This window comes from Diplotaxodon limnothrissa, linkage group LG1 (assembly GCF_057381915.1).
Source record: "Diplotaxodon limnothrissa isolate DT_005_m linkage group LG1, D_limnothrissa_male_GT1.1, whole genome shotgun sequence".
In the NCBI taxonomy this organism is placed as follows: Eukaryota; Metazoa; Chordata; class Actinopteri; order Cichliformes; family Cichlidae; genus Diplotaxodon; species Diplotaxodon limnothrissa.
Window position 1 is genome coordinate 16,334,756 of NC_140596.1, and position 139,912 is coordinate 16,474,667.

General features: G+C 39.2%; 8 protein-coding genes across 9 annotated transcripts in view; 1 reads left to right on the forward strand and 7 right to left on the reverse strand.

Moving 5' to 3' along the window:
- LOC146639595 (hexokinase HKDC1-like) overlaps positions 1-10,196 on the reverse strand; it is a 14,432-nt gene extending 4,236 nt beyond the window's left edge. The window contains exons 1-13 of the mRNA XM_085371485.1: positions 10,134-10,196; positions 8,794-8,956; positions 8,507-8,664; positions 8,286-8,408; positions 8,055-8,150; positions 7,778-7,877; positions 6,913-7,096; positions 5,616-5,771; positions 5,302-5,535; positions 4,296-4,437; positions 4,035-4,191; positions 3,701-3,849; positions 3,380-3,499 (exon numbers count right to left, since the gene is read on the reverse strand). Of these exons, the coding sequence (XP_085227611.1) occupies positions 3,380-3,499; positions 3,701-3,849; positions 4,035-4,191; positions 4,296-4,437; positions 5,302-5,535; positions 5,616-5,771; positions 6,913-7,096; positions 7,778-7,877; positions 8,055-8,150; positions 8,286-8,408; positions 8,507-8,664; positions 8,794-8,956; positions 10,134-10,196 (1,845 nt within the window). The remainder of the gene's footprint in view (positions 1-3,379; positions 3,500-3,700; positions 3,850-4,034; positions 4,192-4,295; positions 4,438-5,301; positions 5,536-5,615; positions 5,772-6,912; positions 7,097-7,777; positions 7,878-8,054; positions 8,151-8,285; positions 8,409-8,506; positions 8,665-8,793; positions 8,957-10,133) is intronic.
- Positions 10,197-10,911: 715 nt separating this feature from the next.
- On the reverse strand, positions 10,912-18,314 carry supv3l1 (SUV3-like helicase). Its single transcript, XM_085353758.1, has 16 exons — positions 17,906-18,314; positions 17,619-17,696; positions 16,984-17,091; positions 16,775-16,889; positions 16,513-16,681; positions 16,253-16,364; positions 15,826-15,903; positions 15,650-15,741; positions 15,356-15,536; positions 14,507-14,600; positions 14,234-14,353; positions 14,043-14,142; positions 13,871-13,951; positions 12,593-12,769; positions 11,958-12,106; positions 10,912-11,797 (listed from the first exon to the last, which is right to left on the reverse strand). Exons 1-16 carry the CDS (start codon positions 18,183-18,185, stop codon positions 11,377-11,379), a joined length of 2,355 nt encoding a protein of 784 aa, XP_085209884.1. The 5' UTR covers positions 18,186-18,314; the 3' UTR covers positions 10,912-11,376.
- Positions 18,315-24,281: 5,967 nt separating this feature from the next.
- vps26a (VPS26, retromer complex component A) lies at positions 24,282-33,521 on the reverse strand. The gene is made up of 9 exons (XM_085353768.1): positions 33,461-33,521; positions 32,277-32,426; positions 31,538-31,613; positions 31,094-31,250; positions 30,280-30,444; positions 30,059-30,165; positions 29,730-29,831; positions 29,432-29,541; positions 24,282-27,204 (listed from the first exon to the last, which is right to left on the reverse strand). The coding sequence occupies exons 1-9, from the start codon at positions 33,461-33,463 to the stop codon at positions 27,088-27,090; spliced, it is 987 nt and encodes a 328-aa protein (XP_085209894.1). The 5' UTR covers positions 33,464-33,521; the 3' UTR covers positions 24,282-27,087.
- Positions 33,522-35,449: 1,928 nt separating this feature from the next.
- srgn (serglycin) lies at positions 35,450-41,543 on the reverse strand. 2 transcript variants are annotated; one of them, XM_085353786.1, is made up of 4 exons: positions 41,400-41,543; positions 39,699-39,840; positions 36,318-36,514; positions 35,450-36,167 (listed from the first exon to the last, which is right to left on the reverse strand). In XM_085353786.1, exons 1-4 carry the CDS (start codon positions 41,452-41,454, stop codon positions 36,067-36,069), a joined length of 495 nt encoding a protein of 164 aa, XP_085209912.1. In that variant the 5' UTR covers positions 41,455-41,543; the 3' UTR covers positions 35,450-36,066. The 2 variants fall into 2 exon arrangements, with proteins under 2 accessions (XP_085209912.1, XP_085209904.1); XM_085353778.1 differs by having other exon boundaries at positions 36,279-36,514.
- Positions 41,544-46,817: 5,274 nt separating this feature from the next.
- kifbp (kinesin family binding protein) lies at positions 46,818-55,420 on the reverse strand. Its single transcript, XM_085353797.1, has 13 exons — positions 54,908-55,420; positions 54,510-54,608; positions 54,277-54,356; positions 54,131-54,189; positions 53,868-53,992; positions 51,508-51,601; positions 51,136-51,248; positions 50,726-50,875; positions 50,377-50,451; positions 49,023-49,185; positions 48,741-48,915; positions 48,478-48,663; positions 46,818-48,318 (listed from the first exon to the last, which is right to left on the reverse strand). The coding sequence occupies exons 1-13, from the start codon at positions 55,418-55,420 to the stop codon at positions 48,180-48,182; spliced, it is 1,971 nt and encodes a 656-aa protein (XP_085209923.1). The 3' UTR covers positions 46,818-48,179.
- A 1,431-nt stretch (positions 55,421-56,851) lies between these two features.
- On the reverse strand, positions 56,852-63,795 carry mpc1 (mitochondrial pyruvate carrier 1). The gene is made up of 4 exons (XM_085353808.1): positions 63,618-63,795; positions 58,088-58,184; positions 57,671-57,803; positions 56,852-57,326 (listed from the first exon to the last, which is right to left on the reverse strand). The coding sequence occupies exons 1-4, from the start codon at positions 63,690-63,692 to the stop codon at positions 57,302-57,304; spliced, it is 330 nt and encodes a 109-aa protein (XP_085209934.1). The 5' UTR covers positions 63,693-63,795; the 3' UTR covers positions 56,852-57,301.
- A 15,226-nt stretch (positions 63,796-79,021) lies between these two features.
- On the forward strand, positions 79,022-88,423 carry ddx21 (DEAD (Asp-Glu-Ala-Asp) box helicase 21). The gene is made up of 16 exons (XM_085371773.1): positions 79,022-79,231; positions 80,641-80,877; positions 81,045-81,173; positions 81,273-81,348; positions 81,702-81,880; positions 81,972-82,089; positions 82,591-82,776; positions 83,107-83,252; positions 83,600-83,749; positions 83,853-84,014; positions 84,907-85,026; positions 85,327-85,400; positions 85,661-85,820; positions 86,095-86,229; positions 86,739-86,783; positions 86,925-88,423. The coding sequence occupies exons 1-16, from the start codon at positions 79,022-79,024 to the stop codon at positions 87,183-87,185; spliced, it is 2,388 nt and encodes a 795-aa protein (XP_085227899.1). The 3' UTR covers positions 87,186-88,423.
- A 2,526-nt stretch (positions 88,424-90,949) lies between these two features.
- On the reverse strand, positions 90,950-113,811 carry chs1 (chitin synthase 1). Its single transcript, XM_085353819.1, has 34 exons — positions 113,765-113,811; positions 107,495-107,630; positions 106,619-106,804; positions 105,961-106,162; positions 104,916-105,076; positions 104,710-104,785; positions 103,815-103,927; positions 103,099-103,279; positions 102,673-102,766; positions 102,330-102,426; positions 101,990-102,111; positions 101,394-101,489; positions 100,549-100,713; positions 100,306-100,453; positions 99,447-99,512; positions 99,181-99,356; positions 98,914-98,972; positions 98,404-98,604; positions 98,128-98,296; positions 97,820-97,935; positions 96,449-96,628; positions 96,250-96,354; positions 96,028-96,145; positions 95,445-95,526; positions 95,135-95,370; positions 94,766-94,866; positions 94,528-94,609; positions 94,204-94,357; positions 93,932-94,036; positions 93,510-93,620; positions 93,203-93,340; positions 92,986-93,065; positions 92,592-92,658; positions 90,950-91,027 (listed from the first exon to the last, which is right to left on the reverse strand). Exons 1-34 carry the CDS (start codon positions 113,809-113,811, stop codon positions 90,950-90,952), a joined length of 4,248 nt encoding a protein of 1,415 aa, XP_085209945.1.
- Positions 113,812-139,912: the final 26,101 nt, after the last annotated feature.

Below are 139,912 nucleotides of genomic sequence, written 5' to 3' on the forward strand. Positions count from 1 at the left end.
TCTAGTGTTAACTGATAACAGGCCACCCTCTCATCCAAATATAATAACTTCTGGCTCCAAAAAACTAACAAGTTGGTGGCTAAAATGTTGAGGCTTCAAAATGCAGACTTTAGAAACCAGTGAGTGATGTCAGGTTTGCTACATCAATCTACAATCTGTGGCCTTTAACCTTTATGAGAGCAGCACTTTGAGGAAATCAGATACCAAATAATATACTCCACAGGACTTTGAACAACATCCAGCCTGGAAGGGAAACAACCGTGTGAACCAGTGTAATTTTAAGACAGTGTAAAGCTACAGTTTTCTTCTAATGAGCGGGTGTCACGATCCTGGGTCTTATGACCCAGTGTTTTGAGTTTTAGTTCTTTTGATGTTTATAGTGTATGTTTAAGCTTATTAAGTTTCCTATGTGCATTTGCTTATTAGTTCCCCCTTGTGTTTTCAACCCCTGTGAAGTCTCTCTTGCCCTCCGTGTGTTTCATGTCTGTGTGTCTTATGTTGTCAGGTCTGCGTCTCATTATATTTCCTGTTTTATTTTGAAGGGGTCCTGTGTTCCTATGTTCAATGTTTTTAGTGTTACTCTCTCCTTGTGTCCTTATGTTCATGTGTGTCAGCTGTTTCTCCATGTGTTCCCACTTCCCTCATTATCCGCCTGTGTGTATTTAGTCCGTGTGCTTTCAGTCATTCTTTGTCAGGTCGTCTGCTCATCCATGTCACTACTTCAGGAATCTATGTCAGTTCACCATGTTTAAGGTTTTTTCATGTTTAGTTTTAGTTCACCCAGTTTAGGTTATTGTTTAGTTTCACCAATGCCCTTTTGTTTGTACCCTTTTTGCTAGCCTCAATAAACGGCTTGATTTTTGTTAAATCCACGCCACGTTCAGTTTTTGGAGTCTGCGTTTTGGGTCCTTTTGTCAACACATACAGTCTGCCCTCGCCAGACTGTGACAGCGGGTCTAAATATTGTTACTTTTATCAGCACTATATGATGTTTCTAATTATTTAGAACAGGTTCAAGGTGGTTTGGTTGTCTAATAAGAATTATTTCCATCCATCGGTCAGTTTTCTTAACAGCTTATCCAACTGTATCTGAGGGCTGAAGCCTGTCCCAGCAGGGACACGGTGTGTTAAACCAGGTCAAACTCGGACAGGTTGCCAGTCCCTCACAGGGCATACTATTTCTTTTTTTTCCTTTTTTTTTGCCTGTCCCATTTGGTTCTTTAGCTGTCAGAATTGTTGTCTGAAGACCAACAAGGATACCCAATGGATTTATTTTGCCAAATCGATCATCGTGGCATTGCCGTATTGGTCTATTTGATCGACCTTTGTTTTTATTATTTATTTTATTTTATTTTCAGTTGTTACAGACGGGACAGACATGAGTGAGGGATAGGAAAGGGAGAAAGAAAGAGGAAGGAAAAGAAAAACAGAAGGGGAGAGGGACAGTGAGAAGTGGGGGGGGGGGAAATCTCCTGGATCACCTGTTGAGAGAAAAAGAATAGAAAACAAGCAAAAAAAACCAAAGCAACATACTAAACACAACACCATCACATTAATCTAGCTAAGTGTAAACAGCAGTAAGTACTAAATATTCAATGTTGTTGTGCAGCACGCAGGACAGACGGCGCACAATGTGCTTTGAAGTAGCAGCCGAGAAAGGTTTAATTTAAGTCTACGAACAGTGAACATCCGTGTGCACACCTGTGTGGATCAGCGCGCTTGTATTCAAATGGTTTCCACATGTAATGGTCTGCAAGAGGATGTAGAGAGCCATAGCCCCGTCCCCCAGGGCATGAAGCAGGCATGGAGGCATGCCTGCTTCATGGAGGAGGAGGAGGCCTGACCGAGCAACAGGCGCCAGGTAGCCACCGGGAGTGAGCTGGTACATACCTCAGCGCCCAGTCCCGGACACCAAGAACCACCAATGCACCGACCCCTGAGGGCATCAGTCACCGGCAGGGAGTGTGGTGAGGGGAGATAGGCCCTGGAGGGCCTGGGAGTTCCCAGAGAGGTGGAGTCTAAACTGACATATAGACACAGACAAACAGGCACACACAGACACAAACATGCATTCCCACCCTCATGCACACATATACAAACACTCAGCACTCACCCAACGTAAGGATTGACATAAATGGACATGTACACACAATCACACTCCCCAAACATACTCTATACCCCGGGTCCAGGTACCCTCGCCCCCAGAGGGGGAAACAGAACCCAGACCCAAGAGATGTTACCCTTCCCCCCGGGGTGGAGGCAAGCAGACCGTCCCAGGCTCCGCAGCAGCAGGGAGGCCAATCGGACAGCCAACATCTCCTCCCAGCCCCCCCGCCGGCTAGCAGAGAACGGGGGTGTGTGAAGACCCCATACCTCCCTCCTCCCGCTCATGTGTAGTGTTGCTGCGTGTTGTTCTAAAGTGCATTTAAAACAAGGGAGAGCATGGTGCTGCTGCCAGAGAGCAGCAGGTGTTAGCACGGCCCCTCCCGAGAACCCTCAATGTCTACATGGATTTAAAATTGAGAGGTGGGCACCGGCGCCAGAGGTAGGTTTGAGTACACAGACCGTCCACTGTACGCCGTTAACGTGCCCACCCTCAAGGCCCTATATATATGTGTGTGTTATGAGAGTGTAAGTAATGTGGATGTCTAAGTTGTGAGATAAAATTGAGGCACAGGTGGCCAGAAGGGGACAGAGGGGAGGGGGGGGGGATGTCTCCCTTGCACCCTGGTGACACACCCGCACCCCAAGGCCCTACCTGTGTGGGTGAGTGTGGTGGAGCGGGAAGAGGGAGGTAGCCGGGGATGGGGAGGAAAAGGAGGGAGGGGAGGATGCCCCTCCCTAGGGCCAGCTCCCCCGCTGACCCCAGTAGGCACCCCTGTCCTCTGGTACCCACCAAGGCAAGGGAGCCCAGGTCCAGGTCATCTCCCAGACTACACAAGACAACAGACACCCAGGTTAAGTTTATTCTCCACCTCTCCTATGTCTCTCCCCCACCTGCAGAGTGGACTCCTGCAAGGATGGAACAACCTCCCCGCCAGTTGAAGAGCCCCCCAGTTAGGCCGATGCACAAGAGGCCCCCTGCGCCAGGGCTGAGCCCCCGTGCACCCACCCGCCCACAACCTCGGTGACACACCGACGAGGACCGAAGCCCCCAAGGCCCAGCCAGAGCCCCAGCACGGAGGCGAAGCACCCCCGAACCCCAAACCCCCACGCCTGCCCCCGATCCACTCAGGGGCAGCCAGGCCACCAGGCCAGGGCATACTATTTCTAATTTAACCACTTTGATACAAAGTCTAGCTTATTGTGTTTTACTGCTTCACTGTAAAATAAGGTGCAGCCAGGTTTTCTGTGGCTGCAACAAACGATTTTGACGTACCGTGTCAATGGCCGTCTGCTCACAGGGGAAAGAGAAGGTGAAGCCTGCTGGAAGATGTGCTTTCTTCATCCCCATGTAGTCCAGGAAGTCACTCACGTATTGCGCTAAATGATCAAACAGCTGGAGACAAACAGAGAGAAAAAACAAACAAACAAACTGTGTGTTAGATTTTCAGTACTGTTTTAGAAGAATTCAACCCTACCTCGTTTAGACAACACTGTCAGCAGTGTACAACTTCTTATAATTAATTTAATTACTTAATGACTAAACCCAGTTTGATGCTTTCTGTCAGGGTGCTGACGGTATATGCATGTTTCTCACCTCTTCTCCTGTTCCCTGCATTATCTCCAGCGGTACAGTGTAGATTTTATGGTAAAGCCGTGTGTTGTTTTGAAGGCCTTTCTTGAATTTGACCAGCATAGCTCTGAAGTTGGTTCCTCCCAGATCCAAAGCAAGATATTTTCCACGCTCTGGTTAAAAAAATAATAATTATGATCTTTGTTTATATTTTAAAAATACAAACTTCCTAAAAAAGTTTTTAACAAAGCAGTTACATCTTTGCGAAAGCTAGAGGTGACGCTGAATGTATTGATTGTGTAGCTGCTGTTTGGGTTTGATTAAGAGGCCTGTAAGAACGTCAGCGTTTGTCTCTGACCTGTGCCATCAGGTGTATGGTAAACGTAAGAGGGCAGCATCTTAACTGCTGAGGGGCCTTTGTTCTTTAGCCCTGCCTCCAGCCCTGCTCTCATCGTGGCCTTGACCAACTGGAGCTGCTCTTGACTCAGTTTGAAGGGAGCCAGTGTCTCATCCACCTGGAAAACCAGAGATACTGTTTATCAGATATTTAAGCCCTTCTTTTTTATTTCACCTGTGAAGAATCACACAAACACAGACATACAACTTGCAGCGCTCTAACCTGTCTCTTCCGTGATGCCAAGCGTTGGGCAACTGCTGTTACCAGGGCAGCCCCTTTGCTGCTGCCGCTGTCCGAGAGGACGAATCTAACCTGGCACTCAGGAAGCAACCGGCGCACCACCTTATGGAGACGTTTAGCATACCTGGAATAGAAGTGACAGAAACACAAAACATTCGATATTTCATCAGGCTATTTTAGATGTTTGTTAAGAAGTATTTATATTAGTGATCTGCAGCTCATCAAGTAAGAGAGGACATGATGCTGTTATGTCCAAACTCTTCATCAAGGCCCTGTTTGTTGTGTTGGGTTCGCTGACTTTATCAGAGGTGATCAGGGCATCACTATCATACACATCATCCACTGGATTCCAAAGTTCAGTTTTTCAAGCCTTGTCGGGATTTTCTTCACTCACTGAAAGTGATGATTGGGATGCTGAGATGCTAAAACCATGACTGAGACCTCAGGTCGAAGAGCAAAGAAGCCACGGCAGGTTTTCCATAGGCTTCTATACAGGCTTCTTTTTATCCACTGCTGGCCATCAGAGAGATTAAGGCAATTCCACAGAGCCAGAATAGTCCATCTTTTATTTACAGCCTATAGTTGAGGTCAAATTGTGCACATGAGGATTCTCATTGTGTATGAGTGGTGAGTGCAGTGCTGAGCTGTGGTACTGTGTGGTTGATGTTAGGTTAAACTCACGTGTGACAAATTTACCCCAATCATTTAACAGCTTATGTCTTTGGTCATTTATTTAATCCATTGCTTAACTCTAGTTTCTACTCAAGGCTCTTTGTGAGTGAAGTTTAATTGATTTTGCTTCAAACTTTTATTTATTTTGGATTTTTTTAAAAATATCAGAAACTTTTTACAGCAGCCATTAGTCATAGTTAGAAAGGAAGAGGACTGTTGAGAGTACTGGCTCTTTTTGTGTTATATCAGTTACATATTTATTAATCTCAGTAGTTGTAAACTAATATGGGTTTGAGTGATTTCCACACTGACTTACTGCGGATGTGTCTTGTACACAGTTCCGTCCACTCCCACAGTGATCCTCAATGCCCTCAAATGCCGGTTTTGCTTGATTCGGGTTAAGATGGCAGCCAGCCCCGCGGCCACCAGATTGGAGGACCTGAAGGACACGATGGTGCTGACGTGTTGAACAGCAACGCAGTCATCTTGTGATGGGTTCAAACCGAGCTCCACGAGAATATCTCTGGTGTTCTTCAGACCATTTTTGTACCTGAGACAAATGAATATTTATGGCATTCATGCTGTTTTTGGACAGACGCCAGGTGACCAAGAGAGATAAAGACAGCTTACTCCTCCATGGCTGCCACGTGTGCTGTGGTTATCTTCCCTTTGGTCCTCAGGGCATCAGGCACGAGTCCATCAAACAGCTGTCCCAGTTTAGCCATCTTTAACACAACCAGCCTCACTAGCTCACCCAGATACATCCCACTGACCATCTTCTCAAAGCTACAATAGACCAGAAAAGGGTAAAAGGTTTATACAGAGTTCTACAGTACTGAGCAAACATCTTAAGCCACTCATTTCTGAAAGCTCTTCAGAGTTTTTCTATAGATATTCGTTGCTTTTTCACTTTTTAGTCCCGTCCTTGTATCAGACACTTTTTCAATTAATGTTTTTTTTTTCAGTTTGATAAGCCAACAATGGACATTTGTTCAAGCATTAAAAAGACACCTAACTGAAGGGATGAAACGGCGCTTTTAAATTGAGCCGTTTGTTAGCCTGTCACAAAAAACTATTTCCCATTTCATTAGTTGAATCTATGAAAAATCCCCAAAATGCCACAGGTTGACAAGCATAAAATGGTAATATTGAACCAAGAAGCTGAGACCCAAACAGCTAGAACTGAAAAGCTGGCATTTCTCAGCACGATGTGCAGTGTGTCCTTAAGAAAACTGGAAACTGGACAAGTGGAGGACAAAAAAAAAAAAGCATGAATGCTAAATCGACATCAGAAGAACATTATCCAAAAGTCACGTATGGCAAAATACACAAAAACTGGACTGAAAATTAGTATCAACAGGATTTATGGAGTGAGTAATCCAAATTTGAAAGTTCTGGTTTAATTGTGAAGCTGGATGGAGATGATCAGAAGAAAGGTACAACAGTGTGTGTCTATAGCCATCTGTAAAATATGGTGGTGCCTGTCATTGCTTGGGATTGCATTTCAGCAGGCTGCGTTGAGGATTACAAATACAGAAAAATACCATCAGATCAGATTTTGACACCATGCAATAACATTAGGAAAGATTCTGATTGGCATCTGTCTGATTATCAGCATGATAATGATCCCAAACACACTCCCACTTGGAACAGTATCAGTCATGGACTGGCCTCCCCAGAACCCAGACCTTAATATCACTGAAGCAGTGTGTGATCTTCTTGGCAGAACAAAAGGCAGCCATCATCCAAAGAAAAGTCCTCCAAGAAGCCTGGAGAACTATCCCTTACTCTAAGAAATTACAAGAAAACTTCCCTAAGAAAGTTGCACCTATTTCAAATTTATCTTTGGAAGTCATAAAGAAATGAAGGACGTCTTAATGGACACACTATTTTATATCAAAAGAAAAGACAAAGCTGCTTTCCTTACATTTGTTTTCCAGGATTGATAGAGGTTGCATCAACATCCTGATCAAACTCTGTTATGTAATCACTCAGGGCCCCATCGTCCCCAAAGCCTCCCCACTCGGTGTTCACACACATCCTGCCCTCGTCTCCCTCCACCAGGTCAACATGACGCAGCTCCTCCATGTAACACGCGTTGGTGCCTGTGCCTGTAAGCACCCAAACACACAGGATACATAGACTGATTCCATTAAGATTACTACAATAAACAGGATACGTTAATGGTTCTATCTGTCTATACTTCACATCTAATTCAATATCCACACATGCACAGCAAACCACCAGAGGGAGCAAGATGACTATGGGTAAGTGTGCTTTGTCTTCTCTTGCAAAATATTGTCATTGTTTCCATGTGTTTGCACAAAAAACATAAATAAGAATTAATCTAAAAATATTTAAACGTGTTTTGCAAAAGTTAAAACACAAAGTTTGGAGTAGATTTGCAGAATCAGAGTTATTGATGCCTTTTGCATTTACAGTCAGCACTATTTCCTGTCACTAATATGCAGTTATCTTTGATTAGATAATATCTATTAGCTATGTTTAGATAATTATGCATCAATCGTAAGGGCTCCAAAGGCTCACTAGATAAAAAAGAAACCAGAATAAAACCTAATTTATAATACAGAATTTTGGTTTCAAGCTTTTTCTAGTTTTAATGCAGAACATTTGCTTTGTTTTACTGAACACTGGATAACTTTATGCTTATTTAAATGAACTACAGAAGAAGTTTAGAGTGATGGCTGCTCATGTACATGTCACACTCATACAAAACAATAGTTTCTGTAAAAGGACACAAGAGACTAGTTGAATTATGTGAATCTACTTACCAATGATGAGCCCTACATCGCAGTACTGATCATCAAAACCACAGGTCATCATTGTCGCCACAGTATCATTAACCATCGCTAACACTTCTATGTCCATTCCCTGCAGAGGGCGTTATTAAAGAGATAAACCAGGTTATACTGTTCAGTTTACATAGTGGGTATCAGATGGGTTCAACTCTTTATTTTTCCACTTCATCTTACGTTATATTTCTCATCATGTCTCAGTTTCTGCAGATAGTTTATGGGTAAATTATGGAAGCAAGCACTGGCAACCCACCCCAGTTCTGTCAATAGCCTCTCTGAGAGCCTGGACCACATCTTTCCCCTGAAGGCCTCGAGCCCGGCAGTTCTTACTCCAGCTCAACAGTAATCCCTGCAAGAGGAAAAAAGTGGTTCGAATGATTATGGGATCTAAATCTAAAAAGACAGACAGATGTCAGCACGTGGAGTATAACACACTACAGGTACAGCTCATGAAAACCAGATGTCTCGATGTAGAGAGTCATACCTTATCCAAGCGGGTCTGTTCGCAGGGGAAGGAAAAAGTGAATGCCAGAGGATGTTTCTTATCCAGACTGATGTTCTTTACGTGAAGAAAGTCCTTCAGAGATTCTGACACATGGTCAAATAACTACATACACAAAGACAATGAAGAGGGAGAAGTTCAAATCTCTTCTTCTTGCTTGTTGAATCCTCCTCAAATCTACTTTCAGATCTTTTTATTCTTACCTCTGGTGCTCTCCCATTGAACAGCTCCTTTGACATAGGGTATATCTTCTCCTCCATCTCCACTCCTCCCTTCCTGACCCCCATCCCCTCTCTCACCTTAACCTGGAGCACCTTAAACTTGGAGCCTCCAAGATCCAGTGCCAGAAACTGTCCCTTCTCTGCAAGAGTGGTTGAAAGAGAAGGAAGATCTTTAATCTCTTGCTTTTACTTCAAAACAATGGCAGTCTTCTTCTTTTTTTTAAGATCTGCCCAGCAGCCCTAATAAAAGGGACATTAACACGAGTAACCTGAGCCATCAGGAGTGGAGCGGACATGTGTCGGCAGCATTTTTACAGCTGCGGCGGCCGAACTTTCAGCTGAGAGCCCCTTCTTCATTTCAGCCTGGAAACGAGCTGAGATATCAATTAACTGGTCATCATGGAGGCGCATTGCATGCAGAAACCTGTCGACCTGAAAGAGACACAGAACACAGAGAGCAAAACAAAGTGAGATGTACCGCTGGATTTTCACTCGAACAAGAAGGGATGAAAGAGAGAAAAATGTATATTTCTCTCTCTCTCATTTGTATTTTGTGGACTTTCTTATTAGGTGTCAGACTAGTTTTGCTTCTCTCATTCAGTTACTTTTCTTTTTATATCCTCTGTTACTGTTACATGCCTCATCACAGCTTTATAATATTACATATCAAAATTCACCAGAATCAATTTGAACATCTGATCAACAGAGAAAAAGTTTAAAAAAGCAACTTTTTTCTTGTATTTCAGATATGAAGGATTTTTTTCATGTATCTGATGTCTTTTCACATATGTTTTGAATTTTGGGGTTAATAATCTGAATTTGAAACTCAGTGATGTTGTAACAGTAACTCAACATGCCAAACTGTCTCTGTAAATGAGTTAGGAAGTAGTACAAAACAAAAAAGCTGAAGATCATCAGCCACACCCCGTGTGCTGTATTCACAGCTGAACCGTCGCCGTGGAGCATGTGCTCATAGGACAACACCCTGAGGTTTTACGATATAAGTGCCAGAGTGTGAGTGTAGCGTGAGCGAGGACAGTGTGATTGTAGGAGTGTCCATACTTTGTCCCGGGTGAAAATGTGCGATCCAATGTGGACTAAGAGGAGCAGCGACACTGCCAGGGAAAGTTGTTAATGATTGTTCAGATAAAGATAAATGGTGACACAGTGACTAATGATCCCACATTTCACCTTGATCATTTATATTACTCTACTGACTTCTGCCATGTCTCGTTGACTTAATTTTAGTCACGTGCATTTCTGCAAATCCTCAAAGAAATCATCAGAGATTTGTCCTTCTTTTAATCACTTTCTCTTTCTGGATAAATCCTGATAGAACTGCCCAAGAAGTAAATCAGGAAACAACACATTAGAAGAGTAAGTTTGTCATTGGTGGCAAATATATCTCTGATGATTAATGTAGCGAGTAGAGTTGCATTTAAAATACGATTTCCAATCAAGAGCATAAATTCAGTGCATTAGCAGCTTACACTTTCATAACTGAGAAGACTTTAAATAACTGTAGAGCTTCAAACCCCCTCATTACCAGGGCTGTATTAATTATATGCACTGTTTGAAACAGACTTGTGTTTGTGTGTGTAGCACTCACCTTCTTTGTGGGGTCCTCCTGGAGTTTGGAGAAAAAGAAGGAAATGAGATGAACAGCCAACATCTTCACTGATAAGAATCACCACAAAGTCTTCCAGCTATTCTTTGATACTGTCAGCGTGCGTGACAGGTGAACACACTTCACTAAAATAAGGAAAAATGTGTTTTCCCCCCAATCCTTTCCACTCTGCTAGGTGTTATTTCTTTTTACGTTTGTGCTCTCATTGTCTCTTGCCGAGTCCACTGAGCAGATACCAGCCTCTGCACCAATTCAATGATTAACAGCAAGCACAACCTCCTTTCTACAATCATTTCCTTTAATGTGTCAGATACAGGCTTGCTTAGTGTTTTCGTCATAGTTGCTCGAGTGACTTTTCCTAAACTTTGAACTGAAGATTTTAGGAAACTAAAATATTTGAAATCCCCCCTGCGGTGCACTGTAAGTGATGCACCTTGGCCTCATTAGACAAATTTGTAAGACAAATTAATAATGCAAAAAATAATAAATATATTATAAAATACACAAACTGCATGTATGCACTGTATATTTTGGGAATAAATATATTTTTAAAAAAGGAGACAGTATATATTATGTTGCAGTAAAACCCCATTTTAGAAAACCTTCAGGCTCTTTTTGTTTCCTTCCCCTTGCATGAGCTGCAAATCACATTGACACAGAACACTACAAACATCAACACATTTAAAATACTGTTTAATATCATATCATTTCAAGCATACAAAGAGAAAAATATGACATTTCATCTGAATAACAGGCCTGCACCCAGTTAAGGCTCTCACTTTTTTCCTCAGTTAAAGAAATGTTCATAGAAATTACGTGTTAGAGTCTGACGACTGAGAAAACTTCCAGCATTTAATGAACTTCAGTGTCTTCTGGTGTCAAAAATTCTACTGAAACAGCACATTTGACAATGATGTCTGTCAGTTATTGGTTTCACAAAGAGGACATCTCTCACAGACACTTGATCCTTCATAGACAGAGACTGGAGCTAGAAACATTTTCCAGCTTTAGTGAGTTTGTACATTTGTTGAATGGAAGAAAACATTTGGTTAGATCTGTAGCACAGGAACAAGGTGGTTTTTTTAGTTTTAACGCTGGAGGTCAAAGCTTACTGGGATACTTTCAGTGCTAGAAGGAGTTCTCACATCTGTCTTAAATGCTTAAAACATCAACAAATGCTGATGTCAGTTTTTTGCTCTTCACTGAAGCAAAATGAAAAGGTTCTTCATTTCTTCTTCTTTTTCCTTTTCCCTTTGTTATTACTCTGATGCTCCAGATCAAGTGCCCTCTGACTGCTGTTGTCTTGCTTCTGATCTTTAGACCATTCCCTCTGCAGCTGCTGGAGCAAATCGGGCGTCAACAGCCCGTCTCTCACCAGACGACTAGCCAGAGAGCTGTCCATCATCTGTCCTGAGGCTCTCTGTCCCCTTTGACCTCTGCTTCCAGTCAAAAAATGTGTGCTGCCAGTTCCCCTTCCTGTCTGGCCATGCCTGTTGCTCTGCGCCTGCAGTGGGTCAGTGACTGTTGTGTCAGAGGCTCTGATGAGCCGGGTGATATTTCGCACACCCTGCTGGATGATATCATCAAGTTCCCGCTGGATTTCTCTAATTGAGGCAGTATCTGGAAACATGTCCATGAAACGGTAGCTGCGGAGGCACGTAGACACAGATAAAGAGGATTAATATGGCAAAACTGGAAATTACGACAACAAAGAAGAGTTCATACAAACAAACACATCGTGATCGCATATTAAAAAGGCATAAAAACAGGTGAGGCAACTTGCCAAAGGTGGAAATATAAAGCTACCTTAACCAGAGGTAGAGATCCAACACGTCATGGACAGCTTCCAGGTGAACCAGGTCTTTAATGTTTTTAGGTGTAGCCAGAGGCCAGCTGATGTGGCGACAGACCCAGTCAAACGTCAGGGGTTCGTCTCGACTGAATTGACGGGCAAACTGGAGAAGAAACATGATTGATCTATCAACAGTGCAGATGACATGCTGTACACACTCAGATAATAAAGTAAATGTTAAACGTATACTTTATTTGTTTTGAACACAGTTTTAGTATTTATTATCTGATCACAGTTTTATTTACAGAACCAAATTACCTTCTATAGGTGCATCGCTATTGCTCTAAACTAAATACTCGGAGCCTTAGCACACACAAACAATAGAAATACGCAGAACTTAACCCTTAACCTCAAAGGTTGCTCATTCATGGGAATTTTATCTACTCTTGTTTTATCAGTTTGATAAGACCATAAAAAGAATCAGGTGTGACAGGAGGGTTATTACACCAATGCCTCACTGGGTCAACTTCCTTACCCTCGTTTCATCATTTTTACTCTCCTCATCAGCACCCTCTACTGCTCACTCCTGTCCTTCCACCATTAACCTTAAATCTCTGCAGCCTTCTAATGTTTACATCCACTCACTCACCTTAAGGAAGGAGGTACATACAAAAGGCTGCTTTTTGTTGATGGGAGCAGTGCAGAAGACGTAGCGTGACCTCAGGTTAAGCGGTATGTGCTGAATCATGTCCGCCAGAAACTTAAAGTCGTCAATGTTGCAAACAAAATACAAACCGTCCACCTGAGAGAGGCTGACAAATATGTCCTGAGAAGGGGGCGAGAGAACGAGAGCATTTACAATCTTGAATAAGACGTGGCTTTAAAATGTCGAACAGTAAAACTGAAATACAAAACGTGCATTTTCCTTTATGTACCCATTCACAGCTTAAACACATTTGTATTAGGGTGCATTTTGCTTCATCATTTCAGCACGCATGCTGGACTTTAAAAAGGAAAGTTAGCTATTAGCGTCTTCAAAAAATAATAAAGAAATAAACTAATGACGATCCTTTGCTTTTAGTTTTAGCGGGTCTGCGCTGAAACACAAAACAATATTTAACTTTCATTTTTGCTACAAAGGGGAAACTGAAAATATTAGTGCTGTCAATAGATTAAGAAAAATTAACCAATTAATCGCAATTACTTGATCAATAGCCTGGTTGCAATTACTTTTTTTTAACGTCATATTTAAGCTTGTAACTGACATTTATGCAATATAATGAAGTAAATGCAGAACAAACAAAGAATGTGTGCTTAAAAAGAGAATTTGAATAGTTTTCTTCAATCTTTTAGCAAAGGTTAAAAATGCGCATGCAGTTAAAACTTTTAATCGCGTTGACTGTGATGGCGGATAATCTGCGTTAACGCGTAAAAATACTTTTATGCTACTAAAAAATGACAACAGTTTTGTCATGAAAATGTTCTTTTATCAAATTATTTCATGTAGTGTAATATAGAAAGGATACATGCAGCAGTCAGTTGTATTTGTTTACATTTAGGCATTTCAGATCTTAAGTCTTAACCAGACTTAAACAGACTTTTTCAGGTGGTTTCACAAACTGTTGAGGAAAAAAAACAGCGACTAACAGTCCCAAATAAAAACATGCAGCTCCTGAAAAATTCACACTACAGTAAAATACCAGCTTCTGTTTCAATCTAAAGACTGCTCAGGCTTTATTTTACCACATTACCAACTATTTAACCCGTCTCAGTAAACTCTACTCACTGATGAAGACCATGAAATGTAGCTGGAAAACTACAAATCTTTCCCCCGTTTTTATGTATTTATTTTTTATTCTGCTGTTTGAAGGTCTATAATGAACATTTCAATTCTCGCACTGATCACTAAACGAGTGGCTCTACTCACAACAAGGTTGGACAGCGTTGCATCGGGCAGATGGTAAGCAAACATCTCTATCTGCTCTGCAGTTGGATGGAGTCCTGCAGTCTGAGGCAATAAATTGGAGAATAAAATGAGAAAGATGTGTTATTGCAGGAATGCTGAAAGTAGATTTTGTGTTTGTGTGTAAAATGATCACCTCTATAGGATCGACAGAGTGACTGAGTATTTCTTTGAGCACGGGGAGATCGTCTCTGTGCATGGTTGTAACTTCTCCCTCGTTAAACTTGGAGGAGAACCTGCAACAGGTGGCAGAAGATGGAGTTTAATATAGTGGCCTAACAGAAGCTCAAAGGGATTGTCTGCATTGTTGTATCAAAGGAGGCTGACCTCCCAGCACGGCCAGCAATCTGCAGAGCCTGAGAAGTGCTGATGGTCTCCATCTGTTTCTCCCCTTTCTCATTAACGTTAGGCTTCACCAGACTGTTGAAGATGATGCGTTTTATACTCCTGGAGAGAGAGAAGGGGCGGTAGGGTGAAGTAAAACAGAAAGGTAAGCACACAGATGAACAATATCCTATATGGCAGAAAGCATGCAACCACTTGAAAGAGAGAAAAAAAAATGGCTCTAAAAATATTCCATAAAGTATGTTTTGCACTTACAGGTTAAGCCCCATGCCTATAGCATCTGTAGCAACCAGAATCTTGCAGGGGTCATCAGGGTCATTAAATTTCTTTGCCTGGGACAGCTTGGTGCCTGTAAATCAAAATTTTGACATTTAACCATTTTTCTCCTAAAAATTGACTAAACTGACTTATTGGCTCAGTTCTACACAAAGGCATACACTCACTGGCCATTTCATTAGACAGACCTCTTCAGGTGCTCATTAATGAGTTGCGTTTACCCATGTTACGCATTTTTAAAAATGTCATCTGGTCTTTTGAGTCACCAGTTTTGCTTGGACGTTCATTGGATGGTTGGGTCAGAATTTTGCATAAGCAAGACAAAACCATGGATGCATCCTGCCTTGTAACAATTGTTCAGGCTGGTGGTCGTGTTATAGTGTGGGGGGTATTTTCTTAGGCCCTTAGTACCATCTGAGCATTGTTTGAATGCCTGAGTACTGCTGCTGACCATGTCCATCCTTCTATGATCACAGGATACCCATCTTCTGATAGCTGCTTCCAACAGAATAAAATAAAGCTCAAATAATCTCAAACATGATAGTGAGTTGACTGTTCTCATATAACCTCTACAGTCCACAATCCAACAGAGCACCTTTGGGATGTGGCAGAACAGGAGATTAACATCTCGGATGTTCAGCTAATAAATCCGCAGCAACTTTGTGATAAAAAGCTCTTCCAGCACCTTCTTTGATCTATGTCATGAAGAATTAAGACAGTTCTGAAGACAAACGGGGCTTCAACCCAGAACCAGAAAAGCGTACCTTAAGAAGTGACTAATGAGTGTAAGCATTCAAGTGACAAATATAAAACCACTTAGATACTCACCTGGAGGTAGGCTCCCATAAATTACAGCACATTCTTGCCCTCTGGCCTCGATCTGCCTGCTGATAGAATAGATGTCATTTTTACTAAAGCACACGATGCAGTCTCCTGGCCTCAGGTTGTCTAATGACTCCACAGCATGATCCAGTATTGAGAAAGGAGTTAGACGCTGGTAATTGTGAACCTGCAGAGAGAAGAAGACTGAGATGAGATGAGAAAAAGGGGATCGCCAATGATGAGGTTAGAAACATCAGCCAAAATCTTTTCTTTCAGATGTCGCGTCCATCACAGTCTCACCTCCACCTCCTCTCCAGTGGTGAACATCAGCTCTTTGATAAAGTCTATGGCTGCAGGTTCCCCACACACGTGGATCTCCTCTGCACAGAGACCTGCACAAATGCACAGAATAATAAAGTAATTTAGGTTTAAAAAAAATAAAATAATAATTACGTTTCTGAGTATGTTGTACAAACCCAGCAGAGCTCTGGTCCATGCCCATCCTCTGGAAGGATCTCGGATCATTTGAATTTCGTCGATTACAGCAACCTCATCTATAAACACATAAAACTGAGGTCAAAATCTACCTTTTAATCAGTTAACATACACAAAATTTCAATAACTACCTAATATGAATCGATAACCTCTCCATTTTCTTTTTAAAAAATATATTCATTTTTTCAGATTAAAAGAAATGCATCCTTTCTAGAGCAAGGTTTCAAACTTCATTCAGAGCCATCCTTTATAGTTTAATCATACGTGGTTATAAGGGGAATATTTGTTTCCCGTGACAGATTATTTATTAACATCACAGAAACTCAGGTCAAAGAAAGAATATCAGAACAGTATCTAAAATATTGAACTGTATGTAAAGAACATTTACATAACGATTATCACACTTACACGGTGTAGTGACGCTGCACATCTCAATGGTGCAGGCCACATGACCAGCTGCTCGACCCTCTGGGTCCACGAAGGTCCTCTCCTCTCCAGTAACCAGGTCACATGGTACACCCTGAAGCACACAGAGAAAGTGCAATTAATGTCAGTATTAATAGAAACTAAGACACCTTGAGAACATACACAATGTGACCTTTCTCCACACACAAACACACTAGGACACATGAAAAGACTGATGTTTACACAGGAGCACAGTTACGTACAGCATCGTTGCTCTTCTCAAAGATCTCGTGGGCCAGCAGCTTCAAGGGGCCACAGTACACACCAGACTTAGCAGCCAGGTAGCGTTGGATGGCATGGTAGGTTTTACCACTGTTAGTTGGCCCAGCGTGGAAAATCACCTTCCTCTGGATGGCACGAGCCTCGGGGTACCTGGCGAGCACATAAATATGGTTTGGTAGCGGAAGCCAGAAAGCTTCTTTTAATGCGACGTGTGTGGCGTTTGGTCGGGTTTAAAATACACACCAGTTGGCCGGGACCCTGAGGTCTGAGATCTTTCTCAGGTCATCCATACAGTCCAACATGGGAAAGATGTGCTTGGCATGACGCATGAAGTATGGATAGATGTCATCTATATGACCTGAGAAAAGTCAGACAGAGGAATATTTCTAAATATAACGGTCACTGAACAAACAGTTTCAACCAAGTAACAGTTACTCCATAAAGAGACAAACCTGCTCCACAGCAGATGTCGTTGAGGATGATGTGCAGGTCGGCAGGGAGCGACGTCATCTCTAGGATATACTTCCTGAAGCTGATGAAGGCCTGGTGGAACAGACGAGCTGCATGTGCATGGAGAGAAAACGGATAGCCAAAGATATCTGGTGTTAAATCTGTGCAAATTTCCCCGCTTGTGTAAATTTACAATTATCTTCCTAGCTATTCATTCCATTACTTTCCCATTGTTATGAGTATTGGGTAATCCACTAAGTGTTGTCAATCAATTCTTTTATGCTGACAAAGAGAAGTTCCAGTCAAAAAGTTGTAGTCAATCATGATAACTAATGAGAAGATACTAGGCGTTGGCCATGTTATGTTAAAAGACACTGGAGAACCTTCAGCACCACTTATTAAAAGATTTAAGTGAGTCTATATATATTTCACCCTATGTGGATTAGAGAGAACCCTAAATAAATTCAAACCTTGATGAGTGTATGTAAAGTTCTGACCACATCTGTATATAACCTATTTGTCAACATATAAACAAGGTTATTAGACAGAGGAAATCTCTTTCTGGCATATGATCACTGGCTTGTGGCCTTCCATGGCTAAATACACACGATCAACAGATGAGTTTTTTTCCCCTCACCATCCAAACCCGAGTCCGCTGCCAGCTTCTGCATCTCTTTCCTTTTGTAAAACCGATTCAGAACCTTCAGCAGCTCATCTGAATCACAGACACAAACAGCAGAGACGATGTTGCATCATCTGAGAAAATAACCCCCACCTTTATAATCATTCGCAACCAATAGAACAAGTATACACTTTAATAAAAAAAAAAAATGTTAAAAAAACAAAAAACAACACCCAGTATTATCTTGTACATTATTAAGTTCAGAGTAGTTTAACTGACCAACTTAGGTTTCGTTTACTCACTTTTATCCAGCGGCTGGGTGAGCTCTATTCCCACACCGCCGTCTGCCGAGGCGTCTGCCTTCAGGGAGACGGGGACAAACAACGAGGTGTCCGGAGGTTTCGGAGAGGAGCTGTTAGATGAAACATCCCTGCTCCAAACCACTGTACCGGGTCGATGCTGTCCCTGTAACAAACTAGACCCAGAGGACGCATGACAGCTGCTGGTGGTGATGCGAGGGGTCCGGGAGTTAAAGTGACGCTGAAGCCGAGAAATGAAACAAACACAGCGGTTCACCGACATGTCGGCTGTGGGCGAGATCCTCAAGGACTACACAAAAAGTTTGCCAGGCTCACTCCATACGGCCAGGTAAGTGTGAATAAATGGCTCACACAGCAACAGAGGACGGTCAACACACTCCTCTTCCTGACCTGCTGGTAGCACAACGTGCTGCAGGACCAGTCCGTATATAGGCCCCCACATATGTGCCTGAGTAAAAAGAAAAATAAATAAATTTCTGTCGAGATTAATGATTGTATAATAGATGGACGACATGGTGTCACTTCCTCAAACTGTACTAAAACCAACAAATAAATCGACAGTTTATGGGGAATATTATGTCACATACTTGGAGTTAGAGTCTGCGCAGTAGTGGTTTGGGGTGAAGTCGCTCCCTCCCACCAGTAAAACTGTTAAATGTGGATGGTTAAACTCCCTTCTCTAAGTTCCTGTTAGTAAATGATTTAATTTTTGATCGACATATTGGTTTGCTCTGCCTTACAGAAAGTTGGCTACAGCAGGATGATTATGCTAATTTTAATGAATCAAGGGTTAGAGTTAGATTAACTGGCAGAATCCTAGAACCACGGGCTGAGGAGGGGGAGTGGCAGCAAGTTTTCACTTCTTTTTTCTTTTCTTTTTTTTAAATCAACCATAGACCCAGACGGTTTTAATTCTTGTGAATGTCTTACTCTTAGCCTTGTCCTCTCTAACTGGGAACACTGATAACCAATTTTATTTGTTGTTATCTATTCCCCACCTGGCCTTTACTAAGATTTTCTCCTTCTCACTGTCTCTTTAGTACTTAGTTTAGGTAAAATAATTACTGTTGACGAATTTATCCATGTAGATGAAAATGACAGAATCAATACAGCATTTAATCTAGTATTAGATTTATTTGGATTCTCGCAAAATGTAAAAGAGCCCACCCATTGGAGTCTGGAGCTTGTTCTGACATGTGCCATAGAAACTGAATATTTAATAGAATTCCTTGAAAACCCAATTTTGTCTGATAATTTCTTAATATCGTTTAAATTTGCATTAATGGATTACACAGCAATGGGGAAGACATTTTATTATAGTAGATGTCTTTTTGCTGTAACCAAATGTAACAATATAATTTCTCTACTGTTACTTTCTTCAATACAGTGTGCCAACACAGTCACAGAGCTCTGTTGAAACAAGCTTTCCTTTAACCCTAACTAGTATTGACTTCACAAGTTTCTTCACAAACAAAATTTAACCATTAGAGGAAAAAAATATTCATAATCATCTCACAGATGTATCATTATGTTCAGCCTTTACCACAGGCCTTTAAGGTGGCAGTTATTAAACCATTAGTTGAAAAGTCCTCACTTGACCCAGTTGTCTTAGCATCTAACCAGATCCTTACGCTGAATGGCATTGTCTTGATCTACGGTAACATTGTGAGGTATCGTGGAGTCATTTTTGTGTAGTTAATGTGTTGTGTAGTCGTTGTTTTGTTTTGTGTGTCAGTGAGGGCACTAATGAATGTCACATAGGCAGAATGCAACGTGAACACTGTCTCCAGGTGGAAAACAGAAAGAGTGATACACCTCCTGCTGTCAGGCCTGCAGGGTTTCTCCCTGTGGTGTTCTTCTCTGTCTTGTGGTGGACATTTTTATTTTTTTACTGGCGCAAATAATTTGTGGGGCATCTTATTGTGATACCTGATTGTTCTCTCATTTAGTTTTTTTTTTTTTTTTACTTTTAACTAGTTTTAAAAATGTACAATTTATATTTGCATTTCAGGTTATGAAAATAATTTACTAAACATGTCTGTGGTTTCAGTAAAAAGAAAATATAAGTACTACTAGGATTTTATGTTTTTGTGTGATTTCAAATCAGTTGTGTTAATACAGTATGTTAATGAAAAAATAACTGCAAATTCAGACATGTGAGGTTGTGCTGAAAAGAATGATACCAAGCAAGGCAAGGTAAAAAACAACAACAACAACAACAACCAAAAACAAAACAAACAATCAAAAGTAGCCAGAAATGGCCAATTATATTTTGGACCTCAGAATATTAATCCAACAAATCATGAAAAACTGTGTTAACACCTTTTAAATGTTCTACTTATTGGGTACATATTTATTCATTATACAAGCTATACATTACATAATATTAAAATTCACATGTTTAATGTAACTGAAATGTTTCATTATGTGGGCTACATGAATTAATAAAGAAGTTATAGACTATATTTATATGAAACATGGGTATACTTACTGCATTTTACTCTTTATAACCATATGTAACACCTACATATGTGTTTAAAAAAGGCTTTGATTTTGTTACCCCATTTGATTTCCATGCCACCCTTGAAAAACTTCTCTAGATCTGCCTGTTTTCACAAAGTATATAGTCAGGACTGGATCAGGTGACTCTGAATCCTCCCTTAGTTACACCACATTAGGCTTAGGCTGCTTGGGGCTTGCATTGAGTCTTTCTTCTTCACTCAGCTATTTCAATCATGATGGGCTTATATACCACTCTGCATTAAATCATTGGTTATTATTAATCTCTGATGCTCTTCCACAGTGTTTCTTCTGTCCTCTCACTTTCCCCATGACCCCCAACTGGTTGCAGCAGTTGGCTGCCCCTCCCTGATGTCACAAACACTTCACATGATTCCCAGATAAAGCACAGAAGCTCTGGACTTCTACATAATGATGCTATATTCAGTCCTGTAGAAACTTATATTATTAAAATGTATATTACTGTCTCTTGATTACCTTATGCCAAATAAAACAAAATATTACAAAACACTGTTCTACATTAAAGTTTTTAGTTCAACATACAAGTGAAGACCTTTGACCGTCTATCAGATTTTATTTAATGTTGTCAGAGAAAGATATCATTTCACTTTCATGAAGGGGACTACATGTCAGTGTTAAAAGCAGAAGCCGTCTGTGATCAACAGCTATCTTATACACCAAATTCAGTTACTGTTTATGCTCCTGAATGTAAAGAGCAGCGTGTAAATGGTCAAAGATAAGGATATATACACTATTACTGCCAAAGCTATTTGCCTTCACACACATATGAACTTGAGTCCCATCCCATTCTTAATCCATTGGGTTTAATATGAAGTAGGCCCACCCTTTGCAGCTATAACAGCTTCAATTCTTCTGGGAAGGCTTTCCACAAGGTTTAGGAGTGTGTTTATAGGAATTTCTGACCATTCTTCCAGAAGTGCATTTGTGAGGTCAGACACTGATGTCGGACGAGAAGGTCTGGCTCGCAGTCTCCGCTCTAACTCATCCCAGAGGTATTCTATTGGGTTGAGGTCAGGGCTCTGTGCAGGCCAGTCAAGTTCATCTACACCAAACTCATTCATCCACGTCTTTATGGACCTTGATTTGTGCACTGGGGTGCAGTCATGTTGGAGCAGGAATGGGCTATCCCCAAACTGTTCCCACAAAGTTGGGAGCATAAAATTGTCCAAAATGTCTTGGTACGCTGAAGAATTAAGAGTTTCGTTCACTGGAAGTAAGGGGCCAAGCCCAACTCCTGAAAAACAACCCCACACCATAACTCCTCCTCCACCATACTTCACACTGGGTACAATACAGTCAGACAAGTACTGTTCTCCTGGCAACCGCCAAACCCAGACTTCTCCATCGCATTGCCAGACAGAGAAGCATGATTCACCACTCCAGAGAACACGTTTCCACTGCTCTAGAGTCCAGTGGCGGTGTGCTTTACACCACCGCATCCGGTGCTTTGCATTACGGTTGGTGATGTAAGGCTTGGGTGCAGCTGCACAGCCATAGAAACCCATTTCATGAAGCTCTCTTCGCACTGTTCTTGAGCTGATCTGAAGGCCACATGAGGTTTGGAGGTCTGTAGCAATTGACTCTGCAGAAAGTTGGCTACCTCTGCGCAGTATGTGCTTCAGCATCCACTTCCCCCGTTTTGTAATTTTACGTGGCCTCCCACTTCGTGGCTGAGTTGCTGTTGTTCCCAATCGCTTCCACTTTGTTATAATACTACTAACAGTTGACTGTGGAATATTTAGTAGTGAGGAAATTTCACGACTAGACCTGCTCGACAGATGGCATCCTATCACAGTACCACGCTGGAATTCACTGAGCTCCTGAGAGCGACCCATTTCTTACAAATGTTTGTAGAAGCAGTCTGCAGGCCTAGATGCTTGATTCTTTTTTTTTCAATCACTTCCTGTGGCCACGGAAGTGATTGGAACACACAAATTCAATGATTTGGATGAGTGAATACGTTTGGCAATAGAGTGCATCATGATACCAGTTACATTATTATATCATTCTTTTGTTTTTGTCTTTAACTTTCTCATTGAAACAGCTTTTGACCTTTTTTATCAGTTAATTTTGGATTTACAGTAAATTCACTACAATATTAAATGAGTGTATTCAGCATTAACGGTTAAAATGTGGGAAGATTTGTCTGCTGTCACTGGATCGTGCTGAAGTCTGAATTTGAGGGCAGCTCCTGTAATCACAAACAGAAAAGAATCATCAATCAAATGTGAAGTTTATTCCTCAAAGCTGAAATGAAGTTTGATCCTTCTCAGTCCTCACACACTTCAGGTTCATAAGTTCTGAGCTTACATTTTTTTCAGTCTACAGTTTTGCTGACAGCTAACAGGTGGACTGTTTGTTAAAAAAAAGAAAGACAAAGCTCTATAAATATAAACAGATTATCAAGTATAATATTTCACCTTCGAGTTGTTGATTTACAAAGATGAGCTGATGGGACAGGTTTCCAATCCTGGTTTAGTTGTGTTGCTGCATCAGGGTCATCTGCAGGAAAACTCAAAGAAACATATGGCGGTTTTATGACCACGTTTGAGCTGTTGCTTTAGCATTGAACAATATATATTAACGATTCATATTATTTCTCTCAAAGGATGTAAGCTGCACAGAGTACGGCACATGTAACTGTGTTAGCAACAAACTGAGATATTAGCTAGAGACTCGAGCTGATATTACAGGCAGTTTGTGAATGAATTAATACCGTGAGAATATTTTCAATCCCCTCAATATTTCATCTTTGGTGATTACAGCGTTTAATCTGTTCATGTGAGGTTGTAGAAGTGCATGACACGTTTGTTGTGTTCTAGTGTTACTGTTTGGAGAGAGGAAGCTGTAGAAGAGTCCAGCTCACTCATGTCACAGTAATGCATGATTTAGACTTCTGCAGGGAGTCTGCAGAACTAAGGGAAACACTGGTTTGTGACTGAGTAGTGGTGTGCAGGATTGGAAATTTTGGTATTGATCTGATACCAAGTAATACAGGGTCAGTATTGCTGATACCAATACAGATATGTTTTTAGCCTCTAAACGCCTCATCTTAAACTACCTGCAGCCGGTTTGATCATCCTTCAGCTCCGTACAGTCAAAGCAATAGAGCTAATGTCTGGACTACAGCAGATACTTTAATTAGCATCAAAGCACAAGAGAGTGATTTCTGTATTCAGGGTAAATTCATTCATGTGCACAGATTAACTACCGAACAACAGCTTTCTCCCAACTGCTCTTCTTAGCTAGCTAAAGGCGTTTGTTACTGATTAGCGTAGAAACACATTTAATTCACCCAAAAAGTGCAACGACGCCTCAGGACCTTCTGTCGGTTAGTCCGGTTTACTGCAGACCACCTCACCTCAGTTTGAACTGCCCCTGCTCTAGCTTCTTCTTCGTTGGAGGTCAATGCTGGTTGGCAAACCACACTTACAAGTGCATTACCGCCACCTACATGAGTGGATGGTGGACCTGCTGGGTGTTTCCCTCTTCAGTGCAGTGCAGTTTAAACCTGTATGTCCTATTCTCAAGCGAGTAAATAACATCTCTTCCTCTGGGTTCCTTCCATATCCATAGAGTTAAATTTATTAAGAAAAATGTTTTTCCAACAAGTTTTATGCATCAACTTATCCAAAGACAGAAGCCTAAAAGAACATTCATTTTGTTTTATGGTATTTGGGGAATCAAGTATACTTTTAGCCATTATCAACCTACCTGCAGATAGAATTGAAGAATTAATTATTACACTAAATTGATCACAAAGACAGCCCACAGCATGACTTTGATTTTTCGAAGCTTTATTTCCTTATGTTCTCAACCATCCTATCCTTTTTTCAAACAGATGTGGCCCCACAGGCCTGTCAGATGAACTCAGGTACTTTTTCATCATCTCTCTGCAGAAATGCACTGGGTTAAAGTAATTTAAAATTGAATCCATTACTTGTTTAATAGTATTTAACAGAATTACTTTTAGCGGTTTTAACTGTGCCGGGACTACTGCTGAGCAATTACACTGACAGTAACCTAGTATTCTGATCAGCGTAAAAGCTACTGATTGATCCTGTAAATTACCCCCTGGTATATTTGTACCCTTGGTTGGAATTCATTGGTCTAAATGCACTTTCTGTCATCCTAAAAAAAAAAAAAAAAGTTCAGTATAAATCAACTTTATTTATGATTCATTTTTAGCTAGATATGTGTTTAGTGTATATATTTATATATGTATATATATATATATATATATACACACACACACACACACACACACACACACACGCGCGCGCGCGGGCACACACACACACAATGGCATGATCAGACATTGTGTAAAGATAAACATGCAGTAGATAAGACGGGGGCCGAGAGTTTTGGCTTTTAAGTGTTTCTCCTCGTGACCTTGGACAGTCTTTAAAGAAAACCATTGAAACCCTATTTATACAGTATTCAGAAAGACAAAATATTTCTGCCAAGCAAAAAGAAGTGAAGAGAGCGTTTTTTGCAAATAAATTACAGTTTTCAGACAAGAGAGAACCAGACTCCAAGGCTGGACAACGAAGAGCTGGAGTGCAGATCAGCATTCAGACTTTTCTGAGGTGAAAAGCAGCACAGCTTCATGATCCATATATGAAAAATGGGGAACTAAAGCTACAAGTATTTTACATATAAAGTCAAACAAAGCAAACAAACAAAAAAATGTAGTGAAGTATAAATGTGTGTATAGTTTGTGTTACAGACTCAGGATATCTCTGAGGTGAAGTTGTCCTTGAGTGATGTTTGCTTTCAGCGTCCATGCCTCTTTAGTACAAAGGTAAGCATGACAGGGGAAAAGTGCAAATGGATCAAAGCTGAAGGGCAAAAATCACCCAACACATGGGACTGAACAGTGTCTTTAAAGCAGGACCTAGACTACAGGTCTGAGCATCACAGTGGAACATTGTTGGATTTGACAGTATAACCATACTGCAACTCTTCCAGTGCTTACAACAGCTGACGCGAGCCATTCATCACATTAGTATTTCAAGCACACTAAACCAACAGGTTCAATAAAACAGCATGAAAAAAAGAAGAACAGCGAGTCTACAGGCTGCTGATCATCATTAACCACTTTGTTTCTAATGAATCAAGTTGTAAACACAAAAAGTGTCTTTTGATGTAACAGAACTGAGTTTTTTTTCAGTCATTTTTTTTTCAATCCTTGCTTAAAAGTTCAATTCACCCAAATTTCAAATAGACATATCTTCTTTAAATTTAACAAGTCTGACTTTTGAGCTTTTTTCCTCTAATAAAGGAGGTCAGAGGAATTTCCTTATAGTGCTAAAGTACTAAAGAGAAAAGACAAAGCTTTTCTTATTTGGAACATGGGTGAAGCAAACTTTGAGTTATCTAAGATTACAGGTTAGTGATAGAAAGTGCAGTAAAAATTCAAACTGAACGGGTGTCGTAGCAGCCAAAGACATGAACAGAGAAACTACACCTTCAGATATTTGTGGAGGAATTCCTGATGCAAGTTGTTGAAAACTGACATCTTCATTGATCTGCATATGTTACACCTGAAATGTGTGAAATGATGTATTGATGATGCTTGTGGCATTAGTTCATTAATCAATCAGAGAATCAAAAATCAAACATAATCAATTCTCCTTCTCCAGTGTGAGGATTTGTTGCATTTTTCTCCATTGTATGATTGTATATTGACCATCTGGCACTTTGTAGTCTTAGAAATAAATAACTGCTAGCTGAGGTTCAAAATGATGATTTTATGAACCTGATGTCCACGGTGAATGACGTTTTCCTTATTGAAATGTGTTTTGGACTGGAGCTAGAAATGTGTAAAACATCAAACAAGGGGTAACCTTTCTGTTGGGCTGGAAGCAGTTACAGTAACGAAAATATTTAACTGAGAAGTTCCTTCTTTTCCCAGCTCCATGGATGAATAACACCTGATATGAATAAATGCAGAACTTGGGTGCTGACTCACATTCTTTGTTCGGGCTGATCCCACCCCACATCATGAATACCTTCACTTACTGGGTCCATCGAGACTCTAGAAAGTGACACTTTGTAGAGTATCTGGGCGAGATGCAAGAGGAAGTCCAAGAGCAGTGCTGTTCAGAAAGCAAACAAAAAGAAGCTCCTGCTGCAGAATAACAAGATAAAATGGTGCGTTGGTCTGTAGCGCTCTCTTCTTTTCCGTCTTTGCTCCTGTTTTATTCCGCATGAAACCCGACTGTATGGCTTCAGTTGTGTGTGCTTGAGTGTGTTTGCAGTCCGAGACGTCAGGATGATAAAAAGGCTGTCTCATTGTTCGTTACTTGGGTTGGTTTGTTTTGCGCGCTTGCCTTGACATGTAGCATTCAGCAGACTCTGACTGTGTGCATCTGTATGCGAGTGTGTCTACGTCCTGGTGCGGGGCGCGAAAGAGAGTGATGATGGGCAGCTCACACCTGAAGCTGTGAAGTGGTGCGGGGGGCGGGGAAGGGGGATGCCTGAAGGTGTGTTACGTGTATTTATGAATACAGACATTTCTCAGTCCAGGAAGAGAGTGGGGGCAGGCCTCACATCTCTGGCTGTTCAGCAGTGACGAGCTGTGGTGCGTCTGCATGTATTATCAGTTCTTAGCCCGGCCCTCACATCTCTGGCTGCTCTGCAGTTACCGGCTGGGTTCGGGGCTCGGGAGACTCGTAGCGCTGGTGGAAGTTTCTTTTCCTCAGCTTCTCTGGAGCTTTTCTCCACAAAACAATCTCCTAAACACAGACACAGAGCAGCAAAAATAAAAATACGGTAATGCATGTTTTTAAATGTAGAACTATTCATGTACTTATCATATGGAAAAGTTAAGCAAGCTGGAGGTCAGGGTGGGGCTGCATATTGCACATCGGCACAGAGCCACACACCACAATTAAATTACATTAAACTAAAAACAGCAGTTGCTGAGATTATAACGGCTGCAGCCAATTCAACTTAATGTCATTTTAATTATGTCAAAATGATCCATCAAAGAGATAATTAATAAATGTGCCTAAGACACTATACGTCCTTTATCCCTTGCCCCCCCCCCCCAGTATTAATTTGTGCAGGAATCATATTTTGCCTTGTCTGATAAACCTGCTTCCACTTGCGTGAGTAATGCTGCTGGAAGTCATTACATCAGTTCATGCCAAGTTCAGAGCGTCGTCAGTGTGGCCTTTTGTTTTTTTTAAGGAATTTTTTGTTATTTTCTTCTGCTACCACACACACACACACACACACACACACACACACACACACACACACACACACACACTTGCTTTTAGAAATGAAATCTAGATGTAATCAAGCACAATTGAAATTCAGTTCATCTTTTTATGCAACAGGAAATTTTTTTTACAAATGTGAAGTTAATATACCAACTAAGGTGGGCTAAATTATGGACGTGTACGTGAATGAAATCAACTGTGATTCAGTGCTGGTATATGTTGTATCCACTGGCCAATTCATTGGATATGCCTATTAAACTGTATAGTACAAGTATCTATTCAGCCAATCACATGGAAGCATGTAAACATGGTTAAGATGTCCAGCTGAAGTTCAAACTGAGCATCAGAATGGGGAAATAGGTCGAATTAAAAAGACTTTGAACGTGTTATGGCTGTTGGTGCCAGAGTGTCTGAGCATTTCAAAAACTGCTGATCTACTGTGATTCTCCCACATATGGAACGAAATCAGGGTCAAAAAGTTATTTGAAACTAAAATTCTAAGTTTTGATATTTAAAAACATAAAAAATGTGTTAAAAAAAAAAAACAACAAAAACAGAAATGTTGCAAAAATGTGTTGTGAGCGTGTATCAAAGGGGAAGGGCGGGGCATAGACTAATGAGTGACACCTACTGTGTCACGTTTGTTACAAATTAAAAAGCGGTATTTTGATTGAACATGGCCACTGCTCGTTCACAGGATGCCGCCGGTACCACCCAACAGGTAAGAAACACGGTCTTTGATCATCTTGTGATGGACAGAAATAAATAATATACAGAAATGAACAGGCGAGTCTTAGATTTCTTTATGGCATTCATAGCTCTTTTAGCTCAGCGACCTACCAGCCAATCAGATAACAGTATTCCCGTAACAAAAGGGTTTGAAACAAAAAAAAAAAAATTACTTTGAAGCTGCATGAAAACAAATAATTTATTAAAAATAAAGTAATTTAGGTTTTGCAAACACATTTTGTTTTTGTTTCAAATATGAAAATAATTTCAGTTTCTAATCACTTTTTCAAATGAATGAAACCTTTGACCCTGATTTAGCTCCACAGTCATCTCTACGGCTGGCCCCAAAAAAGAGAAAATATCCAGCGAGCAACAGCTGGTCTGGAAATGGCTCGTTGAAGTCAGAGGTCAGAGGAGAACAGACTGACTGCTTTGAAAGGATCAAAAGGCAGCAGTAACTTAAATAACCACTTGTCACAACCAATGTATGCAGAGGGACATCCGTGAACCCACAACACATCGGATCTTGAAGCAGATGGGTTACAGCAGAAAGATCGCATTGGATGCCACTCCTGTCAGCTAAGAATAGGAAACTGCAGCTACAATTCAGAGAAGCTCACCAAAAATAGTGCTAGCAAGGTGCACCTAATAAAGTGGCCAGTGGCTGTAAATACATTAATCACTTTTTGTGATCAAAGCAGGATTTAAAAGTTCCTGGTGTTGTTCTCTGGCCCACTTCTGTTTTCCTTTGTGCACTGCACATCCACAGCCCTGCTGTGCTGTCTAAGGTTACCACTCATTTAGCAATTAGCGTTACAGCATTAGGAATCAAGTGCATCATTATTTTGGTACCGGATCCCCTCAGTTTCCTGATGGAACTACAGATTCTAATAACAAAAATCAAAAACCCTGCACCTCTCTCCAGAAATAAATAAATATACACAATATAATTTCACAATCACACATATATAACAGAGCCCGTTTATTTGGAGTGGTGGTGACTTACCTGTTGTTTAAAGTATCTCCTGTCCTCTTCGTCCACCAGCACCAGATTAAGGAAGTAGCGTACAGAGAACTTCTTGTTGACATCCCTCATGGTGGGTGTCAAGTCATATCCTGTAAGGAAACATGAGAGACGACTAGATGTCACTAACAAAAAACAAAACAAAATAAAAAGCAAACAAAAACTGGCCTGTTTGACTGTTTCATGACGAGGGAAGTTAACAGGAAAAGCGATATCCTGATGATAGGAGTCTGGATCAGCACTCAACATAATAGCTGCCAAAGAGGAGATGAGCTCTTACCAGCCAAGAACAGTCTGATGGGAATTGATTCTCCTTTAACTGGGGCTCCATCCATGATCTCGTACTTAGCAACCGTCTCTGTCTCTGTGGTAGTACTGGGACCTGAAAAGGAGGACAAGGACTTTACTACCGGAGACAAAATATTAAAGTGGAGCAAAGTTTCCAGGACTCTTAGTGGGACACAGTTGGTTTACAGAGAAGAAAAGAAACCAGGTTTAAAAGCTGAGAGGAGATGAACTACAGAGTTAATCCAAGTCCACAATGACTTGTCATTTATGTGCTCTATCTAGGTTACTTTATTTTTATATGTGGCTGCCCTGGATTCTCACCTATGCCTGTTATCTCCTTCTTAATGAGCTGCAGCTCCATGTGTTGGATCTTGATTCTGACCAGCAGGAAATAAATCTTCCCAACAATCACATCCTTGAGGTGGTACCTATAAGAAAGGCATAAATGCAAGTAAAGACAGCTCTTATTTAGATTTGGGATTTTCTGCAGTGACAGAGCATTAACTTGTTCATTTGATAAGTTAAAGTCACATTGCTCTTACTTGGATTTATTGTATTCAAACTCGATGTGAAGACAGTCTTCTATGCCGACCTCCATTTTGATCGAATTGTTGACGTCAGGGTAGGTGGCTAACTGATGGACAATTAACTCGTATTCCTTCACCAAGTCAGACAGGCGCCGAACTATTGTCACCCTGAGGAAGTATCTGCAAGTCGAACACGACAACACACCAAGCTATAAAAGTCAGACTGAAATCATACAGATTTTTTTTTCTCTATTAGAAATAAAATGCATTAAAAAAAAAAAAGAAGAAGAAAGAAGTAGCTGAACAAAAAAAAGCTTGATGGATACCATTGGTGCACAAGAGTGATGGCCAGCTGAGGCATCACTTAGTATGTTTTATATCCTGTTAACAATTGTCCATGAAAGTTTCACCTCAAACAAACTTGGCCTGAACATTTTAACATAAGTGTTCATGAACACTTATGTGTGTCATGTTCATACTCTATCTCAAAGGTTGTTTCTGTCTGCTTAATTTTTAATTAAATCTTATACAGGGTCATTAGTTTCTCTCTCCTGCACGATGTGTGTGTGTGTCTTTTAATTAAATAGTATCTGAGTCACACTTGCATGTGGAGAGTACAGTGTGGAGTGGAGGAGAGACAGGCAAACTGAAAATAAAACAATTTGAATTGATGACATTTGATGACTTAACTGTAAATGAAGAAAAAACAAAAACATCCAAAAAGCGGTAATCTGTGTCACAGCGAGCTCACAAGCCCTGCACCTACTCAGTAGTAAAGACTATTGAGAAATCTGACAGAAAATAAACATTATATAATAGGTTGTGTCACCTTAGCCTAACGTTGGCTCCAGTATAGGACTCATAGGGCTTCTCCACCTGCATGAACTCAAAGTCGTAGCTTCTGTTCTGGGTGAGCTCTCCCGGTAAAGCCAACTCTTTGACCAGGTCCACAAACTCGTGGGTGTTGCTCTTATCAGAGAAAAGCTCTGAAATATAGCAGAGAGGATTCAGACTGGCTGAAGGTCTGATTGCTTTGAATTCACTTAAAAAACAAACAAAACAAAAAAAAAACCAAATCTGTATTTATTAGTTTTATTTGAGCATTTCATTCTCTTTCAACACACTGCACTCATTATCTTTGTCCCAAAGCAAATACAGTTGGAGGCGGGGGTTAGCGGCACTACGGCAGACCTGCACATGATAACCACATGCCCTGTTAAACCTTTCAGCCATGTGATAAAGCCACATTAACATTAGCATCAACCATGCTCACCTATCTGTCCAACAAACTCGATGCGGATCCCCTGGTGCTCCAGCCGCTTTCCTCCCTGCTTCACATTTAGATTCACCTGAAGAGGAAACATTTGTTGAGAACAAGTTTCTTCTTGCTTGCGTGAACTGGTGCTATATGAATAAAAGTGGACTGAACAGAAAGATAATATTCTGACATGCTACCAGCATAATGTTCCTTTAAAGGGCTTTTCTTTTATGATTATTGTGCATATTTCTTTATAACTAACATATATTCCTATTTGCTTGCCGACTTTCAACAAACCTGTAATAATTTCTTCTCCAAAAATAAATCTCCTCACATTTCTCTGCTTGACAGCTGTTAGGTAATCACGGTGAAAACTGTTTATTACAATCAACATCAATGGTGAATATCTTTCTGCTGTTACCACACTAACTGACCTTTTACTTGATTTTGAGTTGTGCTGGATAACAGAAGAAGTCAACAGTGAACAAGGCACATATCAGACTGCTCAATAGAGCTCATGCACAGCAACAGCAGACGCAAAGCCGAAGCCAAAGCAAGTCTTGCACGCTCATCAAAAGAATCGTAATTTCCCACTGGACTTAAAGCAATGAACCCAAAATAGACTGAGAAGTCCATTATACACTGACTGACTGAAACTATCTGCTGCACAGAAAATGAGAACAAACTTAAGCTATGCTTCACATGTGCAGGACCCACATTGTGACATGTGATAAATGACGCAAACACAGTTTACCTTTCCAGAAACCGACTCTCCATCGTAGAACAGGTAGTGTTTCTCCACTTTCCCATCTTCTGTTTTCAGCTCGGCCGTCTTTCTGTTCTCTGCATCATTCAGCAGTACATCTATCTCACAAACCGGCCCGAACAATCCTCCCAGGAAACTCTAGAAACACAAAAACATTCAGAGGATGAAATTTAGAGCAATCAACATGCTATGTAATCAAACATATGCTGCTTTTAAAACAACTAAAGAGAAATTGCAGCTAGCTGTAATAAGAAGCCCTGAGCTGTGCTGTAGCTTCCATCAACATGAATCTGCCCTAAAGACAAATGACTTTGTTTACACACAACCCCAACAACATGTTGCAGTGATAACAATGACAGTTATAGAGAGAGATGCCAGGTTAGTGTCCTCATCTGTGATGGAAGCTCTGACATGAATATCACATGTTAAAACCCACTATCTCACCTCCTACTTATTTACGGCATCTGTTATTGCCATAACAACCAATTCACCAGTCACTATCTGCACAGTCGCATTATTTTCCTCTGAGCTGGCACAAAGTCACAAACAAATGCTTCAACATGCAGAAGCAGCAAATCACCAAGAATGAGCTCAGTCATCAAGTATTTATATAAGATGAGAATCAACACTGAAGTAAACTCTTCATAGAACCCCCTACCCCCAAATAAAACAAATTATCAGCTACCCAATCACTATTGAAAGCCGACCCTCGAATCAATAAGCGAACAACCCTTTGCCCTTAATCAGAAAATGAATTGGCTTAATTTCTACGGTTATTGCAGTAATTCAACATGCATGTGACGGCACAACTTCACTGAGCTAACGATCAGCAACGTCTGCTAACAGTGAAATTTGTTTGAACCACTCATCTACCCGACTTTTTGACCGAACTCAAATACTTGCCTTAGCAATCAACACGTTTAACTGCTGGCATCATGCTGCTGGGCCATTAGCTAACCAAAACATCAAGATCATTGAGAAAGACGGCCTCCTAGCGATGCTAATTCGACCAGCCCAGCTAGCTTTCTTTACAGGGTTGAGTATTAAAATTAATTGCTTCCTCAGAAAAACGGAAACTCGTGTTAATGTTATATTTTCATGAACAAGAAACACCAAACACCGCCTCCAATTTTACTGTAGCCTGACCAGCCAATGTTTGTTTTTACACTTACCATCTCGGCCGTCTAGACAGTTTTGCTAACAGCTAGCCTCGCTTCGTGTAGCCAGTCTGTCACTGAACTAGGGATAACCGTCATGTGACCCGAATCATGTGTATGTGGGCGGCCACGGATATAGAGGATTGGAGGTTGAAGGCACTCACGAATACCGGTACCACCTAACAATTAGAAAGGAAAAAAAAGCCATAACCTGTATAGGTAAGGCTGCTGGTTGAGTTCATGTATTTGCTGTTGGTGCAGACTTTAAAGGTAGTTTTTGTAGTTACTTTCTGCACATTTTAACTAAAACATTCACCACCAGGGGGCAGCATAATTCTAGTTTTTGTTTGTTTTTTGTTACCTCAATTTCCTCTATAGATTTAGCTTTATTGCCCAACCCCCATTATAAAAAACTATTCTTAAAGGTTTGCCTGATTAATTAAAGATTATCCTGACTTACTATAGCTTCTTGTCGTTCCAGGTGTTTGCAAAACGTCTAGTTCAGCTATACTTAATTGGAAAAAACCCTGACGTGTGTAAGTCAGTATCAGTGGTGTAAAGCGAGGTGTGGATTCGCTGGCAAATATGAGGCATGTTTTGTAAGGGCAAAACCAAACCAAAAGATAATGCAACCTTAGAAACCAAGCGGGCTACACGGCGTGGACATGGCAGAAGCACTGACACAGCCAGTAGCATGTCTACAGGAAGGCAACATTTAAATGCGCTACATCAGGGGCAATTCCAAGCCCCAAGGGCCAGTGTCCTGCAGGTTTTAGATCTCACCTTGGGTCAATACACCTGAATCACATGATTAGTTCGTTACCAGGCCTCTGGAGAACTTCCGGACATGTTGAGGAGCTAATTTAGCCATTTAAATCAGCTGTGTTGGTTCAAGGACACATCTAAAACGTGCAGGGACACCGGCCCTCGAGGCCTGGAGTTGCCCACCCCTGCGCTACATGGACAAAAGCGTTGGCTTGTTAGCTCTGTTGTGGACACTGACACAGCGAACTGGAGACTGGATGACCAACTCATTCGCGTTATACTCATCATGTTTAGATGGAATGCAATTTCTTGTCGGACAACTCCATGACATCTCAAAAAAAAAACAGAGATGTCGTGGTACCCACCTGTCCACACGGATCTTTGTCTGATGATGAAATCTATGTCTCGATCCCAATACGAGCTGCTAAGCCATGGAAACCCACAGTGTGAAGCTCTTGGTGCATGGTTTTTATGCTGATTTTAACGCCAGAGGAGGTTTGGAGCGTTGCAGTAATGAAGTCAGCAAAGTGTTGGTGACTTTTATCCACTATAAGCTTCAGCATTCATAACTTGGCATGGTCTGCCACTTCATGGCTGAGGAAATGCTTGTACTTTCCAATAATACCACTTAGAATTTATCGTGGCATATCCAGAAGGGAAGAAATAAACAGCTTAGTGCAAAGGTGGCATTTTAGTACAGTACAAAGCTAGCATAGCATGGCAAGGAAATTGATTTCCCCATTGAGACTAAAAACATATGAATTCATATGAAACAAATGAAAATATGAGGAAGCCGTTTTACAGCTGTAAATTAAGTTCAGTGCCACTTGGTGGGCGAATAAATAATTTCAACAGTGTTCTAATATTGGCCACAAATTTAACAGTGGAAAATCTGAAGACAACCTACAACAGAAGTTTGTTTCTGCCACTGAAAAAAAGAATAGAAGTGAATAGAAATTTCAGGCCATTTTCTCAAAAGGAATAAAGTTAGAATTTCAAGATATTTCTCCATTTTGATTATTTTCTCACAAGTCTGAAATTTTGAGATAGTAAACTTAATTTTTAATTATAGATGGCAAATATGTACTTTTTTCTAGTGAAAATAGCTCCTGATGTTGCTTGCAAGTACCGTATAAAAAAATCAAACGCTTGAATAATAGAAGGTACCTCAGTTTAAATTACTGAGGAACTTGACATATATGAAAGCAGTTATGAGAACAGATAACACAGTAGTAGGGATAAAATAAACACTTTATTGGTAGAAGTTTTTTTCAAATTGAAATTACAGAGTTTGTTAAAAATGCATGTGTGTTTATAGTACATATTTCGAATATGTTCTAACTCTGGTTAGGACTTTCTGAACCCATTTCTGAGGGGTTTGTGTCTTGAAGATGATCTCGTTTAAATCTTGAGCCGGAATATTTTTCAATATTCTCAGGTTAGGCATAAAATGTTGCAGGATTTGTGAATAAAGGGATCAAATAATTTAAATAAGTGTTTCTAAGGAACACGTTCCTTAAAACTAAAAAAAATGGCTGGCGTAATGCAATGCATGGACAAAGGCATGCTTTTATTGCACTGGTATTACAATGATTTAAAAGAATATTTTTATTTATATTTAAAAAAGCATTTGAAAGCTTTTTTCCATAGGAAAGCACAATACTGGCACAATTATTTTCACATTGTTTACAGTCGTTGTTTTGGCCTTTCTGAAAATAATTAATAACAATAACACAGAGAGTACAAAAAATGGCATTTGTTTTTTCCCAGCAGGTGGAGTTTACTATAAGCCCAGACAGGGAATCAAATTAGATGCCAGCCTTGTTTATGTGCTTCGGAGTGGTTGGCAGTCCAGTCTACAGCTGCAGAAGGTGGTCTTCTTTGTAATCACGCTCATCGGGTTTTACCTCATCGCTGGTACGCCTGCTGGCGAACAGCCTCCTCAGGTCACTCATATCTTCAGAGGAGAAAGATAAACAAGGAGAAAGATCAAATTACATGGAGCAAACAAAAGAGAAAACACATGGATTCTACTGAATCCATGCGAATCCTGTCCTACAAAAAATACCTTCACTTTCTTTCCAGAGCATGCCAGAACCAGTCTCACCGAGGTTGCTCTTGTCCGCCATGTATGGACCTTCAGCTGCAGAGCCTTCGTAACCACCAGAACCTTCCTCGCCCAGGAATATTCCAGGTGACTCGCTCAGTTTCGATTCCTCCTCCTCTGCCTCCTCCTCGTATTCCTGCTCTTCCTCATCGTCCTCCTCCATTGGTGAATTTTCATCCTCCACAGGCTCTGCCTCCCTGAAAACACATAAGACGTGAGATAGAGAGATTAGCTGATAAATGTCTCTTCTTTCTCTTTCTGCTGCTCCTTTTACGGGTCGCCTCAACAGATCATCTGCCTCCACACATCTAAACCATCTCAGCCTTCCTGCATTTACTTTGCAGGAAGGCTGGATTTTGTGAAGCACTTTGACCACCTCTGGTTCTAAATGTGCTATACAAATAAAGTTGTACTTTGTCTCCCAGCTCCTCTCCCTGAGCTGTCCCTCTGATGTACTCCTTTCTAATCCTGCCCAATGGAAACCTTCACCTCTTCAGCTGTGCCTCCTGTTTTGTGTTAGTGCCAGCATCTCTAAAACATATATAATAGTAGGTCTCTCTACTTTTTGGTAAGCCTTCTCTTTTGCTCTTGCGGCTGTCTTTGCATCTCCAAACTTTGCTCTGATTTGAGACTTTAATATTTGTGTGCATGATAACAACTCCATGAACAGGGATTGAACTGTACTAAAACATCCACATTTTCCTGGCTGAAAGTTTGGGATTTTACTCTAGTCTTTATTTTTTTTTCTTACAACCAGCACAGAACGAGGGAAGCTGTTTGGCAGCAGAGAGCGTGAAAAGCATTTGAGATCTCTAAGACAGCAAAGTGTCTGATAACAAAACTATCGACTTTACAACTTTGAGCTGCTGTTGTTAACTTGCCATCTATGTCTCCACCACTTCAATCGCGTTATTTCCTGTCCTCTTCTGCTTTTACACTCCTACCAACAACTTGAATTTCATTGTGACTGCATCATTAAGAACATTTCTACAGTCTTGTCGAGCTTGAGCTTGCTTGCGTATTTGCTTTGCATATATCTTTATCAAATGAAATTTAGTTTGAGAATCTGACTTGAACTGCTTCGTCAGTGGGCTTTCTTTTCCAGGTTGTTGAAATAAATAACTTCATATTAACTAATGATACAAGTAATACATATATAATCCTGTGCTTCTCAGATAGGATTATCCAAAGAGCTTGACACATACAAAAACACAAAACAATAGACCAGAAGCAACAGCCCACTTCCTCTGTACACTTCCTTGTGACTTCCCGTTCAAGGCGTGCTGTAAAAAGGACGGCTGCTGCGGAAGCTCCGGTGATTATAAGCAAGCTTCAGCGAAAAGACTCAAACAAGCCAGACGCTGTTCATATTTAGAGGTTTTTTACATTTCATCACAATGTTAACAGCTGAACCTTTTTACCTGCTACCCTCTAACTCTTGTCTTTGTGTCTGTAATGAGTTTATGGCATGTTTTCTATACACACCTGTGAAAACGCAGAACATGTGAAATTCATCCAAGTTTTTATTAAGTTATCTGAAGGTTTGTGTTGTCACAGATGTTTCAGTAACACGATAGAAGGACTCTTACTGAGAAAAATGTAATCTGGCATGTTCACTTTTGAAAGATTTCCTTTATTTTTGAATATAATTTTGTTAACTGAAAGGATTGACATTAAGAGGAACTTTAAAAGAGGAAACTGAGGGCGAAGACCAAGATTGTGATACTCTTACTTTTTTTTTTTAGAGGTCACACATATTAAAATATCCGTTTTTTCACAGACACATTTTATGCTAAACAGAAATTCAAATACATGCTGCTTTTTTACCAGCTCATTAATAAATTTCTAAGTTTAGTAAAATTTCATTAAGTAGGTTTTTAATGTATGTTTTAGAATCTTTATATATAAGCATATGTCCTCCTAGGATACACAGTATACACACATATTACACAGTAAAAATGAATAGTTTTAACAAAGCAGCAGCAAAGATTATAGTACCTGCCGGATAATTTATACAGAAAGAGCAACAATGTAGCAACTGAACTGTTAAAATGTTTAAAAATTAATTTGATACTAAACTATTTAGCTCAATATAAAATTGTGACGATCGTGAAACAAAATCTTCGTGTGTTAACGTAACAATCCATTGTGGACCTTGTGAGAGGAGCACAGCTGAGACTTTTTAATGTTTGTATTTTTTTTAAAAGCATAACAAATAATATTTGATACGATTATATCTGAAACTGTTAATATGGAAACTTATTTATTTACTTTTTAAAGTTGAATGGGAAGCTAATCCACACAGAAGTAAATCACAGACAACCTTAAATTTCAATTTTTGATGCTTTTCTTCCATTTTACATTTTTAAGTCTATCATCATACAACACATTTAAAACCATTGATGCCACCACTCAGAGGAACAAGTCACTGAGGACATTAGCGATTTTCATTTGTAATAAAAGAGACTTTATAAAGTGTGGGCTAAAATCCTGCTGAAATATGAAATTCATCATAAAAATGATGAAATGAGCCATTTTTCCTCCGAAACCTACGGACAGTGTCTCTGCATCTGTCTTAATAGCCTGTTGCAACAAGCGATGAGTTCACTTCCTCTGTGCTGAAGTCTGCAGTAAGCAGAGCTCAAGTCTACCTCATGTTTGGAGTCTCTTTTATGATCCAATATATGTGAGTTACTATGTTGATATAATGCAGAATGCATTTTTATTCAAATGTATCTCTTTATACCATAAAATACAATTTTTTTGGAAGTGTCTTAATGTTTTGTGCACTTGGCAACTCTGACCTCCAGGGTATGCACATTTTCAAGATATGTATACTTTGGGTAAAGTTAAAATCATCTAAATTATTTCCTGCGCAGAGAAAGAACCAACATTCCTTGCATTCATTTCAGACTATCAGACATCAGCTCATTTAAGTTCTAAATATTTCTGTGTCTTGTGAAGAAAAAGATCATCAACTGTTGTGTTTTTCTTTCTTTCTTTAGTCCAGCTGTAACCTCCCTGCCCTTTCTCTGGTTACTCTCTTTCTTTATCCCTCCACGTTGTCTTCTATTTTGGCTTTTCTTGGCCACCTACCTCACACTTATATACTCTCAAACGCACAAGATAAGAAAACACACAGGCAAGCATGCAGAGAGAGCCTGCACTGCTCACCAAGGTGACAAAGCCAGTGCAGCATCAGCATTTTTCATATTTAAAGTCAGCTTTTGTCTAAAAACAGCACTCTCTTGTTTTTTTCAGACCCAACTGAACATTGACGTGAACTCGCCGCCACCTCTGTCCTCTGAGCAGCTCACAAATAAAAAAAAAACAAAACTTCACATACCAGATGTGAACAGACTACGACACACGAACACTTACAGATACTCTGCAGCAGAAGCAGGCAGTTTTGATGGCAGATCTGGACTCCACTCCATCTCTGGGCTTTGTTGAGTCACACAGTTGGCCTGGTCACCATCAGGGTTACATTTCATAAACTTATACACAGCAGTCCTTGGTGCTCCTAGAGACAGACAAGTGTAGATAACATTTTATTATTTTGCCCCGTTAATAGTACATTTTACCTTTATTCACACACTCGGGGAACATTTCTGGATATATTTACTGTTCGTGATCTCCACGTTTGGACGTTTTTAAGATTACAACATTAGTCTGTGATGGAATAAAGTAACGGTTTTCTCAAAGGCATTCAGAGCTGTTTATTTTTGTAAGAAATTAGTTAAAATAGGAAGTAGGAGTATTGCAACTTTTTCTCCACGCATTGCAGCACATTGATCGTGGAGGTTGTGTGATGCTAAAACCATTAAGAGTTGAGTCATTCCAACTAATATTAAATATTTGAGAAATTGTAACAAGTATTTGGTTGGTCTGACGATTTGTTTGCCCTCTCTAACTCTTTTTGTAAATTTTTATTAGAAAAGCGCCTGTGCTGCTGAAGCTGTACTGATAATTATTTATTACATCTATACTACTGGCAAAGATAATCTATCACTATCTGTTATTCAGGCAATTAAGATGTGGAAGTTAGACAGCTGGGTTCTTTGCACCACAGGCTTCCTGTCATAAGGCTGTCACAGTAAATATACATGTGAACACTCAGTAGCCACTGATGATAAAATGATGAGTATAAGTGATGGTGTCATGTGCCCATAGTGCTTTTGGGTGTATTGAACACCCACAATAAAATAAAGTCTAGTATTTTTTTTTTATATAATCATGCAGCCAAAAGAAAGAAAGAAAGAAAGAAAGAAAGAAAGAAAGAAAATTCTTAGACGACCAACACGTGAAAATCTGCTATGACTGTAAAATTACTTACAAACTTTTTAAGTATTTAACTCAGTGGATAAAAACATAAAAGTCTTATTGCTATCATAAATACAATACAATCACGTGTACACGGGAAAATATCTAATAGTGTCTGATTAATTGGGGCCTCAGGGGGGTTAAAATGTGGCTGTTTAGTATCGGATATATTTTACGCAAAATGGTTTGTCCATTCCGTTTCACTACTCTCTCTCTCTCCGTCTCTACATTTATATTTAAAAAGTGTTCAAGAAGTATCGTCGAAACTTAACTCGGAAAATGAAACGCCTTTGTTTTTTTCCGATACCTGGAGTCCTACCATTACATCATGGCATGTTACTGTAAAGCACGCAGCATCTATGTTATGTACATGTATTTTATTTTATATATATACATTCGATTTTATAGGGGTTTTGAAGTCTAATGCTCAACTTGAGGGGATGCTGATCGACTCTGAGAACCCTGGATTGATTAAATGAGTCATAGAGACTTACGGTAATCACAGTATGCTAACGCAGAGTTGTATACCAGTGAAGTGGAACAGTTCCTATTTTTTTGCTTGTCAATCAGAAACCCCCGAGGGCCCTGGGATTCCCAGTGACTTTCTATGTGAGGATGTTCCCGGAAAGCACTTAAGCTGTCAGGATGGTAAATATGTCCACTTGTTGTTTCCTCAACAACCTGACCCGATAAAGTATACTGCGACATCAATCCCGGTAAAAAAAAAGAGGCACAAAGTAGATTTAATTGTCGACTTACCCTTTGTGCTATGTAAGGCGAGGCAGGAGATGAGGAGGAGAAGAATCAGTTTCATCTTGCTCAATTTGTCTCTCTTTAGTAAAACAGGAAAATGTCCTCCTGGAGGCAGTCCCTTTCTGAGCTCAAGCTTCTTTGCGTTGTGAAGTATAACTGTAAACTGCCTCAGACAGCCAAACTCCCCCTGAAGAGGCTCAGCCCTCCGTGTGCGTCATGGTTTCCTGAGTCTTCTTGTGTAGAAAATAAGTGGCTGAAACATCTTCCTGAGTGGAAACTTTTGCATTAGCATCAGATATGAGGTCTGAGTTTGCGCAACTGCAAACTTGGACGAAGGAAATGCCGAATGATAGCAGCAAACATTCAGATCTGTACGATTTTTTATAATGTGAAAGGAAGCGATAATTTACCCTAATTGACTGCCGAGCCACTTCATGTAGAGATAAGGACACGATAGCATCAAAGGGATCTTCTTCTTTCAGATCAACTCCCTTCACTTCAGTTGACTCTGTTCTTTTTACTTCTCTCAGTTCAGTTCACCCCCAAAAAAGTAATTTTACGCTACCTTGGCGCCCCTATGTGCGCGCGTGTGTTTGTGTAAGTGTGTGAGAGATTTCTTTCTCACTTTTTATTTCACCCACCTTACTTCGCTTCACCTAATTTCGCAGAAGCGGAGAAATGGAAAGGGGGACAGAGGTATCATTCAGCAGCTTTAAACCATTAACAGAACTTTTGCTGTGTTAAATTATTTACACTCCAAATGCCACAGCAACAGCCTCATCTCCCGAGATACCAACAGTACTCCCATTATCACTGACCTGTCTGCTCTTCATATGTTTAGCTTGGCTCCTTCAGTGTGAGTTAATGTGGCCTGCCATTCTTTTGATTCTGTGCCTTTTATGTGCCTCACATGTCTGGCAGATGCTTATGTTGGTCAGTAATGCAATTAAATGCATTCACTGTTTTGTTTTCTACAATTTGATGCACTATTTTTCAGGAGGAGGAGAATTTGCTCCATTGTATGTCAGAGGATACATGTTTTATTCAAATAAAATATATATTTTTAAATGATGTAGTCCCGATAACATGTGGATGATCATTATAACACTGAATTGAGCTACTTTTTGAACTTTAAGGATCAACTCTGTCTTTCTCTTTATGGAAGACTGTACAGGTTGAGACAGTTTTGGTTGCTGACATCTGGTGCGTTTCTTAGCCTCAAGCATATAAGGGGATGACTCAGAAGCTAATCAGAGCTGCAGGTAAGCCATATATAAAAAGTTTGTGTCACAAGCTTGTGAGGAGAACACATGTGATTTTAAGAAAGAGTCGTTTCTTTTGAACAAGCTGACATCATTGAACAAATCTTGGATCAGGATGTCATGTCATATTTCAGGACTGATGAACAGCTAAGATAAGTTAAGATAACATGAACAATGAAACACAGATTAGTAAACACAAGATTAGTAAAAAATGCTAGAACATTAATAAGAAATGTGCAAGTCCGGTAGCTCTAATGCAGGTATTTTGGGGGAAATCCAGGTATTAAAATCATGAATAGTAATTATGCTCTCAGACCATACACGTTTGTTGGATGAGCTTTACCTTTGTCAGAAAATAGAAGTAGTGAGAGCTGAGAAGAGTTTAGTTGTGGCTACTCTAAATGTGAAACCAGGGATTGTTAACATTTAAAGTTATTTAATCATTTAAAACTGGAAACAAATCATTAAATATCAGTTTTAGTTAAAAGGCAATATTCAAACACCGTAACACGAAGAAGAAATGTAAGCTTTATTTAAGTCATACTATACTCTACATGTACTGCACGTTTTGAGTACTTAACCTAAATGTAAAAGCAAATTCTGTGTTTTTTTTCATGCTTTGCTTGAATTCTGGGGAAATTATTGATGGTTTCGTGGAAGTTTATTGTAGCTTCAAATTATTCCTGATGAAACAAACTGATAACATGATTGTGGTATCATTAGTGTCACAACATCAGCATGTTACCCCGCCTTACTGCATCAGATGGTGTTCTAATCCCATACACGTTTTCTTGTAAAGTACAAACCGTCCTCAGTTGTATCTGAGAAAAGAAAATAATGAAGAGACTGGATTTCCGCCATTAACAAAAAAAAAAGGGGGTATTTCTTCATCTTCCTTGACTATGCTGACTTAAAGATTTGATTTCCTCATGTGGGTTATATGGAACATCACACCGGGTTGAATTTGTGACGTCTGGATGGACGTTTTGTGGAACAGCCTAACCCAGTGACCCAATGAGCATCTGTGTGGGTGCTTCCGTTCATGTTACTGTCAGCAGTCTTACTCAAATATTTGTTAAGTTCTTAGACAAAGGCAGAAGTGGCACAGTGGCACAAAGACTGCATTCCTTTCTTTGGCTTTGTTGTGTCAAAAAACAAGGGATCAATCATTTTAATTCAGTTCAGTTTAGTGTATACAGTCGTCAGCTTTACAGCAGTTTACTCTTTCCTTCTCTCTCTTCTTTTTCTGCCTGTTTCAGCTGACACATCAGTAGGAAGTGGTAACATCAGTTGCTATCATTTTCTTCAGGAAATGACACACTAGCCCGCCCAGCCTTGCCTCAAACACACACATACGCACAGGCATACATGAACTTATTTATGAGGCTCATATAGCCGCTTACACAATCCTGCTCTTCTCTGCAATACTAAATATTCGAGTTATTTGAAACAAAGCACTGTCTATACATTCACTAACATTTGTTGCAGTGCATGTGTTCCCCTGCACTAGCCAGTATGAACTATATCTGTAAACAGTCATATTTTACAGTCAGCTTGGTTTCTATCCCCACCACTATTGCACTGTGTGGGATTCGAGTCTATTGTCTGGGTGACAAGAGTTTATGGCAACACAGACTGCCTTATTTTTACACTCTCAAACACAGACAGACAGCAAATGCAAACACAGCCATTAACATATGCGCAAATCGACCAGGATCATTTTACCAGTCCAAGTCGGGGTTTGCGTAGTCACTGATAACCATAAGAACCAATTAACCCATTTTCTTTATAGAAATGCTTCTGCTTCTGGATTCGTGAACCATCTCTGTGTCGTAGACAGTCAAAGACAAGAATCTGCAGCGCCATATTGCCTTCCCCTCCTCCTGCTTTGTCTGATCCTAGGAGCGTGCGTACGTCAGGTCTGTGAATGCAAACTGAAACTTAACAGTTTAAAAGAAAGAAAACAAAAAAGGTCCTCGTCAATTTTGCAAGTTCACACACATATCAAAACACACTCATTGGCTTTTGTTTGCTTTCTTTTTGCAGTGTTGCCAGTCTTAAGCTCAATCGCACTAATAGAACCAGAGAAAAACATCAGAATGAATCAAATGTTAAAAAAAATAGAGGTTTAAGGCACTCACTGGGATGATACATTTGAATTACAAATACATTAAACTTACTTAATTTTTGTGCATCACATTTGTTTTAATTGTATAAATGTTTAACCATTAGCTACAATTATTTTCACAGAAATTCTTTCCACTTCATAAAAAGTGAAAAATCTTTCAGACCTCTTTAGGTGTCTTAAGTTATATTCGAATGCTTGGCAATCCTACAAATATATAGTCATGTGAAAAAAATGTTTCCACAGCACTCTTTGCAGTCCTGTGGAAACTAAATACACCCCGTGATTCAGTAGCTTATAAAACCACCTGCAGCAACAATAATTTCAAGTAACTATTTTCTATCTGACTTAATCAGCCTCTCACATTGCTGTGGAGAAGTTTTAGCCTGCATTGTTGCTTCAGATCATTGAGGTTTGTGGGCATTTGTTTATGTACAGCACTCTTAAGGTCCTGCCACAGGATTTCAATCAGTCTGAGGTCTGGACTTTGCAACATTTTGATTCTTTTCTTTTTCAGCTACTCTGCTTCACATTTGCTGCTGTGATCTTCGCGCTGTTGCAGTTTCAGCCAGGCTTTAACTGAATACTTTGGTACACAGAGGAGTTCAGAATCGACGGGGTCCCGTGGCTGCAATACAAGCTCAAATCATCTGCCCTGCATCGTGTTTGACCTTTGCTATGTGTGCCGTTTGGTTCTCACCAAATTTTGCATTAACTGTGTATTATAGCCAAACAAACATCTGCACTTTGGTCTCACCTGTCTACAGGACAATTTTCCACAAGTCCTTAGCTTTGTTTAGAGTCAACATTGCACACCAAAGTCATATTCTGCTTAGAGAGAAGAGGCTTCCAAACAAGTAATACGTGCTCCCAAAAGGTTGATTCTGTTCATCTGGACGTAGCGTTTTCAGTGGGGAAAATGTTTCGTCACTCATCCAAGTGACTTCTTCAGTCTCAACCGACTGCAGGTTTCCCCAACCTTATAAACAGTACATTTACAAATAACTGAAACTAGCCAACTGAATGAACCGTGGGCTCATGAACAATGGACCTCACAGTCCATTGTTCATTCAGTGGGCTAGTTTCAGTTATTTGTATATGTACTGTTTATAAGGTTGGGGAAACCTGCAGTCAGTTGAGACTGAAGAAGTCACTTGGATGAGTGGATGACTTGGATTATTTACTTACCTGGATGACTGAGCATGCATCAAGACGGAGTCATACCTGCTCCGTGTTTTTTTTTTTCATTTTAATGTCTAGAATTATAAAATGTCTGCTTTTTAGAGTTGGTCACTCTTGTCTACATTTGATTAGCAGCACCTGGCTACTCCTGACCCTCTTGATTCCTCTGAAAAAAATCTTGTAAAAACTTTCTTCTCACATGAATGTAAACAAGAACCTGGAATTTCTATGAGCCTGAATATTTCTCCGTAAGTGTGCAGCATTTTCCGCTAAGCGCTCTTGAACAGGTTCTTGCTCACAGTCTATTAGTGGTAATTGTGTGATGCCGAGCAGGTTTGCCAGTGCATGTTTTGACAAGTATTAAATGGAGAGCATGAAAGCAGAAATTGGGCCGTGGTATGCTTTTACATAATGTGATAAAAACACAAATACTCTCTTATGGCAAAGTATTTTTTATTTGCATGCTTGTGGAAGTAGGTTTGCAGGTATGTGGAGCTGATTCTTGTTTCTTGATTCTGTTTCTTTCCATTTGTCTGAAACTATGTCGAGTAAGGACAAGATATTTGATGACTTAGTTAAACTCAGATTAATGGTTTAAACAAAAAAGTTAGTCCTCAGTTCTGTGACTGCCATGTTGCTTCACTGCTAGGGAAGATACATAACTGCATATCTGGTTGGCAATCAGTGGTTTGACGGCCCACACATCTGACCTCTGTTGCAACACATTCTAAGGATTCAGCCAACTTCAGTTAACCCCAAATCCATCATGTTTACTGTAAATAGCTTCTAGGAATGAAGCTGTGTCGCCTAACACACTTTAGTTTAGCTGCACATAGTGGTAAATATGTAGCCCTGTAACATGTATAGAATGTAAAACCTCTTGAGGTAAATTAGTAACATTGAGGTATAAATTGACCGGAGTGCAAATGACAGGCGGAAGAACAAAGAAGAAGAAGTATGAACTCGACAAAAAGAAGCGCACATGCACTTTTTTATAGGCGATCACATAGTCACAGTGAAGTCAAGACATTTTAACAGACACAGCTTTAGACATTTCTCTGCATTAAGCAATCGAATAATCTGGCTTAATAGTATAGTCCTTAAAGTCATCGGCACCCAAAATTGAGATAATTTTAGTTTGTTACTCAGAGCCACACCTTGTGTTATATGAAGGCATACCAGAAAAAAGTCGGTTTAACACTTAGGTTGTCACTGCAAGTAAAAAAGAAAAAGAAAAAAGAAAGCAAACCAAAACTCCCCCAAAAACTCAAAAAAACAAAAACATGTTGCTAATGTGGTACAAGTGTGAATTAGCTCATTAGTTTTATATCGCTAATCGCTATATGTTGTGCATAAAAACTGGATGATAAGGTTCCTCAGACAGGAAGAAAAAACGGTCTGAAAAAAATGAACCTCACGTTATACAAATTATAATGTCTACTAAGCTAACACCAGTGTGATCAGGTCCACTCATTAATGGTCATCTTGTCAGTCAGTAGCACAAAATAGATGAACTCTCTTAACGTTACCTCAGGCTGGTCGCAGTACGCCATCACACTTATTTCACCATCAGACACTTGTAGTGCACCGAGTGCTTTATAGAAAATAAAGCCACAATAAATTAAAACCAATATGATTAACATTAGAAAGCGTGTATTAATCAGACTAGGGTCAGAGGCCAGAGGGTGCTGGGATAGTAAGAATTTAAAACAAATTACAATTTAACAAAATAAAAAAACAAAACGCTGTTTTCGCAATAGCAGCATCTGATATTTTACTTTTAAACTTACAAAGGCTGTGGCTGTTTGGTTTGTTGTACTCTCTTCCACTGCTAGAGTGAAAAATGAGATCAGATTGTCGCCCATTTGATCCAAAGATGTTGTTTTTTTCATAACATACCCAACCAGTTTTGACTTCTTAGCAATACAAAAGAGACACTTGTGTTTTCTTATGAATGTTTAACAGGATGCATTTTCTTTGTAATGAGACTTAAAGGTAAATTAACCACAAAGGCTACTTCACAGCGGCGAGCAGGTATTTACAGCCGGGTATGTATTCAACAGTGAAAGCAGCATGCCCACTGCACAAAAAGAAGCTAATATAAACACAGAAGTCAGTCAGTTTCCATTCAGTTTTTAGATGGGAGTGTCCGATGAGCGCCTAAAAATGATGACTTTAACCAGATTAGTAAGCAAGTGACGTAAAGAGTGTATTCTTTCAGTTGTTTGAGGCCATCCTTGCTTTGAGACGGTTGATTTTGAGAGGAAGGAGGCCGGCCATCTCCTTACTCAGCTCCAGCTCTGTCTCCACAGTGGCTCCTGCCTCAGGGTTGGCCTCACAATACTGCACCACATACCTGCACAACAGGTGGAAGATGGAAAATCAAACATCATGGCAACTAGCAGGATGCAGTTGATCTAAATAAGTCTTTTTCTATTCTATGTTTTGTGCAATCTTAAAGTCCTGCCAACTATTTTTATATCTAACTGCCAAAGTGCTGGGTGAATATTCGTACTTGTAGTTTTCCAGAGATTTGTTTAGGTTGTCCAGTTGAACAGTAGGTGAGGTGCTGATGAGTCGGCTGTGTAGTCGAGCCACTCTGAAGCGTGCGACCAGAGCTGGTCTGAGAACTTCCTCCTCCAGGCGCTCTGGAAATTTTCCTTCTGGAGAACACAGAGAGTCTAAGAACATCTGGAAGTACCTGAAGAGAAGAAGATACAGAAATTACTCAGACATGAGTAAAACAGACCCACAGAGAACAAATAAAAAAGTACTTACTTGGCAGAGGCAGAGCAGAGATGGTTAAATTTCTTAATGGTGTGGTTATCTAGAGACTGTGTGTCTGCTTGTCGGTTGGCCAATGCAAGTTTTAGGTCCATCATTTCATTGTAGGTCTCAGCCAATTCGAACATCAACTGTCTGCGGATCATTAGGTAGTACTGTGCGTTCAAGTCTACAGAGAAGGAAAGACAAGTTAAGTCAGCTAACTGGTCATTTGCCTCTGTTCTTCCTCAACTAAACTTCATTAGAAAAGACATGACAGTGTCTTTAAAGAAGTACCGTTGCAGATCGGCTCCAGCATGTCCACCCTTCGTTTGTGCATCTTGCAGCGCCGCTCCAGATCCTCTTCAAAGAAGGCCAGGGATCGGAACAGAGCACTGTGATCCTGCAAAATCTCTATGTGGTCTGTCACATAGCCATCCATCTGAAAGTAGTCCTTGGCCTTTCAGAGTGAAACAATAGAGATACAGTCAAAAAAAGAAAAGAAAAAATTCCCTTCCTCACGCTTCTCTTTATGAGTGAGTTTGGGTGGGGAACTATTGCTTTTTCTATAATATAAAAGCAACCTTAAAGCCAACCTCACACATTAACCACTGGGTCACAACACCCACGTACACATTTCAGGACCACCAAAAAGTACGGCTTTAAATACACGTTGTGGGTTCAGTGGTTGGTGTTTCTTTCTCACACATGAACAGCAGAAAATACTTGAGCAAGGGTAAACACGAAACTGGGATCAAATCTAACTCAGGATTTTTAGTCTTTAAGATGTGCACTTAATTTTTACATCAGCAAGAAATAAAATGACAGATCAACTGTAACGTGAAATATTACATTGGATACAGTAAGGGTGTCAAACTCATCTTAGACAGTGGGCCACATCCAGCCTACTTTGGTTTTAAGTGAAACAAGTGAAACTACCCTTTCTGTCAGTGTACAGCCCCATTGAATCCAAGAGTTTCAACAGAAAGTTTCAGGTTTTCTACATGATGAAGAAAGATCGCTGCAGCAAATCCAAGAAATCTGTTAACATGACTTTTTATGACTAAACTGTAAGTGATAGGCATGTAAAATGACAGAAAAATGTGTGTGTTCGTCTGCCTGTGATGAGTGAATGGTTTGTGTTTGTCATATATATATATATATATATATATATATATATATATATATATATACACATATACACACACACACATATATACTTCAATCATAAACAGTGAAAAAACAGGTACTTTTTATCATTTCATTGTTTATTTATTACTTAGTTACTTTGGTTTGGTATTAATGGTCTTTACCACAGAAAGCTGTAAAATTTATGAAAACACCGCTATGCCATTCTTCAGATTTTCCAAAGCCGTCCACTGGGCTGTATTTAGAGGGTCAATTCTGACCCCTGTGCCTTATGTTTAACACCCTTGACATATACAGTAGTATCTTGCAGTGCTGTTTGGGCTTATAAATGCTTGCCAAAAACAAACAAATGTGTGCGTTTGTACGCTGCATTTTCTTATGTAACAGAGTTATATGATTATCTGTACATCTTGTATGGGATTATAGTGAATTATTGTGCAACCTTGTTGGGTGTGTGTGTGTGTGTGTGTGTGTGTGTGTGTGTGTGTGTGTATACACATACCTGTGTGACATGATTCTGTCCTACCAAGAATACAGATCTGGCCTCAGTGAAGTCCAAGGGGAACAAACACATCACCTGCAAATAAGAAAGCTAATTAATTTGATTGCTCCTTCTGCATTAGCTCGATTATAAATTTACAAAAGGCTATGCTTCATTCTTCCTTAATAGTCAGATTTTTTAACTCTCCCCTCAGTAAAAAAAAAAAAAATGAGTGAGACTCTGTAAACACACTGTCTACAAGGCCTGCAGCATCATGCAGAACCAGTAGCATTATTCTTCTTAACAATAATACCTACAATATTTACAGTTTTAGTATCAGCAGAAGAATTATCTGGCACAAGATTCAGACCTTCTCTTCAATGCTAGCAATAGAGTCAAAGGTGTCTTCAGAGCCAAACAGCAGAGCACTCTTCCTGCCCTTTTCTTCTTCTTCCTCCTCACGTCGTCTAGCTCTCTTCAGTTCCTCCTGACGATCGGTATCCAGCTCACCGATGTTGTCCTGAATATGCACAAACACATGCAAACAGACTGCATTTTAAGATAAAAACAAAACACCAGTGCAGATTAAAGATGCAGAAAGAGATAAACACACAGAAAAACAGATGTTCCACATGACAAAATACTCTAAGACCAAGAACGGTCAACTTGACGTGACAGTGCTTAAAAAATGTTTTAACTGAGACATGACATTCTGCTGATAAAGTTTTTGTGGTTAGTGTCACAACAAACACAATAAAGCCACACACATCTATGCAGTACCTCTAGCTGCTTCTTGGCATCCTGCAGGAGGTTCAAACAGTATTTTATCCAACATCTTGCGATCTCTGCTCTCTTCTGTCTAAGATGTTCCCTGCGTTCACTCTCTGCCTCATCTGGGTCAGACCAGAAGAGAAAAAGATGAAAAAGATGTTGAGATATGCCACGAGATAGAGAACCAAGAGCAAATATGTCTGAAGGATGTAAGGATGGCATGAGGGGTTCGCACGGACTGTGCCGAGGACAAGAATTTTAAGTTGTCCGCTTTGGGACACAGTTGCATTTTCTCCTGTTTGACTCAGTGTAGCTGATGATGGGTACAAAAGTAAATGAGCATTAATAAGTATTTCAAATTAAGTTGGTATAGATAATTACTCTCTTGTGCTGCAGCCTCAGAAGGAACCTCGCCTGCCAAATCAGAAATAACAGTAGCTGCTGAGAGGCAGTGTCTGCCTTCCATGTAGCGGCCCTAGAAAACACAAAAGCACAGACAACTACACACTCATTTCTCATCACTTCATCTAAAACAAACTACTGTGACAGGCATGGCAATTAAACCAGACATTAAAAATATGCTTCTGTACATTTGAACCATAAGAAAATACATAAGAGCTGGAGAACATTTAAAAAAAAAAAAAAAAAAGCAAGGTAAAGGTTTATTCTCTTTGAACAGAATAAACCTTTCAAGATTTATTCCTTTTAAGGCTTAATCTTGGATATTTCTATAGTAGCAAACAACTACAAAATATGAAGACTGACTCATCTTTATTCAAATAGAAAGTGAAGCTATTGAAATGAGGAATGTCGTTTGGTGTCCGGGGTGGAGGTAGGCAGCATTAACCTGGTGTGTTTTATGTCTGCAGGAGAAATCGGAGCTCCTTGAAAAAGCACCAGGAGATAATGGAAACACCACACGGAGACTTGCTCGCTGTGTGGACGCAATATGAACCAGCGAGCCACTAATGCTGCTTAATTTTACCATGCTGTGTAAAGAGTGGAGAATAGATAAGAGGATAGCTTATCAAGTCAATATTTTTGGCTAACTGGGCCCTGTATAATGAAGTATTTCAACATATTCAGGGTATTTTTCTGTTATCTGAATTTACTTGGCCAGGCGATAAGGATAAGAGCTAAAAAACGAGGCTAGTTATCAACCCACAAAATGAATGCAGTGTCTCCTGCATTTGGTTTTCTAACCAGCGAACTAATCTAAAAGGGACATTTCACAGGTCACATGACTTTTGTTCCACAAAAGTCCCTATGACTGCTGCTTACTCCGGAGATGTTATCAAATGGTGATTAAGAAGCTATAAAGAACAAATAAAATCTAAAAACTGTGCCAGTAAAATCCAACACTTTTGCAAAAACAACAAAAGATGAATGTTGCAGCAATTTGTTAACAGTTAATCGTTAGCGCACAGAGCAGTAAAATAATCATTTTGTTTTTTAGTTGCCGAGTGGCTTCATAGTGCTGTTTATTTCTTAGGTGACAGCTGCACATTATAGCTCGGAAACTTAAAGTTTACTGACCTATAGCCTAATTAAGCCGATGTGCTTAGTTTTTTCGGCAGATCAAATAGGTACTCTGCAATTCAGTCCGTGTAAAAGAGACTTAGCAGCAGATTAGAATCAAGTATAACAACATTTATACATTTTCTAAATCAATAAATTAACATATGCATATTTCTGTGAGACTCAGTTTGAACTTTCAGTGGTCCTAGTAAAGGATGGCTTAAACTGGACATTATTCTCTCAGCTGCAGACTCAATACTGTTTAAGGGTTTGAGAATAAAGACTAAATATAAAAACAGAAATGAAACATAGACTTGATATGATGTCACCAAGGGCAGTGTAGGGGTGCTGCTTTAGGATCAGACAGTAATGCTTACACAACAATGCAACAGTTTTAAAACTGTTCCCTGTCAAAAGAAAATAATACATACAGTAAATCTGCATGTAAGAATCTATATTTATTACTGAATCAGAAACACAATGACTTTAGATGGTGATGAAAAACTTTAGACCAAACCTACTCTGCCTGCAGAGATCCAAGGAATTTTAGGAATGGTGACGCTATGTTCTGGAGAACTGACTGATCAGTAGACGGTGATTTTAGAGCTGTTGATCTCTAATGTGGAACTTAGCCTGCTCCAGACGACGTTACAGTATAAGCTACCATGACAAGTTACTCCGGTAAGAAGTGAAACACCTTTGTAGTGCAGAAAACTCAGGGTTAGTGCTGAAATTAGCTGGATAAGACACAATCTTTCTTCTTACTACAAGCTTCTGATCTGGCTGTGTGTGTACGCTATAGTATGTGATTTAGACTAAACCAGGACGCTAAAAAATTAGATTTTCATCTACACCATTTATAAATCAATAAATTAAGATGTCCTGCACGTGTCCAAAGCATCTCAATCTTGCCTCTCTAACTCAAACCTATATTATATTAATTTCTAATCATGTCCATACTGCTGATGAAAATCTGAGCATCTTCCACTCAGCACTGCCATCAGCTCCAAACACAGCAGGTCTCACTACCATCTTGTTAAACCTCCCTTTTTACTCTTGTTGCCATCATCTGTGACATTCTAAGTAACTCTTATGTGACATCTAGTGGTTGTGAATACTGCATGCAGCACTTTTAAAAGAAAAAGCATTTTATATAACATGCAGAATATCTTAGGTTGCAGATCAAATGTCTATAAACGACTTTAAACTGGCTATATGCTTACCTTAGTGATGTAATACTGGGATAGTGTAGCAGCATTTAGTGCCCACTCCATTGGAGTAAACTGATTTAACTGTAGCTGTCTCTGCAGGGTTGTGTGGCAGTAGGTAGCGGCACGCTCAGTTTGACCTGAGGGACAAAACTATAGTTACTATAGTTATTACAAGTAATTTACATAGCAAATTAAGGGTCAGATGCATTTTCTTGTTGTTTCATCAGTGTAATTTTTTGTGTGCGTGTATTATCCTTAAACAATCTCATACTCACCCAGGTTTTTATAAACTTGAGCAAGGTAGTACATGGTATGGGTGTAGGCCAACTCAAACCTATACACAAGGAAAGCAGAGAGAGACAAAAGGACTAAATAAAAGCAAGGAAATAGCAATAACCTGGAAATCTGCTGTGGAAGTTACCTCTTAATCCTTTCCTGGTGAGTCAGCAGGCTCTCCTCAGCAGCAAAGTACTCTGTCATGTCAGTGGGAGGACTACCATCCTGAAAAAAGAAGGAATTAAATGATGAAGAGGATTTACCTATTGTGATTGCAGCAGCCATACTGTGGGGGCAGCATTACCTTCCTGAAAACTAATATTTCATTCAGTCCTCATTTTTTCAAAAATAAACTTTTATTCAGGAAATCAGCCTTGCCTCCTTCATGTAACGTTGATAGATGGATTCTGCAGTTTCGAGGAAGCCCTGTGCAGTCTCTGTCTCATCCCGGCCTGCCCAGAGGATACCCAGCTGGTTCTGAAAACACAAGGAGACAAGACATGAGCATCAAATGATCATGCATCGTCTGATGCTCCTACTATAGCAGTGTGACTCTTAAAAAAATGTAGCAGTGCTTTATTTATAACGCTTCACAAACACTCTGATGGAGTGTTTTCAAAAATCATCCATAGCATTATAATCACATATCACAGGGTTAATACATATTCTTATCAGTGATCATACCATAACTTCTGTATGTAGTGTCATTTTTTATTTATTTATGCGTTTTAAATAGCAGCTTTGTATTATTGTAAGAAAGAAACGATCAACGTTACCCTAACGTGGATAAACAGGGACACATTCAGGGACGACACTCTGCATCTCTCCAGCAGCTTCATGCAGTTCATTAGGTGCTCCTGCCCGGCTGGAAGCTCCTCCGTGTCCACATGGTTGACGCCCAGGTAGTATTCCACAGCTCCGAGTTTTGCGGCCCGCAACCCGGCTGGTGAATCACCGCTGAAGCCCTGGCCGAACAGGTCCTCTCTCTGCCCGTCCACCGGCTGCTCTGTCGGCCGTTGGTCGCCGCTCTCTCCGCCGCCCTCCTCTTCACCTTCGCCCGCTTCAAAATTCTTCAGCGAGCAGTATATTTCTCTGAGAAGCTCCCTGGCTTTGTATTTAGAGCGGAAGGGGTCATTTTCTGGGTCGTTTCGTGACTCTATTTCTGTGAGATTTTGGGCGTTCGTGAATTTGTCGCAGATAGCTCTCCATTCGTTGCTGTTGAAGGACGCCATGTTGGTCCTCTTCGGCGTTCTGGCGCAGCTGCGTGCTTCTTGTTGCGTTGCTGCCATCTACCGGAGGTTGCTCTCTCTGGCCATGTGAGTTTCCTTCCTTTGAGTTATTCCTGTTTTACTCCATTAAAAGCATTGCTTGCCTACATTTCGGAGTTCTATTGCAGCTTTAGATTTTAATTACAGTTATGGTCAAATCAAAAGGTCACTTCACTTTAATCATTTTAAAAGAAACAAGGATTCTGCTGTCACATTAGCACATTCACATGAGGTGAAACAACTTTGCACTCCTGTTTATGGCCAACAAGAATAACACACATCAAGCATAATACATACAAAAGATCAATAAACAATAAACAGGCTCAAAGTGTTAATGCTGTCTTATTTTAATAAACAGCACTGTCATATGCAAAACTAGGATGGCAAGGGATCATTTTAGGGTGGCACATGCCACCAGTCTAGATCCGTTCCTGATGTAGGACTGCTTTCACCTATTTATGCAGGCGGTTTCTTAATGTTAAAAGGAAATGTTTCCTTCCCATTGTCAACAAGTGCTTGCTCATAATGGTTCATTTGATTGCTGAGATTTTCTCCGCATTATTGTAGTCTTTATCATATAATATAAATTGCCTTGAGGGGTATGTTTTAATTTGGTACCAATAAAAATGGAACTAAAAGATCAGAGTGCCTCTTCAACCACTGGTTATTATAGTGCAAACAAGCTATTTGTTCAGCATTAAATATGGACAAAATGTTATTGCTTAATATAGTATATATCAACTGTTTTCACTGAAAGCCTTGGGTGTACATGTGAACAAAAAGTCATAAAGAATTCACGTAGTTATTCTGATTTGTACTTTCTATCTTTGCGGGAAAAAAAGTGTCTTCTGTTTATTCAACAGTGGCAATGCTGAGTGTAAATACAGAGAGGTGACTTCTTGACTTTTCCATAGCAGAAATATCTGATGCAATTAAATGTCACTGGATCACCAAGAGTGACAGAGGACATGACTGAGACAAACAAAAAGTTCAAAGTCAAAGTAAAACAAACAAAACTCAGAAAATAAATCAATTTTGTCGTAGTCAGTTTATTTTAACAAACTTATAGAATCCAAATATTAATCAGGGAAAATAACGTGAATTATTCAGTGACAATAAATTAATGGGAATGACACATAAAAACACACAGTGCATGTTTGAAAAGCACCGGCAGAAGCAGCAGCTCCTCTTGTCTGGTCATGCCAGATGATAACCTAGCCAGTCTGAGTTTGTACCATGAATATACTGCTTTATAACGTGGACAGTTTCACCACATGAAAAGATGTAACTATTGATTTTGTTTTAAACATTTGTTTGAATGTATTTTGACACTTGTGGGAAGCTAGTTTGACAAGTTTCCCACAGATATACTCATATATACAATTTACAGAATAACTTCCAACTCAAAAGACAAACAGCTTAACCCCCGTGTGTTCTGAATTTAACAAAAAAAAAACCCCCACACATTTCAAAAGCGTGACCTCAAGTTTGCCAATATTAGACAAATAATCGTTTGTTTTGTTTAAAAGTGTGCCAAAGCAAGTAGATCTTGGGTGCAAGACATCTTACTGTCAGGCTGCTTAGCCTTGTGTACATTCTTCCACATTATATTTTGGTGCGTCATATTGAATGTTGCCAAAAAAGTAAAAAATAAAAATTATAACAATTATTCACACCAATAGACCTTAATTTATAGAGCAAAGCATCAGTTTTTAATCCCTGTTTTTAATAAAGTGGCTGAAACTTAAGGTACAAATCATGATAACGTCAAGTTTGTTTTTTTACTAAAAAGAACGGAAGTGCAGCAGTTTACTAATTAGATAAGTTCAGAGACAAGATTTCAAGGTTTAGGTGAGTGTTGAAGCAGCACAGTGCCACTCTGGAGTCCATCTGCATCAGGGACTAAGAGCCCATCTTCTTCTCCATGCTGAAATACAGAAACGTAAGGCATTAATGTTTCTATTACCATATCTAATGTTGTTGGGGTTTTTTGTTTGCTAAAATCTAAAGCACTGCAGTTAAATGATGAAATACTGATCTGGGTTAAAGGTCACAGTGGGAAAATAGCCAAAGTAAACAAAAGCTGTACCCTCAGTCAGAATTTGAACCAGGGCTCTTGAATCAGAGTCCTGATATGTGACATCATGTGCACAGACTTTGCCAAAAACACAGTCCTCATATCTTGCAGAGTTATGATCTTCTATGAACGGGTGATTGAAAATTAGAATGTACTTTAAAAGAAACCAACCCCAGAACAGAAAAGTTTCTTACTTGTATTTGATGAGACGGCTACCCTGGATCAGTTGGGCTGACTCATTGGTCAAATGGCAAGCGAACAGTAGCCAGTTGCGAGGTTGCACTTTGTAGGCAAACCTCATGAACAGCAGCGAATAACAGCACAGAGCTGAGGAGAGAAACCATACATTTAATAGAACCATATTTTCTTATATACCTACTACAGCTCTAACGTTAAGTCTTTATATAAGACTCTTCAGCATCTTAACAGGAAAGCATGGAGATCAAAGAAAATCTTAAAACAAATCAAAAGACCAGTGCAGACATCACGGCTTCTCTCAAAGCCTTCTTAGTAGCCTTGAGATAAAAGAACCACTCACAAAATATATCAATACTAACTAGAAAATTATTAGAATATTGCATGTATACTGGATGTATCTGTGACCATCTTACCAAAGGTCATTCTACCACTGATAATTTCAGGGCTCTTCTTCATATCTGTGATGGCAGCGATAGGAAGACCCCAGTTTGCTACAGGACCCCAGAAATGCTGCAAAAAGTCACAACAGTCATGTCAATGTAGAGAAGATACAGTTACTAATAAATTACATCAAAAGGATAAAAGTAGAAAAAGGGAAAAGAAAAAATAAGCCTTAATCTATTAAACAAGACTTTTCGAACACCACAAGCAGGAGAAATAATCAAAACTAGCATAATTTTTTTTTCTTCAACCACTTTTTCTAAAGTGGGCTTTAACTCCTTCAAGCGTAAAATTCATTTTAATTTAACAAATGGACAGAAAATGCAAAAAAAAAACAAAAAAAACAAAAAAAAAAAAAACAAACAAAAAAAAAAAAACACCTTCTGCTGCACAAGGTAGCACAGACTCATTGTTTTAACTATATGTGAATCAGTCAAGCTTGTGCACTTAAAGCCAGACATAACCGTAAGATAAGGATCTAAAAACTCAGTGTCATATTTTTTAAGTTAACACTGTAAATGACATACAAGATCAATAAATAGTAAGGTACAGTTAAAACTACAGCCTGTCACAGAAAAGGATATACTAACAGAAAAGATGGTAACTTACTGTGCTGTTTGGCGTTTGTTTTATTTTTTTCAGTTCCACATAAAAAAAGAAAACAAATAAAGATAAGTCACAAAGACACGATGTCTTTCACACATCATTACAACTTCAAGTAGGTAGCAAATGTCAATATAATTTTGCATTTCTTAGTAAGGATATAATGAGCGAGGTAGCATTTTAACACCCGCATAATTCGGTGGCAGCTGCAAGTCCTTAACAAAAGTAACTTGTGTCAAGCCAGCCTCCAATTCGAGACTTGCAGTCAAGCCAGCCTCCAGTTTGTTTTACGTTCCCTGTGTATTCAAAGTATTACGGGAATGGATGTGGAAACCGGATTTCAAAATAAAAGCCAACTTCGAGTGAATTAACAGATATGTTAAGAACATAATAACATATAATTTAGGCTTTTTTTTTTTTTTTTTTTCCCCCAAACTCTAATGTTAGATCTATATGACACAGCCTTGTACCCTAATTGTGCCCTGTCACTATCACGGCCATCTTATTTTGGATTTCAAAGTAAAAGCCCTGTGAATCTTCATTTTTGAACTACTCTTTCAATGACTTAATAATGCTCTTAAAAGCAAAAGTCGTATTTCCAAATACTATTTGAACTTTATATCAACACTTTCCAACCACAGTCTTTTTACAGTGATACCATATCAATATCAAGTCAGTCTGATTTTGCCTTTCATAGTAATGGCCCTTTGAAATTGTCCATAATTGACTTAATCTTCTAACGATTCAAAATGCTCTAAAATGGAAATTTCCTGTTTCCACAGGGTAATTCCACCTTAGATCAACAGTATACAGCCCCACAGTGATACCATATCAATATCAAGTCATTCTGATTATGCCTTCCAAAATAAATGCCCTTTCAAATTGAGCATATACGGCCTACTTTTTTGACGATTTCAAAATGTTCTTAAACAGAATTTTGCTGTTTCCACAGGATAATTTCACTTTAGGTCAACAGTATACAACCTCACGATGTTACCATATCAATTTCAAGTAATTCTGATTATGCCTTCCAAAATAATGGCCTGTTGAAAATGCCCATAATTTACCTAACTTTCAGTGATTTCAGAATGCTCTAAAAAGGAAATTTTCAGTTTCCACAGGGTAATTCCACTTTAGATCAACAGTATACAACCCCACAGAGATACGATGTTAAGATCAAGTCACTCTGATTTTGCCTTCCAAAATAAAAGTATTTTCAAATTGCCCGTAGACGACCTACTCGTTTAACGATTTCAAAATGCTCTTAAATTGAAAGATGCTGTTTCCACAGGATAATTCCACTTTAGATCAACAGTATCCAACCCGACAGTAAAACCATGTAAATTTCATGTTGGTCTGATTTCGCCTTTCAAATTAATGGCCCGTCGAATTTGTCCATATGTGATATACTCTTTCAATTATTTCAGAATGTTTTAAAAATGAAAATTGCTGTTTCAACACATATTGGGTTTTCATTTTGAAAAGCAAAATCAGACTCAATTGATTATGACAGAATTGAATCATAAAGATGATGTAAAAGGAAGCTGAAATTGCCACTAGGTTGTAATTGATAGTACGTTTATATTTTAAGTCTGTGGAAAGATGTCATTCTAAATAAAGAAATTACAAAACAGCTTGCAAACCAACCATGACATCTTTCCACAGACTTAAAATATAAACGTACTATCAATTACAACCTAGTGGCAATTTCAGCTTCCTTTTACATCATCTTTATGATTCAATTCTGTCATAATCAATTGAGTCTGATTTTGCTTTTCAAAATGAAAACCCAATATGTGTTGAAACAGCAATTTTCATTTTTAAAACATTCTGAAATAATTGAAAGAGTATATCACATATGGACAAATTCGACGGGCCATTAATTTGAAAGGCGAAATCAGACCAACATGAAATTTACATGGTTTTACTGTCGGGTTGGATACTGTTGATCTAAAGTGGAATTATCCTGTGGAAACAGCATCTTTCAATTTAAGAGCATTTTGAAATCGTTAAACGAGTAGGTCGTCTACGGGCAATTTGAAAATACTTTTATTTTGGAAGGCAAAATCAGAGTGACTTGATCTTAACATCGTATCTCTGTGGGGTTGTATACTGTTGATCTAAAGTGGAATTACCCTGTGGAAACTGAAAATTTCCTTTTTAGAGCATTCTGAAATCACTGAAAGTTAGGTAAATTATGGGCATTTTCAACAGGCCATTATTTTGGAAGGCATAATCAGAATTACTTGAAATTGATATGGTAACATCGTGAGGTTGTATACTGTTGACCTAAAGTGAAATTATCCTGTGGAAACAGCAATTTTCACTTTTAGAGCATTTTGAAATCTTTAAAAGAGTAGGTCGTATCTTGGCAATTTGAAAAGTCTTTTATTTTGGAAGGCATAATCAGAATGACTTGATATTGATATGGTATCACTGTGGGGCTGTATACTGTTGATCTAAAGTGGAATTACCCTGTGGAAACAGGAAATTTCCATTTTAGAGCATTTTGAAATCACTGAAAGTTAGGTCAATTATGGACAATTTAAAAAGTCTTTTATTTTGGAAGGCATAATCAGAATGACTTGATATTGATATGGTATCACTGTGGGGCTGTATACTGTTGATCTAAGGTGGAATTACCCTGTGGAAACAGGAATTTTCCATTTTAGAGCATTTTGAAATTGTTCCAGGATCAAGTCAGATATGGGCATTTTGAAAATGCTTTTATTTTTGAAAGCAAAATCAGAATGACTTGATATTGATGTGGTAACATCGTCAGGTTGTATACTGTTGACCTAAAGTGAAATTATCCTGTGGAAACAGCAATTTTCACTTTTAGAGCATTTTGAAATCTTTAAAAGAGTAGGTCGTATCTTGGCAATTTGAAAAGTCTTTTATTTTGGAAGGCATAATCAGAATGACTTGATATTGATATGGTAACATCGTGAGGTTGTATACTGTTGACCTAAAGTGAAATTATCCTGTGGAAACAGCAAAATTCTTTTTAAGAACATTTTGAAATCGTTAAAAAAGTAGGTCGTATATATGCTCAATTTGAAAGGGCATTTATTTTGGAAGGCATAATCAGAATGACTTGATATTGATATGGTATCACTGTGGGGCTGTATACTGTTGATCTAAGGTGGAATTACCCTGTGGAAACAGGAAATTTCCATTTTAGAGCATTTTGAAATCACTGAAAGTTAGGTCAATTGTGGACAATTTGAAAAGGCTTTTACTTTGGAAGGCAAAATCAGAATGACTTGATATTAATATGGTATCACTGTGGGGCTGTATACTGTTGATCTGGAGTGGAATTATCCTGTGGAAACAGCAATTTTCCATCTTAGAGCATTTTGAATTCGCTCCAAGAGTAAGTCATATATGGGCAAATTGAAAAAGTCTTTTATTTTGGAAGGCATAATCAGAATGACTTGATATTGATATGGTAACATCGTGAGGTTGTATACTGTTGATCTAAGGTGGAATTACCCTGTGGAAACAGGAATTTTCCATTTTAAAACATTTTGAAATCACTGAAAGTTAGGTCAATTATGGACAATTTAAAAAGGCTTTTATTTTGGAAGGCATAATCAGAATGACTTGATATTGATATGGTATCACTGTGGGGCTGTATACTGTTGATCTAAGGTGGAATTACCCTGTGGAAACAAGAATTTTTCATTTTAGAGCATTTTGAATCGTTAGAAGATTAAGTCAATTATGGACAATTTCAAAGGGCCATTACTATGAAAGGCAAAATCAGACTGACTTGATATTGATATGGTATCACTGTAAAAAGACTGTGGTTGGAAAGTGTTGATATAAAGTTCAAATAGTATTTGGAAATACGACTTTTGCTTTTAAGAGCATTATTAAGTCATTGAAAGAGTAGTTCAAAAATGAAGATTCACAGGGCTTTTACTTTGAAATCCAAAATAAGATGGCCTTGATAGTGACAGGGCACAATTAGGGTACAAGGCTGTGTCATATAGATCTAACATTAGAGTTTGTAAAAAAAAAAAAAAAAGCCTAAATTATATGTTATTATGTTCTTAACATATCTGTTAATTCACTCGAAGTTGGCTTTTATTTTGAAATCCGGTTTCCACATCCATTCCCGTAATACTTTGAATACACAGGGAACGTAAAACAAACTGGAGGCTGGCTTGACTGCAAGTCTCGAATTGGAGGCTGGCTTGACACCAGTCAAAAGTAAGCAGTAAAACTCGTTTGTGCAGACTGCCAACACACAGTAGTTTTGATTTAAAAGAACAGATATTGCACAAGTATACACCAGACGTCATAACGCTTGCCCATCGATGGTTTTAAAGTGTTAAAACAGGCAAAGCTCTTCAGATAACAGTGATAACAACTGTGTATATTTGTGACAAACGCAAACAATGCTGACCAAAGATGCAAAAATTTGGCCTTTACTCCAAATTTCAGACCTGTGGCTAATATGTGGCATGTAAACACACTTACACATTTACCAATATCTTGACAAGTAGCAGGAGCAGATTTCTCCGCCAGCTTTTGACGCAGATTCAGACTTTTAAAGCCGTTCACCACCATCTTAAGAAGCTAACGTTGTTTCACCGTCAGGGTTCGGCCCACTTTCTAGGTTACCTGTTTGTTTTAGTGGCTTCCTTATAAGTTAACAATCAAGCTGATAATGTGGAGAAAATACGGGAGACATGGTCGCTCTTGAAAACAAACCAACTTAAAACGAAGTAGAAATCTATGCATGAAGAGAGATATCAAAAGAAAAACAAACTGTTTAAAATGTTCATTAAAATTTTGTTATAACTTTAGTTAGGGCAGGTGAACGTTAGCTAACTCTGCATGACTAGCTTAGCTGCCGTGCTAACAGAGAAATGTTCCGGCTTCTGACACAGACCTCATCAAGTAGTCCCTGAACTCCTTGCTCTTCAAGTGTTCAATAGCTTTCCGTGCAATCGTCCCTGCCATGGTTTCACGTTAGGCTGGTGTCTGTCTTGGGCGAGAAGAGCGATCTTTATGTTTCTTTCTGTCGGCTGAAGGGCGACTGGGAGATCCGCTCAGAGGACGGTCAAATTTCCAACCAATAACATTACGTTTTACGACGCTGACGTAAATACGTGGCTCGACCTCAAACGGCTGGGTGCTGCCCAGCATAACAACCAATCACTGGAGACCGGCACTCCTGTTAAAACCAACGCCCACTATGGCAAATAAATAAATAAATAAATAAAAAAAATTTATAAGATCAGGTCAGAACTATTACTCCAGGTAAGGCGAAGTAACTAAAAAAGTGGTGAATGTGCCTTTCTTCAGTCCCGTGTAAAGGTTGGCTGACGCTTTAGGAATTGCTGGAAGACGGCATCTGACCTCTAGAACTTTAGACTACCAAAATATAGTTAGCAAAGATGTTGGTGTAAACATGTGTAAGTCAGAGAGGATATCAGGGACAGATATACTTTAGATGCTTCAACTTTTTCAGTTACAAAAAATAAGTATAACCTCCGGGGGGGGGGGGGGGGCACGTTTTTGGCGACATCAGTTTATGAGGTAAACATGGAGGTAACTGAGTTTAGCGTTTACATTTTTATTTAGTACTGTTTCAAGGTGATATGCAGTAGAAGCCAGCTGTTTCTAATAAAAAAAAGAAAAATAACGACATCTTCTTAGTTAGGAGTTTCATGATAAGACAGCTTCCTCTTCTCTGTGGAGATTTGGGTGAATGTAAAGTAACCAGAAGTAGTATAATGTGTAAGGCAGAATTCACAAACAGAATTCTTCCGAAATGGCTAAGGCTCACCTTTAACTGATTTTGAAACTACATCTGTCAGTATCTCCACGGGACTCTAGAACCAACGCTCTCAGTTCAGACACACACCTCCTCAAGAGGGATTGGATTATTTTGAATGATGTAGAAGTTCACACTGGAGTCACGTTGTAGAAGATCTAACCTGTATCTGATTTAGATGCATATGAAAGTAACGCTAATCAGAATTTAAAAAAGAAAAAAAATTGCAATATTCATGCTTGTATTTACCCCATACACCCCAGTCAAATATGTAAAAAAAAAATTGGTCACCTCCTTCATTGTGAATGCAGCCAAAGTTTGGGACAAGCCTAAATGTGTATTATATGTCTGCTGTAGACATATGGTTGTGTTATGATCTTGAATTATATAATTTTTCTTTTATTAATTAAGTGCATTTTCTTGAGATTAAACCGAATACATATGGAACAAGATGTTGCACTTGTCCACCAAACCCGGTTTTCATCTCTAGTTTAGTTTTAGCAATTTAGTTTTGAGCACAGAAAAATGAGCAGCAGCAGCCGTAATCAGGCAGTGTTTTGAAAACCTTCATAGCACATAGTGCTGGTGTGTTAAAATTGGTCCAGGATGACAAAAATGCACAGGTGTTGTTTTTAAAATATCCTAACGGAAACACATCCGCTGATTTCCATTTGAATTTAAATAACAGTTTTTATCTTTACTTGAATTTACGATCATAAAAAAAATCACAATTCACATTAAAATATTTTTCTCTCATTAAAACCTCAAATCTGCTCTATCTGTCAAGATTTATGAGTCTGAATCCAGACATAAACTAATCTTTTGCAGTATTTTTGTTACACGTACATTAATGTAAAAAGCACACATGCTAATATTGCACATGCTGCACACATACTCTGATACTTTTCCTTTTCCTGTTTTTAATGTAATCATAATTAATTTGTTATCCGGGGTGGCTGTAGCTCAGGTGGCAGAGCAGGTCAGCCACTAATCAGAAGGTCGGTGGTTTGATCCCAGGCTGCCTCCTGCCTGCATGCCAAATATCCTTGGGCAAGATACTAACCCCGTGTTTGCCTACTGGTGGTGGTCAGAGGGCCCGGTGGCGCCAGTGTCCGGCAGCCTCGCCTCTGTCAGTGCGCCCCAGGGCAGCTGTAGCTACAATGTGGCTTGCCATCGCCAGTGTGTGAATGTGTGTGTGAATGGGTGAATGACTGAATGTAGTGTGAAGCGCTTTGGGGTCCTTAGGGACTAGAAAAGAGCTATACAAATGCAGGCCATTTACCATTCATTTTCAGGGGCACCTTTGTACATAAACAAAGCAGAAATGGCATTGTCAATCACACATCAAACATAAGCTCCAGTTTGGTCAATGAACTCATTATTTGATGTGCACAGTGTATAGAATTAAAACAATTTGACTCATGGTATGTTAGTAATGCCAGCTTCCCACTGTGGGGGGGTCCTGCTGTTGTACATGCCGGATCATTGTCGTGGCTTACTGAGAGACTGACTCGTGCTTTTCCTGCTGTGATGAGTCAGGGGACACTATCTGTTGTCTAGATTCATGATTAGGTTGGTGCACTCAAACAACACCAGGGGGCAGTATGTGAACATCATGATCTTAAAGCAAGAAAGTAAAGGTTAGAGAGTTTGCCATGAAAAATCAGATTCTGTGTACTTGTACCATGAAGAAATCCCCCCATAAATAATAATAAAAAAAATTGATAAAAAAAAAAAAAAATTAACTCGGTAATGAATTCTGATTTCAGAATGTTTGAATTAAATTTGAAGTCACTTTTGTTAAACCATTTACCCACTGTTAAGAGGTGCCACCTGGCTTCAGTTCTTGAATATTTTTGACATCATGGTCCATGGTTGAGTTACACCTCAGCATAGCTCTTGACCAACTGGAAGATCCCAATGACTTTAATGTCTGATCGAAGGCCCTCTGGAGACAGCACCTTGGTTTACTTTTTGTATAAAAGAGGAAACAAAATGCACTCACTATACCTGCTTAAGTATGAGTGGAGATATGGTGTAAGTCAAGAGAGTTAAGAAATTCCAAGGTAGATTCTCTTTTCACACATAAATTAGTATTAATATTGACATTGTACATGTTAAGGTGACTCTATCTACCACACTGATTCTTGTCCTCCTCTGTAACAGTTTGAACAGTTTTTTCACAGTTTCTGAGAAATTACAAGAGGAAGCAACAGATAAATTATTGCTGTAAATGTAATAGGAACTATGTTTATTTTTATTTTTTTAAAAACAGGCAGTGTTTTGAAGGCAAATATTTTTGTCCTTTAAAGGTCTAATTCAAATAAAAAATGGGTTTTGGTACTTGAGAAGAATGTACATGCCCTCAAGTATTCACCCCAGACAGCTGCAATGCAATAACAGTTTCCTTCACCAGGAGAGATGTAGACCTTAGTGATGGGTCAGTCGCGAATGAAATGGCTCTTAGAGCCGTGGGGGTTTTTTTTTGTTTTTTTGGGGGGGGGTTTTCCCCCCTTTCTCTCACCCTCTCTCTCGCACTTTTTTTCCGCTTCACTCAGCATGGGAGCCTTGTGCTTTACGCTGGGAAGAGGGGGGAGAGGCGGTAGTTACACTCAGTAGCACAGGAACAGAGCAGGAGTGAGAGAGAGAGAAAGAGAGCCAGGGACAACAACGTCACATTAGAAAGGTATAGTAATCATCCACAACTATTTTCAGTTGCAGATGATAAAGGATTCAGAAAGTTAGTCATGCAGGTTCATATGACAGAGAATATGCATGTTCTTTTTGTTTTCACATTATAATTTATATTTAATTGTGTTATGGTTTGCAGTGTTTTGTGTGTTTCACTTTAAATTTATAAAAGGAAAAAGCTGAAAATTTAAATAGTTAAAAGTTGAAATGTGAATAGTTGATTTTTGTATTATATGATTTATTTATTACATTTTATGTGGAGTGAATAAATAAAAGTATATTTACGGTGGCCCCTACAGACAAAGCACACACAAACTTCAAATCACGTACAAACCCTGAAGCACGTACAAACTCCAAAACAAGTAAAAACTCCAAAACACGTAAAAACACGTACAAACTCCAAAACACGTAAAAACTCAGAAGCACATAAAAACTCAAAACACGTACAAAAGACAACAGAAGTGCTCCAGGATGCTAAGGGCAGTGTTGAGTTTTTGTTACCTAGTGGCTACACAAGCCAGCAAGTACCAACGACCGGATTTGGTGTGTGGTAATAACAGGTAAATGAACTTTTTTTTTATTATTATTTTTTGACTATATATGAATGCTTGTGTATAAATACACAAACAATACACATATGCTTTCATGCTTTCAATTGTGTAATTTAAGTGATCTAGGTAGCTCTGTTTGGAAGTTCAGTTCATGCTAGAAATGTGTTTTGGAGTTTGTATGTGCTTTTTAGAGTTTATACATGTTTTCTCTCTAGGGGCCACTGCATATATTTATATATAAATAAAACCACTTTTTTTTAACATTAGTAATTCCTTTTGTGCATAATTTTATATTATTGTTAATAATAAATTAATTAAAGCAACAAAACAACCTGAAGAGCTGGTTCGGAGCCGAAAGAGCCGGCTCTTTTTAGTGAGCCGAACCGAAAGAGCCGGTTCTCTAAAAAGATCCGGAAATCTCATCACTAGTAGACCTTGAACTGGGAAGTATGAAGTATGCCTCAGGTTAAGTCAGTGGTTCCCAAAATTTTTGCTAAAAATGTTCGCCCCCCCCCCCCCCCCCCTTCCGACGTGTGCACGCGCGCACGCACAAACACATCCTCCAACCACACACACACCCATATTTTGCTCCATTGCGGTTTCTTTCACACCTCAAACATTTAGTAAACAATTAAGCAAATGCAAGTAATCTGCAATAAATTATAGGTAGTAATAAAATAAACTACTAACTCTTTTAGGCTATGTCCACACCTACACGGGTATTTTCGAAAACGCAGCTGTTTTGTCCACATGTAAACGGCGTTTCGAATCACCGAAAACTGAGATTTTTTTAAAACTCCTTTTTTTCGTTTACGTGTGGACGAGGAATACAGAGTTCCTCGCAATGTCAAAGGTATGTGCCTTTTTTCACGTCATGCTGTGCACACGTTATTGTTTACATGAGATTAATTGCAGAATGGCAGAGACAAAATACTGTTAATATGACTATCTTCAGGTTTTACACGCTTACATATACACGCAGTTACTGTCCCTCCATTTAGAAAGGCAGAGGCGTCACGATGTGATTATTTTACTGTAGTTGGGTTTTTTTTCATGTGTAATAATATTCAACATTGCTATCAATGCATTTTTCAAAAAATGCTGCTCTGTGCAAAATGGGTTTAAAAACATAAACAACTGTGGGATACTGTTTGTTGTGATTTGAACCGGGGGACAAATTGTGGCAGGATCAGCCTGATATTATTTGTATCCTGCTGTAACTTTACTGTATAAAGAGCTAACATCTCCAAAATGTCAGGAGTAGTTAGTCGTTACAAGTGTTTGTGAACTAAAAATCAAGAATGTGGGATACTGTTTGTCCCTGATTTGAAGAGCCCAGCGCTGCTCCCGACAAAGGGAAAACCAATTAAGCAGGGGAGACCTACCTCAGCACTTGTGCAGGTGAAACCAAAGGGAAGATATTCTTCACCATATTTTCTAGTCTTTGACTTAGAATGAAGTTGGTTTGGAAACATATTCAGCAATGCTTCATGTCCTGCTTTGTACGGTGGCCCCTAGAGACAAAGCACGTACAAACTCCAAAACACTTACAAAATCCAAAACACATGCAAGCTCCAAAACACTTACAAAATAAAAAACACATGCAAAAGACAAAACACGTACAAAATACAAAAAACATGCAAAATCCAAAACACGTACAAAATACAAAACACGTGCAAACTCCAAAGCACTTACAAAATCCAAAACACGTGCAAACTCCAAAACACTTACAAAATAAAAAACACATGCAAAAGACAAAACACGTACAAAATACAAAACACGTGCAAACTCCAAAGCACTTACAAAATCCAAAACACGTGCAAACTCCAAAACACTTACAAAATAAAAAACACATGCAAAATCCAAAACACGTACAAAATCCAAAACACGTGCAAACTCCAAAGCACTTACAAAATCCAAAACACGTGCAAACTCCAAAACACGTACAAAATCCAAAACACATGCAAACTCCAAAACACGTACAAAATCCAAAACACATGCAAAATACAAAACACGTACAAAATACAAAACACGTACAATATACAAAACACATGCAAAATACAAAACACGTGCAAACTCCAAAACACTTACAAAATACAAAACACATGCAAAATACAAAACACGTACAAAATACAAAACACGTGCAAAATACAAAACACGTACAAAATACAAAACACGTGCAAAATCCAAAACACGTACAAAATACAAAACACGTGCAAACCCCAAAACACGCGCAAACTCCAAAACACAACGGAAGTGCTCCAGGACGCTAGGGGCAGTGTTGAGCTTTTGTTACCTAGTAACTACACAAGCCAGGAAGTACCAATGACCGGATTTGGGGTCTGCAGCCCTAAAGGCCGCATTTTAAGGCCGATTATGTCACAGCGACACGACAAAGACTGTCCCAATTCAAAGGCTGCTCGAAATGCGGCCCTCAAATGCGTCCTTAATTTCCCTGAATTTTAAGGATGGGTCTGTGTAGCCTTCATGGCCCAACATATCCCAGACTTCATAGCGCGGCGGTGGTTTGGATAATTTTGCCGAAAAAAAACGGCGGAAGCGGAGCGGACGAAGAGTAAACTTCCAGAAGTAAGTACTGAATATTATGTCACTTATTTATGCGCAAATGTTTTTATAATGAAGAACATTAAAACATTACTGTTGGCAACATGTCGGGAAAGTTATGTGACATTAGCGACGTTTGTACTAACTTGGTTTTAAAGCCTTCACTTCAAAATATTCGCCGTTCAATAGCTGACTTTAATCTTACAGAGAATGTGATGATTTTATGCGTAATTAAAGTCAGTCATGTCAGTCAGCTGACGGTTCACTCCTTAAGCTGAAAGAAAGATGCTTTAATCACAGGAGTCACACATGTGTCCACTGTACCATCTGGGAACTCTTCTTGTTTAGCACTCGTAATGACACAAACACTAAATCCTCCTTCTCTGGTGCTGTTTTGTAGCAGTGTGTACACCTGAGACTGTCACCTGTCTGTCTGTCCTGCACTCTCTCTCTGTTTCTTTCTCTCTGATTGTGGAATAAAAGTATGAACATGTATTTATAAGTCACACTTGTGTTTGAATCCTGCAGCTTATCACACATTTGATTTCTATGTGTGACACCTGCAAGTGTCCAGAGTGAGGACAGACTGAGGGACCCACTGCATTACATCATCTGTGAGGCTTTGCACCCCTGATGATCCACCAGGACAATCTCAGCAGTATGTGAGGAAGAGGAGGAGGAAGAGCCAGCAGCAGCTGACAGATGGAGAGAATAGACAGACTGTTCCCTGTTTGTGAAGGACTGCTAGAAAAGTTTAAAATAACTAATTGTCTGTCCTGAATCAGTCTTATTAGGTAATGTTCAAATAATTTTATCATTCCAGTGTTTCCAGTGTGGGAGAAAGTACTCAGGGCCTTCAAGTTATGCACTATGAAAGGCAGCAACAAGTTTGATGTTCAGAAACCTAAAGTCTGTATCAGCAGCAGAATGGAACTAAAAATAAATGTTTGTTTCAGTTCTATGAAGCTTTGAGTATTTTGGACCAGTAGCACTGCTGTGTTTGTTGCATCATATTGCTGTAATTGTTTATATGCTTTATATATTCTGAGGTAAGTTGATCTATAGTGTTACATCATATTCTATAAGGATGTTATGTGTTTGTATACTTTCTGCCCAGTTTGACCCATTTAGCAGACGTCAGCCTGTTTAAAGCTCTGATATCTATTCTGTATGACTTAAAGCAGTTATGACATGGTCTCATTTTCTCACCCAATAAAGGAATATTTAATACATCAGTCTACTCTTCATTTTATCAGAAACATATATATACTATTATATATTGTACATATATTTATTAGTTTCAGATGTAGCCATTCTTGTATTTTGCTTGTTTACATTATCGTATTTTGCACAACTCTGTTGCTTGTGAAGCTCGCACACAAGAATTTCACTCACATGTGCTGTACCAATGTACCTGCACATGTGATGTGACAATAAAAGTGATTTGATTTGAAACAGCTCACAGCTTGAAAATTTTCTTTTTACACATGTATGTAAGCATTTGAGCCAAATTTAGTAATGCCAACATACTGAAGGAACAACATTTGTCTCTTATATATGATACACCTATATATGCACTGTCAATATACATTTTGAACCAGCTGCAGATGTCAGAGTAACAACTGACTGACCCCCACATAAAGTGCGTTACAGTAGTCCACAGGGGAAGAAATAAAAGCATGGATCACGGTTTCAAAGTGCTGCCTAGAAAGAAACGATTTCACTCTTGCCAGTCGCCTTAAATGATAAAAATGGACTGGTCCAACTTAAAACCAAGGGCAGTAACAACAGGTTTAAAATAAACCTCCAGGGGTTCCAAATGAAAAGAAGAGGACTCACAGGGGCCACTGGGTCCAAACACCAACAAATCTGTTTTCTTTTCATTCAAATTTAAAAAGTTTAGAGCCAACCAAGCTTTAATGTCATCTAGGCATGTCAAGAGAGGTTTTATTCAGATGCCATCCTTCGGCTTCAGTGGCAAATAAATTTGGCAGTCATTCCTATATACTTGTCTTTGAGTGAAGATTTAAGGTGGTAAGACATGTAAATAACTGCAACTTGAATCTGTACTGAAGCTCAGTATTTGACAAAGAGTTCATGTTCACTGCTGTAATACCTAATAATGACTAATATAATAACCATAATATTGGCCATATTATATTTACATTACCAAAGTGATATGACTTTAGTCTCATGAACAACATTAGCTAATTGTTATTTACTAGCTAATCTTAAATGACTGTTCAGTACAGAAATGAAGCCCAAAAATCATGTTTTACTGTCCTGTGGTCTCAGCCTCAGATACTTATCAAATCACACAAAGCTCTTGTAGAAACAAACAAACAAATGAAAAAAAATATGTTCTCCTTCATTTCTGTCAAAAAAAGTTGTATGACACGTTTCCAGCTGTTAGTATCATAGTTGCTAGGCAACCTGGGAAGCGCAACGGAGACTAGAGCCCATGTGTTTGCAACAAACTTGCCGTTTATTTTACAAATCGAGCTCAACACTGCCCCTAGCGTCCTGGAGCACTTCCGTTGTGATTTGGAGTTTGCATGTGTTTTGAATTTTGTACGTGTTTTGGATTTTGCACGTGTTTTGTATTTTGCATGTGTTTTGTATTTTGTACGTGTTTTGGATTTTGTACGTGTTTTGTATTTTGCATGTGTTTTGAATTTTGTACGTGTTTTGGATTTTGCACGTGTTTTGGAGTTTGCACGTGTTTTGAATTTTGTACGTGTTTTGGATTTTGCACGTGTTTTGGATTTTGCACGTGTTTTGGATTTTGTATGTGTTTTGGAGTTTGCATGTGTTTTGAATTTTGTACGTGTTTTGGATTTTGCACGTGTTTTGGATTTTGTATGTGTTTTGGAGTTTGCACGTGTTTTGAATTTTGTACGTGTTTTGGATTTTGCACGTGTTTTGGATTTTGCATGTGTTTTGGATTTTGTATGTGTTTTGGAGTTTGCATGTGTTTTGAATTTTGTACGTGTTTTGGATTTTGCACGTGTTTTGGATTTTGTATGTGTTTTGGAGTTTGCACGTGTTTTGAATTTTGTACGTGTTTTGGATTTTGCACGTGTTTTGGATTTTGTATGTGTTTTGGAGTTTGCACGTGTTTTGAATTTTGTACGTGTTTTGGATTTTGCACGTGTTTTGGATTTTGTACGTGTTTTGGATTTTGCACGTGTTTTGAATTTTGTACGTGTTTTGAATTTTGTACGTGTTTTGGAGTTTGCACGTGTTTTGGAGTTTGCACGTGTTTTGGAGTTTGCACGTGTTTTGGATTTTGCACGTGTTTTGTATTTTGTACGTGTTTTGGATTTTGTATGTGTTTTGGAGCTTGTACGTGTCTTGGATTTTGTACGTGTTTTGGATTTTGCATGTGTTTTGGAGTTTGCATGTGTTTTGGATTTTGTATGTGTTGAGGAGTTTGTGCGTGCTATTTGGAATTTGTAAGTGTTTTGGAGTTTATACATGCTTTGTCTCTAGGGGCCACCGTAGAGCTTTGCCCGTGCTAGCAATGTCCAAGCGTTTAGCCCCCCCCCCATTTTCATACCACGCCCCCCTAGGGGGCGGGCCCCACACTTTGGGAAGGTCTGGGTTAAGTTGAGTTTACCAGACATATTGTGGTTTATAACTGTGTCAGACTCAAGACATTGGATATGAAATGTCATCACTTCATGATGCATTGTTACTGGACGCTCGTGTAAAGTTTTTTCATAATAAGTATGTGGTTATTCTTATGGTCAGTGGTTGGACAGACAGACTGCCCAAAAGCATATTGTTTCTTTCCATGACTATCACTGAAGCATAAAAATGTTTAAAGGCCTTTGCTATACATTAAAGCATAGCCTTGGATTATCTTTAGAACATCGGGGTAAACAATGATACGGTAAATCATTCATAGTATAAAAGGTGAAACCATGAACAAAACAACATAAATGACAACTTCCATAAACCTGAGGTACATATGATGCAGGAAAAGAAATTCAAACCTTGTAGTGGCCACGATGAAGAACAGCAGACAGCCGACTGAGTGACTCAGCTTCAAAACAGTTATGGAAGAGACTGTCCATCATAAAACATAATCTGCCTCATTATGGATCTGAAAACATGTCAAACACAGTGTGAAATTACATAAATCACAGAAAAGCCTGTATAGAATGTCCAATAACTAATATTTAAACATTTACATAATGTAAAGTTTTTTATATATCTCAGAGAGTGATTACACACCTGTTCATTAAACCTGCTTATTTTTTCCCCCTCTTTTGTACAATCTGTGTACATTGTGACAAAGCTGGGCAAGAAAGAGTTTAAAGCATCAGGTGCTGTAACTAGAAAACTAGAAAAATTATTGCTTTTCTTGCTGCGTGCGGCTAAACTGCTTGTCAGTACTGATGGTGGCACATTTCATCGTGCTAAGTACTATATTGTGCAAGCAGTTTGCACTGGGAAGATAGACAACAGAGATCTCGCCTTTACCAAGTTGAAACTAAAGTGATTACAAAAAATAAAAATAAAAAAAATTCCTAAACAAACAAATGAATTATGCATCTTCTAGCAACATTTACAATAATACCTTCAGTGGCTACTTTATTAGTTACAACTTGCTAGTTTGGGGTTGGATCTCCTTTTGCCTTCAGAACTGGCTTCAGTGTTCATGCATAGATTCAACAAGGTGCTGGTAACAGTCCTCGGGTCTTGTTGGTCCACATTAACACAATAGTGACATACAGATGCCACAATCCAAGCCAAGATGTACCTATACAGTGGCTGTTCAGTGTATACAGAACAAAATTGTAGCTAAATGACTACCCTTCACTCGGCCAAATCAAGTAGAAAATCTAAACCAACACTTTTGTTTTTTTAATAATATATAAGCCTAACGCCATGGTGGCAAAGAAAAACAATTATTTAATTTCAATTTATTGTTCCAATGAAGTGTTTCATTTGGTCAGAGGCTTATACAAGATTTCATTAAAAAGTTATATGGCACCCTGGAAATAAAAAATTGGCTAAACTCTTGAAAACCTTAAAAGTCTGCCACTGTGTATTCAAAAGGCAGGAGTATCTTGGTCATATCCACTGGAGGAGTTCCAGCATATACCTCAGATGCAGGATTCCCACAGAGCGATCTCTAAACAACAGGAATAGATAAATACAAGGAAAAAACACAACTGTAACTGCATTAGGGGAAACATTTCCATTATTATCTTGTGAGGCTGCTGTGTCAAAAGACGTTCTCTGTTTCTAAAATTATCATGGCTTTAAAACTGTGCTGTCTGTTTATCACGTATGGATTGAAGTTTTTATCAGTCACTGCAGCTGTCAATTCCTGTGCAGGGATTTGGGAGTTTAAAGCCCTTCCCAGCAAAGATTAAGTTCCAGCCATGTACACATGCAGGGGTAGTGTGGTAGCAGGGCATTTAACTGGCAAAGCTGAATCCAGCGTGTGCAGATGCATGAGAGCGTAGTTACTGTGTGGAGTGCAAACCTGTAATAAGGTAAACCAGCAGCAGAGGTGCACCAGTTTTTGTTTTTTTGCCATATTATACATTTATGAGACATTTTACTGCCTGATTTAACAATGGTAGAGCACTTTATGTAGATTTTCTTTACAGCAACACAATGGATGTCAAGTGTACGTCAACCAGCTATTAACACTCTGGATTCTCATCTACTTTGCATTATGAGGTCTCCAATCTTCCATTTGCAATTGTCTGAGCGATGCTTTTTATCTTTTTTCTTGCTGAGCTGCTTCACATCTGGCTTGGGGTTATCATTATATGAGCTGCAAAAGCTCAAAAAGGAAACAGTATTTTTTAATATATGACAAGATGTCACTGATAAAATATATAACAGCAAATTGTTAAACAGTTTCTAAGAATTGATCAAATTCATGGGATGATTCGGCAGTGACAGCAGTAATGAATACATTTCAGTGTGCAGCTTCATTTTAAAATATTACATTGCCTGCTGGGTGTTTGTTTTATTAAATTATAGCTCTGTGCTGCACAATTCTCACTTCACTTACCTGAAGAATGACATGGTATTCCCTGGGTAGATATAAAGGGTCCTATGAAGACACACGGTGTTTAAGTGTGCTATAGATATGATAACATGATGATCTTTATTTTTTACATGTTTGTGTTCATTAAATTCTTCTTTAGGAGCACTTGTCTTGCGTTTAAGGAGTTACCAAAGAGAACAATATTTTCTTGCAAGTGCTGCAGTCCACTGAAGCCCTACTTTTGGCATTATTGGGCTCAAGAGACATAAATTATATGGGTTTTTGTTTGTTTATGCTCATTCCCTTAATAATGAGTTGTAGTGAAATAGAGCAGCACAGTTGGAAATACTTAACTCCCCCAAAATGAGAAGAAAACCAAACCCGATCAAACTGTTGGCTCTAGCTCTGCTAGGAAACATGTCAAGTCTGTGGTTATTTTTTAGGGTACTGTCAGATCGAACTGCACCTCTTCTCACCTTTAAAAGCACAGGTTAACATAGACTAAACTAAGTTAAGTGGGACCTCAGTTTGTTGGTATTGTCATAAAGAAGCTGCATGAAATAAGACGGACAAAGCCATAGGAATAAAATGCACAGAGAAGAAAACTACTGCAGTTTTATTCTTTTTTTCAGAGTGCATCTCTTAAAACTGATGGTCCAGAAGTCAATTTAAATATTTAACTGAGCGCACTGTGAGACCAAGAGAGGATATATAAAGGCCTTCTGCATCTGATTTTCTAGAACATTAAAAACTGCCTCTGTAAAACTGGGTATCTCTGCCAGTGGACTCTTGACTGGATCCTGTAGTTTCTGGCAACACGATACTGGTGTAGTGAAAATTTCTCTGATAAAGAATTGACAAATAAGTGCTTGTCTTTCACCATTTTATTCATCACACTTGTAAGAGGTCACAATTAATCTTCAAAAATGGCCTCTTCTCTCTATTGTAATTGTTCATACAAAGCAAAGTGACAAATGACTGGCAAGCAGTGCAAATCAAAGTGTAAATTACTGCTGCTTTTTCTGCTTCAGAACCACGGAAGGTCCTTCTGTTTATATAATCTCCACATGATTACTCCGGTTTCTCCTTCCAGTGCAAGAACACACAGTGGGTTAACCCTGCATACCAGGACACAGGATATTCTCCCAGTAGGGATAAAAAAAGCTGTACAAAATGTTAAAATATATCTTTTGAAAATGTAAACATTTGTTAGACAAACATGCAATCTGTGAACAGTATACTAACATCTTAAAATCTGCTTGGAATAAGGTGATTACTCTGTGTGAAACAGTCTGTACCATAATACTGATCAAAAAGATGGCTATATTTAAATAAACTGAAAGTTGAAGACAAAAAATGACTTATACTTGCTTCACTGTTGTAACAACCAAGTTTTTGTCTTTTTTTTATGTCAACCTCAGCAAAGAAGTTTTATTTTCCACTGAGATATCCATATTTATTTAGCTCTTCAAAACAGTGGAGCTGAATAATGATCTTGAGGATTTGATTTTTGTAGTTCCTCTTCACAAAACTGGTCTTTGAACACAGCAGGCCCATATGTGCGGGTAGTGTGCATTTTTGAGCGCCACAGTTTTCTTTTCCTAAGGAGCCTAATTATTAATTCTCCTTCACATCTTTCCTTCAATTTATAATTATTTTCATTTTCATTATTTTCTTTGCCCAGGAGTAGCAATCTCTCAATGACAAAGTTGTCATGTCCTAAAAAACCCTGTTTTATTGTCTGTTTTACCCTAAACAGGATCATAACTTGCACATGCTCCACTTAAGAAGACTTTAACTATAGTTAAACTGAAGTTATAGCCGAAGGTAGAAGTTATTACTTTATTACTTTATAAAAACCGTCTTGGCTTTTGCAACCAGGGCTGTCACCTCCTGCTTGCTGTTAAATAAATTCAGCATTTGCAAAAAATAAGACTTCACTTTCCAAACCCAATTTTATAATAAATATTGTTTGTAGAGGCGACAAAACGAGGGATTGGCTTTACAGAACATACATGAATGTTGTAGTAAAACAAAATGAGCTGCATTGGATCATTATGTGACAAGTCCTTTAACCTGTTTACTTGTTATCAGCCATTAACCCTTTCACGCATAGTGGTCACTACAGTGGACAGCTATTCAAAGGATGTTTTCTTGCATTTGTGTCAGTGTTGATGGTATACTTGGACATAAACCACTACATTGGACACTGATGTGTAACTCCATACCCTGCCACCCACTGGTTATTTAATATTACTATAGATGTATGACGTGTTTCATTGCAATTATTGTTATTTAACCCCATCATGCATGAATTATGACAACCTCAATCAGTATTTTTATTCATCTTTTCATGCCTAAAGACGAATAAAAATACTGATAGGCTTAATAGACAGTGTACAATGTGAAACTACTACAGACTCTATATGAAGTATGTTGATGTGGTTGTGATTAAATTCAATTAAATACTGTTAGGGCTGTTTGGCTACTTTTTTCACCATTTCAGTTACTTGATTCTAAGATTTGTTTTCCCTCTTGAGATCCGAAAATATTTTTTACCTAACATTTGATTTTGTTTTCATTGTTATAATTCGTTGTGATTTTGCTGTAATTATTTCACGTTCGTAAGAAAATTGTTACTAATATTCTTTCTTGTCTTTTGCTTATCCGGAGACTGGATATAGTGTCTATGAGGTCTATTTCTGTACCCGGATCGCGAACACGCGTCGTTGCGCCGCCCTGCGCGTTCCTTTCCGTCCGCGTGCCCGTGGGTTTTACCTGTGTCTACGCTGAGGGTTTCCAACAGGGAAGAGAAATGCCATCAAAGATCATTTTTGAAACTGAGGATCAAGCAATGGACGAAGAAGTAGACACTGTCGTGGAAACTAAAACCCTAAAGGTGAGCAAAGCAGGTCGTCTCGACCTGGAAAGAAAGAAAAATGGTTTTACTCGCGGCTCGGCTCCTCCATGTTTTGGCAGCATGTGGCTGAACATGCTAACTAGCTAACCAGACAGCTAACTCTACTTAACTGTTAGGAAAACTGAGAGAGATAAGATAACAGTGTGTAGCGAACTTAGCAGTGACGTATTTTTGCGCTCATGTCCCGTGCTGTTTAAAACTTAAATTTTGTAATGAAGCGGAAGAGCAGCAACGTGGTCCGATGGTGAGCTAAGTTAATGTTAGCACACAATGCGAGTGTTAGCCATTTAACCATAGCTAAGAGAAGATCACGTGGCATGCCCATGTGTCTGAGAGTTGATCGTGTGGTCTGACGAAACTGTTTACATTGGAGTATACATCCGCGCTGTAAACACGAACTAAGTTTTGTTTACTTTATAGCCAGACGTTCTAAAAAAAAACCCCAAACAAATACTACGTAAAACAGTAAACAACACTTTACTTATAACTATAGGTGCTGCCGAATATCACTTTGGTATGCTAAATACACTAAATTCGCTAAAGTTTGTATGGCCGCCTAGAATTAAGTTTTGTCAGACTTACAAGGTGGATGGCTGATTAGTGTTCGTATTGTCAACCTCAGGTCAGGATTAATAAATCAACCGTTTAAACTGGGAAACACAGTTTGGCTGGTTCTTTGGTCGAAATGATTTATTATAAGTTTGTTCGGCTAATGTTATCTGCGGGTGGCAGTGCAGGAGAGGAGCCGTCTTATTAGCAGCGGGCTCATGTCTGGTTATTAAAGTAGTATTCCTTTTTTTATTTTTTATTTCATTAAGTCATTAATTTATTCAATAAAATGTCAATATTTGGGGTCAGTCACCACGCAGATATCCATATAGAAGTGTTTTGTCTTTTGTTTAATGTGTTTTCAACGTCACTCATTTTTATAAGTGGCTTCATAGTCCAGTGGTTTACATTAAGCAAAATATTCCTGTTATGATGCAGGGAGGAGACACTAGTTATTTTGGTGTTGTCAGGAAGAGCATCCAGCGTAAAAATCAGCCAGACATGCAGAGCTGCCCACTGAGGTGGACCCTACTGAATAAGAGAGCAGCTGGAAGTAGCTTCAGACCACTTTAATGCCAAAAACCACCCAAATAACTGTAGTCTTTGAATATTTTGCCAGCAGAAAGGTTGTGTGATACAGCAGATGCACATTAACCACTGCAATATCTAAATGACGTTTTTGCTGATAGTAGGACAAAAAGCACAACATTAGCCAACAATGTGTGGAGGAACTGAACTGAACACTTTTAAACTTTGAGTAGCTACAGAGTCCTTGGGGTTCCTGAATTTCTTATTGTTTTGTGTCTTAAAATGAAATAAAAAAAAAATAAAAAAAATAGAACAAGACCAAAGAGGGCAAGAAGCTGAAGAAGCAGCAGCAGCAGCAGCTGGAAGAGCAGGAGGATCCAGATTGCGAGCCTCCTGCACCCAAAAAGAAAAAGAAAAAAGACAAGCTTGCGGCAGACCAAGTGAACGAAGACCTCGATGAGGCCACTGATATGAATGGCAACAGCAATGGTGTTGAAACATCAAAGAAGAAGACTAAGAAGAGCACTGAAGAACAGACAGACACAGAGGTCAGTGTTGATTGTCCTTAGCCAAAGGTCTAATTTTGGAACTAATGGACAGTTTATGGGCATATTAATACATCCTGTTTATATTAGGGGAATATAATAATTTTGCCTATAAAGTGATCTCTCTGTAATATTTGTAATATTTGATCCACTTCTTTTCATGGGATTAGAAAATCAAGAAGAAGCAAAAGAAGGCAACTGCAGAGGCAGCAACCAATGGACATTCCACCCCAAACACCCCGGTTCAGACACCATCCCAGTCGAGCGAAGATTCGGCCAGTGACAGCGAAAAAGAAACGGTAAGATCTGCAGAGAGAATGTCTTTTGCTTTTCCCAGCACATCTTCTGGCTTCAGTTACAGGTTTTAAAAACAAAACTGACTTTGTTTTCTTGTTTAGGAAGAGACACCAGAGCAGAAGGAAGGTGCATTCTCCAACTTTAGGATCTCTAAAGTCACTATTGACAAACTGAAAGGTAATGTCAGAACTTTCTACCCTATTTTCATTAATTTATTTTTAATTCTATTTATTTTTATACAGTGCCTCAGAATTAGAAGGTCACTGGCACATGCAAAGTTCTTGACATGCTTGGTGCGTCATAGTTTTGGGTAGTCATGTTGTTAAGTCTGACTTCAGCTTTTTATGTAATGAAGAATTACAGAATTTATTTGAATATTTATAGACTTCTGCAAGCTTTCTAGGGCTAATCTAACATGGGCATAGGAGTTGTTGAAGTGCTTCGAGGTTTGCTAAATAATTAACTAATAACTAATTACCATTGATTCTCTTTCTTTCTCTGTGTTCCACACTATTACTGTCCCTTTTTAGCCCGAGGAGTCTCTTATCTGTTTGACATTCAGGTAAAGACATTTAATCATGTCTATGATGGAGAGGACGTAATTGCCCAAGCCCGAACAGGAACAGGAAAGACTTTCTCCTTTGCTATCCCTTTGGTGGAGAAGCTCCAGAAGGATTCAGTGGACATGGCCAGAGGCCATCCTCCCAAGGTACACGCCCATACACAGCAGAGGTAGTGAATATTTATGGACGCTGTGATTCTGTGTGACTGAGTATTTATTTATTTTTTTTTAACTATAGGTTCTGGTGTTGACTCCAACCAGAGAGTTGGCTATCCAGGTTGCTAAAGACTTCAAAGACATCGCTAAGCGCGTATCTATCGCCTGTTTCTATGGAGGCAGCTCCTACAACCCACAGAGTATGTCACATACAACAACACAGTTTTCTTTAAGTCAAATAGTTTTGGATGTTCCAGTTAGAAAAGAGGGATGTTATACATGTATTACACATTTTAATTTAGCAAAAATTGTGGTTCTATCCACCTTTTTTTGCTTGAATGCCTCAAATGCACTACTTTTAACCTTTTGACTGCAGTAATTCAGGGCAGACACAAGGTGGCAGGACTGTATACTGGAACAGCGCATGGGCTTTTTTTTTTTTTTTGTAGTGTATGATTCATGGGATTTGCAAATTAACTTAATAACTGGGATTGCTTCAATCATGACTTCAGTTTCAGTGACTGTAAAATGTCGATGATAATCAGGGTAACTGAGACCATTCCTTCACTGCTGTTTTTTCTAGAAATAGATTCTTAAGTAGATGTCAGAATATTTTTAAATGCAGTTTCTGTTTGCTGTTTTCAGCTTGCTTTATATATTGTTATGAAATAAAACTCTTTTTATTAACCTTTTCCTTCCAGTTGATGCTATCCGTAATGGTATTGATATATTAGTTGGAACCCCCGGTCGCATCAAGGACCACATCCAGAACAATAAACTCAACCTCACCAAAGTCAAACATGTTGTTTTGGATGAAGTGGACCAAATGTTGGACATGGGCTTTGCAGAACAGGTCGAAGAGATTTTGGGTTCATCGTATAAGAAAGGTAAAGTTCAATCTCTGGGTTTGTATGTTGAAATATGTATATAGGCCAAAATGAGCTGATAGTGTTTTAGTTTGTTTATCAAACTGCCAAAACGTCTGCCTTTGTAGAGGTGCTCACACTTCCTGATGATCAGTTAATCTAGTGTGAATGTGATTAGCAGCACCTTGCTGCTATTTAGCCTCTTATCTGCTAGGGTGCAAGGGTGTACTTAGTTTCTCACAGGACTGCATAGAGTCCTTTCCTTTTTACACGACTGTTTACTGAAGTAGTAATTGTTTTAGTTTGGTTATATATGTAAATTTTAATGTCGTGCACATCTCTCCTGTTTAGACGCCGACACCAACCCACAGACTCTCTTGTTTTCGGCTACCTGCCCACCTTGGGTGTATGAAGTGGCAAAGAAATACATGAGACCCAACTGCAAACATATTGACCTGATTGGCAAGAAAACTCAGAAAGCTGCGACAACTGTGGAAGTAAGTGTGTTTGTGTGGGAGGGAGATGTAGAGGCTGAGACTGGTGCAATTTAACAAGCGTTACAGCAGTCTTGGGTCTTTGGTTTACATTGCTTAGAGATGCTTGCATGCAGGGCCAGTTAAAGTAACGGACTGTAAAATGAGCTCGCATACATCTCCACCAGGAAAACCCAGCAAGTTCATTTGCAGTAAAAATTGCTGTATTTATCATCATCCACTTCAGTGAAGTTGTAATAAAGTACAAGTTTTTAGCCTGCCAGTTGGATTAATGAAAATCTCTCTCCTCTCACGCCCCGCTTTCCCCCGCCCTGGTGAATCATTTGTCTCTGTTTCTTTTTCTACTGTAGCATCTAGCCATAACATGTCACTGGTCACAGCGTGCGGCAGTGATAGGCGACGTGATTCAGGTGTACAGTGGCAGCCATGGGAGAACCATTGTCTTCTGTGAGACAAAGAAAGAGGCCAATGAGCTTTCCATGAATGCATCCATCAAACAGGTAGATGCACATACTTGCATGGTGCACATTTAACAGACTGATGTGTTGCACATTAAATTGGTAAAATCCTCAGTAATTTTCTTTTCTTTTTTTTTTTTTTAAGAGCACCCAGTCTCTTCATGGTGATATCCCCCAGAAGCAGAGAGAGATGACGCTGAAGGGATTTAGGAACGGCGCCTTTGAGGTTCTGGTTGCCACTAATGTTGCAGCCCGTGGATTAGATATCCCTGAAGTTGACCTGGTGGTCCAGTGTTCTCCACCCAAGGTGAGAAGAGTTTCCAGTTATCTATAAGAATTCCTTAATTATGCCTTTTTATATTTATTTATTTGTTTAAATATTGTAAGAGTGTTGATTTTATACTTGTGAAGATGATGGATGAAAATGAGTGATTAAGTTGCGGTGCATGGATGTTACCTGCACACTTTCACACGATTATACACAACAAGATCACTGGGAGAGCGCATCTGCCCCAGAACGGCAAAGGTGCTGCTAACACTTTGGTGTTTTTATAATGTTTTATTACAACTTGCCGAAGTCAGCCTGATTTTTATAACGACACGCTGATGTCTGACCTTTGACCTATGACCTTGAAGCATTCCATACTAAAGTGGTGTATTTTGTTCTTCTCCGTTGTTCATATTCTTTATTATGGATCTGTACACGTGGAGTAGAATTGGAAAAAAGCTTTGGGTCCTATAAGCTGTTTAAGATATATATGATTGCTATACACACACAGAGATATGTAGTGTGATTTTTTTTTTCTTTTTCTTTTTTTTTCCTTTTTTTGTGAAACTTTAATAACTAATTCAAATTAATTTTTGTCAAGGTTGATCTAGGTACTCGTGTCCTCCAAACCCATTTCTATTTGTATATAGTTTATATAATTTGACGACTCAATAAAAATAACAGTTTTGTAGATTTTTCACATTTGGTATGACTTTGACCAGATTTTCACTAAAATAAATTCTGCTCCAGCTGTTATTGGTACCTAACATCACATAAAATCTGAACAGGATATCTTGGAAACAGCAGATGCTACACTGCTAACAAACAAACAGACCTGACATATTCCATGCCTTCAAGGGAGAAATGTTGTAAAATGATGAAGCCTCAAATCTTTACTTTGTCTGAAGTTTTTTTTTGTGTTTATTCTCAGGATGTGGAGTCATACATCCATCGTTCAGGACGTACAGGGCGTGCAGGCAGGACTGGAGTCTGCATCTGCTTCTATCAAAGAAAAGAAGAGGACCAGTTGCGCTACGTAGAAAACAAAGCAGTAGGTATCTTTTGAAATGCTCACTTGGGCAAACAGGAGTGACGGGCTTACCTTTTTGTTTTTTAAAAAAAGAAGCTGTAAAAAAATCAGAAAAAAGAACACAATCAGTCCTACTCAGTCTTTTCTCTTTACGTGTGAGAAGGAAATGGATAAGATCCAAAGGGAAAAGAACAGAAAGGTAGAGGAGGAGGGTGTTTAAGAGGCACCGGCTAAATAAAGGCGCTTTTTACACAATCTGTGACAATGAGGCCTTCCTATGTGACTGTTAAACTAACCATTTTTTATTTGCTCTTATTTCAGGGCATCACATTCAGGCGAGTTGGCGTTCCCACTGCCAACGATATTATTAAGTCATCAAGCAAGGATGCTGTCAGGTAGGTAATTAAGGGGAGTGAGAGCCAAGGGCAAGCAATTATATTTTGTTACAGGAGTATGAAATAGTTTTAATTGTTTACTATTTGAAAGCTTGTATTCAGTCAGCCACAAGGTGTTATTAATAATCAAGGGCGATGCTTTAGTACTGGCAGCTTGGTGGTCCCACGAAGCCTCTGCCTTAATCATGACACTGCTGAATGTGAAAAATCTTTCCTGACTGCGAGAGTTTGATTGTTGACTTTTCCTATACTGTGTCCAGGTTTCTGGATTCTGTTCCAGTCGCGGCTATCGGGTACTTCAGAGCATCAGCTGAGAAGCTGATTGAGGAGAGAGGAGCAGTTGATGCACTGGCTGCTGCCCTGGCCCACATTTCTGGAGCCACAAGTCTAGAGCAGAGGTCACTGCTCAACTCTGATGCTGTAAGTTATTTATGCATGCGTACAGAACTTGCTATTATGTCGTACTAGGCACCGTTCACCCTCGCATACAGCTTTCCTAGACGATAGATTTGTGTCTGCCCTTTGTTTTAAAGCCCGTGGGCGTTCTCATGCAGGCCTAACATGTTGCCCCTGCCCACCCACTAAGTATAGTGCTTGTCCTCCATCTAGTTAGAAATGCGCTGTGCCTTTAGGTGATGTATAACTGTAATTCTGCCTAATGTGTTGTTTCTGTTTTGTTTTTGTTTTTTTGCAGGGTTTCAGCACAATGCAGTTGGTGTGTTCCCAGGAGATGCATAATCTGGGTTACGCCTGGAGAACCATCAAAGAGCAGCTAGGAGAGGAGATTGAGAACCACATTCACAGAATGACCTTCCTCAAAGGCAGAACAGTATGTATACACACTCAATATGTAGATATGTGAGCTGTGGCTAGTGTATACATAGATGCTAGACCTTTGTAAAATAATGGGTATCTGTGTGAGAGGGGGAGAGGTTGTATGTTGATGGATGTCTGCGTGTGTACAGTTACAAAGGACTGGGCTCAGCGACTGTTCTACTTTCTTATAAATTGTACATTCTTGCAAAATAGTGAAAAAACCACACCCCAGCGTGCCACATGAATGATAGCAAATGGAAGTGTGAATTGGAAACTCACTGGTAAATGAAAATGCAAATTAAGAGAAGTAGTGAGTAAAATGTCTTTTTTTTTTTTTTTTATAATGTATTGTCCTGTTGTATGGGAATTGAGTCTCTCTGGTCGCACAATAAGCACAAAGCTAATTATCCACAGCATGTAAACAGAGAGACATCTGTTAGTATGAGTGAACATATGTGACCATGTCTGTTTGACACAGACATTGAAAAACTCGCCATCTCATGCTTATTGTTTTTCTAACAGGGAGTTTGTTTTGACGTCCCAGCTGATAAAGTCAAGGAGATTCAGGTGGGAACAACAATAACCCCAACATCTGTTCAACATATGTAGTTGACTTCTTGTAAATGTGAAAAAAAGTGAAAATATATATTTCAACAGACTGGCAGTCCTGTTTGAAATCCTTTGTCTCCAAACTTGTTCTTCCATTAGGAAACATGGCAGGACGGTCGCCGTTGGCAGCTCACTGTGGCCACAGAGCTGCCAGAGCTGGAGGAGAAGCAGTTCAGTAACCGTGGTGACAGAGGCTTTGGCAGTGGTAACCGTGGTGACAGAGGAGGGTTCAGAGGCGGCAGGGGAAGGAGTTTCGGTGGAAACGGTGGCCGTGGCAACGGGTTTCGGAACGGCGGCGGCGGCTACGGCAACAACAGAGGGGGACACAAACGCACATTCAACCAAGCGTTTGATTACTAAAGTACTAATGTGTGGACTGATAGGACAGACTGTCACTCAGCTGGGCTGGCAGTGGTTCTTATTGGCTGGCTGGTCAACATTCTCCATCATTAAACAAGTTTAATTGTGTAATTTCATATAGAATTAATTGAATTACAGAGTTTGAGACATAATTTTAACAAAACGTGCTATCGGAAGAGTAATACTAAAGGTGCAGTTTACCGTAAAGCTTGATATTTATTTCCTCTGGTCTGTTGTGCATGTCATCCATCTAGATTTTTTATTTTTTTGGCTCATCTGCACAGGTTTGGAGGCATGTGTAGCAGAAATGTTTGCCTTCTCTTTAATATAATGTGACTAAATTTCATTTAATCTGGGCTGCTGTTTAATGTAGGTAGTGTTTTGTTTTTTGTTTTTTAGTTCAGATTTTTTTAAAAACCCATTTAGGACAGCACACGTGTCTTTTAGTCCCGTTATATTCAAGAAAAGACGGACATCTTTACACCACACATCTCCAGAGTTGGGCAAATCCCACCAAAATATTCCAGATGGATACATAACTCTGCAGGACAGAGGAGATTTTTTTTGGGGGGGGGGTGAGATGTTACTTTAATTTACAGATAGTTATCTAAAAATGGTTTAAAATGAAAATCTGTGTACCGTACCATATATACAAAACTAAGACTGGCAGCCATTTTTGCGATGCCTGATGTGCATTTCTTTAAGGTGGCACTTTAGCTGAAACTTTTGGAATGACATTGCAACTAAATAAACAAGCACCAAATGTAATTACTGGTTATATAACCTATATTGAAATGTTGGCAATATTCAATAACATGACCTAAAGTTGGAAAATGTCATCTATTGGGTTTTAGGTAAAGTGTTCATTTTTATGGGTGTTTGGGGAACATTGGCAGCAGTCACACTTAAGGCTTTTGTCCAAAATGGAAGATGCACAATCTTGTTCACGTCACATTTGATGTACGAGTGTGCTATCAAACCTGTTCAGTATGTTGCACTGTCACGTTTGAGATGGTTCTACTCTGCACCCGCAGAGAACAGCGATGGTGTTGACCTTTACAAATGTGCTCAGTGTCAGATTGCTGCCTTACCCTCAGCTGAAACCTCTCTCCCCAAAAATATGTTGGATGATTGCTTTGCAATCGCCTCTATTTAATAACTTTTGTCTACTGCTTCCATTCATTTGAATGAAATGACTTCTTCATTAAAAAGGTCAAGTCATGTTGTGTTTATTCCTTCCAAAGGGGTAAAATAAGTACGTAACATGCTTATAAAATAGTTTAAGGCATTCGTCTTCTGTCAGAATCAGACTGGCAATAAACTACACTCACTGAGCACTTCAATAGTAAAGTATCTAATTAACTAGTGGTAAGAAGGCATCTCAGTGCATTTAGGCACGTAGAAATTTTCAAGATGACCCGTTGAAGTTTAAACTGGGCATGAGAATGGAGATTCAAATAAGTTTGAATGTGGTGTGGTTTTTGATGCTAAACAAGCTGGTTTGAGTATTTCAGAAACTGCTAATCTACTGGTGTCTTTTCCACACAATCATCTCTGATTTGCAGAGAATGGTCTGAAAAAGAGTAAAATATCCAGTGAGTTCTACAATTGAAAATGCCTTGTTGATGCTAGGTCAGAGAGAAATGGTCCCAAACTGCCCAGAGTTGATAGGAAGGCAGCAGTGACTGTAATAACCACCCCGATAGCCACTCCTATCACAATGGCCAGAATTCGCACAGAATAACCAAAACTGGGCAACAAAAGCTTGAAAGACTGATGAGTCTTGATTTCTGATGCATCATTTAGCGTAAACGGTTTGAAAACATGGATCCATCTTAGTTTGTATAAACAGTTCAGGCTATGGGTGGTGGTGTAATGGTCTAGGTCAGTGGTTCTTAACCTGGGTTCGATCGAACCCTAGGGGTTCGGTGAGTCGGTCTCAGGGGTTCGGCAGAGCCTTCGCCATGACATGCATGGCTCATTTTGTGCACCAGTAAAAGAATCACATTTTATTTTTCACTAAAGAGGGGTTCAGTGAATGCGCATATGAAGCTGGTGGGGTTCGGTACCTCCAACAAGGTTAAGAACCACTGGTCTAGGTGATGTTTTTTTGGCATGCGTTGGACCGCCAAGTGAGCAACATTTAAATGCTGCAACCTACCTCTGTTCCTTTGTGACCACAGCAGCAGGAAAATGCACCACGCAAAGCTCAAATAATCTCAATATGGCCCCCAGTCATCAGATCTCAATCCAATAGAGCACCTTTGAATCTATAAAAAGGTGCATTTACATCATGGATGTGCAGCTATGTGGACCATAATCTTTGAGGAACATTTCCAGCAACTTGTTGAATCTATGCCGAGAGGTCCAGCCCAGTGCTAGCAAGGTCGGCCTAATGAAGCATGTGGTAAATAAATATAATACTAAGTGCACGGGTGGATTATTAACAGTTTTGTTTCTGCTGTGTTTTATGTGCAGTGAGACTTTCACACCACACTGAGAAGAAACAAGTACACAGAACTAAATGTTGCAGGGTTAGTCCACTGATTCGGTTCCTTTACCCAGCACACAACCAGAGCAACACTATAACTCTGCATTACACCAAAAAACAGACAATCTGAAATCTGCATGATGTACGTTTAATTATTTAAATGAGCCAAACATTGCTATAAAATAACAAAGTTGAGTCACAGTACATAAATATTCATTTTACTGTATTGGATCGTTAGATCAGAAGTTGTAAGGTTATATCGTTGACAGACAGCTTGACATTTTGTTTGATCGTTATTTAATTTTTTTCAATACAAGCATATTATTGCCCACAATATTTTTTTAATTTACTTGTACCAATTTTGTCCACTTTGTCTAGCGCATCGCTGTACTTGGCAAACATAATCACAATATACTGACACAATATTGGAAGGGCAACACAGTTTAATTACACCACAATATAAAATAAACTAAAAGAATTTCTTAACAACAGTCTATGTGCAAATATTGCATTACTGGCACTGTTTCCTGCATATTCAAGTACCTGTCAATATTTTAATATTGACCAAGGATTTAGATATACACTTTTCATAAATACCCAGACAGGTGAAAATATTATACTCCTCTCTACATCTAGCCCAGTATTGTAGTTTTATTGATTTGGATGCAATAGTTGAAGAAGAACAATAACAGGATTTACACAGATTTTTCAGTAAACTTAAAATGCATCTTATTCAAAGAGCTTTTTTAAAAAATCTGTTTTATAGTGAGATGCAAAATCAGTAAACCTGATGGATTCAACTATAGTTCTGATAGCAAAAACAGCAATCTTACAAGCAGTTATATTAAAATTAAACAGCCGATCTTTAAAATCACTCCATCCTTTGATATTATTGTGTTAGGTCCCATTCTCACATGTTAATAATTCATTGTGCAATGACAAACAAAGTTTATTGGATCTGTTCTGACTGATTTCCCCTGTGCCATTTGGCCTCCCCTGCTGGATTATACCGGGAGGCAAAACAGCTGCTACATAATAGATAAAAAGTAAATTATTTCCTGTGATGGAAAGCTAAAGACATGGGATGTCTACAAGGACTGTGTGACAGTGTGTGCTATGATCATGACCAGAATGTACCGTGTTTAATGCACAGTGAAACCTGAGGAAAATGAACCACAGTGGAGGAAACAGCCCTGAGGTGGGAAAAAGCTTGCTAATGATGCCACTTTCGGCTTGTTGTTGCGTCTCTGCAGCTACATCTTCTTGTTTCTGACTACAGGTCTTCAGTTGTCAGAAAAATTTCATTGTGTGCGGGGTTCTCCATAATGAAGTGGTCATCACCAGTGTCGTCCTGGATGACAGGGAAAAAGGTCAATCAGCATTTTCCAAAATACAGGAGTCTCTATGTTTTAAGCTTTGAGAAGATCCCGTGTCTGGATTAGTGTTATGGACAGTTAACAGGTTTCATTGAGACCACACTGGTGGAATCTTGGAATGGTTTGATGCGCTAAATTCGTCGTCTGTGGCATAACTGTTAGCCTTGAACGTGACTGTGTCAGTAGCTGATAGGACTAATACTTTCTTGTATTGCTACTTTTACTTAAGTTAAAGGTCTGATTGCTTCAACCACATCTGCTGATGTTATTCTCCCCAGACGTTTCAATTCCGTCTCCAGTAAATGCTTTTAATGATCCACACTGCGCGCTGCAAATGCCCCCTCATGTTTACTGGTTTAGAAAAGTTTTGCGTCCCAAATTGGCTATTAAGAGGTAACGGTTGTAAGGAAAGCTTTATGCCAAAAAGACAATTTAACAGAAATGGGCACTCGTCAGAACTCAGCATCATGTACGATCATCAGATTTTTAAGATTTCTTTAGTATTAAAAAAAATTCAGTAATAGTTGTGAATATTACACAAATTACACATTGCTTACAAGTTTACATTATTTAGTTTAGTTTATACTTCTTTCATATATGTTTGTTCTACAAGTATTAATAACATTTTTCACAATGGTGCATTATTAAAAACGTGCATTACAGTTACATCCAGTTTCTCTCGTATAGTACTGATTATTACCCACTTTCACCTTTTTTAATAATTTATGAATCTGGTTTACATAAATACATTTTTTGTCACTTAATTAAGAAACAAAGTCATAAGACAACACGTTTGTGTGTCTACGAATGCCATATGCTTCTATAAATGCGAATCATTTTATTAATAATTAATAACTATTTTAAATATTTTGCAGTCTATAAAGAATTCATCATGGTTTAATAGCTTCTTTTCCCTGCAGGGACACAAAAGTAACTGAACTAACAAAAAGCAAGTAAAACCCAAAAGCTCTCAATTTTTATGTTGTTATGTTATTTTTAAATTTATCTATTTGTTGAAAATCATATGGAAACTAGTTAGTTATTTTCATTCAAGTATTAATTAATTATTGTGGCCCTGGTAAGTTTTGAACTGTTCCTAGCAAGATGAAAACATTTCATTTCATCGTAAATCGACTGAAATGTACAGAACGATTAAAACAAATACTTAATTGCTATATTGTGATTAAACCGTACTGTATGTGAAACCTGTTTAAACGTCAGCTGTGTTGGTCTGCACTATGTGAAGCTCCAGGCTTAATTTGAATACTTTAGTTTGTATTTAAAAAAAGAAAGGAAGACATTTTAATGTTTGTTGTCATGTCTGACAGCCTGATGTAGCTGCTATTATGTTTTTAGCGTTTGTGAAGTTTGGATTTGTGCAGTTATTCTTTCATTTATTTTGTTGTTTTAATCATGTTAAGTCGGCTGCAGTTTGATTTTCTTGCTTTACTGCCGGTATGTGTGGGGCCCATGTGACGTAGTGGCCGAACATAATCAAGCCTCATGATTATTTGTATGCTTTTGAGTGTAATTACTTACTTCGTCTTTCTCTTTGTAGTTTTTCTCTGAGCTGCGATAGGACACCACATGGATCAGGGTGTAGACTCTGAAAACAAAAAGGCACAAGGATGAAACATGAGGGGAAAATGTGGGAAAATGAAAATGAAGAAATCGATGGATAACAGTGACAAGGACAAAGCCATTATAACTCTCCATAAAGACAGAACTCAAAGACTCCCTGCTCATGATTGCGGGGTGGGGGGGGTGGGGGGTGGGGTTATTCAGTGCCAGATTAATAACTTTGATTAAATTTCTCTGCTTCTCAATCAAGCCTGCTGGATTGTCCTGCTTCATTTTCAAGGTCACTAAATTAGTCAAAAAGTACAACCTGTGAGGAAAAAAATAAAAGTTAAATGTGAAATGATGTTATTACCTGTGATATAACATGGCCAGAAACTGCACAATGAGAAGAATAGCAAAAGACAACAGAAACATCAAAGTGAGAGGCTCCACCTGTCAGAAAAAGAGCAATAGAATGGATTACTAATTACATCAGATGTTACAGGAGTTCAAACAATTATTTAAAAAGAATCACAATCCTTCTTTAACTGCAGCACATGCATTTAGGAGTGTCTGTTGTGGGTCCCAACCTTGAGGAATTCATCACTTTTAGTTCCATTGGGATAATACTTTGGGATCCTGATGCTGATGACATCATTTCCAATGGCCTGCAAGAAGAAGGTAGCTACCACCCAGAGCACGTTTATGATGAAATACAGGAAGACGGCCTGTGGAGAGGTAAGAGAATTTAATATTTGATTTCGTTTTGCCACATTTCAAGTGGATAATTGTTTTTAAAGGTTTCACTCCCAACCTGCAACCTGACGCATCAGAGTATTTTTTCATAATGATTTGGGATCATTCATTTGTTATCATTGTCATCATCAGAGTGCTGACCTTGTTTCTCAGTGACTTTAGTTCTCTGTTGACTTCCTCCTGATGTTCTTTAGAGTGAGTGATTGGTTTCAGGTAGCGCTCGATTAGCTTGTTCCAGAAGTCGTTCTCATTCTAAACACACAAAAATGCACACAGTTCAATAAAAAAAATTTAATTGATCACTTTTTTAACTGACTAACTCCATTTAGCAAATATAAATTTTATTTTCCTTAGAAGATCAGAAATCTGCTAATGAATAACATTTCAGGGCGGTTGCTTTGTTCACTATACCTTAATTACTGAAAACGAACGGCAAAATTTAGAAACATTTACATCTACCGTGCATTGTGAAGTAGTAATACTGTGTTTAAATACTCATTTTAAATACAACTTTTTGTATCTACCTCTATCTCACAGACCCGACAGCTGAATAAACATCTTACCTCTTCTAGCTTTTGCACTTGTGGGGCAGCGAGTGTTTTCTCAATGGCTAGATTTACTCTCTTTTCCAACTTCTCCATTCGATTGGTCTTAAGGGTTTGCCGTGCCTGAGACACAGAGAGAAGTCAGGTCAGTTATGTATTTTCTGCAGCAGCAGTTTTCAGAAGTTTTCAGAAGAATAGAAACTCTGGAAATCAGGTTTCCTCTCAAATTAATTTCATTTTGTTTTAAAAGCAACATGTCATTATTTTATTTACACCAAAGTTGTCATCACCTGTCTGTTTAGCGCAAGTTGTAACTCCTCCAGCTGATAGTCTGAGAGAACGTCTTCAGGCCCCACTGAATTGAGCTCTACATTGAGTGTGTCTGTTAACATCAGCACCAAGTCTTCGCACACTTCATCGTAATCTTTGTTACGGAGTGCATATCTGAGGAGAACAAAAGCAGTTTAACTACACAACTGCAGCTTTGCCATCGGGGTAATTGTACAGCATCTTACACAAACGTAGTTTTAGTGTAAATGTTAATTATTCTTGTAAAAATGCCTGCAAGTGAACAACAAAAACATGCAAATACTTGGATGATGTTTATTATTTACCGTATTTGTTCTTGTAGATTTCTCTTCATGTTGAAGTATGTCAGCTTTTTCAGAAATTCTTCCTTCACTGGGTGCACCCAGTCTGCATACACATGAAAACACACACACACGGATAGCATCATTACTCTGTTTTATATGCTACATAATGTATAGTATATAATGATCCACAGCTACATGTATAGCTGGAAATTACAGTGTGGTGCACTCAGGACCTAAATGCATTTAGAGTGCTTCTCACCAGCGGCGGGAATCTCTGCCTCACGAATCATATAGTCATCATCATGATCACTGTCTTCTTCATCAGATGAACTCATGCTCCTGTTTTCAGCACCATCGTCACTGCACACAGCACACATGCACTTATTGTGAGCTTCTTAATTCCAGCGCACATCTCATTTTGTCCTTATAAACAGCTGTGTTCAGTATGAGACTTGAATGGAACTGTGTTATTTTCAAGGCCAGTAGTATATTGGATTTCTGGTAAAATAATTAATTAAATTCAATTTGATTTATATAGGGCCAGATCAGCCTGTGAGCGAACAACATTAGAAATGACTGACCAAATAAAGGAGGAGAAACAACCACGACAACAACAACAGAACGCTACCTGCTACTGGAACCCAGGTCACTGCTCTTTGCTGCCTTCTTCCTCAAATCATCAACTAGAGGTCTTGCAATCTCTTCCTTGGCTTCTTCTTTCTTGGCGTGTTGTTTGGTGTGAGGCTCCAGCATTAAGGCTGGGTGTAGAGGTGTTTCGTTTTGGGTGATTGGATTGGCTGGGATGTGCTGTATAATCTGACCCGCGAGCTGCTGAAATATCAGACGCTCTGTTTCCTGGGTTATCTGTAAAGCAACAGAGTTCATTAATCCATTCATCCATCACCTGCTGTCAGGTATGTCGGGAACTGTAACCATACCTGTATCTTCATGTCCCAGCAGCAGCATCTACAGGTTTTGTCACAGAGAAGATTGTGTAGTTTCTTCTGCTCTACACCTCCCCTAATGGACAGACAGATATGAGGATGTATGGTCACAAAGAGTGATTGATATGACAAGATTAAAAAAAAAAAATCAATTCCCTGCTGTCTTATTTGTTTTTGTTTCATGGATGAGTGTCAAATATGGAACAGGAAGTGGATGAACTAATGGATTTGGTCAGCTAAAAGTTCTGCACGACTATATATACACACTTTCAGGCTAAGACTTCTCTAAAGGCTGAGGCTTTTTTCTACTCTTCGATCCTTATGATGTCAAAGACAGGCGATATTCTTGATATGGTCATTTTAGGTCCAGAGCTCTGGCTGTAAGCACAGCAGCTCCTCCACCGACTCTTCAGATCTTATGAACTTTACACAGTAATGTTGCGTTTTGGGGAAATGCAACATTTCTGTTTGAGATTTGAATTTGTTATAATTTTCCATTCTTATTTTGATCCCTATAATATTATTGCTATTTCATGATAATTAATTAAACAAACAGTGGTCTAAAATAATGCATTACTTGTTGGTTTCCCTTGTGCCCCAGGACACATTGTTCATGTTAACCAGCGAGTAGATGGTCAAAAGGAGATATCCACTGGGGATGCAGATGAAATACATCAGACCATAGATAATCAAGACTGCAAGAAAGAAAAGGAAACAAAGCCAAAAAATGTCACATGACATGAAGCAACATCACACAAAAAATGTGAAATAATGCTTAGAACAATAATAATGAACATACAAAACTCCTCAGGGTGGAGTAAAGCTGTTATCAAGTACATGATTGCCATTGAAATCAAAAACAATCCAGTGGGGGTCAAGAAGGTTTTCTGAATCACCATGTCACCTAAAAGAGAAAAAGGCATTTGCACATTTAATGGACATTTATTTGAAAGATATGAGACTGCAACAACATACAGTCAAAAAACGATTCTACCCACCAATGATGGAAAAGAAGGACGCAGTCATGAGGAATGCATACAGAACACTCATGATGCCGGCAATGGTTATTTGGGTATTCGACTTGGTTAAAAAGCAAATGAGGATGTAGAACACGGGGGGAACGCACGCGACGACGATGGAGAGTGTACCAGTGAGTCTGAAGACAAACTGGAAAGCACCTGGAAGGAAAAGATGGAGGGGGAGGAGAGAAGGAGAAATAAATGACTGATGTAAAGTTATTAATGCACAAAAATTATTAATGCAGATGGGCTTGGCAAAGTGAATTTCCCTGTAGTTACCATTACAAGTTATTACTAAGTCTGCCTTCAGTTAAGCCAAGTGTTTAATGAAAACTGGTGGTTCACACTGTAGTTACCTGCATTAATGACTGCATTAAAGTTCAGATTAGAAATATTTGTTCCAGGTTTTGCTTCCAGGATACATCTTTACAAACCACGAGAACTCAAATTTTTAAACTCACTTTACATAATTAATGTTTCATCCTTTTTTTTCTTGTCCTTTTTACTGTTTTTGTGGATGCATACAGGTATTCGCATTTGGAATAGTACAAATGTGGCAATTTTCTATTAAAAAAATATAGCACAAACATCTGCCCAGACTTGAATTTGGTAGGCAATGGTCAGAGGTCATTAGGACCTCAAACAGGCCACCAAGCCATAATTCAGAATAAATAAATACATAAATTAATTATGGCAACATTTCCCAGACAAGTTTAAACAAATGATAGAAGAATAATATTTCACGTGCTAAACAGTGGATTGAAACAATGAAATCAGTGTGGTCTACCATACTACACAATGTGAACCCTAATAAGGAACTTTGTAAACGCCAGTTCTGGTAAGTGCGGTATAAAGAATTTGCATAATATGACATGCAACAAAGATTATACCATACAGTAAAGATGTTAATGTGTGACATGCAGTGAACTGGATCAGAAGGATTTTAACAAGTCTTGTGCGTTTCCATTTGCCGGTGATAAAACTAAGTTTATTGACACCATAAGGAACAAGTAAGGCATCTGAATTTGGTTCAGTCAAATCTTTAAACAAGTTATTATACAGCTTACTTTATGGGAGCGGTCTTAAAATGAAACCACTATACCATATCTATTGTAGTTGTGTTTGCTCAATTACTTTAGTTCTGTTTCCTTGTTGCAGAGTAGCATAATTTAAAGACAGTCACGGGTTTCTGAGAGAATCTGTAGGATTTACTTCCCTAACGGAACTTTTTATATATTTCAAAACCTAAAAAAGTGTTTGAAAGCTGAAAGGATAAGAGATAAACTGCAACTTAATGGCATGAATAATGGTGATAAATGTGTTAGAGTCATTAACTAGACTTAAACCTACTTGCTATCATGAGAGTTACAGAGGCAGGTCCCAGGATAGAAGATCCAACAGTGAACATCTGGTAGAAGACGTAAATCCCTGAGATGGACTCGTTTCTCTTCACTGTCTCTGGACCACTAAGATTCACAACCACAAAAGAGTTAGTATGGCAGTAGAAGTGTTTGTAGGATTTATAGCCTACAAACATAACCAGGAAACCATCAAACTAAGAATGAAAAATTTTCTCTTTTTTTTTAAAATGTTTTAAGTAAAAAGCAGGATGGCTATAGAATGAAACCCTGCTATTATTAATAACATGTAACACTAGCCTGTGGAGAAGGTCCAGTGTATTAGCCAATGTTGAAGGTCCCCATCGTCTCCTCTGGTTGTAAAACTCTTCAAATTCCTGTGGTGAGTTGGTGTATGCATCTGAAGCAGCATTATACTCGACTCGCCAGCCTTGTTGCAATAGCAAAGTACACAGCCATCGATCCTCCCCTAGAAGAGCACACACGTGACACCAAGAGTTTAAATGTCAAAACACTAAGAGTACAAACTAGACGAGGTAAAAAAGTCTACTGATCCTTTTGGTTGCGTTTACCAACCTTGATCATACTGCACATATTCTTGAGCTCTTTGTGCAGTTGTTGAGTATCTTTTTAAAACATGGTCATCCATCAGGGCCGACCCTCTGAACAGACTGAAGCATCCCGGACTGCACAGCACAGAACCAAACACATGCTCTGCTGTCTTCTGGAGCCAGTGACCTACTGCATACTCAAATTTCTGGTACCACACCATGGGACCTGGGATGGCAGAGAGGCAGATGAGAGGAGAGATGAAGCAAAGGAGGTTGAAGAATAATAGGCATTTGGAAAAAAGTACATGTAGTACGTTGTTTCTAAGTTAGTCCATCATATATACAGAGCTTAAAAGAACACTGCAGAAGCAAAAATCCCACTAAATGCTGATGTAGGGAATGTCAAGAACTAGAGTGGACCTATGAAATATACACGATTTCCAGTTTATCAAAAGGCTTTCTTTAAATGTTTATTTTTTAAATGAAATACATTTAATGATACATCAGTGGCAATACATATGAAATGCCCACTCACCCATGCCAGTAGGATGGATTCTACCACATGCTGCACCTACATTGTCATACATCCTCAACCTGTGAACACAAATATGTTTTATAAATTGACATGTTTGACAAGCAACAATAACTAAAATCGACACTTTCTAACTGGATGACTAAATAGCTCATAAAATGAGTATTTGTGGTATTTGTTGTCTACAATAGCATCAGTGATTTATGGAGGAAAATTATGTAAATACTGAGCCATGACAGATTTTAAGAAGTTGACTGTTCTGCTGCTCACCTGTCTACAAGCAGAATCACAGCTTTAGGGTGGAAGTCAGTGTCTCCGTCAAGAGCAAGAATATACGTGTTGTCGTCTGAGATGAACTTGCGTTTGTTGTCGTTGTCATACTGAGGCAACACGAAAGTCTCACTATCCAGAGAGACCAAACTGGCTCTGGAAAAGTTATTCAATTGCTAAAAAAAAAAAAGATAGGTCATTGAAAAATTATAAGAAATTATACACAATGCCAAAATAAGTTGACTCGAACAGCTGAAAAGTCTTACTGGGATCTTTGAAGGGTTCTTCACAATGTAGCCTTTCCAGCCAAGCAGGTAATACATGTACATTATCTAAGAAAAAAGAAAAAAGCAGCAGTATTGAATGTTAAAATCCAAGAACAGCCTTTTGGAGACTCACTGTTTAATAGTCTAGATGACTTGACAGAGGTGATTTGTCAAATTAATTAAACTTTTATCACACAGGTAGAAAATACAGAATGATTATACCAGCAATACTAGCAAGCATGTTTTAAATTTTAACTAAGCATTTTCATACATTTACAATTAGAGTTGAACACACATTTAATTAACAGCACTTCCAGTATCTCAGTATATTTACTGCAGTCCAAATCATTATTAATAATGGCATGCAGCACAATAGAGCAACACAGTTTCTTATTTTGAAATACTGAACAGCACTGAAATGATTTCAGCCATTTATTTTCATGCCTAAGATATATATAATATATATATATATATATATATATATATATATATATATATATATATATATATATATATATATATATATATATATATATATATAAAAATATCTAGTTTTGGAGTTGCTGCTTTTCTATCCCATATTCAATAGTAAATAGTTTTTTGAGTAAAACATATATTTTTGACACATTTGAGTAATAATAATGAGTGTTGAAGAACCCGTCCCACTGTGTGAGGTTATAGAATAGTAGAATCAGACCATACACATGATGGGTCCATTCAAGCTCATACAATTCCAATACATGAAAAAAGAAAACAAGTCTGCATGTTTGAGTGAGAGAACTTGGTTTTTAGTGTATTTCACAATCACATACACATAAATAGGGATATAGAGATAGAAACTTTCACAGCTAATCTGTACCTGGGACCATCTTTTTTTGTTCCTGATGAGTAGTTTGTCTTTTAGGTGAACATAGAGCATGTTCCCTTCTGGCAGAACAAACATCAACCTGCCACCGTAGGGAGTCTCAATGATCGACACATCGTCAGGCTCTTTGTTGGTGAAGACCCTGAACGGAGGGATGTGTAGGTGATCAGTTTGAAAGATGGATAAAGAGAGACATGCAGATGTACACACATATATTTAACTGTGGGGTTATCTCACCTGTAAACTTCAATGACAACATGGATCAAGTCATTAACATAACTATTAACCAGCCTCTTGTTTGTGTCATCGTCAGTCATGAAGGCATCGTCCATTAAAATGTGACACTCAAAGTCAAAACAGTCCTTGTGATCTTCCTTTGGATCCCCTCGATAACGGTCCAGCCTGAAACAATAACAGATGACTGTATAACACAGCAAAAGCCTTTTCATTTAGGTCTTATTTTTAAGTGTGAACAGTCAGTGCACAGCAGGAAATAACAAGAATGACAGGAAAATGCATTTTTTAAATGTTAAGCAGCCCAAACACTTGGCATTTTAGGCCTTTGAATATATTAGGTCATAAGCTAATGAATTTGACCTTTTATTTACATTTTTAAGAACCACTTTACATCAGACTGAGAGGCTCTAAATGCCTCTCTGGTTAAAAATTTCACCTGTGTACTGACACCTGCCTGGTGCGAAATTAAACAGGTGGAGGTAAATCAAACCCATATTTTAATACGCTGTTATATTGCTCTTTAATGATATGTAAAAGAGAAATTAAACCCACGCTGTGTATGTGATACTAGTACACCTGGGGCTAGATGCTTTAAACTCAAACTCGTTATTTTCATCAGAATTATAAAGCCGTGCTTAAGCATGCTTGCTGTTAAATCTCAGTCACTGTGGATTTGTATGCAGCCTGATCTACTTTATGTCTGTATGTGCAGATAAAATATATAATGATAAGAAATGTGATAAGAAGTTCTCATCATAGTGACTGGGGTATGCACATGCATGTTTTTGTGCCTACACTTATTTATTTGTCTGGCCCCTGATGTTTTCAGAGGTACTGGCTCTAACCTGAACATGGAGGTGAGAATCTTCAGCATCTCGTCGTAGGTCTCATGCCACATGGTGGCGCACAGATAGATCACACACTTCTGCATTTCATCATGGCTGTTAAGGAGAGGAGAAGTTGTAGCAGAATTTTTAAACATTTCATGCTGTGAACACGCACATCTTAGAAGCATCTGCTATGGAGGCTCATTAATGTTATACACCCATTGTGGAAATGGCTTCATAAAATGTGCCACATGTGCAGCTGCAGTGAATTTGGGGATGCAAATAAGCGAGTTTCCAATTTTGTTGAGGTCGTAGATGAACATCAATTGTTTTTGGGTCATGTCTGTGTGTATGTCTTTACACTGAGACGTGCTCTGCTAGCGACACAGTTTGCATGAACTCAACTTCAAATGCATTTTTTTCTACCTATACTTCAAATAAATTATTCACTGCATAATTGCATACTGCCTTTCCTGTTGAAGAAATGTCTGTGCCTCTACTGCATTTGAAAAGTTATCACCCATTATGATTGATTTTTTTTTTTTTTTTTAGGTTAATTTATGGCCACACTGAAATAATGTTCAACAGGGAAGCTATTCTCAGATCACACTGACCTTTCTTGGGTTTTGGCTTTTGGAACCTTCATCTTGGTGTTGAGTAGCAGAGACAGGTCAATGAAAGCAGATTCATACAATCGACGAACAAAGAGCTGAGATGTTCTTTCTATACGCTGGACCTAATGGAAGGTGAACCACAAAGCTATTTAAGTGTATGTCATTTTTAAAAAAATCAGATCTCAAAAACAATATGCTTTAATATGTTGTGGTGTGGCTTTTCTGGGAGTTAAAATAAAACTTCCAAATAAAGAAATGACTGAATTCATTTAAAGCATACATCTTCTCACAGCCAATTGACTGAAAGTGTGTGCATATGCGCTGTGTTTTTTTCTGATACCTTGATCTTCCATACGTAGTAGGTACATGTGACGAGGCCTGACCACATGCACACTCCCTCCAGTGCCAGCATGGCAAAAGGCCATTGAAAGTAGTGGCTGTCAATCAAATGGTAAATAAATATTTTGAGTGAAGTGTGCAAAGATAAGAAATACAGAAGATATCTGTACTTAATATATTGCTATAGGACATGGCAGATGAGGTTGGACAATAAATACTTCCATTTTATTCGCATTAAAAAAAAATTATAAATGACCAGGCTGCTTGAAGTGTAAGAAGAATTAGTGACTTGAAAAACTCACATGCTACGTTTCATTAACACATTTCTCAGCATACAAACACACCTGTTTAGTGAAGTCCGACACATGCTCCTAGTAAGCTCGAGTAAGACCGCAGACGTGTTTTTGGAGTTCAGATAGAGCAACTTGTCACAAAATTCTGCAATAAAACAAACTTTTTTTTTTTTTTTTAGCTTTATTACATGTAGTTTAAATAACTAATTTATTTATAATTATAACAATTTATACATATAAATGATACAGTGCATCAGAGGAGTCATGGTGTATTTTTTCAAAGTGTATTTTCATGATGAAAATATTGAGCTACTTAAGTGGAAACAACGTTAAAATTCCTGGAAACTCCCCTGTGCTGAAGCGACTCATTAAACAATTAAAAACTGAATGCAAAACTTATTGCAAGTGAATTTTTTATGAAGGTAGTTCAATTTGTCTTGACCTAAAAAAAAGAATAAAGAAAAAGGAAAAACTCACCTATGATGCTTTCTGCTTTTGTCCCATTATCCAGTTTCCATCCCAGTGTAAAAAACAGCACTATTCCCAGCAGTAGCATTGCAGGTCCAGTGCAACATAGAGGAAGGGCAAAACTCATCCTGACAGAATGAATCTTACAGGCCACAACTCCAAACCAGTGGCAGGCTGCTGAGCAGAAGGCCTGAGACAGAAGATGAGGGCAATATTTATTAAGCCTAATTTACAGTCATAAGGACAAAATTAAGATTGTAATGTACTTAATTTACACGTTAGACCATCCTACCACCATTAAAATATGTTTCTGAACCAATTCTTTGTGGAAAAGTAAGAAAGAAGTGCAAAAAAGTGCTTTACACTTCAAAACTCAGATCATAATTGGAACATGTGATCATTATCATGCCTCGGGCAAGTAAGTAGTGGATACAGAGACCCCTGACTGATTAAACCTGCGGCTGCTAAAGAGTCTGTGTGAATGAGATTTGATTGGTTTAAGTAAGTTTTGTCTTATTAAGTAATTAATCTAGACTAAACCTGCTGAGAGCCATAAAAAGAAAATGATCAAATGCAATAATGGGGAAAAAGTGCTTTTTGCTAAATCACCATCAGACACAGTTTTGTCTGCTACATGCAGTGATAAATCAGATTCTACATTTATGGCATCTAGTCTTCCTACAGTAATTTTAATACATGTTGCATGCTCTCTTCCTTCTACTTACTTGTAAGAAAAACAACACTAGTCCTGTTTTCAGGAGTTCTCCGTCACGCAGGATAAAATTGTCCCATATGATGGTTTTCGCAATTAGCTTGTGGTAGATCAGGTATACGGCCCCTAGAACAGACAAAAACAATTTTAATTTTACATGCTTGCCACATTTAAAAATGCACCCCTCTTTCACTCAAATCATTTAGTTCACAATGAAACTATTTTTTATCACTGTTCTTTGTTTGTGGTCAAGTAAATATTGTTATGGTATAGAAATACATTGATTTAAAAAAAATACTGTAAATAATAAGAGTGGTAACGTTTTAAATTCCTGCAGTGATAGAAGAAACAATTTAATCTGCAACGTGTACAGAGATACGGTACAGATAACATAAATCTGCACTGTTCTGTAGATTGGGTCATCTACCAATCGGAAGCTTGCGTTTAACTATCCGTAGGCAAGATACTGAACCCTGACCCCTGATTTGGGTGTAACTGGGTCATTAGCTTGCAGTGCTTAGTTACAGTAGAAAAAACACTTTATAAAAATCAGCCCATGTATCAGAACATTTGCAATAATAATTTTACAAGTTAAGAAATACATTGGATTTTAAATAAATAAAAATAAAAGAGAACATATTAATAGTGGTTTATTGTGCAGAATAGAAAACCTAGATTTACTAATACTGAAAACAACAACTGAAGAATTCATCACAGCTGGAGAACATCCTCTGCAATCCATCTGCACCCCTGACATCACAGAAATCTGTTTGTTCTCCAGTGCGAATGTGGGAAATTAGATTTTTTCATCACGCGTCCAGTGCAGAGTGGGTGTAATTTTGCCAGCATGTTTTTTTTTCTCCTCTCCATTCATTGCGTCAATACAGACATTGATGGCAAATAATTACCTATCACTAATATCCTCAGAATGCTGCTGATGACAAACACAAAGTCTCTGAAACCATCCAGTTGTGACAACGTATCCTGTGGGATAAGAGAGGAAAAAAGATCCTCAGTGATCGTGTAAAAAAAAAAAAAAAGTTTCCTTATCATAAACATACAGACTTGGAAGAATGCAAGCTAGCTGAAGCTCCACTATAGAAAAACAGCGTACCTGCATGCGGTTGGTTGCTTGTAGTGAATTTTCCCACCAGCACAACGAGACAAGGAGGGAAGAGAAAATTCCAAGTGCCACGTAGATATAGCAGTCAGAACCCTGTCTGTCCACATATGACGTTACACGGACATAGTAGTCAATTCCCAGCATGCAGTAACCTGTTGGTCAAGTTAGTCAGTTAATAAATGCATATCTAAACTTTCTCTTATATCAGTAGATACAGTGTATATGGAATACGCTGTATCCACTGTCTATCCAAATGTCCTAAAAACACACCTATCACTCACATTTTCAGCTCCATAATATTATTCTTGGACTCTGCATTACAAAATAATCCCTATTTATCTCATTCTGAGGTACCTTCTCTCTCTTTTTTCCGAATACTTGAAACTTTGGCAAAGTTTAATATAAGTTTGCCAATATTTATACATTTTTTATACACCATATTTTTTTTAAATCAATCATGGAACTTGGAGCTTGCAAGCTTGGTGCTAGATTTGAATCTTAAGCATCAAAACTTGACAGAGTTGTTGTTTTGGCAGTTAAGACGTTTTATATCATTTATATGAGGCAGTTGTTGTAATGAGGGTGACAGAATTACTGTGTCAGAATTGGATAAACAAGACAACAATGGAATGATAGTTTAAAAGAGCTGACAGACAATTAGTAGCAGATCAGTTCAGTCAAAGCCTGAAAACACAAACCTTGATTGAGAAGTGTTCAAACAATTGGGAGAAACGAGTGACGTACAGAACTAAGAAAATAACTGTCGACTCTACTGCTTTCTGCTTCATTCACTCCCTACCCCTAATTTGTGAGCAGGTAAGGTTTGCCAACATGACTGTTAAACCTCCTACTATACCTGCTGTGAGCTAATTATCATAAAATGTAATTAAGGATTATATTATATTTAATTTTTGTAGAGCGGCTCTCGGTTTTTTGTGTTTTCACCACACCGAATCTATGAATGTTCAGGGGACAAAGCTAAAAAGAAAGCCAGGGAAACAAGCTTGCACATAGAAGCTAATTTAAAAGGAGTTACCAATAGAGGTGAGTATGAGGGAGCAGATTGGGAACACAATTTTCCAGTTATCTCGCTGTAGTCTGAATATTATCTGCATAATTGCAGACACAATGCAGACTCCTCCACTGATGAAGAGATTAGTCAGGACGTCAAACTGAGGCATAACCACCAGCACGAGGACTGAAGTACCGAGAGAGACCAGGACCTCAATGAGGCAAATCTGGAAAAGACACAAAACCAGAAAGATGTCCTCACTTATGCAGTGTTTCTATTGGTTTTGGACATGGAAATAGAGGCCATTAAAAATACTTTATATTCACCATTAATTTGTATCATTACCATCAAATGTACATTTTACTTTTTTTTCTTTTCTGTCTTTTGACCTAAATAAACCTTTCTGTTATCGTCTGTATAATTCTTACAGAAATGGCAATAAATACACAAACAAGAACAACATAAATAAGAATAAGACAAAATTCTCTTTATAGCATTTTGTTGAAAATACTATTAGAAGATAAACTCATGATTAATTAACTGCGCCCAATGGGACCTACTTTGTGCCAAAGATTAACAAAAAAAACATTATTACTAAGTTTGTCTGTAACGATTTGTAATTTTACATTTTTCTGCTGTCTAGTTATAGGTACATAAACTAAAAATATGTAGAAAAACATACAAATGCCATGATCTTCATTTTGGGTGGTACAAAGGTCTTGAAGGAACATCGCCACAGCGATTTCAAAAAGACCAGGACGTTGGGGAAGACTAGGCAGAACATCATCATCAGCATGTAGAACTGTTTTTCCTTTGGGGTGCGCCGGGACATTGGACTGGACAATGTTGACAACACCAGCAGGGAGCCCTGAAAGGATATATGATCATTGTGTGTTAAGAAAATTCTATTTCCAGGAATAGGAACTAGATGGGGAATCCCAGTAAAGAGAGTGCTGGGTACAAAGGCATTCAGTACTGTAAACTCTGTCCTCTCATAAATAGCATGAATCTTCTTCGTGTTACTTTATGATCAGGCAGGCAGAGACAGATAAGCTTGTTGTCACATGATTTGTACTTTTCACACGATGCGTTCTTTGCTGAAATGCCTGAAAGAGTTTTTTAGACATACAAAACATAAATTGATTTGCAGAGTGCGCTCTGATGGATAAACTATGCAACATGAATTGGGAAATTTCTAATATAATATATCAGTCAGACTCTAATACAGTACACAGTGGTCTTATTTTCCATATATGGAACACAGTACAGACTCAGAGTTTAAGAAAGCAATACTACTGTTCAGTGGTGATCAAATGAATCAAAATAATCCAAAGCACTTTCAAGAAAAAAACCAAAAACACTAAAACAACAACAAAGCCATAGATGCAGATTTTTAAGTGTCTGTCTATGAAAGAAAATACTAGAATCTGAGGAGTTGGAGGCAATTTTGCTGTGTCCAAAGTCAGCATTTTTTAGCCAGAGCTTGGACTTCAGCCTCAGTGGTAACCAGATGAATAACTTCACAGAGAGAAAAAGATAAACTCACAAATGGTCCTACCTTTGCAACAACAGCAGTGGTCAAGACAGCTAACCCCACCAAAACAGCCACTAGATGTTGAGCCAGCTGGAAACATCTTCTCTTTTGTTCCTTCTCAGCTCCTGCGGGGTTCAGCTGGAATGGATCCCATGTATCCCTGGAAAATAGATATTGGTTGACTATAAAAACAGAAAACTAGAACGACTGTTTAATAATGTACTAAAACAATGGTTACCTAATAATCTATTAAAGTCAGTTGAAGGATGACAGAGAATTAATAATAGAGTAGAAATATCTTTTAGTTTCATCTATGTGAAAGAGAAAACACTGAGCTGTCTCAGTTTACTGATATTGAACTACAGCGCAGTGCCCTTCCTGATTTTTTTTGTCTTTTGTGTGTGCATATTTTCTTTATCCTCAAAAGTTTCAGATCGTCATAAAAAAAAAACATAGACAAAGACAACCCTAGTAAATAAAAAATGCTGTTTTTAAACGATGATTTCGTTTATTTATCAATTATCATTAGGGTTGTGTGGTATGACAAAAATCTCATATCCCGATATAAGACATTTATCGTCCTGACAACGATATAAATCACAAAAATGTAATATTTTCTGCAAATTCTGTGAATCTTGGGCAATTCGACTTGCGTGAACTTTTTCCACTTTTTCCGTCCTTTACCTGGATTCGAGTGTTTTAACCAATGCATGAAACTATACATTTTTAGACATAAGTTGTAATGGCCACCATTTTCTTTCAAAGTTTGAGTCTAAGATTAATTTTTTAGCACCTGACGGCTCTTTTTTTTTCTTCTCATCCGTAAACTCTCTGCATAATCTTTCACGTGATTCAGTTTATTTTGAAAAGTCTCAACAGGATCTTGAGCTTTATTGTGAAAGGTTTATGTAGAAAACAAATAAGTGGACAGCGGAGCCACGCGATGGTTTTATTGTCGTTGTTGCTATCGACAACACGTAAAAACAGGCGCTTGATAGTCAGTAGTGTGGTTATATTAAATATAAGAGAAAGCGAGAACTCATGGAAATTAATATAGCCACTACAGTGGCCATCAAAACGATGAAAAAATATTGCTGTAAACAGTTTATTTTACGACACCACGAAACAAACGATAGGTTAAAATAGATGTTTTTATATCGTCATCCGATATATATCGGTATATCAAACAGCCCTAGTTATCATTTCATTTATTAAGGGAAAAAGTTCTCCAAACCAACTTAGCCCTATCTGAGAAAAGTAATTGTCCACTAAACCTAACAACTGGTTACACAACAGTTGGCAGCAAGTGCTGCAATCAAGCATTTGCAACAACTGGCACTGAGTCTTTCTCGTTGCTATGGAGGTATTTTGTCCTATTTGTCTCTGCCGAATTGTATTAATTCAGCCTACATTTTTTAAACACTAATGGCCTTTTTAAATTCATGCCAAAAAATCTAAGTAGGATTTAGGTTCATACTTTGACTAGGGCACACCAAGACCTTCTTTGGGCTACTCAGTGATGGACTTGGTGGTGTGGTTTCTGATCTTTGCCCTGTTGCATAACCCAAGTGAACTTGAGCTTCATGGCATAAACTGAGGGCCAGACACTCTACATCAGAAAGTTCTGGTAGAGAGCAGGATTCACCCATTAGGGCTGGATCAGGTGACCCTGAATCCTCCCTTAGTTTTGCTGCAATAAGTGTAGGCTGCTGGGGGATTCCCATGATAAGTTTTTCCTTTTCAGTCACCTTTCTCACTCAACATGTGTTAATAGACCTCTCTGCATTGAATCATACTTGTTATTAATCCCCGTCTCTCTTTCACAGCATGTCTTTTATCCTGTTTTCCTTCTGTCACCCTATCCGGTCGCAGCAGATGGCCGCCCCTCCCTGAGCCTGTTTGTTGTTTTAAATGTTGTACTGGATTCATGAGTTGTCCATGTGCTCTTGAAGTAATTTTGGTGGGCCTGCCACTATTGTTCCAAATTTTCTCCTTTTGTGAATAATAACTGTTATTGTGGTTCATGGGAATCCATGGCTTTGTAACCCTTGCCAGACCGATAGATGTCAGAGACTTTGTCACACAGGTTCTGTTTATGTGACTTCTTGATTCCACAGGTCTGTCAGTAATCAAGGCTGCCTGGCAGGGCTAATCAAACTGAACTCAGGTTTCCCAAAAATGTGGTTAATCACAGTTAATTACTTTAACTAATATTGTTGCTCAACTTTAAAATTATAAATAATTTAGCCCCTCGTTATCTTGTTGATCTTCTTAGTCTATATGTCCCTGGGCTCGCCCTCAGGTCTTCAGCCCAATTACTCCTGGCTCAGCCTAGCTCTAGGCTTAAATCTAGGGGTGACCGTGCTTTTGCCCTGGTTGCACCGAATCTGTGGCACAACCTTCCTATCGCTTTCTGTGCGTCAGACTCCGTTTTATCTTTTAAATCCCGTTTAAAAACTCATTTATTCAACATAGCTTTTCCATCTAGTTAGTGTCCCTATTTTATATTTGGTTCAATTTCTTATTTATGTACTTTATCTTTTAGCTATATCTGTTCTTAGTACTTTGTTCTTATATTCCCTTCTATTGCCGTATAATTAGTGCCCTTAACCTGATGACATATGTGGTACTTTGTTAATAGTCTTTTATTTAATGTCTTAATTTTCCTGTTTTTATTGTAAAGCACTTTGGTGTACCGCTGGTCTTTTAAATGTGCCATACAAATAAAGTTGTATTGTATTGTATTTAATTATCTTCCTGATTCCTGAAAAACAGGAAGGGGGGCGAGGTTTTCACAGCACTGTTTCTTATCATGATACTTTAACATTTGTATGGTCATGACTACATTTATTAGGTGCAAATTGACTGCAGGGACGTTTTTAAATGAATATGTGATAAACCATGGGTGCATAGTCAATGGATGAGCCTGTAACAAGGAATTAAGTGGAGAGTTTTACATTTTATACCTCAAACTATTGCTGATTGTGATCATGGTCTGTTGGGTGTTGGTTACAGCACAAAATGAAGAATCCTCTGTTATCTACAAATCTGCCAAAGCCCTCAGTTCATCGCAAAGGTCAGAGTACAGTTTTTATTGAACAGTATTCTTTCAACAGTGCGCTGCATCTCTCTCTCTTTTTACCCATTTTTGGGGGGTCTGTGTTTATTTTTGTCAGTGATTGTCACTTGTCAGTGTGAAATATAGCAAAAGCTTTTAGCATGAAAGGCACAGTGTATGGTTTTGGTGCTTCCAGATTAGAAAGTGACTGGCACGCAAACAGGCATCTAAGCTAAGAGATTCTCAAGCAACCCTTTGGCCATAATTACACTCGATATCTGTGTTTCCTGGCACATTAAACATCACCATCTCTGCCACCCCGATGATTAATACAGAGTGCAGAATAATTATCAGGCTGTGGGTTTTTTACCTTGAGATTATGCTACACTGTGATCTCTGGCTTTGCCATAGCAACTGAAATACTGTTAAGTCAAGGTGTAGTACAAAATGGATTGATGCTGGCAGAAGGTTGTTATATAAGGACTAATGATATTACACTATAGCTGTTATTATTATTATTATTATTATTATTATTATGTGACGCTTGATAACTATTGGATTTTTAGGATAAATGACAGTGGCAGTTTTTAGGAAGTAAAAAAATCTGATATCGATATACTGGATAATCTAACTTTTTAAAAGCAGTGAGAAAACAAAAGTCTGCTGTCTTTAGCTTTTCCCCCAATGGCAAGTGACGAGCAGACAAGCTACTTATTTTTTTGTGTATTTATGAAACTAGTGAGTCTTCATTAGACACGATATTGATGGAAGAAATTTAACTTTTCAGATGTTTCTACCCAAAGCTCACTAGGATACGCCACCGCGGCCCCCTATGGTGAAAACTATTCGAAAAAGATTTCCTGCTTTCTGGAGAGGTATTTAAAAAAATAGCTCTCAGCTCCTTTGCTCTGTGACGTCAGTAAATCATTTCCTTATGAGTTTATGGAGGAACTTGATTCAAGTTCTTTTTGTAAATTATCCCTAACCCTATAAAAAAAGGAGCATTATCCAAAGCTTTGTCGATCACAGGTTATTAGTCAAAAACAAAAACACCCCCAAAAACACCAAGATGGTAACAGTGGAAAGACGCAGCTCGAAGCCTTGGTAATCCAGTCAGTGAGGTAGATTTATATGAAGAGCAATTTGTGCTGAAAAGACCAGCAAAATCAGGAAAGGACTTCAGTTCCCCAGACTCAAAAAGTTTTTACAAGAATGACTCACTATGACAACAAACTTCAGATTACAATATTTACTTATCACACTGTATGATTATCTGCAGACTGTAATCACCCAGATTCAACTTGGCTCCATCACATCATAATGTCATAAGGCGTACCCCTGTTTAAGAGTGCACTCGATTACATGGCCCATTAAAGCTCAAAAATCTTTTATTTCAGTAAGGTTTTTTTCCCCATTAAAAATTAAAACTGTCACACAGTTTGGCTGCCATATGTTAGGAGTTTGGAAACTGGTGCACTGGCTCACTTTGCTGTGACCTTCTAGTCAAGTTATATTACTCTCTAAAGTTGCGTAACATTTAATAAATTGGGAAACAATTAACTGCAATGATTTATATAAAAGTAGTTAATATTTAAAAACTTTATAGACACCACTCCTAGCTTTAGTTTAGTTTAGTGGAAGTTTAGAGGCTTTCAAATCAAAAGTTGCTGATAAAATATTGTTTTATTTTTCTTTATAACTTCATAATCACAACAAGGGTGGTGTAAAAAAGCTAAACTCAGAGACAGTGTCATAATTTTTGTGTCAGATATACCTAAATGGAGAATTTAATTACAACTTCAGCGTGTATTTAACATTTGAAATGGAGGCCCTAACAGCAGGCAGTAACAGTGGAGATGATATCAGCTACAGCAATAAAGCGAAGCACAGCAGTGCACAGAACAAATTAACTGTTTTCTTGGCTGTGAATTATATCAAATGGAAACCTGGTAACACAATACTTTATGGTGAAAAATAATATATATATATGTAATATCCATTACCAACACATATCTCACCAACAATTAACCTCCTAACAATGATGAAGAGGTTAATAAAACTGGATAGCGTATCCAGGGACAGGAAATTGAATAGCTGCCTGGTTCAAAGTGGCATGTGGTGTTGAATGTATTTCTGTCTCATTCTCAGCGCAGCAAATAGGAAACAACTTTAAAGCCGCCGTGATGACATGAAACACGTTCCTGCTGCAGCTTGGTCAGTTAAAGAATAACATGTGCTGACCCTGATTTAGGAAACAAATTCACTAACTGTCTGACTTCAGTAAGTTCCTGTGGTAGAAATAAATCAGAGGCAATGTTTTTACAGTGAACATAGACTAAAACCAAAAAGCTTACGTTACACACGATTCCAAAATTTCGATAATAAAGGAAGGAGAAAATGCAAAGATACAGCGCTAAAGAAATTTATTAGACCACAGATGCCACAGATATCCTAAATTAACAGTACTGCTAATTACTAAACACATGTTTAATGTTTCTGTAAAGGTTAATTCACCACTATCTTCAAGCTCTGCAATCAAAATGATATTTTTAAAGCACATTATTATTTTTTTGATTAAAAGGCCAAATTACAGTCATTTCCTTCCATTCCTGAATAGAAAATTAGTTTTAGTGGTTAAATGTTATACTGAATTAATTTCCGACTTCTCAGAGAAGTCCAGCGAGCTATTTGGTAATTCAACATGAATTTCGTTTTTATGGCTTAATAAATAACAATACAATCTTTCATTTTAAACACGTTTTTGAGATGTTTCTAAAATATTTGTGTTCTTGTTTTTATGTCACCCTATCAATACAGATGTTACTTTTGATTTAATCAGGTGAAATTGTTTCTTTTTTTTATTCATATTTTCCTTCTTTTTTTCCTCCCACCGCAAGTTATCATGCTTCCACAGCACACAGCCAGTTTTATTAAACACCGCATGGGTCACAAAGCATAAAAGACCCAGAGGAGAAGATGGATTTCTACTGCCTAGAAAGAAAGTGTCTGCAAGACCGCTTTCCTCCTCCATTGTATGTATTTGATCAAGCAGGTTAATTAAGATCAAAGCATGGTTGGTGGACTCGTGGCCTGTCACTCATATAAATGTGATTTCCATATTTAAATTCCTCTCATGTCACATATTATGCTCAGTTTCACATCTGTGCCATTAGTTAAAGCAGAAATGAAACCACATAACCTTTATGATGCAACACACACTCTTGAAGATTTTTTACCTGTGCCTTCCTTCTCGTTTCTTTCCTCTTTCTCTCAGATCCTCCATTCTTCTTGTTTACTCCACTGCATCAACCAGGAACCTAAAATAGATCGTTTAAAGATAGTTTAAAAAACTGGCTTTATAGCACGCATTTTAAATTAAACCATGTTCAGGACATAGACAAAAAAAAAATCTTTAAACAATATTGCCATTGACTTAATCGACACATATTTAAATGTAAAACATAGAGATTCTTTACCTTGATAACTGCCCTATGATTAAATCTTTTCTTAAGTGTCCAACTATCCACCCTGCTGAAGCTCTTGAAAAAGTCTGCCTTCAGTGTCAACCCAAAATAAAAAATAAAATACAAAATCAAACACCAGCTACTGTTTTAAAATGAAGTAAAACATCAATAAAATGATGTGAAATGCCAAATCAAGACTCCACACAGGTGTAAAATTCAATTTAGAAATGCCTATGCTAATAATTGGCCTGACCCAGCTGCCTCGCTCCGTTGGTCTGTCAGGGAGTTTGTCCTTTGTACATCTGATTTATTTTGTGCCTTATCACAGTTTATGAAAGTGACACCCATATAGACAGTAAGGCACAACCCCCGCATGTATGTGCTCTGATGATCATAGTTTATGAAAGCTATGGAAACCAGGAAGTTTGTGTGGATTTCGCAGGAGACGATATTTAACCACGACCAAAGGTTGCTGTAATCACTCATCATGAGTAAGCTAAACAAACTAGGAATTTGTTCCTGCTTGTTCGGGTGATGGAAAGGGCTCAAAGCTTGTCACTGATCAGAAATTTCTGGTTATCTATCCACTTCTTTATGAGGGGCGGTAAAGTGGTACAAGGTTCAAGTGGTACGCACAAATGTGGACTCTAGCCTGTTTATACTTCTCGTACAGCTGCTTTTGGATCACTGTTTGTGTACACACCCTTTGTGCATTAAGTAACTGTTACACTGATAATGACTAAAGTTAACCCTGGGCGATAACAATGCTTCACAGAGGGGCACTACTAATATGTTAGAGGGTCTCATCTACATGAGATGAACAAGTAATTCCTCTCAGTACAGCTAAATGTCATCACTGGGATATGACTCCAAGATGTCGGCTATGGTATTTTTGGAATGAGTTTTGTGTACTTATTAGAGGTAAACCTGAATATTTGGTCTGCTGTCAATCCTTTTACTGAAAGCAGAGATCATGTACATAATTTATGTTGGTTCATCCCATCGTTGCCAATCTACTATTTTTTAAATGACCTGACAGAAAATCTGCCAGTAAAAAAAAAAGTAAAGTCATATGTTGCTACCACCAAGGCTGTATATGAAAGATGTCTACAACTATGTTGAAACCTATTATTTTGATGATTTGAAATGTAATCACTTTGCTTTGTGTGTGAAATTTTCATAATTAGAACCTGCTAATGGGTCCTATGTAACTGCATGAAAATAAAAAGAAAATATCAGAATTTCACTCAACAAATACAGACTTTTTGGACTGGTTGTCTGTCAAAGCAGGCCGTATCATCAGTCAGGGCATGCTTTTTTGTCTCACAATAAAAATGCCTCAAAAAGACACCAATAGCAGAAATAGGTGTAGGTGTCCAGTTAAGTGACTACGTTTATTGAGGTGAGTGATGGCTAAAACTTCAAAATCCAAAGAGCTGAGTTATCTAAAAAAAGTCACTACCCTATGGGAATTATGAAATAGGAATCAGCTATATAAATTTACTTATCAATTTACTTATCAGTATCCTGCGTTTAAAATGAGAGCATCTGCGAACTGAGCTGGATGTGGATCAAGCTACAAGTGGCTGTTTGAGGAACTGCAGCTGTTGGTGCCTCTGTGTTTCTGTTTATTACTATTTTTTATTATTTTAAGGTTAAATCCCCGTTGACTGTTACTGCAGCGAGAACTATTCTTCCTGAGGTGCACAGTGAAAACAGTACAGAACATTCCAACTCAAACTACGGACAAAGTGAATAAAAGAACACGATGAAACTCAAAAAGCGGTTTCAACTTCAACAGCAAATAGTCAGATATACCACAAAGCAAGGAAAAAATATTACAGATATGTGCTTCAAGAATTAGGTGCTGCTCTCACCACCGAAGGCACAGGAGAGCAGAAGGAAGGAATAGCAAGAGGCTAGTGTGGAAATGCTACAGTTGCTACTGTAGAAAGTGGCGCCATAAACAAAACAGTGGGTAATGTCATGATTGTGGTTGTATCTAGCTTTTAAATACACCTAACTCACATGTTGCCAGTATTTTTGTGAGAGCTGCTCTAATACTTCATAATTAATAAACTACTTTACTTGTAATTGACTCAGTGAATGCCAAAAATACTGATAATGCTTATGTTGTTTTCACCTAAAGCTCAGTAGGCATCACACTTTCGAATGTTGAATTACACTGTTATTATTTTCTAATTTGGTCTAAATCCAGATTTATGGTTTGGGGTTCAACATTAGTGGAAACGTTTTTAATCTCTGGGCTGAACATGGTTTAAAGTCCACCATTTTTAGCAACACGTAACAACACGGAGCTTCTTTCTTCTTGCTGGGCTCATGTGAAACCCTGTTTGACTGTTACCACTGGGTGTCAGTACAGGGCTTTGAGTTTATCCTGTGCTTATGCTTGAATGATTTTCAGTTTCATGTGTGTATGCAAAGAAATGGATTCTATCCATGAATGTTTGTGTGGGTCAATAGTTTCTCCATGCCACTTTCATCTTCGTGTGCTTTTTTTTCCTGTATGTGTGCAGCTATGGAGCCATGTACTTGAATGTTAATGTGTCCGTCTATTTGTGTGTGTCCATGTGCATTTTGTCCATATGTACGTGCAGTGTGAGCTCAAAAGAATGTGTCTGTCAGTTTGTGGACTCTCATTAAGATGCTTTGCCAGTGCATAATAAGCCGGCCATATGGTCAACATGGCAGTGGCATCTCCCCCCACCTTCAGGTGGTGGAGTTTGAGAGAAAAGCAGTCCCACAATAATAACAACACACAGCAACCACAGTGCAAGGCAGGGGAGAGAGAGAGAGAGCAGATTTAATGGGTTTAATTTGGTGAAGCAATGAAAAACCTTTATAAAACATCTCTAATTGTTCATAAAAGGAGCAGGCGTGGCTAAAAGACCACAGGAAGTTATATCAGGCATGAGTTTAGCCTTTCTCAGTAGCTGTGATCTCAGCTCAACAGTCCTTCTCCATGATCTATAAAATGTGCTCGACATCACAGAGGTGATGTCACAGAGGGTATTGTTAGTGCTATTCACAGCTGATGCCTCTCAGATCTACAGAAAGGTCAGTGGCAAGGTATCCATGCCTGACTCCAATGTGGACTCGCTGAACTCTTTTGTGCCAAACTATAATTAGTAGCCATATGGGCTGTGTGTTGAGAATAAATACCTGCTGTAGACACACATGGACATGCTATGTTAACTCTGAGTGTTTATCAGTGGCTCAGGGGTTATAGAAGTGCAAGAGTTGAGCATGCTAATTAATCAAAATTTAGAATTTAACCCCTTTAGCATCCTCTTCCAGAAGATAGTTACTTAATTGCTCATAAATTAGACACTTTAGGTTAAAGGTGTCTGATGCCACTGTCCATTCTGCAGCTGTAGCTTCTAGCTTTCAGCTTATTGATTCTGATGTTTATATTTAGATTCCCATATAAGAATGTGAACAACCACTCCCAGCCAGCTTGCTCATTGTGCAGTATCTGTCCAGAATGAAATGGTGCTGCAGTAAATGAGGGTGTTGTGATAAAAGTCACAGCTCCTGCAAGCCCAGGGGACTTAGATAGCTTTCTCAGCACTCCCAGCAGTCAGTAGACCAAACTAGGGCTAAAACGCTTTTAAAGACTTGAAGTATATTTGAAAGTTAGACAGAAAGCGGACTCCTGTGGGATGTCCATGCTGCTCTGTTTCTGTTTGATGTAGCCAGTAAATATTATCAGGCAGTAATTTGATGCATTTTCCATGAATAAAAAAGTTCATAAAAGGAATCCCCAGCCCTCGTTGTATTTTCTTCCCTCTAGTAGTCAAAAATTATTGCTTTGAAACTACCATTTAATGTGTATTTGAGAAAAACATTTAGCTTCCAACTGTTTCAGCAGATATGTTCAAAAGCCAAAGAAGATTGTACTGCCACTGAGCTGGATGAATGGGAAAGCAAGTATTGCTGATCAGCACACTAAGGGAAAATAAATACAAGCAGAAAGAAAGTTATGAACAGCAAGGGCTTTTTGCTGGCTTGAGGGCAGCGATTTGGTCTGATTGTGCTAAAGAAAAAAAAAACCAACAGCATTTAGGTCAGGATCAGTTAAGGTAAAGCACCCTCCAATCCATTCAACACACACAGCAAATATTTTTCTCTCCTGTGACTAGGGCTGGGCCATATTATACCGTTCACGGTAATACCGGTATAATGTTAGGCAACGATAGGAAAATGAAATATCGCGATAGAATGGGAGTAAAACGCGCATGCGCAGTGCCTTTGTTTTCATACGCACATGGCCGATTGTTGAGGAACCAGAATTGGTTTGTAAAAATGGTGCAACTTCCATGATGTGGAACTGGTTTGGTGTTTGTCCGTCAGATACACAACAAAGCACATTTTTTTGCAGAACATGCAAGCGGCCGTTGTTATTGTCGTATTTGTCGGACTAAGATGCTCTTAAATCTGGGAGTAATCTGGGTCCCAAACTCCGTATATTTGACTTCAGGTCAAACAACACTGCAGCATCACTGAGAGTTGAAAACTGTCTAAATTATTTCATCTTTAATAAAACGATCAGCATTGCTGCTTTACCAGGTGTAACTATGAAGTTTAACTTCCAGGCATCCATGAAAACAAAAGTTATTACATTTAACGGAGTTAGAAGTTAGCAGGAAGCTAGCGGAAGTTAGCTCGCTAGTTTCGCTAGTTACCTAAGCATGATATAGCACGTTCTGACTGAGAGATTTCTGAAAAAATTCAAACGTACAGCTCTGCTATCACTTCCAACATAAATGAAGACAGGAAACTAAACAGCAGTGACGTTTGTAGGGTTACTGAAGTTGGGCTAGCTGGTATATAATGATGTGCTACGTGATCGCTAGCGACACAGCTATGTTAGCATAACATAACAGTGAAGCTGGAGGACGAACACTAACACTTTTCCACTTATAAAAGTTAACGTGAAGGTTCCTCATGGTTAGAGACAAATGCAATCGCATGTCCGGATGCTGTAAACGGACCAAACTTCAGTCAGGAGAACAACTGAGATAATCCATCCACAATACGAGGTTAGTCATTAATATACTGCAACAACATGGGAATAGATCAGCTGCCAGAGAATTCAACATTAATGAATCAATGGTACAGAAGTGGAGGAAGCAAGAAGAATGAGTTTAATAAAGTTTGATTTATCTGACTGCTTTGTTTCGCTTAATGTGCCTTATAATCCCGTGCACCTTATGGTCCGAAAAATGCGTACTGCACACTGCAGTTTAATGTTGCAAAGCACCTCTTTTTAACTTCAGTGGATATTATACATGGTTATGCTCAGGATATGTCAGCCCATTTCTACTGGAAATGCCTTTGGGTTAAACTTTCAGCAAGGAATTTGCATTTGCACTGATACATTTTTATAAAGCTTTAGTGTACATAAAAACCAGCTTCTTGTTTACGTGAAAATAAATGGAAGGTTGTCTTTTTGCGCTAGTAATGTTGTGGAGTTGTATTTTGTCTCGCATCAATTATATCGTCAGTTATATCGTTATCGCAAATTTTCAAATATATATCGTGATAAATATTTTTGGCCATATCACCCTGCTCTACCTGTGACCAACTTTAAAGGAAGTCCCATAAAACTAAAATGACAAAACAGTGTTTACTACAAGCCACGATATAAACTGTGCAAGATATCAATTTGCAGCTCTATCTCGTATAAGGATTTAATTCATATTCAGCAAAAATGCAGGTTTTCTTAGTAAAGCATGAACAAATGGACTCAAGGACTCAAGGAGTCCATTTGTTCATTGACAAATACATTTTTAATGAATTTACCTTTGCCGCTGCTCCTTTCCAGGCAACAGCTTGATGAAACAGAACTTATCACCCTCCTAACAAACAAATACATGAGCCAGGGCTACTACAACCAATAAAACTGTTGGGGGTATATTTTAATTTGAACCATTATACTTTAAAGCCCTGTAGTTTTAAAAATAAATGGTCATAAACACAGGCAGCTCAGTGAGGCAGCGGTTAAGAGCATCAGAATAAGAAGAGGTTTGATTGTTGAGTTTGCATTTTTCCCGCGTGTGTTCTCTCTGAATAGTCTGACTTCCTCCCACAGTCCAGAGACATCTACGTTAGGCAGTGATTCTAAATTGGGCGTAGGTGTGAATATGAGCATGAATGGCTGTCTGGCTCTCTGTGTTAGTGACCTGTACCTGTTGTGACTCTTGTCTCTTGTGACAGCTGAGATAGTCTTTAGCGCCCCCTGCCTGTTACCCCGAATGGAGACGCGATTTGGAACAAGTTTTTCCTCCTTCAAATGTGGAGCTAAGAAGGATGTATCTCTGGGAGAAAGTCATACTCCTTCCAGATTAGAACATTTCCTTTGAAATGTAATTGAGAAAACAATTTAACGGAAATTAAAAGCTATTTTTAAGAGACACCGTTAGGAACGAGATTTGATAAGAATTTAGCTATTTTGATTCCATTGTTGATGTCACTTTTCGATTTGATTTAAATAAAGCTGAGTAACATATGTGGTTTACTCTACTGGTATTGCAGTATGACATATTTGTTTTACTATTCTTTGGAACTGCTTATACTAGATTAAGGAAAAACAATGATAAAAATCAACTAACAGAAATAAAATAGTGTGCAAAGGTATTAAGCCACCCTCCATTTCTTTATTTTGCCAAGAAAACAGAAAATTTTGTTTGTACAACTCAGTTCAGTTCAAATTGGCGACCTTTATTCTTCAACACAGCCTGAAATCTCTTAGGAAAGCTTTTTTGCAATCTCTAACTTGTCTTCAAGAACAAGTGCTTCCAACCAAAGCTGTTTTTTGTAAACTGGTTGCCTTTCGTTCAGCAGTCTGTCAGGATGATCCCACACTGCTTCAATATTGTTGAGGTCCAGGGTCTGGAGAGGCCATTGCATGTTCTTCTATCCAGGTATGCTTTTACTGCTTTGGCAGTGAGTTTGAGATCATATTCATGCTGAAAAATGAAGCTGCTGCCAATCAGTTGCTTTCCGGATGGTGGTTCAAAATCTGTCAGTACTTGTCTGTGTTCTTAATTCCATCAGTTTTGAGAGGATCACCATTTATACTGTACTTATTGATGATGATTTAACCAGAAATATATTTGAAATATCTATCTATCTATCTATCTATCTATCTATCTATCTATCTATCTATCTATCTATCTATCTATCTATCTATCTGGATACCACTTTTTTGTCCTTGTTGGTCGAAAAAAAATTATGCCTGTCAAACTGTATTATCTTTGGTATTTCTCATAGATTCAACTGAAGAAACGGGAATATTTTTTTTAGTAAAGACAAATCTGGTTCATCCTTTGAGTTAGGAGTCATTTTTATTTTTCAGTGATTCATATGCTAGTGTTAGGTGTCTCAATAATAGATTAAAAACCCTCTAAAAATGGATAGATATAAGAACTGGACTCAAAATTTGTGATAAAGCAGCCATCATCCAAAGAAAAACCTAACTCTCCAAGCTTTAAAAGAAAGCTTGGAGAGTTATGAGAGTTATGGTTGATGACTGCAAACTACAGTGACTGAATCAGGCTATAAATGCGCCTCTACACAGTCACTGCCAATACTAGTATCCAGAGAAAATCCTAGGGTTGAATTTATTCTACTGATGGTGCAGTTTTTCTGTCCAAAAGATCTCATTCTGCTCTTTAATCAAACTCCACAACCGGAGCCACAATTCTCATCTCAGATTTTGTTTTTCTCCCCTGCAGCCTTGATAAACTATGTGTAACAGCATGTGAACCAGTTCACCACCTGCTGCTGCAAGTTTTGGTTGGAGAAGCCCACCAGCTTGCTTTGGAAGTCCCGGATCTCGCTATGACTACCGCTGCCAGCTACATGGCAAGATGGTGTGGTTGGGAACTGTTTGCACGACACTGGAGAGAAGCGGCCCAATGGTGACCTGGCAAGCCTAAAGGTATGTTAACCCAAGCAGTTACTGAAATTTCTAAATAAAATTCCCAACATTAAAACGCTTTCTATTAAAATAAACTGAATTCTTACCCTTTAAAACAGATTTTATGCCAAATTGTTAGTTCGGCCATATCTATGTGTTGGAGTTTGGAAAACTATCTGTATTTGTGTGTGTGTTGGTAAATGTCCAGAGAGAATGCTGAATATATAAGTGAGGCCATAAGGTAGATGTTTATCATAAGGCTCATATATACTGACTCTATTACTGTTCTACCAGTCAAACTGAATATTACTGCGGCTTCCATTCTGCTGTTTATTTGAGATGCATGGAAACTGACTCTGCTGGCTATTATATCATTCTTGTACATTCATTACAAGACGAATACCATAATTGTATGAATTAATATGGTGGAAATATTGACAGTGAGATTGACTTCTCTCTGCTCACTTATTGAGAATTATTAATTGGATTTGTGAGGCTGCCAATGCCATTGTCCTAATCTTTTAGTATTAAATTATACCGTCAGCAAAGTCCAGTGGTACAGTGGATCATCTGGCAATGGTGGTTCGATTCCTCACTGCTGATTCCATGCCAAAGTGGCCTTGATCAGGACTCTGCACCCTTATGTGCTCTGGATGAGCAGGTCAATGACATTACCTTCTTGTTAGAGTGAGATGTACTCTTAAGTTGGTGACCTACATCTACACTGCTTCACATTTAATGTGCTCATCATTATAGACTCCAGACTCGCCCGGGACATTACATTACTCAGACTTGCAAGTAAATTATCAATGAGTGCAAAGATCTCCAGGTCACCTTCAGCAATAGATAGTGTAAAGTTGATGTTTTTAGACCAAGCCAAAAGAATATATAATGGTTAATTAAGCATGCTTTCTTGAGCTAGTTGGGGCACCTCTTCTGTACGATGTGTGTAGCTCATAACAATTTTTTAAGTTAGATTTTCTTGTGCAATGATGTTTATTTTCAGGTTCAGTATACCTATATATATCTTTGTCAGTAAAGACTGGTGTTCATTTGAAGTGGCTTTTAAAGATATATGGATAACAGTGTAGGTTTACAACAGCTACTAGATCTCTACCACAAAATGTTATCAGTACTAATAATACTGCTTTTTAAAATAACAAGTTTGCAGACTTAGTGAAACAAGTTTAATTAAGAAGGAATCTCATTCATTTCAGTTAAAATTCATATTTGAGTCTGTTCGTTCTGTATTTATTGGACTTTTTTGCCACCAAAGTGCTAAAATTATTGGCACTGTTTGCAGTCTTAGTGCTGGTAAATTAAAAAAAAGTAGGTCAGAAGAGTTTAGATTTTTCCTCTCTGAACAAACCAAACAGAATATCTGATTTTTTTGGACAGAAATACTGGAATAAAGCTTAGGTTTGATTCATTTCACTTCTGTTTAGGACATTTAGTTTAAAAGGGAAAGTGAATTTTTTTCCCCACATTGAACAAAAGACCTTCTGGGATATAAAAAAGCAAGATAAATTTCTTTTTTGGATAAGATAATTGAAATAAGCGAAAACTCTGCTTGTCCTTAAAGAACAATTTGCAGGAGACTGCAATGCTGTATAACACCGAGAATTACTTTGTACTTCTTTTTTTCCTACCTCATGGCTTCTTATTGTAGATCACATTGTTGAGTGTGTGTTATTAGGTTTTGTCTGTCTTTCTAGAAGAAGAGATTCTGAAGTAATTGAAGGCCGGCAGAAAAATGCTTCTCCTCTCTTTGAAGTTTCACAAACTTTACTTTAAACTGGCTCGTTGTTACATATACAAAATGATACGAATGTTTAATTGTCTATGGTGCTTAAAAAGGCAGCACTGCAGTTACTACGTCATCAAGGGTCAAGCAATTTGGATAAATAATTTTGTATCATTTTATATGATGTAGCTCTAGAGGTAACTTATATTGACTGTCTGAAAGCATAGCAATTAAGTTTGTGTTTAAAGACATCAACCGCAGGGATGGAAATCGCACAATAACTCACAATGATGGTACAGCGATTACTGTTCCAGCTTACACCTTGTAGTGTGTTACGCCCCAGTCTAGGGGTACAGGAACGCAACACAAGTTTGAAAGAATTGCCCCGCCCTGGTCCCCAAAACCATACACAAAGGGAAACCAATTTCTTAGTGAATCGTGATTTATTTTTCTGCACTGCAAAAATGAAGCTCCGGGGTGAACAAAGGCCAAAATAACAAACAAAACAAGCTAAGTCAGGAGGAGGTGTTATCTACAACCCTATGTGAAATCAAATATCAAACAAAAGACAAGCGCTACACCTAACTCCCTAACTGAAATAAACAGGAGAAAACAGTGCAAGGAAAAACAATAAGGCAGCTCACCCCTTCTGTTGCAGTGCTATTTACAAGGCTATTTACAATGAAAACTAATGTACACACTATATACAAAACTCCAAAAAAGTCGCACAAAGTCACAGGCACAAAAGTCTCAGGTTTTGGAGGCCAGGGTCAGGTCTGCTGCTGCTGTCAGTGGCTGCCCCGGGACAACTGCTGGTGAGGGATTTGAATGAAGATCACATGGCCAGGGGACCAATCAGCAGCCGTCAGCTCATCCACTCCGGGACCTGCAAAGACTTAAAGGCACAGACAACAACAGCCACCAAAACAGATTATGGACAGGGCCATAACATAGTGCAACCTGGACGCATTCTAAATGGTGCGCCTGCTAATCATTGGGTGTTTCATGTCTTAACATCACCTGGGCAAAACACCCTGCCTATCCTCCTGCAACAGTACCGCACCTACACCGTTGGCGCTGGCATCCACCTCAAGTTTAAACGGATGTGAAAAAACAGGAGCGGCAAGTACTGGTGTGCTGCAGAGGAGAGCTTTGGCAGACTCAAAAGCATTCTGGCATGTGGGGGACCATACAAATGGTTTTGACACACTTGTGAGACTGGTGAGAGGTGCAACTACATCTGCAAAATTCTTACAGAAGCCACAATAATAGCCGGCCATACCAAGGAACCGGCGAAGCTCACGTCTAGTGCGAGGCACAGGGAAATCTAGGATAGCCTGGATTTTAGCCAGCAGGGGGCGCACCTGTCCCTGACCCACCTGCTTCCCTAGATAAGTCACAGTGGCCTTACCAAAGTCACATTTGGCAAGATTTAGGGTAAGGGATGCCTCTTGTAATCTTTCAAAAATCTCCGTGAGTGTTCCAAGGTGATCTGACCAAGTCTCTGAATAGGCTACAATGTCGTCTAAGTACACTTCACAGTTTGTGACACCACCTAAGACAATGTGCATAAGGCGTTGGAATGTGGCAGGGGCATTTCGAAGGCCAAAAGGCATGACGGTGTATTGGAGGAAGTGGTCAGGAGTGACAAAAGCAGAAATTTCAGATGCACGCGGAGTGAGGGGAACTTGCCAATAACCCTTTAATAAGTCCAGTTTGGTGACAAACTTTGCGGAGCCAACCCTATCCACACAATCTTCCATGCGGGGAAGAGGGTAGGAGTCGGGTTTGGTCACACTGTTCACTTTTCGAAAATCACTACAAAAACGTGGAGTTTTGTCTTCCTTCGGCACAAGAAGGCATGGGGAACTCCAGGCACTCGAACTAGGGACAGCAAGACCATTTTCCAGCAAGTAGGAAACTTCTTGCTGAAAAAGTACACGTTTGGTAGGGTTCACACGATAAGCGTGTTGTTTGATCGGAGGGTGGTCACCTACATCTATGTCATGTTCGAGGACAGTAGTGCGAGACGGAGTGTCAGCAAACAGAGATGGGTAAGTATTGATCAGAGAACACATATCGGTCTGGGCGGCCTCATCTAAATGTTTTAGGTGGGAATTCAACTTATCCAATACTTCAGAGTTTCTGAGTCGGGAGCAACCCTCAGCACAAACGAAAGCTAAGCCATCACTTTCTGGGCTATACTGAGACGGGGATGCTGGCACAACTACCGACACGGCAGACAGCGCAGTGGGGGGATGAGGAGGAGTTTACACCTGCATCACGAACAAAATAAGGCTTCATCAGATTAACATGACACACACGACGCTTTCTCCTACGGTCTGGGGTACCTATAACATAATCTGTGTCACTCAGTTTCTCTTGGACAGTATAGGGCCCACAGAACTTTGCCTGGAGAGAGGATCCAGGAACGGGTAGGAGAGTCAACACTTTGTCACCCACTTCAAATTTTCTCTGCACGGACTTTTTGTCGAATTTCCTTTTCATTTTTTCCTGAGACGCGGAAAGAGCCTCGCGTGCAATTTCGCATGCTTTATGCAGACGCTCCCTAAAACAACTTACGTAATCTAATACGTTCTGCTCGGGGGTAGCTGTGTCGGACAGATATCTCTCTTTAAGCAGCCGCAGGGGACCACGCACTGTGTGTCCAAACACCAGCTCTGCGGGACTGAAACCCGTGGACTCCTGCACACTCTCCCTCACCGCTAGAAGGAGAAGTGGCAGACCTTCGTCCCACTCTCTTCCTGACTCGAGGCAGAACTTCCTCATCATGGCTTTTAAAGTCTGGTGGAAACGCTCAAGCGCACCCTGTGATTCGGGGTGATATGCACTGGATTTTTGATGCTTGATGGATAGCGATTTTAAGACCTGAGCGAATATCTTGGACATGAAGTTAGACCCTTGGTCTGTTTGAACTGATTTAGGCAAACCGAAAAGGGAGAAAAAGTTTACTAATGCTCTGACAATGGCTTTGACTTTGATAGTGCGTAACGGAATAGCCTCGGGGAAGCGTGTGGCGGCGCACATTAAAGTCAAGAGGTACTGATGTCCTGACTTGGTTTTTGGAAGCGGACCTATACAATCGATGATTATGTGCTCAAATGGTTCGCCTAAGGCTGGGATTGGATGCAATGGAGCAGGAGGAATAACCTGGTTGGGTTTTCCGCTGACCTGGCAAATGTGGCAAGAGCGGCAATATTTGGTCACATCAGTCTTCAAACCTGGCCAGAAAAAGTGACGCAGAATACGAAGGTAGGTCTTCCTAATTCCTAAATGTCCAGAGAAACTGTCATGTGCTAGGCTGAGTACTTGGTGTCGGAAATTTTGCGGTACAACTGCTTGTTGAAATACGTTCCAGCCAAGATCACTAGAGGAGGGAGGATGCCATTTGCGCATTAACACATCATTTTCAATGCTGTAGACACGGGGATTCTGATCGCTTGAATTTGCGGCAAGTAAACATTTGGCCAAAGTCGGGTCATTCTGTTGCGCATGAATAAAATCTGTTTTGTTTACCTCAAAAGACAGGTCAGGTGTAGCGGGTAGCAGTTTATCAGACACACATTTTTCAGCTTTTTCCACAGGCAGTTCAGCTTTCTCAGGAACAGCTTCAGAACATAGAAAAGAGTCAGACAAGTCAACATCACCATATTTACGCTTGTGGGCGTGTGTGACAACACAGGCAGGAAAAACAGAGGGCAGACTGTCAGCAGCAGACTCGGAAACAAAATCAAAATCATCGACGGGGTTTTCAATTACTTCAGGGATCGGGAAAACTTTCCCATTGGCTAGATCATTCCCCAGAATCATAGTAACCCCCTGCACGGGCAAGCGAGCGCGCACCCCAACTGTTACCGGGCCCGAAACGAGAGGCGACTGTAGGAAGACTCTGTGCAGCGGAGCTCGTAACACACTCATTTTCACTCCCCACACGAGAGCATCAGCACCACAAAACGAGTTACTTGAGAAAGGCAACGCACTTTCCAAAATGAGAGACTGGGCAGCCCCAGTGTCGCGCAAAATTACAATCGGCACGCGATCCTCCTCTATTCCAGTCAGTGAGGCGAACCCTTGTGAAATGAATGGTCGGTAACTGCTGTCAAGACTGTCATTTCCTGGTTCATCACTGACGGGATTAGGAGTAGCAACCGATTGAACAAAACCAATGCTTTTTGGCTTTTTCCATGTGTGAGTTTGCTCTTTGCGACTGAGCGACGGACAACTGGCAATGAGATGGCCAGTATCATGGCAATAAAAGCATTCTCGGACAGTCATGGGGACCTGATCAGGGCGCGTTTGACGCTTAGGAGAAACCCTCAAACTCCTCGCAGGTTTCGACAACGGGGCACATTCATGGCGCACGGCTGAAAACGCAACGCGATGGGTCAACACAAACTCATCTGCGAGAACAGCAGCTTTAGACAACGAATCCACCTTTTGCTCATTGATATATACAACAACATTCTCTGGAAGACACGTTTTGAATTCCTCCAGCAGGACCAATTCTCTTAGCTGAGCAAAGTCCTTCACTTTACTTGCAGCTAACCACTTATCAAACAAGAGAGTCTTCTCCCTGGCAAACTCTACATGTGTTTGGTTGGCAGATTTTTCACACGACCGAAACCTCTGGCGATATGCCTCTGGAACTAGCTCATAAGCCCTTAAAATAGTGGATTTCACAATTTCATAATCCAGGCTGTCATCAATAGACAAGCTCGCACACACTTCCTGTGCTTTCCCCACCAATTTACACTGCAGCAACAAACTCCACACATCCTTGGGCCATTTCAAAGTGGTTGCGATGCGTTCAAAGGCATTAAAGTAAGAGTCAACCTCACTTTCTCTGAAAGGTGGCACTAAAGCAATTTGCCTGCTTGCATCAAATTGGTCAGAGGAGAGTGAATCAGAAGATTTACTCACAACTTTACTCACTGGGGTAGAGGTAACATTGCGCTGCCGGGAAGGATCCAGCTCCATAGCCCTTATGCGGAGATGCATAAGCTCAACTTCTTTGGACTTAGTCGCAAGCTCCACCTCTTTCAGGCGAAGGGCGAGCCCAAGATCCTCCGTAACCAATCCTGTTGATTGTCCGGCTGGGCTAACGTTTGGGATCTGAATGGCAGCAGGAGCCTCCGCCCCTGGCGACACCCGTCCACTGGGAGCTTTTGGGATGGTTGCAGCAGCTTCTGCTCCCGCATCCACCACCAAACCTCCAGTCGCCTCAACCGGCCGAGGTTTCGACTCCGCAAAAACCCCCTTATCCACCAGCTGAGCTGTCAGGCACTGCTTAATTTCTGCCTTTTTAGCATGTAAAGGCACACTAACATTAAACAAATCTGCCACCAACAACAAATCCGCCTTTGTGCATCGATCCAACTTATCCACGGTGGGTTGTAGTGCAAAATCATCCACATCAAAAGTCATTGTGACTAGATCACCCCCAACACTACAAGAAAACTGCCAACCAAAAACTGCAGACAACCCACAAAATACAATGAGCAAAAAGGATGGCAAAAGAAAAAAAAAAAAAGGACGAGCCCCCACTTTATGTTACGCCCCAGTCTAGGGGTACAGGAACGCAACACAAGTTTGAAAGAATTGCCCCGCCCTGGTCCCCAAAACCATACACAAAGGGAAACCAATTTCTTAGTGAATCGTGATTTATTTTTCTGCACTGCAAAAATGAAGCTCCGGGGTGAACAAAGGCCAAAATAACAAACAAAACAAGCTAAGTCAGGAGGAGGTGTTATCTACAACCCTATGTGAAATCAAATATCAAACAAAAGACAAGCGCTACACCTAACTCCCTAACTGAAATAAACAGGAGAAAACAGTGCAAGGAAAAACAATAAGGCAGCTCACCCCTTCTGTTGCAGTGCTATTTACAAGGCTATTTACAATGAAAACTAATGTACACACTATATACAAAACTCCAAAAAAGTCGCACAAAGTCACAGGCACAAAAGTCTCAGGTTTTGGAGGCCAGGGTCAGGTCTGCTGCTGCTGTCAGTGGCTGCCCCGGGACAACTGCTGGTGAGGGATTTGAATGAAGATCACATGGCCAGGGGACCAATCAGCAGCCGTCAGCTCATCCACTCCGGGACCTGCAAAGACTTAAAGGCACAGACAACAACAGCCACCAAAACAGATTATGGACAGGGCCATAACATAGTGCAACCTGGACGCATTCTAAATGGGGCGCCTGCTAGTCATTGGGTGTTTCATGTCTTAACATCACCTGGGCAAAACAGCTGGGGGTGATCAGGCCCTGACTTGTCTCCAGGTACACATCACAACATATCACTCCTCTTGAGCCAAAGCTTTTCTGTAGTTTGATGGCTTTACTCCTTTGCAGATTGCCAAGAACTTTAGGTATGGGTGTAGACACTGACCTGCAAAGCCTCTACATCCCACCTCCACAGGCTCACATCCACTCCTGCCTCTCCCGATTAGCTACCAGTGCCACATATTTTTGCGCTTTTTTCCTTCCTGCACCTCCTCCAATTGTTTCTTTTTTTCAAGGGATGGTCAGCTCCAGCAGTATGACTTGCTGGCCTGAGTGTGACATACAATACAATTTTATTTATAGCACGTTCAAAAACCAGAGGTATGCCAAAGTGCTTCACAGAACCAATTAAGAGCAATAACAGATACAAATACAAATATATTGACAGGTGGGAGACATAACTAACCAATAATACACCAGGCACAGTAGGTACAAGCCAAAAGGCTGAAGGTTAAATCATTATAAACATAATTCAGAGCAAAATAAATAAATACATTTGAGTACACTTACAAATGCGGGCTCTAGGAAGCCGGGAAGGCTAGGCTAAATAAATACGTTTTTAATCAAGATTTAAAAGCTTGAATTGAGACGCGGAAATAGCTTGAGGGAGACTATTCCAGAGGTAGGGTGCAACACAGGCGAATGCACGGCCACCTCTGGTCTAATCCCCGGACATATTCCCTGTTTATAATAATGTCCAGGAACCTCACGTGTCTCTAGGTCAACCAGGAGCTGCCAGTCTCTTGCTGTTGCCAGCAGCCCACGCTGTATACTGTGTCGGGGGTGCTACTCCTCCCCTCTGTGGACCAAACTGATACGGTTTGCCGATTTTTGCTGTTTGTTGTGGTTTATCCGAACAGATGATATCTGCTAATGCCGGTAAAAACTTGGCCATGGTGTTAGAATTACAAGCATTACTAACATTACTCTTCCAAGCTCCTTGGCAGTAGTTGAAAATATGCTGCAGTGTCGCCTCCTGCTGGCAGAGATGGCCAGGAGGTGATCAGCCAGGCCTAAGCCGTGCAGGTTAGGGCCTCTCAAGGACATCTTATACCACCATAAGTTCTTGTGTTATTATTAGTTAGGATTTAGTTGAGTTTTATTCTAGTTTTTGTTTCATCTAGGTCTCCATTGTTATGTGTCATGTTTCCAGAGTTGTGTCCACGTTGTGGAGCTTGTGTGTCATGTCTACGTCTCTCCATGTTTCCTGTTTTATTTCGAAGGGTCTAGTGTTTACATGTTCAGTGTGTTTTGTTCAACTTCCCCCTGTGGCCTCATGTGCATTTGTGTCAGCTGTGTCTCTCCAGGTGTTTCCACTTCCCCCATTATCCTCTTGTGTATTTAAGTCCTCTGTCTCCTGCTTTTCTTTGTTGGGTCGTCTGTGTGTGTTCATGTTAAGTCACAGAGTTTATGCGGCCCAATGTTTAGGTTCATGTTTGGATTATTTCATAGTTACTTTGTCTCCTGTTCAGTTTCATGTTCTTGTCTCTCGTTGTTGTTTTCATAGTTAGTTTTTCCCAGTTTAGGTTTCAGTTTAGTTTCGCCTTTGTTTCACCTCACCTTGTTTTTCAGGGTTTCAGGGTTTTTTGTATCAGCCACAATAAAGGCTCGCTTTTTGTTTAAACACCAGTTAATTTCTCCCGTGTCTGCATGTTGGGTCAGTTTCATAAACACACTGGCCTACCCCACCGTGATAGAGCCTTCCAGAACCTCCTCACTTGACCATACCCACGAACCTAATATAACAAGCTTCCTCCTCTTTGGTACATCCTGTTGAATGAGTTGGTGGCACTGTTGTCCCTGAGTGCTGCCGGACAGAGAGCTTCAGTAACTTTCAAGCCTTGGTTAATTGGTTGCCCGTGTGCCCACCAACCGTATGTTAGTTAACATCAGTTTACCTTTCTTTTAATGAGCTTCACCTATGAGGAATCATGATTTTGTGACTCTGGCAGGTAAGTGTGGCATTTCACCCTCTTCAGAGTGCTTAAATGTTCTTATAAATATTTCAGTATGTTTCACCATTCCTTTGCAAAGTCCCATTCTGTACCCTCTAGCTGAGTGTCTTTGTCACTATCTTAAATTTTGAAACCGTCATGAGAAACGTGTGGTTTTGACTGAGAAACTGACACTGTGCTCTAGGCTGGTAACTTATCAGTGAGATGGTAGTGCACCCACTGCTTTATCCTCCTTTTTATTGGAACAAAGACCATCATTTACAAATGGAACATTATGTATTTAACAAGGATTGAAACCTTAAACTCATCAGAAAATGTTTACTGAGGGTATAAAGCAGTGGAGCACTGGTTCAGAGCATAAAATCTGCTTCAGTTATCTTGTCATCCACCACTTTGGAACAACTGAAAGACTAAGTGTTGAAGTTTCATACTTATTCCAATGTAAGGCCTTTAAATAGGCGTAATGTATTCACTCCTTCTGGTCCAGGTTAGCACCTGGGAGTAGAATTCAGAATTAATTGTAGCTGATCGGGGCCAGACTGTTACAGTAGTCCAGCCTGCTCAGTGAGAAGCATTAGTTTCATAGGTGCTCATAGAGAGAGAAATGCTGAAGCAGGCTTTATTTACAAGATAAAAGTGAAATAGCCCATGCACTTTTTTCTCTGACTAACATGGCGCTGTATTTTCTTCACCAAGTTACTGTAAAACAGTGTCTTCAGCTAATATGAACACAGAACATGACATTTTCTAACAAAGGTCCCGCAAATGTCATATGACGCTGCGCGTACTGTCGGTGAACTCTACTGATCAAGCCACGAACAAACTCTGAGTGTGACCCCCGGTCTGTTTCTGTCTGCTCTCACTGCCATTTGCAATTCTATCAAGTCCCAAAGTGGCATATTCTACTTTCTGTTCATCTCGGGACAGAATTACATTAAAATACTGCTGGTGTCCTGCAGCGAGAGATGCTGGAGGTGGTGGTGTACTCAGAGGATGTTTGTGTGTGGGCGTGTGTACATATGTGCAACAGCTGTAATGAAGAACAACAAGACAGATGGCATCAGCTTCTTTGCTCTGCTTTGTTCTCTTGCTCACTCACCTCTGTTTTCTGAGTGCCTTTCCTGTTCTTGTTCTGTCTTTGAGTTCAGAATGAGGTTTTTGTTCCTGTCATACATGGAAATTGGGTTGTATATTCCTTTTGAAGCATTTGAATGAATGATATCATAGTAGATGTGATCTACTCAAATAGGATATTCGTGTCACATCCTGAGTTTGTTGTTCTTTTGTTTTTACCCGAGCCGCCTTTTCTCTTAATTTGTTTTTAATCCTCTCGTTTTTTTTGACGCAAACGGATAACAACAGAGAAAGGTATTAAGAAAGAAAGTGTACTTTATTGATCCCCATGGGGAAATTCCCCGGCCTTCCGATCGTGGGGCCACCACTCTACCTACTGAGCTATCCCTGCCCCCTACTGAGTGAAATGAAATGAAATGAAACATTTTCACTGCATTATCTGTGTGTCAGATCAATAGAAAAATAAGGGCAGAGGTGGGAAGAGAAGCTTAGCTTGGTTATAATATCACTTAACGCCAGTGTTCATAAAGAATAATACCACGCCACTACAAATGAATTATGGGACTGCAGAGAGCCAGCACCACCACTTTTGGAGGTCAATATATCTTGATTTTCAGTGTAAAGAAATGTCACTTTTATTAAACTGTGGGGCAGTTGGTTCTGCCATCATATATTATATCTATCACTCGCAGCCTGATCGTTGCCCACTGGCACACACTCCGTCTTTCTTTGTCTTGCCACAAACTTTCCTTACTTTATTTAAAGTGGTAGGAAGCCCATTATTTTAGCTGTTCTTTCCCATTACCTCCCACATCCTTAATTCAGTGCAGGCTTTTAATTTTTATGAGCAAACAGTCAAATTCATGAAAACCTAGTGAGAAATTATTCTTGGTTGTCATCTACTTGCTACCTTTCAATGCCCCCCCCCCCCCCCCCCCCTTTTTTTTTTTTTTTTTTGCCCAGCTACTTTCACTGTTACTCATGAATTTATTTGAGCTAAATGACACTGTGGTATAAGGTAGAAATCACATCGACAGATCAAAGCAGTAAGTATAGCCTATAAAACCTGGTAGCATTCTTTGAGCTACTGTAAGTGCAGTCTGCAGCACTCTCAACATCTCAAAATTGCTGTGCCGCTCCCACCACAAGACATTATTTGTGCCTGTCTGAAGTTGACATGAAGATGAACGGATCACAAGATTATTCCACTTGGGAGAAATCCACAGCTCGATCAAATAACTGCAATATTCAAATGGCCAAGAAGTCACAGTGGGGCAGATGTATGATGCATTCTCGCTCAGACACTTGTATGCGTATATAAAAGAGCAGGTATAAAAAACAAAAACAAAAAACGGATAGGTGGTAGGTGCCATGTCCATCCATACAGCGGCATTTAGAGATGCTAGACATCCTGTAGTGTCTCTGTTTTCAATGAAAACAAGCTCAACTGAGCTCTATGTGAAGTCAGTTCTGCACCACCACTTTTGTGCTCTTTTAGTGAGTTTATCACTTGTTTGTGCTGCTGGGCAGTGAAGATGAGAAAATTCATAATCATTAAAGGTCTTATTTCACTTGATATCCATAATAGATCATTTAAAATGACCTCATTTCAATAAAAAAAAGAAGAGAAAATTTAATATTTTGAATTTACCCACTGTATTTATCAGAGCACACAAGTAATAATTTGGATGTTGAAACAGCAATTCAGTGGTCACGCTCTTAAACTGCAAACCTCAACTGTGACCAGATGCCCTCGTGAGATGGCTTTTCTGGGAAAAAAACATCCTCTAGTCTGAGCCTCGCTCTTGAACTGAGTGATGCATTTCTTGGTTGCTTGCTTCGAGATCCGACAGACATGACGCCGAGGTGGACGAGGGGATCGGGTGACACCTGGTCCTGTTGTGCTACTCAGAGCTCAGTCCAGTGTAGCAACTTCATCCTAGCTGCTCTTTGTGTGGCTTCAATGTTGAATGAACTTTTACTCAGTTCTTTTCAATACTTTATAGGGGGTTATAAAACTCTACAGTCTCTAGAGTACAATTTTCATTTTTTAATTAGTCAAATGCAAAAGGTCAATTTTTGTCACCTTAAAAGTCATATCTACATGCTGTTGCTCATTTTGATTGGTTAAAGATAGGCTGAAGGCCTGTGTGTGTGTGTGTGACAGTGTTTAGGTAAGGGACTTTAATGTCCACATGGTATTGTTGTCTACTGCCACTGTCAAAAATATGTGCAACAACTGACATCATGGGTGACTTTTGTTCATGTTTCTGTTAATAGAAAAATCATTTCCTTGTAGCTGGATGGCATTTCCTGTTCAGGCTAGCTTATCAACCAATAGTCATTCAGTTTGCACATCCTACTGTGGAGTCTTGTGCTATCGGGTTTTTGGAGGACTGGCTGCAATTGAGTCTGTGTAGCCTCTAAGTTGGTTGTATTCCTATAATTCTTCTCTCTTTGTAACCAGACAGCTATGCATAGAGTCACAAACCTGAGATCTTGTTATGATGATGGTGGACTGGTGGAGGTGTGAAGGACTCTAGAATCAAATAAGCACTAAAATATGCGTGGACTTTAATTACATCTCAGAGAAGTTGAAGTAACTATTTAGTGTTAAAATGAATCATTGAAATCTTAACTGTTTAACCCTAAAACTTCAACGTTCCAATATGTGTTTATCCATTTCTGGCTTTGGAGGAAACGTGCCAGGTTAAGTGTCTCTGCTGTCATGTGCAGCTAAATGAAAAATTAGTTAAATAACTGGCCTTTGCACATCACTTGTAGTTGCTTTGTTTTTTCTGGTGATATAATAGGCTTTCACCTCCACCTACCACTATAAACTACAAGAGTACTCTCAGATACTGGTGCAGCTTCCCTTTCTTCATAAAACCTAATTTATCCATGTTATTATTTGTTATAAGGCTGTTGTGTTTTGGTGCACTAATGTTGTCCTACTTTATATTGAAGCTTTTTAATATGCTTGTAATAATGACTGTCCACCTGAATTTATATACTCAAGCATAGCAGGATATTTTAAATGTCTCTCATCACTCTTGTATAATAAAATATATGCAAATAAGAGAAAAATCTACATTTTTACTGGCTCTCTTGTCTACTTGTGCTGTGAAGGATCATTGAGGACAAAAATCACTCCAAACATGCTTTGGAAGTTGACAGTGGACAAGCTAGTCTGTCACACGCTAACCAAATTCGCACATTGTAAAGAGGACTGCGCACCAGCAGTAATGTGCATATTTTCAGTCTTTCAAATATCTAAAGATTCTTTGTGACACGTGGAAAACCAAAGAGAGAGGTTCCTGAATCCTTTTTTCATGAAGTGACATTAATGGCAGTTGATCCTCTGTGCTGACTGGAAACAATATTCGATTTTTTTGAAATAAAAAGAAAAAAGTTTTTTTTTTTGTTTTTTGTTTTTTTTCCCCCCAATTCCTTGTGGGGTTTAAACACCAAAATTACTCAAGAGAGAATTGACAAAAGAAAGAATGAAGAAATGGATGGTTGGATGACAGTGCAATGATGTGCAAATAGTAAATCGAGACAGGTGGGTGGGCAGGCGCAGAGAGGAATGAAAAACAGAACAAGGAAGGGAGGGAGATAGACTGACAGATGAGGAGAAGAGAAAGATAATGAGGCAAAGGGATGGAGATGAGAGAGAGGAGTTGTGCCAGCAAACACGGAAAATCAAATGGGGAAAATTAAAAAGGAACCTAGGATTGAAAGGATGAAGGCAGAGGAGGAGGAATTAAGGCCAGGTGATAAGAAACGGACAAGAGGACTAATTGAAAGCAAGTGAGGGAGAAAAGTATGGAGTTGTGTTAGTAGAAAAAGTGTTTGGGAGACAAAGAGAGAATGTGTGAGAGGGAGATAGGGTAGCAAAACAAATTAAGAGAGGAGGGCAAAAAAGAAGGGAAGGCAGAAAGAGTGACAGAATGAAAGAGTGAAATCAGATGGAAAGGCCTCTTTTGTTCATGCAGGCTGAAAGTTGAATCACAGTTTACAAGCGTCTGCCTTCAGAAAACCACGTTTGTGTGTTTTCATTAGGCGCTGATACAGGAACAGAAGCATCGTACCATATGCTCGTTGTTCTATCTTGTACTTCAGTGGAGTGCACCCAAATCAACATCTTTTCTTGGCCTAAGTTTGAAGCGATTGTGTATATATTGTTGAACAAACCTGGCTAGTCTGTGGAGGAGAAACTTAAGTGATTGTTGTAACAAAACAAACAAGTTACCCCCAAGAATTTAAAACTGCTCACCCTCTCCATTGGCAGTGAGGCGGTGGAGAGGGTGAGCAGTTTTAAATTCTTGGGGGTAACTGTGACCGAGGACCTGTCCTGGGGCAACCATATCACCTCAGTTGTACGGAAGGCCCAACAGCGCCTCTACTACCTGAGGAGACTGCGGAGCGCACACATTCCCAGATCTCTGATGTTGAACTTCTACAACTGTGCCATCAGCAGCGTTCTGACATATGGATTTCTAGTGTGGTTCCCCAGCTGCACCAAGGCCGATCAGCAAGCACTCCAGCGGGTGGTGAAAGAAGCTGGCAGAATTATTGGAACAAGTCTGCCAGAGATCAGTAATATCTTCCCCACTCGCTGTCTGAGGAGGGTGCACAGTATCCTGCGGGACCAACATCACCCTGCGCGCCACCTTTTCCATCTGCTGCCCTCAGGGAGAAGGTACAGGTCTATACAGGCCAGAACATCCAGACTGGCCAACAGCCTGTATCCACAGGCTGTGAGGCTCCTGAACTCTCTGCCCCCCTCTCACGGACAATAACCATATCCAACTTCTTAATAGCAATGAACTGGTCTGCATTGGTGCATCATATCTTTATTCTCTTCCCCCTCCTGCCCCCCCCCCCCCCTCTTTCTTAAATAGATAACTATCATATCTGATATCATATCTCACAGTACAATAATATGAATGGGTTGCATTGTTGTATTTTGTCATGTTTCTCAGGTCTTTGTCTGAATTTCTACGAACATTATTGCTAAGGATTGTCTTATTGCATTGGAGTCACACTGGGTTAAATATGTACACTTGGGTTTTAAGGGGTATTTATTATTTTCTTCTTTTTTTTGGGTTGTATGGAAGCCCCAAACGCAATTTCATTGTTCTTGACAATGACAATAAATAAATAAATACTAAATACTAAAGTGTGTTCTGATGTGATACACAAAATATCCTGTTAGTGTACTGTAGTAGCCACAATTCAAACTGCTTAAGGAACATACAGTAAGATGATGAAATGTTTGTGAAAGGACTGAATGCAGGAGAGGCTTGTGCTCTGTTGCAACTTTAATTATTCCAGGACCTCTTTGTACCACATAATTCATTTCTGACCACTTCCAGTCACCTGATATGGCGCTTGCATTTGCAAACGATCTCATCTGTCATAATGATTCCCACAGAAAATTGCAATGAGCTGTCAAGGAATGATATATAGGATAGGGCACAGGTCCACTATTCAAAGGCTGGCATTCCTGCCAGACACAGCAACCACACAATGGGGGATTTTAGTGGATGCAGAGACGAGGAACCGTGCACCCTGCACAGGCCCAGATGTCCACTGCAGCTACTGTTCTTGAGCACAGTACACTATATGTAAGGGAGGATAAATAATGACAGATTTCATACCTGTGGTCATTTTTTTCAGGCAATAATAGCTGATAAAAAAAAAAAGATGAAGAGCTGGAAAGCAAATTTAGATGTTTGAAGTATAATGTTGTTCAGTTTGACCTTCTCAGGTGAACTCTAAGCTTGTGGGGAGCAGCCTTTAGAGACCTGCTGGACTTTGCAGTCAAAGACCTGCAAATTGTTTGAAGAAAACCAGATTTATTATCAGCCTTGATAACCTTTCTCTTTTGCACAGGCTGTTCTTGTTTTTCTTCTGCCATATGAGAGAGCAACTAAGCGCAGAGTCTAAGGCCTGAAATCCAGTCAAAATACAAAAAATACCAGGTATCTGCAAATCTAGAGAGCTCAGAAAAGTTACCTTTTCTTGCTGTCTCTTCTCTTACACTCAGTAGTTGCAGTAAGTGGAATTCTACATGACTGTAGGTGACCGGGTACTGTCGAGCGCTGGGCCAAACAATTTTTCTGGAGGAAACCCTGGACTTTATCCTTGTCTGTCTGTCTTTCATTCTTGCTATCTCCAAGATAAACGGTCAGTATAGAGATAAATGATGTGACGAGGACATGACGAACGATGAAAAAAAAACCCCAGATGATGATAAAGATGACAGAAGGATGAAACATGGCTTGAGGGAAAGTTCGTTCAAGGTCTTGTGTGCAGTTTTATTTTTGGGAAGCAAGGGCACAGGTGCAAAATGCAGTCAGCTGTAGAGATCACACAGGGCATGGTGTCTATGTCTGGTATTTCTGAGGCCAGAGACATGGGGTTCACCTGCCTCGCAGTGAGAAACTAAGTGGGATTTTGAGGAATAACTTGGTGAGTGGGTGTGCTACTGTGGGAATTGGCATGGATCCATCTCCTCTCACCTCTTTAAAAGCAATCCACTCTCCATGAAGCAGTGAAGTAATGACTGTTTGGTAAAGTGGAAGAGTGTCTTTTTCGTGGGATCCACATTTCCTAAAGTATTTATGAATAAACATAAATCATACATAAAAGGGGGTTCTTTTTGGGGGGGAGGCAGGTGATAGTGGCTGCTTTTGCCACAAAGTAGTAAAAATAGCACAGTCTGGAGCTCTGCTTTTTGGGTTGTGAGACAGCAAGCACCTTCCTTTCAGGCACATGCTCTAGTGTACCTGTCCTCTTTCTTTGACAGTCTACATTCTAGCAAGAAATGAGCTGAGATGCAAATCCCCCAATGTCTGAAAGTCCTGAAGCGAGTGCCTGAAAATGTGGC

What these genes read in the sequence shown, in the direction of transcription:
- vps26a (XM_085353768.1), bottom strand. An exon ending in TTTGAATACAATAAATCCAA is followed by an intron (nt 30,166 to 30,279) that starts GTAAGAGCAATG and finishes CCTTTCTTATAG; the next exon opens with GTACCACCTCAAGGATGTGA. An exon ending in GGAGATACTTTAAACAACAG is followed by an intron (nt 27,205 to 29,431) that starts GTAAGTCACCAC and finishes GTCTGTGTTTAG; the next exon opens with GAGATTGTTTTGTGGAGAAA.
- chs1 (XM_085353819.1), bottom strand. Translation starts at nt 113,811, where the DNA reads ATGGAGGATCTGAGAGAAAGAGGAAAGAAACGAGAAGGAAGGCACAG. An exon ending in AAATGAAGATCATGGCATTT is followed by an intron (nt 106,163 to 106,618) that starts GTATGTTTTTCT and finishes TGTCTTTTCCAG; the next exon opens with ATTTGCCTCATTGAGGTCCT. An exon ending in TGTAACTCTCATGATAGCAA is followed by an intron (nt 96,629 to 97,819) that starts GTAGGTTTAAGT and finishes TTTTCCTTCCAG; the next exon opens with GTGCTTTCCAGTTTGTCTTC.
- mpc1 (XM_085353808.1), bottom strand. Translation starts at nt 63,692, where the DNA reads ATGGCAGGGACGATTGCACGGAAAGCTATTGAACACTTGAAGAGCAAG. An exon ending in CAGTGGTAGAATGACCTTTG is followed by an intron (nt 57,804 to 58,087) that starts GTAAGATGGTCA and finishes TTCTCTCCTCAG; the next exon opens with CTCTGTGCTGTTATTCGCTG. An exon ending in AGCCGTCTCATCAAATACAA is followed by an intron (nt 57,327 to 57,670) that starts GTAAGAAACTTT and finishes TCTGTATTTCAG; the next exon opens with CATGGAGAAGAAGATGGGCT.
- srgn (XM_085353778.1), bottom strand. Translation starts at nt 41,454, where the DNA reads ATGAAACTGATTCTTCTCCTCCTCATCTCCTGCCTCGCCTTACATAGC. An exon ending in CGCCTTACATAGCACAAAGG is followed by an intron (nt 39,841 to 41,399) that starts GTAAGTCGACAA and finishes GTCTGTCTCTAG; the next exon opens with GAGCACCAAGGACTGCTGTG. An exon ending in GCTTCTGCTGCAGAGTATCT is followed by an intron (nt 36,515 to 39,698) that starts GTAAGTGTTCGT and finishes ATGTGTTTTCAG; the next exon opens with GGAGGCAGAGCCTGTGGAGG.
- supv3l1 (XM_085353758.1), bottom strand. Translation starts at nt 18,185, where the DNA reads ATGTCGGTGAACCGCTGTGTTTGTTTCATTTCTCGGCTTCAGCGTCAC. An exon ending in CCACTGGAGAGGAGGTGGAG is followed by an intron (nt 15,537 to 15,649) that starts GTGAGACTGTGA and finishes TTCTCTCTGCAG; the next exon opens with GTTCACAATTACCAGCGTCT. An exon ending in ACTCTGTCGATCCTATAGAG is followed by an intron (nt 13,952 to 14,042) that starts GTGATCATTTTA and finishes TTATTGCCTCAG; the next exon opens with ACTGCAGGACTCCATCCAAC.
- ddx21 (XM_085371773.1), top strand. Translation starts at nt 79,022, where the DNA reads ATGAGGTCTATTTCTGTACCCGGATCGCGAACACGCGTCGTTGCGCCG. An exon ending in CCAGAGGCCATCCTCCCAAG is followed by an intron (nt 81,881 to 81,971) that starts GTACACGCCCAT and finishes TTTTAACTATAG; the next exon opens with GTTCTGGTGTTGACTCCAAC. An exon ending in CACTGCTCAACTCTGATGCT is followed by an intron (nt 85,821 to 86,094) that starts GTAAGTTATTTA and finishes GTTTTTTTGCAG; the next exon opens with GGTTTCAGCACAATGCAGTT.
- kifbp (XM_085353797.1), bottom strand. Translation starts at nt 55,420, where the DNA reads ATGGCAGCAACGCAACAAGAAGCACGCAGCTGCGCCAGAACGCCGAAG. An exon ending in TGAGGCTGCAGCACAAGAGA is followed by an intron (nt 51,249 to 51,507) that starts GTAATTATCTAT and finishes GGTCTGACCCAG; the next exon opens with ATGAGGCAGAGAGTGAACGC. An exon ending in TTGCTAGCATTGAAGAGAAG is followed by an intron (nt 50,452 to 50,725) that starts GTCTGAATCTTG and finishes TCTTATTTGCAG; the next exon opens with GTGATGTGTTTGTTCCCCTT.